We start from the raw sequence: 144179 nt of genomic DNA on the forward strand, positions 1-144179 counted from the left end.
TCCTAAATTCCTAACGTTTACATTTATTTTAGATGTTGACAAATTTCTCTTTCGAGAAATGCTTTCCTTGCTGTTGCCATCTACATTTTACAACTTTCTACTCTCGCCATCGTCTCTTATTTTGCTGTCTCAACAGCCTACTACTTCCAGTGTCCCATTTTCTGCAATAATCCCTTCAGCATCGTCTCATTTACTTCTGCAGCACTCCATTGCAATTGTTGTCTGGATGTCAAAGATAAAACCGTTAGGCAGACGTGGGATATATGAATAGTAGAAAGATCAAGATTAACTCCTGTGGAGAATATTGCTTCTCCCAATTACGTCAGTAGTATGCATTACATGGGTGACATGCTCATGATGTAAAAGGCTGTATTCCGTCTCACTGTCTGATTTAAGGCTACTCTCTTGACAGTAATATGTGTGTGAAATCTTTTGGGACTTAACTGCTAAGGTCATCAGTCCCTAAGCTTACACACTACTGAACCTAAATTATCCTAAGGACAAACACACACGCCCATGTCCGAGGAAGAACTCGAACTCCGCCGGAACCAGCCGCACAGTCCATGACTGCAGCGCCCCAGACCTCTCGGCTAATCCCGCGTGGCGTAATTCATATAAAACACCAATTAGTGCAGGTAAAGTTTTACGCCAGTAACATGTAACATCATTATTTGGCAAAACATTTGCCGATGTACAGGATTTTCGCTGTCACAGTAACTACGAGTATGTAAGCGTGGCAGTGGCAGAAATCCATCATCATTCTCCTATGGTAAGTTGTGGTCTTCTGTGTCTTCGCACTCAGCAATATGTTACATCCCAAACTTTTCCCTTCCGTTATGGTATCTGGAAGTAGTTGTGTTTAGCTGTGACAGAAATGAACTGCTTAGTATCTGTACATAGTGTCAGGCTGTACCATGCCATTCAGACAGGGTGATGATCTTTAACTTAGCAAAAGTTTTTAATCATACTAGTTGTAATTGAGGTATCTTATTGCAGTCAGCTCGATTTTCGGAAAATTCATTTGAAAACTCTGATTGAAGATGGACGGACTCATTATATGTACCTTCATCCTCATGGAGTGCCGCATCTACCAGAATCTGGAAGCGATGGGTTGGCGTATTGTTTTGATGACTTGGGAGTCTCCATAGAATTTGTGCTGCACGTATGATCTTCCAGTAGTTATCTGTATCGTTCAGATGCTCGTTTTCAGTCACTGGCGGATAACCATAACCTATTTTACACATGATTAACGAACGTAAGTAATAGTCATTGTAACGACATCTATTGCATGCTGTTAACATTAAATGGAACAGATAGTGGTACACCATATCTTGCATTAAAGAAGAAAAAAGAGGGAGTCTGCTGATGATGAAGATCGAACTACGCAAATGACGGGGATGAGTAATTACAACGACTTGTATTTCACAAGACTGTGTAGTAGTACAACATAAAACGCTACTTGAGGACAGACGGATGATGATTTAAGGAGATAATACTTTATCAGTTCATATTTAGACAGATGTAGTAGTCATTATCTTCGTTCATATGGGACGAAATTTACTTGAATAAGTCCATTTGTTACGCTTACATTTGTGTTACATGTAATGAGTCAACAACAGAGCAACTGCACGCTCTGTTTCTAATGACTGTGTAGTTTTTGAACCTCCTCCTTGCACCACCAGGATGAACTCACTGACTACGAGATTTCTAGATATGAAAATATCATGTATTCAGAGCATGGGTAACGTCATAACAGCGTATTATATTCGCCGTTATATGTAGGGACAGGAGACTGAAAAGTACTGTATTTAGCAATGACAGTAATACTATTACGTGCTGCTAATGACGTACCATTCTCATGGAGTCGTTTAGATGTCATTTATTTGCTGATTGAAAGAAGATAATTGCAAATTCTCGTTCACTTTCTAATTCAGTGATACTATACTTTGAGGCAGCTACTTAGTGAGGAAACTGATACACGTTTCTGTCACAATATATGCGTCTTTTCCATGTATGTTTAAGAATGACGTAATGATAAATGTCCCTGAGATAGACTAATAGCAGTAAAAAATATCATAACCGCTCTCCCAAGTAAGTGATTAATTCTTAGATTGGTCATTGTCGACGTAGTGTGTGCCTCATTCTTGAGTGAATTTATTTCTTTACGAGAGGCACCTTGTTATCACATTTATTTTGCTGAAACACACAACACTGCAAGCAGAGTGTAAGGAATTGCTTTCAGTATTTTGCCTTAGCAGACAACTACATGTTTAAGAATAAGATCGCAATTGATGCTGTGGGTGAGAAAGAAGGCAGCGGAAATAGCAGACAATGGCATGTCGGCATCATTTAACTGACGTACAGCAATGGATCGTCATTAACGGACTGTCGACATTTTAAACGCCCACTGTGGTTATCACGTGGCTAAATGTTCGTCTTTATGTTGTTCAGGAATTACAGCGTCAACTGCCAACCATAAGTTTGCTACCCAGAAACATACTCAAGAACACACAAGATGTCAAGATGTATGAAGAGCGTTTTTACTTTTTTTAAATGATGCTGCCGCCAATTGACTGTAATAATTTTTATTTTATTATTCTACGATCCAGACTTCAGCCTTATGCCGTTTTCAAGCACAAAGACTTATTTATACGTCAAAAGACATCAAACTGGCACGAGGTACAAATCCTTGTCAAAAAAGTGTATCTTGTCATATAGGCCAGATCTGTCATTAGAAAAAGTGCGAACATCTCTAAAACGCTTAACTATATTACAGACTTTCCCTTCTGGACCCTAAAGCACAACTGTTATATAAAACTGTTAACCAATAAATAGGTATACGCTGAGCTATCGAGACACACTAATGAGAAACAAATGGTAGCAGCATCATTCAAAACATTTACCGTGACTGTGGCTCCAGGCCAAACAAAAACTATCAATATATGATGTGTGCCTATGACCGATAACAGTGTTAATCAAAAATGCACTCTGGAATCCTTGACATCCTAAAAACATCGAAATTACCTTAATTTTGGATAGAGAAAAACGACTGTGACGTAATATTTTCCTTTTTAGCTGCAGTATTTTAGATACACTTATTTCAAGAAGAAATACTAAAAATACATTTAAAAATCATACAATGAAGGCTTTCACGACCGGAAGAATTATCAACAACATTTCAAAATCCTTTCCCTTCTGCAAATAGCTAAACTACCCAAATTCACGTTCGAGAAAATAAATGCGATATTAGATATTTTGTAGTAGGTGTAACTCTGGTCTTACAGCTTCACTATCTTCAAATATAAGGACTCATTTATGTGTACGTCTTCTATTTGCTAATTGTTTCTACTCCTTTTCTGGGTCTTTTCTTGTCAGTGTCCTAGACTGTCCACATTTTCCCCGATACCTACGTTTCATTTGCGAAATGTTCTGATGGAATCGCTCTCTATGTATGTCACTTACAGCACTGCAGATATCGGGGAAGAAGTCCGGATGTAGGAAATGGATTTTAAGTGACAATTTGCAGCCTAATTCATGGTATTTTTCTAGAAGGTAATTCGGAGTCCCAAAGTAGTTTAACTCTTCGATTTCCGAGGAAACCGTTCACTTCTTTAAATGATTCACAATCTGCTTTCTCATGGGCCTGAAGAACATGGTCAAAGTATTTTTCTTTAAGAAGTTGACGATTCTGCAGCTGTTGCGTTTCAAAATTATTGCAGTATAATAACGTGTCTTTTTCGATACAGAAGGCCCTACTTATTGTTCCTTGGTAGTCTCACATACTCTGATCAAACTTATTATATAAGAGATGGATTAAGCAAGGGAAGGAAGGAACTTAACTTTGGTTGATTACTTTTGTCGGTGATGTATGGAAGACACTGTATATCTTCGATACCTTAAACCACCAAGCCCCCCTTCCCCAGGAACCGTGGACCTCGCTGAAGCGGGATGGCTTGAGGGCCTCAACGCTACAGATATCCGTACCGTAGATGCAATTGCAACAGAGGGGTATAGGTGGAGTGACCAGACAAGCATTTGGTTTCTGAAGAGGGCAACAGACTTTCCAGTAGCGCAGGGTCAACAATCTGCATGACTAACTTATCTGGCCTTGTAACTTTAGCCTACGTAGCCTTGTTTTTCTCGTACTGCTAACGGCTTTTATGGGTAACCTACAGCCGTTATTTTTTCCGAAGAAGTGCATCTCTTCTAACTCTTCATTGTGGTTATGTTATGATGGCAACCTCTTGGGTAAAATATTCCTCCACTTGGATCTCTTTGACGGGGCTCCTCAGAAAGCATCGTCATCTCGAGAAAAAACTGGTATTCTATGAGTCGCAGTGTATAATATTAGATCCCTTAATTCGGTAGGTAGGTTAGAGAATTTGAAAACGTAAATGTATAGGTTGAAGTTAAATGTAATGTAATTAGTGAAGTGCAATGACAGGAAGATCTGGACTACTGTCAGGCTGGTACACGTTTATACAGGGTTATTACAAATGATTGAAGCGATTTCACAGCTCTACAATAACTTTATTATTTGAGATATTTTCACTATGCTTTGCACACACATACAGAAACTCAAAAAGTTTTTTTAGGCATTCACAAATGTTCGATATGTGCCCCTTTAGTGATTCGGCAGACATCAAGCCGATAATCAAGTTCCTCCCACACTCGGCGCAGCATGTCCCCATCAATGAGTTCGAAAGCACCGTTGATGCGAGCTCGCAGTTCTGGCACGTTTCTTGGTGGAGGAGGTTTAAACACTGAATCTTTCACATAACCCCACAGAAAGAAATCGCATGGGGTTAAGTCGGGAGAGCGTGGAGGCCATGACATGAATTGCTGATCATGATCTCCACCACGACCGATCCATCGGTTGTCCAATCTCCTGTTTAAGAAATGTCGAACATCATGATGGAAGTGCGATGGAGCACCATCCTGTTGACAGATGAAGTCGGCGCTGTCGGTCTCCAGTTGTGGCACGAGCCAATTTTCCAGCATGTCCAGGTACACGTGTCCTGTAACGTTTTTTTTCGCAGAGGAAAAAGGGACCGTAAACTTTAAACCGTGAGATTGCACAAAACACGTTAACTTTTAGTGAATTGCGAATTTGCTGCACGAATGCGTGAGGATTCTCTACCGCCCAGATTCGCACATTGTGTCTGTTCACTTCACCATTAAGAAAAAATGTTGCTTCATCACTGAAAACAAGTTTCGCACTGAACGCATCCTCTTCCATGAGCAGTTGCAACCGCGCCGAAAATTTAAAGCGTTTGACTTTGTCATCGGGTGTCAGGCCATGTAGCAATTGTAAATGCTAAGGCATCTGCTTTAGCCTTTTCCGTAAGATTTTCCAAACCGTCGGCTGTGGTACGTTTAGCTCCCTGCTTGCTTTATTCGTCGACTTCCGCGGGCTACGCGTGAAACTTGCCCGCACGCGTTCAACCGTTTCTTCGCTCACTGCAGGCCGACGCGTAGATTTCCCCTTACAGAGGCATCCAGAAGCTTTAAACTGCGCATACCATCGCCGAATGGAGTTAGCAGTTGGTGGATCTTTGTTGAACTTCGTCCTGAAGTGTCGTTGCACTGTTATGACTGACTAATGTGAGTGCATTTCAAGCACGACATACGCTTTCTCGGCTCCTGTCGCCATTTTGTCTCACTGCGCTGTCGAGCGCTCTGGCGGCAGAAATCTGAAGTGCAGCTTCAGCCGAACAGAACTTTATGAGTTTTTCTATGTATCTGTAGTGTGTCGTGGCCATATGTCAATGAATGGAGCTACAGTGAATTTATGAAATCGCTTCAATCAGTTGTAATAGCCCTGTAAATACAAAATCAAATGGAGTAATGCAGTGATAGGTCTAATAATGAATAAGAAAATAGGAATATGAGCAAGCTGCTGTGAACAGCATAGTCAATGCACTATCGTAACCAAGACAGACACGAAGCCAACAACCGTCACTGTAGAACCAATTCGTTGGCCAAACATCTGACGAAGAGATGGAAAGAATGTGTGATGAGATAAAAGGAAGCTAAGGGAGAGAGAAATATAATTGGGAAGAGAACCGGAATTCTGTAGCAGGAAATGGAAGAGGAGGATAAACAGTGGGAAAATATGGACTAGAGGAGAGGAAAGAAAGAGGAACCTTCCTGCTAGAATTCTGTACAAAGCATAATTTAGTCGCTACTAAGACTTGGATTACGAATGAGGTAAGAAGTCTGTATACGTGGTGGAGACCTGGAGACACTGGAAGGTTTCAGACTGATTGCATAGTGATAAGGCAGAGATTTCTAAATCAGACTTAAAACTGTGAGACATTTCCAGGGGCTGATGTCATGTCTGACTACAATTTATTCGTTATGAAACTTAAGAAACAGCAGAAAGGTACGAAATTAAGATTATGGGATCTGGATAAATTGAAAGAACCAGACATTATTGGGAGTTTCAGGGAGAACATTACGAAACGTTTGGCTGAAACAGAGGAAGGGAATACGAGGGTTGTCCAGAAAGTAAGTTCCAATCGGTCGCTAAATGGAAACCGCAGTGAAAATCAGAAACATTTTATTTGCAAGAGTTAGCTACACTTTCCAAATACTTCTCTACATAGTCGCCGCTACGACTTAGACATCTGTCGGAGCGTTATACCAAATTTCCAACACCATCGTCAAGAAGGCAGCCGCCTGTGCTTTCCGATAATTCTCTGCGCTGGTCTATAGCGCTTAACCTGCGCCCAAGTGTTGTCTTCGTATCCAGCATTTCATGTGAACAGAGATGATACTCAGGACGAGCCAATTAGGGCTGTGTTGTGGGTGATCGAACACTTCCCATGGAAAAGGCTGCAGGGGCGTCTTCACTGCCCCTGCAGAGTGCTGCTGAGAATTGCCATGAGAAGGAACTGCGTGGCAGATGTGTTAGGTGGGCTGCATTCAGTAAGGCGAAACCTCTCAGTGGGCTCTCCTACTTGATGGGAGACATCGTTGTTCTACGCACCTTTATTCGCTCACAGGGCGCTCACAACTGAAAATAACGTCTTGATGCGATCGACGGTCATACTAGAGACACTACCCAACACATCTGTGCAAAGGTTCATCGGGTTTTCACTGTGGTGTCCATTTCGCGACCCATCGAAACTTACTTTCTGGACAACCCTCATATATCAGAAAACGAATGCGTAGCTTTGAAAGACGAAATAATGAAAACAGCAGATGAGCAAATACGATCAAGTAAGTAAAGATACAAGGCCTAGAACAAATCCTTACATAACGCACGAGATATTTGATTTAATTGATGAAAGCCAAATTTATAGACGATACAACGATTGAAGTAGGCGAAATGGAGCGCAGAAGTCTTGAAAATGAGATTGGTAGATAGCGAAAAATGGCTAAAAATGCACGGCTAGAGGACAAATGTAAGGCTGTCGAAGCATATATAACTACGGGAAAACTAATTAATGCCCATAAGGAGATTAAAGAGACCTTCTGAGGAAAGAGAAGCAACTGCATGAATATTAAGAGCTCAAATGGCAAGCCAGTACTAAGCAAAGAACGAAAAGCTGAAAAGAGGAAGGAATATACAGAGAGGATCTACAACGGAAATTAATTTGAAGACAGTATTATACAAAGGGAAGAAGATGTAGACGAGGATCAGAAGACAGCTATAATACTGCAAGAAGAATCTGATAGGACACTGAGAGACCTAAATAGAAACCAAACCCTGGATTAGACAACAGTCCCTCAGAATTATGTATATCCCTGAGAGAGCCAGCCATGAGAAAACTATTCTACCTGGTGTGCAAGATATATGAGAAAGTCAAAATACACCCACATTTCAGGAAGAATGTAATAATTCCAGTTTCAAAGAAAGCAGGGGATGACACGTATGAAAACTACCGAACAATTATCTTAATAAATCGTGGTTACAAAATACTGACACATGTTCCTTACAGAAGAATGGAAGAACAGGTAGTAGCAGACCTCGGGAAACATCAGATTGGTTTATGGAGAAATACTGGAGCACGTGAGGCAATACTAACGCTACGACTTATCTTAGAAGATCGGTTAAAGAAAGAAAAACGTGCATTTATAGCATTTGTATTCTTAAGCTTTTGACAGTGCTGATGCGCTAACCTCTTTGAAATTATGAACTCAGAAGGTAAGAAATGCAGGTAGCGTAAAGTTATATACAGTTTGTAAACAAACCATACTGCAGTTGTAAGAGTGGAAGGACATGGAAAGAAAACAATAGCTCAGAAGGAAGTAAGACGAGGTTGCAGTGTATCGTGGATATTATTTAATCTGGGTACTGAATAAGCAGTAAAAGAGACCAGTGAGAATTTGGGAAAAGGATTTAAAGTTCAGGGAGAAGAAATAAGGTAACATTGTAATTCTGTCATAGCCAGCAGAGGACCTGTAAGAGCAGCTGAACGGAATCGAAAGGGGTTATAAGATGAACATCAACAAAAGTACAACAATGGTCATGGAACGCTGTCGCATTAAATAAACGATGCTGAAGAGATCAGATTACGAAACGAGACTAAGAGCAGTTGATGTGTTTCGCTGTTTTGGCAGCAAAGTAGCTGATGATGGACGAAGCAGGATTATTCCGTTTCTCGCGAACGGCCGCCTTGAACGCCTTCGCTATCGGACACGAATCTTGACAGACCTAAATTTCGTTCATATCCATATACTACTTACATAGTGCCTCTTCCCATTACTCGCAACGACGCCCAATCATCCTTTCACTGTCGATGCACAACCAATCCCGAATTCCTGCCAATATCAGCGATTGCTGCGACTAGTGAAGTAATGCGTAGCGGCCGTACGTCAGTAGTGTGTGGATAGGTTGGGTATTACGGTCGGTCAGGGACCGTGTCCGGATAGCAAAACGGCACTGGCACGGTAGTTCAGTGTGTTCGGTGCCCTCTGTAACAAAAAAACCTGAGAGAATGGATCAACGATGAACTTGAACAAGCGTCTTGGGACGTCCGCCCGGAACAAATACAACGACTAATAATGAACAAAATGAGATAAAAAAATAGAAAAGACGGTCAAGGCGACCGGTCGTAAGAGACGGTAAAACCTGCTTCGATTCCCGGTTCAGGACAAATTTTCAACTTTTCCCACTGATTTAATTCAGTGCCCAGTAGCAGCTAATGTCGTTATTCCTTTGATTAATTATCATATAAAGGCAGGAGAATCATATGTGGTTTCTGTTGTTTTGGGCATGTCAGAAAAAACGGAAACCATATACAGGGTGAGTCGCGTAAGACGTAACACCCCCATTATTCCGTTGGCGATTGCACGTATCGACAAGCGGTGTTCGGCGAATCATAGCCGACTATGGGGCACATACTTTGGTACATGCACAATAATCACAACGTTTATATTGACCGAGATAATGAGACAAGTACATGTTTTCAAATGGGATGCTATACATTTTTTACCATCATTCGAACGCTCTGGAAAAGACGCGTATAGTGATGTAACGCATGTTGCTATTGATGTGTCGGCAGCTGGGCCAACACCTTGTAGATAGAGGTGGCTTAAAAGGCACGCTAGACTAACGCAGACGGGCGTGAAGTACTGGAACAGGATACGTAATTAATGCTATGAAGAAAAGTACGTAGCTGGTATAATACTTATCTTTAATCAATCATTGTGGTACATCGCACAAAGGAGACTTTAATTACAATCACTGTAAGGCTAATGGCGCCTTGCTAGTTCGTAGCCATTATCTTAGCTGAAGGCTATTCTATCTCTCGGCTAATGAGAGAGAAAGGCTTCGTACGTCTAGTCGCTAGCTCTGTCGTCCGTACAACTGGGCTGAGTTCGAGTCAGTCTCTCGAGACCTGCCTTGTGGTGGCGCTAGGTTTGCGATCACACAGTGGCGACACGCGGGTCCGACATGTACTACAGGACCGCGGCCGATTTAAGCTACCACCTAGCACGTGTGGTGTCTGGCTGTGACACCACATTCCTCCCCCGCAAATCGGCGAACGGTCGTGAGATAAGGCTTCCGCCCGCCGTGGGGAGGACCCCATGTTGACGTATGCGATGAGGTGGGGAGCCTAACAACAGGCGAGGCTGTGCCACCCGCACCCGGCCATTCGGTCCGAGGGGAGCTAGGAAACGCCTGAAAACCTAGTCCAGGGTGCACGTCAACATGCGGTGTATGCGCCCGTAAAGAGACAGGAGGGGCCGAAGGGTCGACCTCCATGTGGTCGGAGAATCCGACGCGCGATGACGACATCTGGTCCGGAGCGGGCAAGAGTTCCATGGCGGAGGACAGCTGGTCACGGGAAGCGATCGGCGGCGCGTGACCCAGGGAGGCGCGTGGCGGCTGCAGCGAAGCGTCCACTGCGGGCGGCGCCGGAGGCGGCTGCGGTGGCTGCGGCGGCTGCGGCGGCTGCGGCGGCGGCGCGACGCCATGAGGCAAAACGGAAGGCAGCGTCGGTAACACCTGGGGATGAGGCGAGCCAGTAGATGGGTCCCCAGGGTGCTGACCTGACGGCTCCGTCGCTGAAAGCAGACGGGGAGCGGCAGAACCCGGGCGACGACAGAGGCGCAGCTGATTGAGATGCCGACGCACCTCACTAGAGGCATCCAAAACCAAATACATCGCGCGGCCGAGGCAGCGAAGAATGCGCCCTGAAAGCCAACGCCGTGAACCGCGATAGGTGCGATAGAAGACTCCGTCGCCAGGAGCAAAAGCAGGAGTCTGCCGCTGCACAGGAACCTGATGCGGCGGATGCCGCAAAGACATCAAGGTACGATGAGAACGACCATGGAGCAACTCAGCCGGCGAGCGACCATCGCGGGGCTGAGAGCGATACGAGGACAAAAAGAGCAATAATGCGTCCTCCCGAGAATGCGACTCTTTCAATTTCAACATCTGTGACTTGAAAGTCCGGACCAATCGTTCCGCGGCACCGTTTGACTGAGGCGAAAACGGCGCGGGCGTCAGATGTTGAATACCATTGGCCTTGCAGAAGGACTGAAATTCTGCGGACATGAATTGTGGGCCATTGTCGGAAACAATAGTCTGCGGAAGACCTTCAATGCAAAAGATAGCAGACAAGGCTTGGATTGTGGCAGAAGACGTCGTGGAAGACATCCGGACAACAAAAGGAAAATTACTGAAAGCATCGACCACAACCAACCAACGAGCATTCCAGAATGGACCAGCAAAATCGATGTGCAAGCGTTGCCAAGGGGAAGTGGCTTTCGGCCATGCAAAGAATTTCCGCGGCGGTGCGGATTGTTGTTCGGCACACGCCACGCAAGAGGAGCACATATTCGTAATCGCAGCATCGATTCCGAACCAAGTACAGTGCTGACGAGTAAGTTGTTTCGTACGCACGATACCCCAATGTCCGTGGTGAAGAAGCCGTAAGACAGAGGACTGTAACGAACGTGGGACCACGACTCGGGACTGATCATTATCAGAACGCAACAACAAAACACCACGTCGGACAAAAAGTCTCTCCTTGTGAGTAAAAAATCGGCGAACCAGCGGATCCTCGATCCGTGACTTGGACAAGGGCCATTGCGTAGCAACAAAACACAAAACGGGAGCAAGGACAGGGTCAGCAGCCGTGGCTGTAGCGACACGACAAAAATCAATCGGAAACGATGCGACCACGTCATCGGTTTCCGCATCAATGAACATGCAAGCAAGTTCGGAAGAATCGAATGCTTTATCCTCAGCAACAGGCAAACGGGACAACGCATCAGCGTTTCCGTGCTTAGCAGTGGACCGATACAAGATATCGTAGCGGTACTGCGAGAGGAAACCAGACCAGCGAATGAATTTCTGCGCCGTACGCGGAGGTACCGGCTTGTTCGGATGAAAAAGCGATGTCAAAGGTTTGTGGTCCGTGATGATGGTAAAGTGACGACCATACAAGAAATCGTGAAACTTAGTAACACCAAACACGAAAGCTAAAGCCTCTTTCTCTATCTGTGAAGAATTTCTTTGCGCAGATGAGAGCAATTTTGACGCAAAGGCAATAGGGCGATCATGCGATCCATCTTTGTGCGCAAGCACAGCACCGATCCCGAAATCTGATGCATCTACCATCAACAAAAGGGGTTTCTGGGGATCGAACGGCGTAAGGCAAGTATGTGAAAGCAACGCCGATTTCAACTGGCGAAAGGCGCGTTCGCAGTCCGTCGTCCAGACGAACGGAACACCTTTACGGCGTAAGCGATGAAGCGGAGCTGAAATGGAAGAGGCATGGGGAACATATTTATGGTAGTAATTAATTTTCCCCAACACACTTTGCAGCTGTTTCAAGTTCTGCGGTGACGGCAAATCCTGTATGGCACGGAGGTGCTCTGGACTCAGATGTATTCCTTGGGCATTGAGGACATGGCCCAGGTAGGGTAAATCCCGAGCAAAAAACACACATTTGTCCTTCCTCAAGCGAAGACCATTTTGTCGCAAGACCTGAAATAATGTTCGGAGATTTTGCAAATGTTCGTCTTCTGTCTTTCCGGAGATCACAATATCGTCCAGATAGTTCGCAGCAGTAGGGACCGACGCACAAATACTTTGTAAATATTGCTGAAACAATGCAGGGGCGGATGCACACCCGATAGGCAGTCTTTTGAAGCGATACAAGCCAAGATGCGTGTTTACCACCAAGACGCGCTGGGATTCTTCGTCCACAGGTATTTGCAAGTACGCATCTGCTAGGTCCAACTTTGAAAAATATTTTCCCGGGCACAGTTTGTCAAAAAGATCTTCCGGGCGGGGCAAAGGAAAAGTAGCAGTTACTAGTTGTGGATTCACAGTTGCTTTGAAGTCCACGCAAAGTCTCAATTTTCCGGAAGGTTTTGGCAAAATTACTAAGGGTGAGGCCCAGAGAGAAGCCTGCACACGTTCAATTACACCCTGAGATTCTAAATCGTTTAATGTTCTTGCGACCTCATCACGCAATGCGTGGGGAACATTGCGCGCTCTGAAAAACTTCGGTTGCGCGTTTGCTTTCAGTTCCAAATGTGCTTCATAGTTCTTAGCGCAACCAAGGCCCGGTGCAAAAATGTCCGCAAAATCTTCACATAGACTAGAAACACTGGCGGAAGGCACAGTCTGAATCACTGAGAGGACCTGATTTACTATAGACAAGTTAAACAACTGAAATAAATCTAAACCAAACAAGTTCACTGCAGTAGAAGAACGAAGAACGTAAAATGACAAGCTTTGTTTGTCCCTTGTATGTTGCAAGAAGGCTGCACTGTCCTAACACTGGTATTTTCTGGCCCGAGTAACTATTGAGCTGAACATTTGCAGCACGCAACGGAGGTTTGCCCAGTTGGTTGTACGTGTCGTGATTGAGCAATGAAACTGCAGCACCGGTATTGAGCTGGAATGGTATCACTTTGCCTGCAAAGTCTAAGTCGACAAAAAGTTTATTGTCCTGCTGACGACAAAAGCGACTGTGTTGTGCAACTGGAACAGACACTGGGACAGAATCACGTGCGACGTGACGGGACTTCCGTCGACGTCAACGCACACTTTTTGTGGAATGAACACTGTCACCGGACGGGGTGGAATGAACTACATGAATATCCATGGGCGAAGGTTCACGAGCCTGAGTTTCCTTGGTTCGATTCCGGCGCGAAGCAAAGGGCCTGGAAGTGGTGTGAGTGTCTGATCTGAGCTTTTTCTGGCAAACACGTTGGACATGTCCTTTCTTATGACAGTAAAAGCAAATAGCTTGGCGTGACGGGCAATTTTCACGCGAATGTCGAGTTGCACACCGCAGGCATGATTTCACTGCATTAGCTTGCTTACGCGGCGCACGTGTTTGCGAGCTAGGCTACCGCTGCACTGACGGGCGCGAGGGCCGCTGAGCGTCCCGTGCAGCGGGCCCGGCGGGCCGGTTAATGTGACACACTGCCGGCGAAGTTTCAAATGAGTCCTGAGCAAAGTCAAGTGTGTCTTGCCTATCCAATATGTCTATCACTTGTTGAAGGGAGGGATTAACTAGTTTCAAAATCTGTTCCCGTATGCGAACATCAGAAACGTTCTGTGCTATTGCATCACGCACCATAGTATCTGAATAAGGAAGTCCACATTCGCATTCAAACGCACACTCCCTAGTAAGTCCTTGCAATGTCGCAACCCACTCCCTATTAGTCTGACCGGCCGTACGTTTTGTACGAAAGAACGTATACCTTTTTGCAACGACATTTACTGTTTCCTTGAAATAGGCATCTAAAGCAGACAAAAGTTCTTCGTAGGACAGAGTTGCTACGTCGCGCCGGGGAAACAACTTCACTATCACACGGTAGGTGGACACACCGACACAAGACAGCAAAAACGGCTGCCGCTCATTACCTTGAATTTTGTAGGCGGCGAGGTGGAAGGCGAATTGGCGGGACCACTCTTGCCAGGACTCGTGGGTTGCATCAAAGGGTCTGAATTGAGGTGCAACAGCATGTTGTGGCTGCGGTAGCGAAGAAGCGGCGGCGGCCGCATCGGTCGCATCGGTGTGCAGCGCACGTTGACCCTGGACGAGCTGTCCAAGAGCATCCAATAACGCCTGCGTCTGCTGATTCTGCAAGCGATAAAATTCGGACAGTACATCTGGAGATTGTGGCGAAGCCATGACACAAAGAAATTAGGGCAAAGTAAAACACAAGATCCTTTGTAGACTCGTCGCCATGTGATGTGTCGGCAGCTGGGCCAACACCTTGTAGATAGAGGTGGCTCAAAAGGCACGCTAGACTAACGCAGACGGGCGTGAAGTACTGGAACAGGATACGTAATTAATGCTATGAAGAAAAGTACGTAGCTGGTATAATACTTATCTTTAATCAATCATTGTGGTACATCGCACAAAGGAGACTTTAATTACAATCACTGTAAGGCTAATGGCGCCTTGCTAGTTCGTAGCCATTAACTTAGCTGAAGGCTATTCTGTCTCTCGGCTAATGAGAGAGAAAGGCTTCGTACGTCTAGTCGCTAGCTCTGTCGTCCGTACAACTGGGCTGAGTTCGAGTCAGTCTCTCGAGACCTGCCTTGTGGTGGCGCTAGGTTTGCGATCACACAGTGGCGACACGCGGGTCCGACATGTACTACAGGACCGCGGCCGATTTAAGCTACCACCTAGCACGTGTGGTGTCTGGCTGTGACACCACAGCTATTGTGATTAAAACTTCGCTTAAAAGACGCTGGGAAATATTGTACGATTGAAGGTCGAGGCGGTCGGAAGCGGCTGCAGACCGTAAACACGCATCGCGCGACCCGCAGGCCGAGTTGCCGTGCTCTATGCAGCATGCACAGCCTACGCTACGTAGGTAAATCCTCATCCGCCCTATTTTAAGCAAAGTTTGAATCACAATAGCAGCATGCGTTATATCACTATGCGCGGCTTTTCCAGAGCGTTCGAATGATGTTAAAAATGTATAGCATCCCATTTAAAAACATGTACTTGTCTCATTATCTCGGTCAATATAAACGTTGTGATTATTGTGCATGTACCAACGTATGTGCCCCATAGTCCGCTATGATTCGCCGAAAACCGCATTCCGATATGTGCAATCGCCCCCGGAATAAATGGGGTGTTACATCTTACGCAACTCACCCTGTATAGACACTGATCACAACACCAAAAAAAATAATTAATGTATAGCAATTAAATTCTATGAATACATTTGCCTAGGTTACGTATGTAAGTGATTAACATTGCAAGATCACTCATTAATGTAAGCCCCAGATTAGCCACTGCATTAATAATCGGTGTAACCGTCAGAATGTTGAATGCAAGCATGCAAACGTGAATGAATAGTGCTCTACAGGTGCCGGATGTCAGTTTGTGGAATGCAGCACCACGCCTTTTGCACTTAGTCGGTTAATACAGGGACGTTTAGTGCTGTTTTTGGATATCGCTGTAGTTGTCGTCCGATGATGTCTCACCTGTGCTCTATATCACACAGATCTGGTGATCGAGCAGGCCAAGGCAACATGTCGACACTCTGTAGAGCATGTTGAATTTCAACAGCGGTACGTGGGTGAGCGTTATCTTGTTGGAAAACACAACCTGGAATGCTGTTCATGAATGACAGCACAACAGCTCGAATCACTAGATAGATGTACGGTTTTGCAGTCAGTGTGCGTGGAATAACCACGAGAGTGCTCCTGCTGTCATACGAAATAGCACCCCAGATCATAACTCCAGTTGCAGGTTTAGTGTGTCTGGCACGCAGAAAAGTTGGTTTCAAGCCTTCAACTGACCTCCTTCTAACCAACACACGGCCGTCACTGGCTCCGAGGCACAACCAGCTTTCAGCAGAGAACACAACAGACCGCCAACCTACCCTCCAATGAGCTCTCGTTTGACACCACTGAAGTCGCATATGATGGTGGTTTGGGGTCAGTGGAATGCACGCTACAGGGCCTCTGGCCAGGAGCTGTCCTTGAAGTAACCGATTTCTAACATTTCATTCTGTCACTGTGATTCCAAATGCTGTTCAAATTGCTGCATCAGGTGCAATATGGTGCGCCAGAGCCATACGCCGAACATGACAGTCTTCCCTCTTGGTAGTGCCACGTGGCCTTCCAGAGCCCAGTCTTCTTGCAATCGTACATTCTACTGACCACCGATGCCAGTAATTGTGTGCAGTGGCTACATTCCTGTCAAGTCTTTCCGGCATGTAGCAGAAAGAACATCCAGCTTCTTGTAGCGCTATTACACGACCTCATTCAATCTCATTCAGGTGTTGATAATGGCATTTTTGTTACCCTGAAGGAAATTATTGACTAACATCAACTCACCACGTCCAGTCTCAAAGGTAACTAACGCTCATGATCGTTACAGCCTGTATATAAAGCTAACCTGATTTGCATCCTCATAGTGGCGCTACTAGCGCCACTCTTATGCGTCTGGGACCGAGCGAGGTGGCGCAGTGGTTACCACACTGGATTCGCATTCGGGAGGACGACGGTTCAATCTCATCGCCCGGCTATCCTGATTTAGGTTTTCTGTGAGTTTCCTAAATCGCTCCAGGCAAATGCTGGTATGGTTCCTTTCGAAGGGCACAGCCGACTTCCTTCCCCGTCCCTCCCTAACCCGGTGAGACCGACGACTTCGCAGTTTGGTCTCCTCCCCCCAAAACAACCCAACTCTTATGCGTCTGGCACGAAATTTGAATAGACTTCATATTTCAAATGTAGAAACACTCTTATCAGCTTTCGTTTATGTCTTACGACTCCTCTTTGGTGCTAAGACTTTTTTCCGTGAGGACAGACGAGCGTTGAGGATTGCATCAAATCAGTGTTCAGACTGAAGAGCACAACAGAATCTTCAAGCAAAAGTAGAAATGGAATCGGTAGTTTTATTAATCCTTGGCTGCTTCGATGTCTCTTTTACATACACGTTGGAGTGTGGTGGTTCTGTTTACAAGAAGGTGAAAAACTTTTTGAAATGGTTTTAGCGCAAACTAAAAATTGTAAATGTAATTTATAAACATGAATAGTACCTCTAATATCAAGAGAGAATATATTGAATTTAAAATGCCAGACATTAAGTGTATTCAAGTTATGAATTACGGTAGAACGTCTTTCATTCGCTGCACCTGAAAAACATACGTCAAGTCACACACAACTTTTTTTTTCTTATCTCAAGCGTTTCTAAATCTGTCAACACCACACAGTCTCTCTTGATATCATGGAACTGGTGCAAGATATCAAAGAGCAGTCTGAAGAAAACGTGTTAAAATTTGAGAGCACTATTTAACCGCACACATTACCTTTCCGATAAAAAGTTTTGTGACGTAGGTCTGAGACTCCAACCTGTATATAAACCACTCATACGGAATTTTGCACCACACTCATGACTTGTACAGATTTTTCTTTATCAAAAATTTGTTTCTCAATAATCTTTTGACCTCAGGAAAGCAATACACGTGGCAACTGTTGTAGTGTTGTTATAAAAAGTCTTGCATTCAAAATACATTTCAGGAGAAATGCTTCCAAAGGTGAACGTGTTTTAGATTTCCAAATAAGCAACATTTATGTATAAGAAACTTATCAACAAATAACGAAACTGTAAGTAAGATCTTCTGTGTCGTAATCCTGTATAAAGCGATTTCTAAAAAAATAATTACTGTTTTCGTCATTTGTGTGTAACTGACAACAGCTTACACTAATGAGAACTAATCGTCTAGCAGAACGTGAATACTTCACATTTTCGGTTAGCGTCAATTATTTTTGAAGTCTGAGTTGTCGAAAGTAACAAAAACGTACATCTATGAAGTTGATCCCTTTTGCTACAATGCACGTGTCGCAATAATTTGCGTTCGCCTCGCCCAAGTGTTTCAGACTAGCTCTTTGGTATGTGTTACGCAGCCCAGTCACATTAATGTGAGCAACGCCTGTGTTGATGTCAACGTGCAGTAACCACACACAGACAGCAACTGGCACCACTAGTAGTAGATGATACAGAAAGCGTGTAAGGGCATGGGGAAAGGGGGGGGGGTGAGGACACAGGCAACATGCAGTCGTTGTCGTATACTTGAAACAGAGAGATTTATCTTACGTCCAAAAGTGCATGATCATCGGCTTATGGGCGAAGGGTGGAAACATTTCCGAAACGGTTAAGTTTGTAAAGTGTTTGCGTGCCTCAGAGGTTAAAGTATGTATACTGTTGTACTACCCAACCGCGCCGGCCGGTGTGGCCGTGCGGTTCTAGGCGCGTCAGTCTGGAACCGCGAGACCGCTACGGTCGCAGGTTCGAATCCTGCCTCGGGCACGGATGTGTGTGATGTTCTTAGGTTAGTTAGGTTTAAGTAGTTCTACGTTCTAGGGGACTGATGACCTCAGCTGTTAGGTCCCATAGTGCTCAGAGCCAGCCATACTACCCAACCGCCTACACCTTTAGTCAATTAACCTGTATCGGTTTGTAGATGCCCAATGAAGACTTTACACAATCATTTTTTATGCTAGGATTTTTATTAACACTTAATTATGGCGCTACAGACTTCAAAAGGGTAGTGGAATAGTGACACTGTGATTTAATTTTGTGAACAGGTAAGACACGTATGTATAGAAATTCAAATTTACCATAAGTTCTAATGTTTATCATAAATCCTCACACAAAATGAGTGCATTAGTTGCACTGAAGTGTAACACAAACATGCTTAATAACATCTTATTCACTGACAAATTATCACAAGAACATGAAACAGTTACAAGTAACTAAGATTGGCGGAGATTCAAGACAAGGAACCGATAGGTAGGTTACTACATTATTAGCACACTGATCTATTTCCGCGATCTGACGACATTGACTGCCAGAATTTGAGTCCGTAAAATTATGCATCCCAGAAGGGCGTCTTCTTCCTACTCATTAACAGTCTACCGTTTACAGAGTACATAGCGACCTATGTACGCTGAAGCTCATTGCACGATCTTACAAGTTTTATTTAACAACATCGTTGTGTTGTCCGTCAGTGCTGCTGTTGGTAGCCACTGTGTTGGACAATGCGTGTGAATCTCGAAAAGCTGCCTAACGCAAACTTTACATCATGCTCCAGTTGGGGCTGCAAAGTGAAATTACTACTTCTCACACCAAATTCTGCATTCAGAGTTCAAAGCGATTCTCTCACTAGCAGCGGACGAAATGTCACCTTATTTCCTCCTGCCTTCCTTCATAAGATTCGTCCCTTCTTCGAGAGCCAATCCTGGTCTCTCACGAGCAGTAATTCAATGACAACTGTTAATTTTCCTGCAGCGTCCTCGTACTTCTCAATAATTTTCCAAAACTGCTACGTCACACCAGGCTGACCAGTGAAATTCCTGCAGTTTCGCGCCCAGAGGCCTGCATCTAAAGAAAGGAATGTGCTTTGGCTCAGTCCTGTCAGTGCCTCAAAGGAGCGTGTTACCATGTTATTTCCTATGACCCTCCTAAGGTTCCTATCTGCTTTACAAACATGACTAGCCAGCTACGGGTATTTACTGTATGAGAAAGTTAGTCTCACACCTTTCCTGACGCCGGCCGGGGTGGCCGAGCGGTTCTAGGCGCTACAGTCTGGTACTGCGCGACCGCTACGGTCGCAGGTTCGAATCCTGACTCGGTCATCGATGTATGTGTGGTGTCCTTAGGTTAGTTAGGTTTAAGTAGTTCTAAGTTCTAGGGGACTGATGACCATATAAGTTAAGTCCCATAGTACTCAGAACCATTTGAACCTTTCCTGCCGTATTCTGCTGAGAGCATAGAGCCATACATACCTGTAGCTTTCACAGAGCCTGCAAAGTGTCCACCAGTACATTGCTCTCCTACCGGCAGACTGGAGCCATCTTCTCTGCATTCTCCACCCAATGTTTATTGTTGCCCTCCTTCCGGGACCTTAACTGTAATTCACAACGCTCTAGGAATGTGGTAGCTGCAGGCAGATGGACGTGGCATTACCTGCTGTCCACATGGTGTCTACTCACAGGGAGCGTCTCTTCCTCCTATCCAATACAAACAACAGTCTTTTAGCGAATGCTGTCCTACCTGGCGTTGCTGTCACCTTTTACAAACTGCGTTAATTCAATGTTGTCCTTTGTCCCGCTTTGATCTGCTGTCTGTCAGTGAAACTGGCAGACCAGCCAAATGTAATTCACAAGAAGAAAAACGCCTACAGGTACTTCATATATTGGCCACCACTAGTGGATAATGTTTAACAAAATATTAAGGAAAACGCTATATATAGATAATATGAGAGTCGACAAAACTGTCAGTTTCGTCGTCTCCACCGTACATGGTAAAATAGCGCTATACAAAAACCGGTGCTGAGGCAACAGTGAGTCAACACAGGCCATAGAACACAGGTGTGAAAAACGGCTAGTATATGTGTATGAAAGAAAGACGTGCGTGCACGTGTTGAGCGATTGACCATCCAGATAAACCAAGGGGCTACCAACAGTGTCTCCTCAATGACCATGCAGCACACGTTGCTGCATATGGGCATCCGCTACAGACTCCCGGTTCATGCACCCATGCTGGCTGCTGCTGATCGGTGACAAAGGCTCGAATTTCCGTCCCAGTACCGCTACTGGACGTCCACTTAGTGGCGACAGGTGGCCTTTTCTGATGAATCACGTTTTATGCTACATCGGACTGAAAGCAAACACCATCAAAAACAACCGTCGTGGAGGTCCAGGCCAGAGGAGGGGGCGATATGGTCTGGGGGAATATTTTGGTAGCATTCCCTGGGTGATCTCATCTTTCTGGAAAGCACAATGGATCAATACAAGTAAATTTATCCATCTATCGCTGGGGAACATGTCCACCCCTATATCCAGTTTATATTTCATCGCCATGACGGCATCTGTCAACAGGAAAAAAGTGACGTGCCACACAGCCAGCAGACTATTGGCATCTTTCAAAAAGCACCAGGATGACTTTACCAACTTCCCCTGTGTAAACACAATCTAGAATCAGTGGGATCACTTCGATCGCGCTATGGATCCTCAACTGAGAAATCTAGTGCAGATGGCCATATCAATGGGGCCCGTATGGCTCCACATCCGTTTCCGTACCATTCAAAACCTCATTGGCTCTCTTCCTGCTCGTCTTGCAGCGATATACGCTGCAAAAGGTGGTTATTCGAGCTTTTTACAGGTGGTCACATTAATGTGACTGGACAGTGAACTATTACACCAGCGTCAATGTGAGCGACTCATCTCGGCCTCGCCTCACACAGTACACTGCGCTACGCCGCAAAAAAGTGTTTCAATACATTAATGAACTTCATTGAACGAAATGTGCATTGCAATACATTTTATACGTCGAACTTAGAATAGTTATTAACCTGACAAATAACAAGTGTGTCGTATCAAACTCATCATCGGGGGCTTTTTACACTGCTGGTTTTCGACACATGTACTGTCGCATACACATTCTTCATTCTCCGACGGATGTGTAACGGTGTTTGTACTTCGATAATCAAGAGAAGAGTAACAAAAAAAATGGTTCAAATGGCTCTGAGCACTATGGGACTTAACGTCTCAGGTCATCAGGCCCTTAAAACTTAGAACTACTTAAACCTAACTAATCTAAGGACATCACACACATCCATGCCCGAGGCAGGATTCGAACCAACATCTTGGACCTATTTGAGTGTATTTGGTTATAATGTCACTACAGTTCACTTTACCGCATTTACCGCACGCACAGCGAAAAGACACGAATGTAATACTAATCCCTTGCCTTCACGTCGGTGCTTACACTGGAGTGACAAAAGTCGTGGGATACCACCCAGTATCATGTCCGAACTCCTCCTTCACGGTGCAGTGAAGTAACTCGAAGTATATGGACTCAACAAGTCGTAGGAAGTGCTCTGCAGAAATATTGAGCCATGCTGCCACTATAGAGGCCCATAATTGCGAAAGTGGTGGCGGTGCCGGAATTTGTGCACGAACTGACCTCTCGATTATATTCCGTAATGTTCAGTGAGATTCATATCATGTGATCTGGGTGAACAAATCATTCGCTCAATTTGTTCAGAATGTTCTTCAAACCATTCACCAACAACTGTGGCCCAATAAAATCTCCATCGTTGTTTCGGAACATGAAGACCATGAAGACTATGAATGGCTACATATTATGGTCTCCATGTAGCCGAACATAACCATCCCCAGTCAATGATCGTTTTAGCTTGACCAGATGACCCCGTCCCACAATGCCTTGTTGACAACGTGGGTTCAAATGGCTCTGAGCACTATGGGACCTAACTGCTGTGGTCATCAGTCCCCTAGAACTTAGAACTACTTAAACCTAACTAACCTAAGGACATCACACACATCCATGCCCGAGGCAGGATTCGAACCTGCGACCGTAGCGGTCGTGCGGTTCCAGACTGCAGCGCCTTTCACCGCTCGGCCACTCCGGCCGGCGACAACTTGGGTCCATGACTTCGTGGGGTCTACGCTACACTCGACCCCTACCATCACCTCTAACCAATTGAAATCAGGAGTCATCTGACAATACCATGGTTTTACAGTCGTCTTCTCCTGCCACAGTCCATTAACGTCAAATTTCGCCGCAAGGCCCTATCGGATACGCTAGTCGTATGTTCCACACTGATTTCTGCGGTTTATTTCACACACGGTTGCTTGTCTGTTAGCACAGACAACTCCACACTAACGCCGCTGCTCTCGGTCGTTGAGTGGAGGCCGTCGCCACTAAGTTTTATGTGGTAAGTGTTAACGCCCGAAATTTGGTGTTCTCGGCAGATTGTTGACACTGTGGATCTCGAAATATTTAATTCCCTTACGATTTTCGAAATGAAATGTCCCATGTGCTTAGCTTTAACTACCATTCGGGATTCAAAGTCTGTTAATTCCCGTCCTGCGGGCATAATCAGTCCGGAAACCTTTTCACCTGAATCACCCGATCACAAATAACAGCTCTGACAACGCACTGCCATTTTATACCTTGTGTACGCGATACTACCTTCATCTGTACATGTTTATATCGCTATTTCATGACTTTGTCACCTCAGTGTATGCACTAATGAGCCAAAACATTATGACCACTTACTTGAAAGCGTGTTACTTCATTTCCGGAACGTAATTCAGCAGTAATCTTGCGTGCCATGAATTCGAAGAGTACTTGATAAGTTTCGAGAGGTTTGTGACACTAGACGCCTACAGACAGGTAATTCACGGGCAGTTTGTTTGTTAATGCGGAGCTGGCGCCCAACAGCGTCCTAGCAGGGTTTCATCGGATTCAGGAAATTCGAATTTGATGGACGGGACATCACCGTGAGTTCACAGTTATGCTCCACAAACCATCGCAGCACGACTCAGGCCTTGTGACACGGATAGTTATCCTGCTGGAAGACGCCACCGTTGTTGAGTAAGACATCAAGCATAAGGGGTTACAAGTGGCTCAAAATGGTTCAAATGGCTCTGAGCACTATGGAACCTAACTTATGAGGTCATCAGTCGCCTAGAACGTAGTACTTAAACCTAACTAACCTAAGGACAGCACACACATTCATGCCAGAGGCAGGATTCAAATCTGCGACCGTAGCGGTCGCGCGGCTCCAGACTGTAGCGCCTAGACCCGCTCGGCCACCCCGGCCGGCTTACAAGTGGTCCCTAATAATGTTCACGTAGGCCACAGCTCTCGTGGTGCCTCCGATTACTACCGCAGGTACTGTGGAAGCTTAGGTGAACGTCCCCCATAACATAATACTGCTCCCACCGGCCCGCATCCGTGGCGCACTGCATGTTTCAAGCAGCCGTTAGCCTTGATGACAGCGCATCTGGACACGACCATCGATCTGTTGAAAAATAAACGGGAGTCACCCGACCAGGCGATACCATTCCATGGATCTGCGGTTCGATATCGATGATTCCGCGCCCACTGTAATCATAATTGAAGATGTCGTTGGGTCAACATGGGAACACGAGGGAGTCCTCTACTGCGGAACACAATGTGCACTGAACGGTGTGCTTCAAAACACTTGTACCTGCGCCAGCACTGTACTCTGTCGTCGGATCTGCCACACATCGCCGCCTGTCCTGCTGTAGATAGCGGGCAAGCCTCCGATCCCTATGTTCTGTGATGAATTATGGACGTCCAACTTCTTGTCACCTATTCGTGGTTTCACGGTTCTTCAACCACTTTCCGTAGATGCTCACGAAAGTAGCACGCGAACAGCCGACAACTTTCGCCGTTTCCGAGATGCTCGCTTCCATTCGTCAAAGTCGCTTAAGTCGGCGAATTTCCGCCTTTCCGCCACTTATCGTCCCTAGAATGATTTCTCATTCGTGTCTGCTCCGCTCATATACTTCTCTTACCGCGTCACGAACTCTCAGCGCCTCCAAGCTGCATACAACCACGCAGTGGGCATTGGTCATAATGGTCATAATATGCTGGTGCCACACTGTTAATTTTTGACACCAGCCTTACCACTATCACAGATTGTAGCGAAAGAGAGTGTTGTCGGCAAAAAACCACTTTGTGTCAAAATGGCTCTGAGCACTATGAGACTCAACATCTGTGGTCATCAGTCCCCTAGAACTTAGAACTACTTAAACATAACTAACCTAAGGACAGCACACACATCCATGCCCGAGGCAGGATTCCAACCTGCGACCGTAGCAGTCGCGCGGTTCCGGACTGACGCGTTTAGAATGCATTGTGGAAAGACATAAGTTGGATACTATACCATGACAATTCTCCGGCGCATCGTGCCTTCTGCATCGTTGAATTTTTGACCAAATTCAAAATTCCTGTGCTTCAACAACCGCCATATTCACCTGATATGGCCCCTGCGGACTTCTACCTGTTTCCTAAACTGAAATTTTCACTGAAAGGGAAGCGATTTGACTCAACTGAAGACATCCAGGCAAATACGGAGAGCGTCCTTAAAACACTCCATGGAAAAATTTCCAGGAATGTTTCCAAAAGTGGAAACACCGTTGGAGTCGGTGTGTTCAGTCAGAAAGGGACTATTTTGAAGGAGATGCATCACAGTAGCATGTAAGTACCACCATTGTACAATTACAATCCCATTCATAAAACTTTTCAATCACATCTCGTACATTATTAACATTCTACATCTTTATTATTCACTTCTACATATTTATTTCTCAGCACAGACACCCTGGTGACAAACACATTTCTCCCAGTGAGAGACCGGTTTGTTGATACCGTCGAGGGAAAATATTTGATTTTGTTGACGGGACCACAGCCTCACCTCTGCTTCGTCGCCTCATCATTATCATAGTGAAGTCCTCGAAAGTGTTCTTTAAGTTCTGGAAACACATAAAAATCGGATGGGGCCAGATCGGGACTGTATGGAGAATGATCGATGACCGTGAAGCCAAGGCGTCAGATTGTTGCAGATTTCTCAGTGCTTGTGCGTGGTCTGGCATTGTCATGCTGAAGGAGAGGGTGCTCCGTGTGTGGCAGAAGTCTTCCAATTCGAAATTGAATTACATCATGCTGTTTTTCAAGCACCGATATAGTTACGTTGCACGCCGCTATGTTACGCGCTAAAATTCGGAGCCCTTTAGTAGCAGAGGGACTGAAATATGTAGACATGGAGAATAAAGATGTAGAATGTTAATATCGCTTGTTTTATTCAAAAAACTTTAAGTGTTTTCACATTAAAAATTCGGAGACATTACGGTTTAGCACGCCCTCGAAACTAAGTAAATATTGAAGAAAAAATATTTGTATCCAAAAGCTTGGAAGAAATGTGACACCCCGCCATACAAAAAATCGGCTGCATTGACAGAACGTCCCAAAACGTTGTAAAGCCAGTATGTTTCCCAAATCCAGAAGTAATACGTTACCCAAGCTTAAAAAAGGAATACAAATAATTCAATTAAAGGAAGCATAACGTATTTTATGAACAAGGACAGAAAGAAACCCAAGCAAATTACGGACGTATCTTACCAAACAACATCATGCAAAGGTACAAAAAAAGTAAACAAAGATTATAGAAATTACAGGCAGGCAAAAAGTTCAATGATTATATGCGAAATTCTGTACTGAGGTGCAGGAGTATGGTCATAAGGATGCAGCTGCTTTTCTAAGTTATTTTAAATATTTTAATCTGCAATATGTTACTTCTTGATCAGTTATATAATTATTAACCTTATCCGTTTTAGAAAACGATATTTTGTCATTATCTCTCTTGTACTCTTTTATTTGCTATAAGTGAAGACCCTCGTTCTTATGGGAAAACGAGATTTTTTATTTATTTTCCACTGAGAAAAATGATTCATTTTATGTTTCCTTTTACGATGAAATTCTCACTCCAAAAAGAAGAAGGATTTTAGTTTTCATATAACACTTTTAAATTCTCCCCTCACCCTCCCCTCCTGAAGAAGTGTTTCACTAATTTACTAATACCGTTAAAGGAAAGAAACAAAAAAGTTGTTCACATTTTTTGTTGATATTGACGAGGTCCAGGTTCGGCTATTGGTGGCCACCTCAATTTTTGTCCGGTTGAAAGGTCTGGAAGGAGGTCCATTCAGCCTTCTGAACCCAACTGAAGCTGCTTGTATTCAAAGGCAACAAAACTGAAGTGTAAGTCGCCTAAGAAGCATTACGTCGAAAGCCTTGCTCCAGGTTAGCTGACACAAGACGTTTATTTATTAGCAGCAAAAGCATTACCAGTTATTTTTCACGTTAAACAGCGAGATGCTTGACGTATTACGGCTTCGAGTCTTATTGTGTCTGAGATTCCAGCCAAGTTCTGTTGGATTTAATTCTAAGTAGTACGGCGGAAGTAGGAAATGAAACACTGGCTTGCAAAGTTTTGTCAGTGGAATAAAGAGGAGACTGTTGGTGCTCCTTGCTTAATGCCAAAAGTAAAGTTTGCTTTGCGTCTACGTACTTTCAAACCAATCTCCATGACGACTCTGCAATTCACACTTAAGTGCTTAGCAGACAGTTCATCGAACCACCTTCAGACTATTCCTCTACCGTTCCACTCCCCAATAGCGCGCGGGGAAAACGAACACTTGAATGTTTCGAGCGAGCTCTGACTTCTCCTGTTTTATTACGATGATAATTTTTCCAAATGTAAGCGGGCATCAAAAAAATGTCGCGTTAGGTGGAAAAAGTTGGTGATTGATATATTGTCAAATGATATCGCCGCAACGAAAAAGACTTTGTTTTAATGATTGCCACCCAAACTTGCGTAGCATATCCGTGACACTGTATCCCCTATTTCGAGACGATACGAAATGAGTTGCCTTTGAATTTTTTCTATGTACTCCGTCAATCCTGTCTGGTAAGGTTCCCATACCACGCGGAAATATTCCAGAAGAGAACGAATGAGCGTGTTATCGATAGATATGTTGCATCTTCTGAGTGTTCTGCATATAAAACGCAGTGTTTGGTTCACCTTTCCCACATTTTCTATGTAATTTTAGTCCGAGGGTATTTAGTTTAATTGACAGACTTTAGATTTGTATCATTTGTCGTGTAACCAAAATTTAACGGTTTCCTTTTAGTACTCACACTTTTCGTTATTTAGAATCAATTGCACCTTTTCAGACCGTTCACATATCTTGTATAAATGATTTTGAAGTGTTTTTCATGTTATGATTACTTTACTAGACGGTAAACGACTGAATCATCTGCAAAAAAATAAAAAAAATGCTTCTTTTTTGAATGGAAACCGCTTTCAGCAACTCCACTTAAGTAGCACTGAAAACATCACTAACATATCCTTTGCTATGGCACAATGAAAATATTGATACCGTCTTGCCGCTGACATAATTAACAACCGAGCAGAATCTCGTTGGATTTTCTGACAGATGTACAGACAGAGGTTCGTTGTGGAAACTATTAAAAGCATCTGGCAATGTGGCCGTGCTAAATCTGAAAATTCTGTAAAGCATCACTAAACTTGGAGATTCTGTGTTCTTTTAAATGTGATATCCATTCTTGTTGTTTCTGCAACGTTGGCCTGACGTGTTTAGTGAACCATTTGGTATGAATTACGTCTCTTGTTAATTTATTTTGCATAAATCTCTCAATTGCCGGCGATACTAATTCTTTACATTTAAGCCATATCAGTTCTCTACTTACGTAGTTAATTTGGTAAGTGTGGAGACTGTCACTTAGGTCTCTTAGGAAGGCATCAAGCGAATATGTATCTGTGTTTCTTTTAAATAGATGTATTGTGCATTTATCTTTGGTGGATTTTAATTTTACGGTATTCAGTCCCAATGCAACGATCTTGTTGCCACTAATGTCCTCTGGTGCTGCTCCAACGAAATTCTGCATGGTAGTCCGAAGTTTCCCTGTTATAATCACAGAGAAGAAGTGATCATGAAATGAAACGGTCTATTCATAAGAATGAAATGTTACCCGAAACAAGTTTTTGACAATAATCTTCGCACACTGTCACTTTGCTACATTTATTCATAGTGTAGTATATCTGAATCAATGGTACATTCATATAAATCACTGGACACATTTTAATTTTGATGCCTTATTTTTTTTCATGGAAAATCTAATGTAGTACATCCTTTTCGCAAGTATGGGCTGTCGTCCGCATGCCATAGATAGAAAGGTTTTTCTTGGAGTGTTTTTTTTTTCTTTTTACCCCCTTACGTACAGTTTTGTTCGACAAAATCTATGAAATTTTTGCAAAAATGGCATTTCCTTGTATTTTTGACGCAGATTTATCTACATCATCGATGAAAAATTTATTGTGTGCATTTTACTTATTCGGCTATGGGGCAGGTATTTGAACCCTGTTCTACTAGGTACCGCGACCCTCTTTCCATAATTCGAGTACGAATGACTTACTGAACTTCTGCTTGCACATCCCGTTGCCCATTCAGTCGGCGCTATCACACCTTTTTCGTTTACATTGTCAGTGAAATTAATGAGGTTAAAAGAAAGCTGTTACGGCTTCCCGTGACGTTTTTATCCACGAATTCTTTTCAAACTAACACTGCGAGGTAACAAAGTACGCTACCTTTAACATGAACGTGACTGTGCCTCGCCACATGAGCAAGCTATTTCCCGCTGTAGCCGGGTAACCAGTTCATCTTGACGAGCAACATATATTTAGCGTTCTACTGACATTTTGTGGCATTATTTCAACCTACTTTCTTTCGGACGTGTATACAGAACAGTTCTTGTTTATTCTGTTTCGTGAAAATTGTTGTACTGACATTTTAGTGATAAATAGGCTGTGCACCTGTTATATAAAGCACTTGTTACTCTGCTACGTTGTACTAGTACTTACATCTGGGCGTTACCAAACTTATAACCTTGTGTCACCGTGCTTTTTGTGTGTATGTGGGTGTAGGAAAGCGAGAAAGGGAGAGATCTGTGTATATTATATGTTACTGTGGCTAGACACATTCTAAATACGCGTGACAGAAAGAGAAAAACGCGTACCAACAGTGGTCATACTCCGTCGAAAAGAGATATCTATGAAACGCGATACAAAAGTTAACCGTTTCCGTAATGAGCAACTGAATTCATCAAACTACGTTGCTAGTCTCTTCTGTAGAACTATATTCGATATAGCTCTGAGATAATTTAGGCAATGAGATTTTCTGCTGACTGAGGATCCGTAATTGCAGAGCTATAGCTTTAGTTGGTTAAATAGGACGAATCTCATAAGATTAGATCGATACTTGTTCCGTTATCATATACGAAACGGAAAAGAAGAATATCCTGTTGAAAAAATGGTAATAGTATGGCACTGCGAACTTCTGCCGATTGTAATGACTAATTATAGGACTCTGTCCCTTATACTTGCACTTCGCTATTGCCAGTGTTTCTATGCTGTACATTTGTACAGGATGGATGAAAGCACTACATGAGACTGTGTACATAACTCTCTCCTCGACGGACATCGGATCGAGTGGTATTTTATTGGGGTAGATATGCAAAGGTGAGGTCTTTAAGGCCGCAAATATTAGCAGCGAGAGATATCATTGATGCCGTCAAACGACATAGATTATTATACTTCAAAGCCAAGCAAACCTAATGACATTCACTGGAAAGCCTGAAAGACTTTTATGGGCGAAAAAAAGTAGAAAAATACTACTTTGAAGAAAATCTAGGAGAAAAAAGTAATATATACGGAGAAAGCCTTTCTGGTTTGGTAGTATGAGGCTCAAGCACAGAAAGAATTGTTTGAAAACGAAAAATTTGTGCCTTTTGCCGTCCTCGTTTGAAAAGCAAAACAAGATATCCGTGTGAAGTTGTGATGTTCCGATTTGTCTGAAATATTCTAGGAAGGTCTGCAGGAAACGCTTACAGCCTGAAAGTGATTCAAATATGATTCACAGCCTCTTGTTGCATAATTACTTTCAACTTCATCTTTTAAAATTAAAATGTGACAAACGTTCTCACTTCGTAGTTTTGTTGAGTGCAATAGCCGCTCTACGCTGAAGCAATGAGTAGTAAATTCAAAGTTAATTTCACATACAATTCCTCATAACTGAAATGTGTTTTTCCATGGAGTTATATTGTGAATCTGTAATATTATCTCTCTGATGATGATCTGTTAATGAGTAGAGAGGTAACTATCTACTGTTTTTTAGTAACACGTGAAATAAGAATATACTCAAACTTTGTTTTCTGTCAGTTGTAAAAGTGTTTTAACTCGTGCAAATTCAGATTCCCATAAGGCCTATATACAAAAAGTGAAATGAACAACAGGAACTAACAAAAAATGTATTTAGCGAAATAGTGGTTTTAATAAATAACAAGGCGGTCTGATGAGATTCTGCATAATAGTTATGTTCCTTTCAGCGTCCAGAGTAATTCACGGTTAAGTAGAGGAGTTGGGAAATAGGATACTACGGGTACTTCGTCCATTTGTGAATTGTATTAGTGTTTTCAGTGTGTTATGAGTTTTAATTCAGGAGGATATTTTCCTAGACACATGAGCTACATCTTTGTGGACTTACTTTTGCTTTTTAGTGTCCTGAAACTACAATTTGTTTGCCCAGTATTGGGCAATGTCCAATGCTTCTTCTTTAGCCAGCCATAGATCGTCGAGGGTGCATCTGTGGGGGCAGGCAGGGCATTGTAGAAGATGTTCCATGTCCTGTCGAGTGCCGCAGTCGCAGTTCTCGTCATTTTCGTCCAACAAACCTCATTTGATCAGATTAGATTTCACAGGAGCCACCCCAGTTCTGATACGGTTAAGCATTCTCCAGGTTTTCCAATCACCAGAAACGCCGCTTGGTGGATCCTCTCTTATTGGATAGTGGATGAGGGGCTCATCTAAGGCGCAACTTAGGAAACGGCGTCTGGATTAGAGTCTGCTGGGGCCACACTCTAGGCCAAATATTGAGTGACGGGCTTCAAAAGTTTGTTTTAGTTTCCCCGTATGTTCATGGGCTTTCCTACGTGAGTCAGGGTTTGTGAAACCTGCGGCCCTGTGAAGATTTTCTATGGGGGTTGGTTTCATGCAGCCTGTCACTATCCTGCATGTTTCATTCAAGCTAATATCTACCTTTTTTGCGTGGGCGGAACAGAACCATACCGGGCAGGCATATTCGGCAGTTGAGAAGCACAAAGCTTGGGCTGAAGTTCTGACCACGGTAGGTTTGGCACCCCATTTCCTATTGGACAGCTTATCTGGTGCCTCCACGTGTGCGTTTTACTTATATGCTACACAGAAGAAAGTAAAATGCCAGCGCTCCCCGGAAACGTTGCCCAATCGGACAACGGCCAAACCTTCCACCACCGGAAACCAATGCAATATTTGTGGAAACAACGATACCTAGTAGAGCGCACAGATTTGATCCTGTTTGGCTCCGGCTCTGCGCCCCTCCAGTTAGCGCACCAGGCTAAGCGACCAGGTTAGGTGTGGATCAATAGGTGTAGGGGCAAAATATAAACCGTGACGTAATAAATACCAAGGCAGTGCAGAAGTACAGTCGACATCAGGGCGTTTTACGTACTAGTTAACGGAGATTTAAACGTAAAACAACAGTAACTGAAGCTTCCTGGCACATCAGACACAGTACCGTGCCTTTCTGCACTCTGCGTCGGAGTAGCAAATTCATTCTGGAAACATTCCTCAGGCTGTGGCTTGCCACTTCCTTCGCGATATCATTTTTATTGTGGTGTTGGCCCTGCAAGGCACTCTAGAGAGCCTGGAAGTAGGAGAGCAGTAATGACAGATCTGACGCTGTGAATCGTGCCTGGATAGCTTGAACAGTAAGTTTTACGTTCCGGGCTCGAGCCTCGAGTTTTAATCTGCTAGGAGGTTTCCTTTTGGGAATAATAAGTGAAATTAAATCATTTAGTTGGCAGTGTATTGGAAATAATTGCTGTTGTCACTGACGCTCGTTGGGTTTCTTGGGGAGTAATTTGTACCGCATCCGCAGCGCGGGCAAGTTCTGAGGGCATTGGTGACCGGTGGCGGTGGCCGCAGCGCAAGTTGCGTCTCGGGCCGCCTCGACAGCTGCGCGCTCCCACGGCGGCGTTGCGGCCTGCGGGGAGCCCCGCACCCAGCCGCCGCCACCAGCCGCTGCTCACTGGTGCAGTGCCCGCACACTAACAGAGACGGCCGCGAGGCTTGCAGAGGCAATACCCGATGGGATGACCTCTGCAGCGAACGCGACAACTTGATTGGTGGTAAAAATCAAGTTCAAGTCAAAAGTTGAAACCTTACGTGCTAAGACAGCTACGTTGTACATATTCTACTGGTACAGGAGCGCCAGACTACAAATTTATAACTTTATTTACGAAGCATTTATTGAACAGGATCAGGACTGTTTCTGCCATTAGGCGAAACTAGCCAGACGCTGAGGGTGGCAAAATTTTAGGATTGGCAAAGAGTGGAAAATTAAAATCAGACAGCGATAAAAGTGAGTAAACGAGGGAAAAAAATTAAATAGAAGAAGAACTAAAACAACGAATTTTTCTCAAAAATGTGCGGAACAGCCACTTAATAAGTCTTTATTTACTTTCACGAAAGTAAACACATTGCCTCTACCTACCTCGAAACTAAAGCAGCCCCTACTGAGCAAAAAACGGAAACATACATGACTCTGGTTCATCTCTGGCGATCACTGAAGCGGGGCTCGTGCACTGGCTTGTCACGACTTGATACCATATCTTCCTCAGTTCCTCTTCTTGTTTTTGTCCCTGCATCTCATATGCGTCATTTGAGCTGAGGACTGTCCCCAGAAAATGAGGACGTCTGGTCACGTTAGTCTAATGGTTAATAGTATAATAGGAGATTTGCCGTTGCATGTTGGTGGTGGTATAGGGGGAGAGTTAATGGGGAGACCATATTTCAGTTCTCACCTAGGGCGACAAAACATATAGCAACGGCCCTGGAAAAGGTTCATGGCTACCTTTCTAAAGGCAAACGTTACAACATAGTCTGTATTAACTGCACTGGAGTGGAGTGCTATGTAAGCATACATCGCGTAATAGCTCCAAGAAAATGAGATTTTTATCATATATGAGGCAATGAAGAAAAACGGCCACACAATCACCAAGATAGAAATGAAGAGTCGTATGGATTTATTTACTGGGAGAACCTGAAGCATAGATTCAGTCACCTAATCGGGAAAGTTTCCTTCCTCCATGCGCAAAACCCCTTACCACGCGGTGTTTGGAAGTTGTGTTTTAGTTAAACTGATGTTTCAGGGTTTAGAATAGAAAAGGCATTCTAGGATAGATACCATATACTATTGATGACACTGATGTATGGAGTTCAAAGACTGTGCCATCTCAAATTGTTTGAATATGCATAGGCGCCGCTTGTTATTCAGAATTGAGTGATGCATGCCTCAACTGATGTTTCTTTATTTTGTAAGTAATTATAGAAACATATTTATGAACTTTTACTGATGCTATTAATTTATACGCTGTAAGTTTACAGAAAATTTGGTTTCTTAACAAGAAAATATGTCTGAAGCACAAAAGTGCCGCTTAGCGGCCTCTTCCACTACATTACTTCCCACTGCTCAAAAGAACTGTTGATCACAATGTTTTGTCAACAAAAAAAAAGAAAAAATACATTTCGTAAAACAATGAAAACTGATTTCCATGAACTGTTCACTGATTAAATAGTTAATAAGATGTCATGAAGGGGAACGACACGTTGTGAACAAACAAATGCAGTATCGTACCTCTTATCAGGCGCCATCTAGCGATTTAGTCCATTTGGTTTCTAATTTTATCCTTGTTGACGAGATAAAATGCATCTATTGAACAGTTTTCTACAGTTTTCGTAACATTTGTAAGCTAAAAAAATATATTCTACTCACTATATTACGAGGACTATTCGCAAAGTAAGCTGCAACATGTCGCGAAATGGAAACAACAGTGAAAATCCGATGAAGCTCCGCACAAATACGTTGGTAGTGTCTCTAGTATGCCTTTCAATCGAATCATGTCGCTCTTTCCAGTTCTGGGCACACAGTGGGCACGTAAAGATGGTATCACAGAGGTACTCCCACCTCGTAGTTGGGCTTCCTGGGTGCAAAGAGTGAAGGGATAATTTGCTCTATTTCCATGTGAGAAGGGTATTGGGTACTAGGTCCTTTGACCCATCTAAGGTGTTGGTCACTTTATTAAATTTCACGGCGGGGTCAGGGATTTTCTCTGCCTCATGATGACTGGGTGTTGTGTGCTGTCCTTAGGTTAGTTAGGTTTAAGTAGTTCTAAGTTCTAGGGGACTGATGACCATAGATGTTAAGTCCCATAGTGCTCAGAGCCATTTGAACCATTTTTTATTAATTCTCACTTAATGTTACATACTGTTCCAGTTGACTTTACATTTCTGTCACACAACGTTACATTATTTTTTCTCCTTTTTCTGTTTATAAACGTGCATTACTTTGTTATGTCCTTGGGGTGTCTCGATGATGGTGCGGGAAACTATGATGCGATGCTACCTCTCAGAGGCGACAGACCCCACATAATCGAGATATCTTGTAGTGGGCATTCGTGATTCAATGGTAGAGGGCTGTTTTTGTGTGGATGTTATGATTACGTCCATGATGGTTTCCATGTGTAGTTCCTGATGGAGGTCCCTGCACATCTTGGTGCTCCAAGGGTTAACCTTAGGCATCGGTTTTGTAGGGTTTGCAGCGGTTTGAGATTGCTGTGAGGGGTTATCCCCCAGGAGGGGTATCCATATAAGATTGACGAAAGGATCGTTGTTCGGTAAAGGTGTCGATTGGTATTCACGTTGAGATATTGAAGCGATAGCAGTGGGTATAATTGGTGAAACAGGCGCATGGAGCAGTTGTGTTTTCCCTCAACATGGTCCTTCAAGATGAGTCTCCTTTCCAATACCACTACCAGGAATTTCACCCAATTTGTCCAAGTGAATGCGATGTTGTGTAATGTAAGACGCTCTGCGAGTTCTGGCTGACGGCGAGTAAACACAATGCCCTGCGTCTTCTATTCATTCAGGGTTATGCTGTTTGCTGCAGTCCATAATTGAGTAACTGTAAGCTGACATACGAGGCCCCCTATCGCTCCTGCTACTGGTAAGGGTCGCTGTATCGTCCGCGATTTGCCCAAGGTCAGATTGTGGAAGTAACGGCAGTTCATGTGGAGTCGGGAACATAACAGAGTCTCGAGGGATGCCCTGCGGCAGCTATTGAACGCTGTACCGCTGACCATCAATTCGGACAAAGCATCGCCTATACTGAAGACAGCTGTCAATTATATTCATGCAGTAGTCCAGGTAGGTGGGAACGACATGCAGTCTGGTGATTAGCTTATTTTCCCATATTCGATCATATGGCTTTTCAGCATCGAGAAAGGCCACCGCTGTGTAGTTCCCTTGGTTCACATTATATGCTGTATACTCCGTAACGCGGAGGAGCTAGAGTTCGACCGACAGGCGTGGCTGGAAGGCGAACTGGTCTGGGTGTACAACATCCCATTCGGTCATTGCTGGGCGATACGATACGGTATTCCGGTGCCTGTGTTATTACGAATTACGATGCGATGTTCCTTGGGACATGCATGCATGTCCGAAGGAACGGGACTGCGGCGACTACAGACGTTATGAAATATATGACATGTATTTGCAGTTATCGAATATCAATAACCACCAGCTGCATAGTGGAATGACGACAGTAAAAATTTGTTTTAGACTGGGACTCGAACCCGGATTTCCCGCTTATCGCGTGCGGTTGCTTTACCATTTTTTGCTTTTGGGTTGGCGAAGGCAGGGTGGTCAGGGGCCGCAACCCGAAGCCTGGCCACAATGTCTCCTCTCTCCCTTTCCTGGGGATGTGGTCCACGGGATGAAATGTTTTCTATTTAGTTTTTAAATTTTTATTTCATTTTTAATTGATTGTTTGGTTATTTTTTTGCTTTGTGTAAGTGCAAAACATAAAATACAGAAACTGAAGGTGTAATTCTACACAGTCAAACGTAACCCGGGTCCCAGCGCCGTTTAGATTTAAAGAATTCACTAACAAAGGAAAAACGGGACCCTGCAAAGACCCAGGTCGGCTTCTCGTTAACTGAAAAACAATATACTGTCCCCTGAGTGCATCAGACATGAACGTAAATTCCTGAGCGTTGAGCTATCGACTCATTTCAGTTCTCACATCCGGACACCAAGAACACCCCAGCTAGCCGGAGAGTCCGTGAATAACGAACCCAAGTAGTTGGAAGAACACGTTCTATATGTCACGTGTCGCCGCAAGGTCTATGACATTCTTGTGATCGGTGCGATACAGATAATACGTCGCCATCCCCTTTATCCAGTTTACAACGTTTGTCCTGGCGGTGGGAGAGTATACTTGGTCTGGGAACAGTAGGTCGTCAGCTTTGATGACCGTGTGCGCCGTACGGAGTAAAAGGGCCAGCATTTTTCTCGTTAGAAGCCAACAGTCGATTACCTTGCCAAAAAACCAAACGATGCTCGTCCGAGTCGACGATCGCGCAACGGAGCAATATCGGCCTGCCGATCAGATGAATAGAGTGTAATCGTTGACGGTTCGGGATTTGCCGTTCACCACTACATACCACAACGCACTTAGCTCGGCCACTGCCACTGCATCGCCGGGTATTTCTGTTCGACCAGATTGCGAGACTGTTGCCGAAGGGAGCTTCGATATACGTCATTTGTTGTGGACAGTCTGGTCCCTGGCAGACTGTCCTGAACGTAACTATAGTCGACGAAGAAGTCCCGAAGGTGTGCGAGTGGTGCCGTGATGTGGCCAACATTGGCTGGTGAACGGAGTCAATGGGGGGCCACTTCGTTGCTCACAGAGCCCATTAAGGTGACGTGCTCGGTTCTCCAATATCGTTGCATCCTACTAAGAAATAACGCTCGCGCCCTGTTACTCACGTCTACGAGTTCGATGCCTCCCCCTCTCGGTGGCTTCGTCAAGGTATCGTAGCGGATTTTAAAGAGGAGGTCAGCACTCACCAAATGACCGAAGGGCGACTACAGTCTTGACTCGACCGTGCTGGTCAACGGCAGTATGTGTGTCGAGTGACTGATTTTTGGCGCCAAATAGTCATTGACATAATGTGTGCGCTGGAATACATCTGTGGCGCACAGTGCGTGTTGTCGTACTAATGCACGAATCTGTCGGTCGCAGTAGTCGTCTATAATTACCAGCTGCTGTACGTCGTATGTTTTCATGGTACACCACACCTAGACACGTGAGAGTGGGGACCTTGGTGCTGGACACTGGTGTCCCTGGTGACAGCCCTCTGCCCACTTCCATACAGCGGGTCTTTCGTAGGTTAATGACACTACCCGCCGACATTCCATACTGCTGAAGCCTTTCCAGCGCCGCCTGGATTTCATCTCCTGACTTGACCAGAAGAACAACGTCTTCTGCGTAAACGCGGCATTGGAAAGATGCGGTCCGTCGTGGGACACCTTCAGGGCGTTGTCGGAGGCCGTGTAGTGCAGTCTGAAGAGCGACTGCAAATAAAATCTCCGAAAGGGGACAATATTTCCGCAATGAGTACTCGATCGTGATAGGTTCTGAGGTGGCTCCGTTCACTAATGCTATGCAATGCGCGCCGTGAATCAACCTAAAGGTCGTGTCCACAAACATAAAGGGGATTCTCACCCCTTGCACGACTGCACCTAGGAACACATGGTCCGCTCGGTCGAAAGCGTGATCGCCACTAGGGGTAATCTACATGCCGACATCAATGCTATGACATCCCTGTAATCCCCTAGAACTGTATGTTTATTGCTCTTCCCATCTCGACACCTTTGATCTAAATGTATTTTGTCCATTATCGCCGCTTGAAGGCGGGCAAGAAGAATACGTACAAAGATTTTATAGTCTACGTTCAGTAATGTCAAAGGCTAGTTGTCTTGTGGTCTACGACCACCACTTGGTTTTGGAACACGTCTCATGATACACTCCGTGAACTCGGCAGAGATCCATCAGGTAGGTGTAGAGAGTTCGTTGTATATTTGTACGCACGACGGCCCCATCAGAGGAGTAAAGGTGCGGTAGAACTAAAGAGGGAGCCCATCCATCCCGAGAGATTTGTTTAACGCACCAGACTTTAGGGCAGCGTCCAGATCATCTATGGCGATTTCAGCCATAAGGCCTTCCACTTCAGTGGGATGCTCGGCCACTGGCATTTCGCGAAGCACGTCAGCGAGTACTGCTCTGTCCAGTTGGTCCTCCACATAGAAACTGCGATCGTGGTGAGCGAGAGCACGTGCAAAATCCTTCTGTAATGTACCCCACGATCCATCGGCGACATCCCGAATGAGTGTACGTAGTCGCTGCCTCGTTTCTCTCATTGTATAGTGTAATGACGGCCCTTCGGTGTGTAATCCATCGATCATCACCGCAGTTACTTTAACTCCTTCCATCTTCACTGCCGTAAGACGCAGCAGTTGAGCTTTGATACGTTGGACAGCCTGCCGACGGTTGGGAGACGGTGATTGCGTCGCCAACTCACGTAGGACTGTGAAATAAAATTCAGAAGTCGCCCGTTGCCAGTGTGACTTATCTTGGCCATATCGTGTGAACGTTCTTTGTAAAGCTTGTTTCACATAGCAGAGCTACCATTTAAGCGTTGAATCGTAACCACATTGGACTCATTGAATTGACACCACGTGTCTTCAACCTCCCTTAAACAGTTCTCATCACTCAGCTGGAAAACGTTGAGCTTCCATGGGCCCCTGCTGCGCCATGTCTTTTGTCGTGGCAGAGCGATGTAAATGTAAGTATGGTGGTCTGTAGAGGCCGTAGGCCACACCTTGGCCACAATAGTCGCTTCGTAGCCCACGTGATACGTACACCTTGTCTATTCGACTGGCTGAGTAGCTTGCAAAGTACATATATGCGCGGCTGTCGCCGTGCGTCATTTGACAGGTGTCATGCGGTGCAAGATCCTGGACCAGATTCTGTAACGCCGGGCAAGGCACGAAGTCTGGGCATTGGTTCACGTTCCTCGGAAGGCAGTTAAAAGCACCGCCGACAATATAATTCTTCTGGCGTCCTCGAAACAGCGGTGACACTTCCTCTGTGTAAAAGGTTGTGGGTTCGTGTCTGCTCGTCGAGCCAGACGTTGCGTAAACATTCACCAATAGGACATCCCCTACAGTGAGGGCAACACTCTGGGTCGATGGTTAGTATTCCACAACTTCCGCCTCTATTCCTTGGCGTATGCATTATTCTATCCTAGAACGATACACGGCCAAACCCAAACTTCCATATGTCGTCAATGATTTGTCCAAAATGCCCAGTGTCAGCAGATAAATACTATATTGCAGTGCCTGTGATATTCCGAATTACGATACTATGTTCCTTCGGATATGCATGTATGATCAAAGGAATAGGCACTGTGGCGACTACAGCCTTTATGAAATGCGTGAAATGTATCCGTAATTGCGAATACGAACAACCATCAGCTGCATAATTGAATGACGACGATGAAAATTTGTGCTGATCCGGGACTCGAACCTGCATTTCCCGATTATCGCTAGTGGTCGCCTTACTATTAGGCTGTCCGAGCACGACTCGCGAGCAAACCTACATTTCCATTTGTCGACAACCATTTGTCTACAACTTGTACTCGTACATCCATTACGTATATTGGCATACAAGTGAGACATTTTACATGAAAGTCGCTTGCCCGGAGTCTGCAGATAAATAATAATAAATGATTGACAATATATGGAAGTTTGGGACTCGACGTGAGTCGTGCTCGGATAGCCTGATGGTAAGGCGAACGTTCGCTGTAATCAAGAAATCCGGGTACGAGTACTTTGGAGAGTGCTGGCAGGAGGCTCGTGGACCGATGGTTTTCAGTTGGAGATGGCCTTCCCTGGCTTTGGTAGTGGTACTACGCGAGCAATCTTACAGTCGAATAGCAAGTATTGTAGTGGGAGGCAACTATTAAAGATGAGGATTATCAATACCAGTAATTTGTGGGGCAGTTATTCAGCTGTTCATTCGTTATATCGTCCAGACCATGGACAGAGTGGTTGCCGAGTCGTCGTATGTCTTCTGCCCGTAGTCATATTGTTATCCTCTCCTCTGCGGCGGCATCTTCATGTGCTAAGATATTTCGAGCCGCATACGTCGTGGCAAAAACTTCAGCCTTGCTCAGTGAATCAAACTGGTCCCAGGAGCGCCAATTTCGGACCTCTAGGCCAGGCTCCAATCATCCCTGGTGTATAAGGTGAGAACAGCCATCTTACTTTCCTAGTTTCCTTGGCAGAATTCAGCGGCTCTGTAATGTAACTCCCGAGAGAGACGTTTAAGCTCTTATCGGTCCTATGGGTTATGGTACCACTACCATCAGTTTCGCACGTTGTTTTTAGGGTTCTTCAAGTCTTGGAGCAGTGGTGAAAACTTTCCACTGTAGAAAGTGCGCCAAACAGTTGTGACTGTAGATTGACGCTAGGCCCTTCGATTCCTTCCGGTCCGTGCAAAGACGGCCTCCTCTATGAGGACTGTTGTCTATACGTCTGTTGTGAGAAGAACATCGTTGCTAAGGAACGTCTAGTACTTGTCCTAGATCGTAGTCTACTATACTGGAGTGTGTAGATGTGCTGGTACCTCTGCGACGATACTGACCAACAGATTGTGGTCGGACGTCAGATCGTTATTGGTTTGGAGGCGCAGATCGAGTCAGATTTTTCACGGTAGCTATGTGCAACACATTGGGTCTGTGGGCCAGATTGTTTGGAACGTGAGTTGGATCGTCCGACCCGTATGTGATGGCTTCCAGTCGTTTCGTCAAGCCATACGGCTGACTCCCTCGTGGAGTGGTACTACGCGAATTCAACGCGAAATGCTTGGCGTTCAGATCCCCACACAGTATAATTCTCTTGGACCGAGCAAATAGTAGCAAAGAGTCAACCTCGACGAAAGGCCTCTGAAGGCTAAGATACGCCGCAACCAATGAAATGACGCAAAAACAGGTGGAGATATTAACTGCTTCCAGAGATGCAAATCTGTGGCAGTGCGAGAGGAATGTGTGTAATCGATCTCTTGCTATATAAGGTCATGCCACCCCCTCGGGTATTGGTCCACCATTTTGCGTGAATTGAAAGGTTAGGTGAGAGGGAGGAGCATTTTCGTCAGGAAGAGAAAGTCGATCTTAAAACGCGCGCAGTTTGTGGCGTCATGCCACGGACTACGCGGCCCCTCCCGCCGGAGGTTCGAGTCCTCCCTCGTGTGTGTGTGTTGTTCTTAGCATAAGTTGGTTTAAGTTAGTTTAATTAGTGTGTAAGTCTAGGGACCGATGACCTAAGCAGTTTGGTCCCTTAGGAATCCACACACACACACAAAATGCGTAAGGAAATCTCCGAGTTCCACCTTTTTGATGCGGGCACCGCTCGCGTTGAATATAAAAAGTGAAAGCTTATCCCGCCTCGTCGGTCAGCGGGCCATTACTTGGAGCGAATATCCTCATGGCTCCATTTGCTAGGGTGACTAGTTTTGGTAGGAAGTCTGGTGCTTCATTACATTTTCGTAAGGTATCTTGAATGACGATAAAAAATGTTCTTCTGGCGAAGAGTCGTTAAAAATTCTGTTGCGTCCGTAACCATCTTCATGGCTTCCGAGAAGTAGAACTGGGAATGTGCGTCCGTTGTAGACGCGCTAGGTTGTTTTCCTCTGTTGCCAATTGAAATGGGCAGGCGGCTGTGGACTTTGTCATTTTCCGAGCAAAAGACAGAGATTAACTTTCGTTGGCAATAGTCAGATGAGTGGGGTAGCAAGCGGTTGTTATCTGGTCTGTGCTGCTTGTCCCTGCGCAGTGTAAATCCGCAGTGCCTCTGCGAACTTTGGGAATCCTTTCCATGTAGCATGGTGTTTGCTTCACAATTTACACATTTTGGGTTTTGGTTTGGAGGTTTTTGGCAAGGCTTGAACGGGTGATGGCTCATCCACGTCACACACTGAGGTAACAGGTGGCAATGACTGGCCGTGTAAGAAACTTTGACATCTTCTGCGTTGTGGAGGTCCTCTTTTAATCGGTATGCTTCAATTACCGCTTTGGTATAGAGAAGATGTTTGACATCATATACTGACTCACTGGTTGGGCCTTCTGGCAGAGTCACACAGTGGACTGACTGTGCTATTGGCTTGCTGGTTTTGTCGTCTCTCGATTTAAACTGATGGATCCTGGCTTGTTGAAAACCAGTGTCGTACAGATATTGTGCTAACTCCTCTTCTGTGATTACGGCGGGAAGATACTTGATAATGACTTTGAGAGACTTGTCGGTTGGCGATTAGTGTGTAAAAAATGGTATTTGAGAAGTGATACTTTATTGTGTCGTCCTTATAAATCACCCTTATGGGTATCTCGACATGTTTCTTCAGTTCATAGTTGAGGAGTAGGTATTGCCCTGAGTATTCCATGGTAATAGATGGTGTCCTCGCTGGGGGCACGGGAGGGTTTTGCGAGGGTGCGGGGTTTGAGTCGTTTCTCTTTCCACCTGTGTTCTTTTCTGTTGACATGTCCATCTGAATGTTGTCAGGCTGTAGCGGTGCGTATTTGTGTGAAGTGGTTCAAATGGCTCTGAGCACTATGGGGCTTAACATCTGTGGTCATCAGTCCGCTAGAACTTAGAACCACTTAAACCTAGCTAACCTAAGGACATCACACACATCCATGTCCGAGGCAGGATTCGAACCTGCGACCGTAGCGGTCACGCGGTTCCAGACTGAAGCGCCTAGAACCGCACGGCCACATTGGCCGGCTGTGTGAAGTGGGCAGAGAGTGCTGTCGTTTATCGATGTCCTCCTCTTCATACAAGTTTTCGCGTTTTCTTCCAGATTGTTGACGCACAATAAATTGTAACTCTTGGTCTTCGTCCTGATTGGGTGGTTGAGAATCGTCGTTTTACGACATGTTGGATGGCTCAGAATATGATGAACCTTGTACCTCAGCGATTCCGCTGCATTAAGTGCGATGTCCTCCCATTTCACAAAGTAAATGGCATCATTTTGTATCTGGCTGGCGAGTCCTATACCACGTTCATCTCAGAGTCTTGTGTCCTGTCCAGTGATACGGAGGTCTGGTGTCGTCGACAGCTACTGAATTGGGAAGGAGTAATGTGTGATTGTCGTCCAACCAAAATGGTTCAAATGGCTCTGAGCACTATGGGACTCAACTGCTGAGGTCATTAGTCCCCTAGAACTTAGAACTAGTTAAACCTAACTAACCTAAGGACATCACAAACATCCATGCCCGAGGCAGGATTCGAACCTGCGACCGTAGCGGTCTTGCGGTTCCAGACTGCAGCGCCTTTAACCGCACGGCCACTTCGGCCGGCTTCGTCCAACCATTCTGCCTGATTCCGCATGCTGGGCTCCCGAGCGCGACCTGCCTGAGAGGGCGAGGCCTGACTTCATAACCTGTTGTTAGTCCGCCGTTGCCTGGGATGTTAATTGGAGCGGCCGATGGTGCCGGCGGCGGACAGTGTGCTCAACTGTGAGCGTGACTCGGTCTGTCCTGCGTGGCATCGCGCAGTCGACTGGAGCAGGTCTCCCTCCGAGTGTGGGTGCCTGCTGAGAGGTTTCGCCCGAATTCAGGAAACCCCACATAATGTACCTATCATGCATTTCCTTCTTCATGACAATTCTTAGACCACACTGCAGGGGCAATGTGTTTGATGATCCACCATACAGCCTGAAATTGTTTCGCCCTGATGTTCGTCTCTGTTCACATGAACCGTTGGATATGAAGACAACATTTTGGCACAGCTAACGAATTGCAGACCGGCACAGAGAAGTGGCAGAAAGCACTGACGGTTGCCTTGTGAGACGCGGGTATTGGAAGTTCGGTACAACGCCACAACAAACGTCTAAGTCGGAGCGGGGACTACATCGAGAATCAGCTGTAAGGTGATGCAAACTGTTGCAAATAAAACAACTATTTATTCACTGTGGTTACCATTTCGCGACCGGTCGGACCTTTCTTTCCGAATAGCCCTTGTATGTCTCCAATCAAGGGTTAAATGTAACATATTTATCATATATTTTGATATTATCATTGTATTGTATTTCATAGTCCCTGAAAATAACGGAATGACGAAACGTATTAGGCAATTTTGGAAATAATAAAAGTGTGGTCAAGACATTTGGAAGTTATTAAGTTTATCTTTTGTGTGTAAGCGACTATTGAGCGGGTACGTGATGTAGTGTGATTTTTACGTTGTATAACGATGAGGGAAGGGAGAGGATGAAATGCGTTAGCGGCACGTGGCCTACTCCTCTCCTGTAGCACCAAGCCGACCACCAGGCTTAACGACCCTAACCGACTGATGGATCACCATCAACAGTCTCACATACCCTCGTTCCATGAGAAAATGTGGAGTTGTTTGGAATTTAACTGACGACATTGGCGCCAAGTCTGGTCATCGGGAGCTTCGCGCCACCAGCTGTTGTCCGTTTACCTGTCAAATGCAGATAGTGAAAACTACTGCCATCACAAGGGTCCGAACTGGCTGTCTCTCAGTCGACAACAACTGGTCACGCAAGCGTCAGCGACCTGAGCTACAGAGTGGGTTAGGGTCTCTGTAACCTTCCTATACACTGAAAGCGCTGTGTGTGGTACCAGGTACTCTGAAGTCAGTGAAACGTCTCCAAAGAGGTAATACTTTTCTGGAAAGCTACACACCTCACGCCATCCTTAGCGGAGAGAAATATTCGGATCTCAAATTAACTTCTAGCTTACCTCAATGGTGTGTTATCGAGCCATACGGGGTTCCCAGTTTCCTCTGACCACCCCAAATTAAGTTTTTTGTCCAGAAGAAAAATAAAAAATCTATAGCCCAAACGCTGTTATCTACCAGAGGGATGTCAACCAAACGTGACTGCCTGACTTATAACTTTGTACATTACGGAGATATGAACAGCAGTAGGTCTTTTTTAAAGGTCACCACGTATTTTTGATTCGATAACCCATATTCTCTCCTCAAGATTTATTCAAAAATGTATAACTGTGTATGATTCATGTAAACATGATGTTATTGAAAACGTAACAGAAAACGTAGTCTGAACCTCCAGTACTACCACACAGTCCAAAAAAATTGTTCAAATGGCTCTGAGCACTATGCGACTTAACGTCTGAGGTCATCAGTCGCCTACAACTTAGAACTAATTAAACCTAACTAATCTAAGGACATCACACACATCCATGCCCGGGGCAGGATTCGAACCTGCGACCGTAGCGATCACTCGGCTCCAGACTGTAGCGCCTAGAGCCACACGGCCACTCCGGCCGGCGCACAGTGCAGATACCCAGGGCAACGTAACTCGTCCACTTGTTGGACTTAACAGTAAACAAACGAAAATACACTGAGCTGACGTAAGTCATGGGATAGCGATATGCACGCATACAGATGGCGATAGTCTTGTACACAAAGTATAAAAGGGCAATGCATTGGCGAAGATATCATTTGTGCTCAGATGATTCATGTGAAAAGGTTTCCGATGTGACTATGGCGGCACGATGGGAATAAGCAGATTTCGAACGCAGCATGGTAGTTGGAGCTAGACGCCTGAGGTATTTCATTTCGGAAATCGTTAGGGAATTTAGTATTCTGAGATTCGCAGTGTCAAGAGTGTGACAAGGATACCGAATTTCAGGCATTACCTCCCGACGGATTATTTTTTCTTCTTTTTGCAACATTTTACGAAACGGGTGGTTTCAGTCCAAGGCATCGCTGATGTAGAGCTCCCTCAGACGAAGCCGCTGAATTTTATGTTCTCGCTTCTGTTACAATGAATCCACATATTAGCACACGAAAGCTTGAACAGGAGATTAGCATTCCTAAAATCGGTGTACATAGCACTCTAACATGTCACCAGTTCCATTTTTAACATGTACATTTAAGCAAAGAATTTCATGGCAATGATTTCTAGGATCGTGTACATTTCTGTTAGTGGGCACGGCATCAAATCCTCACCAATCAGAAGTTTTTCTCTGATGTTCTTTTTACCGATGAATGTTCCTTCTCAAACAAAATACAGGTAAATACAGAGAATATGCATTACTGGTACAGCGGAATCCCACGATGCCTTAGACAGGTGGAACATCAGCGTCAGTTGAGAGTTATTGTCTGGTGTTGGATGATTGGTAATACAATTATTGGCCCTTACTTCATTAATGGTAACCTAAATGGCAGGAAATATGCCAACTACCTCATGAGAACTCTTCGCCGTCTTGTAGATTAAGTGCCGCTATGAACCAAGATGCTTGTGTGGTACCAGTACGATGGATGTTCAGCACGTTATGCCTTGCGTGCACGTCATGTTCTGAATCTGAGATATCCTACCACATGGGCTGGTCGTGGACTAACAGTGCAGCCGGCCGCGGTGGTCTAGCGGTTCTAGGCGCTCAGTCAGGAACCGCGCGACTGCTACGGTCGCAGGTTCGAATCCTGCCTCGGGCATGGATGTGTGTGATGTCCTTAGGTTGGTTAGGTTTAAGTAGTTCTAAGTTCTAGGGGACTTATGACCACAGATGTTGAGTCCCATAGTGCTCAGAGCCATTTGAACCATTTTTGAACTAACAGTGCATCGGCTTCTCGGTCTCCTGACTTAGGTGCTTTTCATTTTTCTCTTTGGGTATGCATAAAAGACGTTATCTTTCTCGATATTCCAACAACCCAAACTACATGCAACAACGTATCGTGCTTGCTTGTAATTCACTTCAAGAGGCAACACTGGGAGCAACGATGAATTCTTTCATCCAACACATGGATGAATATATCACTGTCCATGATCACTTTCAACACCTACGGACGTTCTACGTATTTTTGTGCTCAGAGTGGATTGCAGTACTATAGAAAAGGTCTTGAGGAGAGAAAGTGGATTACCGAATAAAAATTATAAGGTGCTATTTAAACATAGATACTGATGTTCATATCTTCGTAACGAACAAGGATACAAGAAAGATAATCTTGCTTGCCAATGACTGTCTGTAAGCTGAACATTATTTAATCAATACATTTATTTTTATTTTGCTTCTGTATAAGAAGTTATGGTGGGAATCCAAGATAAATAGAATACCCTGGATAAAAATGAGCAAGCAGATAGCGTCGTATGCCCCATGAGACTGTTCGCGGATGATGCTTTTATATATAGCTAAGTAGCAACGCTAGAATACTGTGGAAGAACAGGTGTTGGAAGCCAACCTTCAACATATACGAATATAACGTATAGACTGAAAGAAAGGTTATTGTATCATTACAGGACTGGAAGCAATCACAGTTGTTAAAGAAATGTGAGTATGCGTACAGAGTGATTTAAAGAGGAACGACCACACAAAACCAATCGAAAATAAGGTAGATGCCAGACTGAGATTCGTTTAAAGTATTCTGAGAAAGTTTAGTCCAGCCGCGAAGAAGATAATTTAACAAAAGCCTCGTTCCAATGATGCTAGAATATTGCTCGTCAGTCTGGGGCCAGGAAAACAGAGAATAGACCGGTGCGTCCCGTCACAGGATCGTTTACTAATGGCGAAAGTATCACGGACATACGCATCCAACTCCAGTGGCAAACATTACAAGAGGGACACAGTGGTATCACTGCGAGTTAAGTTTAAATGAAATTAGAAAGATTCGACCTGACACTGAGACTTGGTAACAGTAGTTCGTCCAGCACACTATTCACGACTGGAACAGGAAAGGAAAGAACTTACAGTGGAAAATAAAATAACCTCCTCCACGCACCATAAGGTGTCTTGCGGTGTGTAGCTGTAGGATCTACACTGGTGTATAATTATAAACGGCCCGGTGCGTACCGCAGACTGACGGAGCTCCATAACGCCCTCGTATTTAGCTAGATAATTTTAACTAGGAGACCTGACTTGCGGGAATATAATTTAATGACACCCACATCCACAGATACATCTTTACGCTGTCGACAACCATATGGTGTGCGGTGGATAGCGCCCTGTGTACCCAGAATGATTTCTCCTCGATTATGATGCGTTTGCGGATTTTTCTTCCTGTTGACCTTATCCCGTGTCTACACAGGGTCGCTATGATGTTTTGCGTTTGACGTTGTTTGTGAAAGTGGGTGCCCAAACGCCCATCCTGACAACACCACTTCCCTCCGAAACGGAATTTGATACCCCATCTGTCTGTGTCTGGTTTTACATCATCTGCAAGTGTAAGAACGTTTTCTAAGTGTTTACGAATCGTGTACCTGAGGCGCGATGCGCTTATCACCCCGCTGTTCACCTACCTCGGAAACGGCCTGAAACCCACTTTAAGGGTGCCGGAACATTGGCTCTTGTTGTTTATCCGCCGGACGGATTCGATCCAGGGTCGGCGCGCCTCCCCTTAGCGATCACTTAAACGCGCTTAGCTATCGGGCGGTACTTTGTTTCCAATAGTAAGCAGGGAAAGAGACTGTCGATACCGATACTTACAGGCACCTACTTCTTTAATTTTACGGTCTTGGTAATTACAAGCGATATATTATGGAGAAATTATTATACATAGTAACTCCTTTTGTATTGTAACACTCAACGTGTTAGACAATGTCTCCCTAGTAGTGTCTCTCACTTGCATGCAGACGAAACAAACCTGTGTGTGCAATTTTATACCTCTCTGATGAGCAGTATCTAGATATGCTAACTAAGGATATCTGTCGATGTATCAATTACGCAACGTAATTTTAAACGGAATTTTTAAGGGTGAGTGATAGGGTAAATAATTTTCTACGAAAATTTTTATATTAAACTGATATTATTAATCAAATTGTAACAGCTGATTGATTTATGACCATAACCTATTGTTCTGGTAAGTGACTTTTCATGTAATTCTCCCTATCCAACTCCTCTTAAGCTATTGTTTTGTTAATTGATTTATGACCCCGCGAAACCCCTTTCTCCTTCCCTTCTCTTTCCTCCTCTCCCACCCTACTCTTCCCTCCCCCTCACCGCTACAAGCCCAATTCTGATATCAAAATAATTGGTTAATTATTTAAATCGATCAGTTAATCAACCCCTCCTCTCCTGCTAAATCCCACAGCAATCCCCTCCAATGCCCGATTCCCCCTTGCTTCTCCCTTCTGGAAATTGACGGAAAAAGGACTCAGTCTGTACTGGAGAAGAAGGATATCATGATATGAAATTGAAGTCAGTGTCAATTAAAGAGCAGAGGCTATACTCTCTACTTATAAAATTCAATTTCCAGAGGTTGATTCTCCTTATTTGGTAGAGAAAGCTCACAGCAAGCAACTTCATGTCCTAATTACGTAATTAAACTGCTACAAATTGGAGGTGTTGTCTTGTTGGAAAATTTGTTTATGTGTGCTCACGCTGACATGCAGGGATTGACTGAACTAGTGTACAATGCCGGCACCAGACCATGACCCACCCCCACCCCTCACCCCATCCCTCTCCACCCTTTCCAGAAAAAAATTGGCTGGAAAAAGACTCAGTCTGTGATGGAGAGGGAACATCTCACAACACAAAATTCAACTCAGTATCAATAATATATTTATGTATGTTCTTTATTTAATCAGTTACTGGGAGACAGGGCTCCCCCCTCTTGGGTAGATCTCCCTCCATCCACATTTCCCATTATGTACTCTACTGGCCATTAAAATTGCTACACCACGAAGATGACGTGCTACAGACGCGAAATTTAACCGACAGGATGAAGATGCTGTGATATGCTAACGATTAGCTTCTCAGAGCATTCACATACGTTTGGCGCCGGTGGCGACACCTACAAGGTGCTGACATGAGAAAGGTTTCCAATCGATTTCTAATACACAAACAGCAGCTGACCGGCGTTGCCTGGTGAAACGTTGTTGTGATGCCTCGTGTAAGAAGGAGAAATGCGTACCATCACGTTTCCGACTTTGATAAAGGTCGGATTGTAGCCTATGGCGATTGCGGTTTATCGTATCGCGACATTGCTGCTCGCGTTCGTCGAGATCCAATGACTGTTAGCAGGATATGGAATCTGTGGGTTCAGGAGGGCAATACGGACGCCCTCCTGGATTCCAACGGCCTCGTATCACCAGCAGTCGTTATGGCAGGCATCTTATCCGCATGGCTGTAACGGATCGTGCAGCCACGTTTCGATCCCTGAGTCAACAGATGGGGACGTTTGCAAGACAACAACCATCTGCACGAACAGTTCGACGACGTTTGCAGTAGCATGGACTATCAGCTCGGAGACCATGGCTGCGGTTACCCTTGACGCTCCATCACAGACAGGGGCGCCTGCGATGGTGTACTCAACGACGAACCTGGGTTCAGGAATGGCAAAACGTCATTTTTTCGGATGAACCCAGGTTCTGTTCACAGCATCATGTTGGTCGCATCCGTGTTTGGCGACATCACGGTGAACGCAACATTGGAAGCGTGTATTCGTCATCGCCATACTGGCGTGTCACCCGGCGTGATTGTATGGGGTGCCATTGGTTACACGTCTCGGTTACCTGATGTTCGCATTGACGGCACTTTGAACATTGTACGTTACATTTCAGATGTGTTACGACCCGTGGCTCTACCCTTCATTCGATCCCTGCGAAACCCTACATTTCAGTAGGATAATGCACGACCGCATGTTGCAGGTCCTGTACGGGCCTTTCTGGATACAGAAAATGTTCGACTGCTGCCCTGGCCCGCACATTCTCCTGATCTCTCACCAATTGGAAACGTCTGGTCAATGGTGCCTAGCAACTGGCTCGTCACAATACGCCAGTCACTACTCTTGATGAACTGTGGTATCGTGTTGAAGCTGCATGGGCAGCTGTACCTGTACACGCCATCCAAGCTCTGTCTGACTCAATGCCCAGGCATATCAAGGCCGTTATTACAGCCAGAGGTGGTTGTTCTGGGTACTGATTTCTCATGATCTAGGCACCAAAATTGCGTGAAAATGTGATCAAATGTCAGTTCTAGTATAATGTATTTGTCCATTGAATACCCATTTATCATCTGGATTTCTTCTTGGTGTAACAATTTTAATGGCCAGTGGTGTAATAACTGTAAGCACCGAGGAACTGAATGAAGTGCGGTATAGTATCCTCTGTTTGGGGTCACCCACATGTGAGTCTGTTGTGAGGCGCTGCCACAGAGGTCAAAAGAACCCAATGCCCTAATTACAGATAGTGGTACTAAATACCACCGACCACGGACCGGATGTCGGCCCTCTTTGACCTCACGACCCCGTACAAGGCATCAAGTGGCAGCATTCTGTTGATTGGAAAATTCCAGACTCGCTTCCTGTTGCTGTCTCTCTCAAGCAGCTGCTTCCTGCTTATGTGTATGAACCAACATATGCAAAGAAGCAAGAAGAATACTGTGTTCCCATGGCTAATTCTGGGGACAAAGGGAAAACTGATGCAATTTTGATACCAAAAATAGAGGGAAATATTCCAATTGAACTACCCTATCAGAACAATTGTTTAACAATTTACAGGAGTCAAACAGATCACATAAGAAACCGAAAACCACCTTATGATGATCCTTCTTCCTAATAAAAACATATTTTCAATGTTTCAGTATCACATGCAAACATTATGCAAATCAAGTAATAAAATTTCCACCTCAAATATATCTAATATTTCTGAGGTCTTGTATGCATTGATGTTTCAGAACACAAGCACCCTCCGCCACCGTAGTTTTTCCACTAAACATATTTGGTGAAAAATTCTTCCGATCACACACACTCGTGATTCAGAAGAGCATTCATACCCTTGCTGACTCCTGATAACTGTGGCCGCGCCATCGGCAGAGATTTCGCAATGTCTCATGGGTGGCAGTCAGCAGAGTCCCGCACACCTATCAGCCATGCTGGCAGCTCCACACCCATCCCTTAGCATCCATACGCCAGCCCTACCGAATGCTCTGAGGTCAGAGAGACTGTCACCAAGCGGTAAACTGATCAGTCTACATAGGGGAATAACCGTCCATCACAAACACCCATCATATTGAATGTTCCCACACAACACTCACGTCTGCTTGTGTTGCCACTCACCGGCCATACTAATCTGTTTGCCAGTCAGTCATCTAGTGAATGCCGCCACTGGAACTTGTCCTTGCTGCCGCGTGCAAGAGCCAACAGATTGGCGCACAATTTTTAACTAATCAGTGATTTCCGGTCGACCAAAGCATCTTGGCCACTTCTGTCACCAGATGAGACGCACTATAGGACATGGAGTAGCAGCTTCGATGTATAGTTCTAGTTGCAATTCCACCCCAAAATAGACACTCCCCAGTTTAAAAGATCCACTTTGCGCAATCCGCGACAGGGATGTTGTTGACAATACACGTTGAATTTCTCATGCGACATGTAGTTCTCTCACTTTCATAAAAAATGGTTCAAATGGCTCTGAGCACTATGGGACTCAACTGCTGAGGTCATTAGTCCCCTAGAACTTAGAACTAGTTAAACCTAACTAACCTAAGGACATCACAAACATCCATGCCCGAGGCAGGATTCGAACCTGCGACCGTAGCGGTCTTGAGGTTCCAGACTACAGCGCCTTTAACCGCACGGCCACTTCGGCCGGCGTCACTTTCATCCGAGCTATTTTTGGAGACAGAAGAAATCAGGGCTTACACGCCTTTTCATACTGCTAAAGTCCCGTTACTTGTTATGAAAATCCTGTAACAATATGGCAGAGGCTATATTTCCTCTAGGTATTCACTCATGGGGTTAAAAAGAAAAATGTTCTAATCATCTTGATATCCGGTACGTCTTGCATCACAGGACTAGTGTGTTAAACTTATTTTTCGCTCACGATGAAGTTTTAAGATCTACCTCTGTCACAGGATGCTTCCTCACTTACAAACTCTCTGAAAGTAATCAAATGCTTTGTCACATATGAAATCCCTTAATTAACAGCACAGATAAATTGTAAATTTAGGGTTTCTACTTCATATCACATTAAACATTTGGTAATATGGATCTCTTCCTGTGTAAATTGGAAATTGAAATTTCGTTAAAAGATCTCGCTAAAACGAAAAATCGCCTGATTATCACTCCAGCTCACGACTCATGTCGGTGGTACTCTAACCCTCGCCTCCACCCACCTGACGCCACATCATTGGTATCAAATTGATAGTCTAGTTAATTAATCTGATCATGACAGTCATTTGGCATGGTGAATAATTGTTGTCTGATTACAGTAGCCAGTAGCTCAAATGGAAAAGCCTGGAGGGAAGGAGATGTTCTTATCAAGGAACACTACGGAGAACCGACATTTGAAGTTCACTGCAGAAGGAATCTACCACCGCCAATATAATGACTACGAACGTAAGATACAAGCAATTAGTATCCATAAGGAGTGAGTGGAATAGGAGAGGGAATAACTAGTAGTGGTAAAGGAAACCCTCAGCCACATACCACACAAAGGATTGCGAAGTAAGCATATAGATGTAAATGTAAATTTACGCTGCCTATTAAGATGTTATTCCATCCATTTATAGGCACACAAACATAACAGAAGAAAGTTGTCTCCTATTTATTGATAAAGAAAAAGATGGAACTTCTGCTGGTCATTGTCCCTAAGTAAAAATCCTCGTATTAGATTCCAGTTGGTTCATTGCGATCACTTTGAGATATATATATGTGAGATGTTGTTATATGTGTGTCCACAACACTTAGATAAATCGATAGTGAGCTCACCTCTTACCTCCCCTTTCGTCAGTGTACCGCTTATCTGCCATACTCTCACGAATCTTCCAGTCTTCGATATACAGTATTTGAATCCACACGATTTCCATGGGTAAGTGATGTTGTTGTTGTTGTGGTCTTCAGTCCTGAGACTGGTTTGATGCAGCTCTCCATGCTACTCTATCCTGTGCAAGCTCCTTCATCTCCCAGTATCTACTGCAGCCTACATCCTTTTGAATCTGCTTAGTGTATTCATCTCTTGGTCTCCCTCTACGATTTTTACCCTCCACGCTGCCCTCCAATGCTAAATTTGTGATCCCTTGATGCCTCAAAACATGTCCTACCAACCGATCCCTTCCTCTAGTCAAGTTGTGCCACAAACTTCTCTTCTCCCCAATCCTATTCAATACTTCCTCATTAGTTATGTGATCTACCCATCTAATCTTCAGCATTCTTCTGTAGCACCACATTTCGAAAGCTTCTATTCTCTTCTTGTCCAAACTATTTATCGTCCATGTTTCACTTCCATACATGGCTACACTCCATACAAATACTTTCAGAAATGACTTCCTGACACTTAAATCTATACTCGATGTTAACAAATTTCTCTTCTTCAGAAACGCTTTCCTTGCCATTGCCAGTCTACATTTTATATCCTCTCTACTTCGACCATCATCAGTTATTTTGCTCCCCAAATAGCAAAACTCCTTTACTACTTTAAGTGTCTCATTTCCTAATCTAATTCCCTCAGCATCACCCGACTTCATTAGACTACATTCCATTATCCTTGTTTTGCTTTTGTTGATGTTCATCTTATATCCTCCTTTCAAGACACTGTCCATTCCATTCAACTGCTCTTCCAAGTCCTTTGCTGTCTCTGACAGAATTACAATGTCATCGGCGAACCTCAAAGTTTTTATTTCTTCTCCATGAATTTTAATATCTACTCCGAATTTTTCTTTTGTTTCCTTTATTGCTTGCTCAATATACAGATTGAACAACATCGGGGAGAGGCTACAACCCTGTCTTACTCCCTTCCCAACCATTGCTTCCCTTTCATGCCCCTCGACTCTTATAACTGCCATCTGGTTTCTGTACAAATTGTAAATAGCCTTTCGCTCCCTGTATTTTACCCCTGCCACCTTCAGAATTTGAAAGAGAGTATTCCAGTCAACATTGTCAAAAGCTTTCTCTAAGTCTACAAATGCTGGAAACGTAGGTTTGCCTTTTCTTAATCTTTCTTCTAAGATAAGTCGTAAGGTCAGTATTCCCTCACGTGTTCCAATATTTCTACGGAATCCAAACTGATCTTCCCCGAGGTTGGCTTCTACTAGTTTTTCCATCCGTCTGTAAAGAATTCGTGTTAGTATTTTGCAGCTGTGACTTATTAAATTGATAGTTTGGTAATTTTCACATCTGTCAACACCTGCTTTCTTTGGGATTGGAATTATTATATTCTTCTTGAAGTCAAAGGGTATTTCACCTGTCTCATACATCTTGCTCACCAGATGGTAGAGTTTTGTCAGGACTGGCTCTCCCAAGGCTGTCAGTAGTTCCAATGGAATGTTGCCTACTCCCGGGGCCTTGTTTCGACTCAGGTCTTTCAGTGCTCTGTCAAACTCTTCACGCAGTATCGTATCTCCCATTTCATCTTCATCTACATCCTCTTCCATTTCCATAATATTGTCCTCAAGTACATCGCCCTTGTATAAACCCTCTATATACTCCTTCCACCTTTCTGCCTTCCCTTCTTTGCTTAGAACTGGGTTGCCATCTGTGCTCTTGATATTCATACAAGTGGTTCTCTTCTCTCCAAAGGTCTCTTTAATTTTCCTGTAGGCAGTATCTATCTTACCCCTAGTGAGACAAGCCTCTACATCCTTACATTTGTCCTCTAGCCATCCCTGCTTAGCCATTTTGCACTTCCTGTCGATCTCATTTTTGAGACGTTTGTATTCCTTTTTGCCTGCTTCATTTATTGCATTTTTATATTTTCTCCTTTCATCAATTAAATTCAATATTTCTTCTGTTACCCAAGGATTTCTATTAGCCCTCGTCTTTTTACCTACGTGATCGTCTGCTGCTTTCACTACTTCATCCCTCAGAGCTACCCATTCTTCTTCTACTGCATTTCTTTCGCGCATTCCTGTCAATTGTTCCCTTATGCTCTCCCTGAAATTCTCTACAACCTCTCGTTCTTTCAGTTTATCCAGGTCCCATCTCCTTAAATTCCCACCTTTTTGCAGTTTCTTCAGTTTCAATCTGCAGTTCATAAGCAAGAGATTGTGGTCAGAATCCATATCTGCCCCTGGAAATGTCTTACAATTTAAAACCTGGTTCCTAAATCTCTGTCTTACCATTATATAATCTATCTGATACCTTTTAGTATCTCCAGGATTCTTCCAGGTACACAACCTTCTTTTATGATTCTTGAACCAAGTGTTAGCTATGATTAAGTTATGCTCTGTGCAAAATTCTACAAGGCGGCTTCCTCTTTCATTTCTTCCCCCCAATCCATATTCACCTACTATGTTTCCTTCTCTTCCTTTTCCTACTGACGAATTCCAGTCACCCATGACTATTAAATTTTCGTCTCCCTTCACTACCTGAATAATTTCTTTTACCTCGTCATACATTTCATCAATTTCTTCATCATCTGCAGAGCTAGTTGGCATATAAACTTGTACTACTGTAGTAGGCATGGGCTTTGTGTCTATCTTGACCACAATAATGCGTTCACTATGCTGTTTGTAGTAGCTAACCCGCACTCCTATTTTTTGATTCATTATTAAACCTACTCCGGCATTACCTCATTTGATTTTGTATTTATAACCCTGTAATCATCTGACCAAAAGTCTTGTTCCTCCTGCCACCGAACTTCACTAATTCCCACTATATCTAACTTTAACTTATCCATTTCCCTTTTTAAATTTTCTAACCTACCTGCCCGATTAAGGGATCTGACATTCCACCCTCCGATCCGTAGAACGCCAGTTTTCTTTCTCCTGATAACGACGTCCTCTTGAGTAGTCCCCTCCCGGAGATCCGAATGGGGGACTATTTTACCTCCGGAATATTTTACCCAAGAGGACGCCATCATCATTTAATCATACAGTGAAGCTGCATGTCCTCGGGAAAAATTACGGCTGTAGTTTCCCCTTGCTTTCAGCCGTTCGCAGTACCAGCACAGCAAGGCCGTTTTGGTTAATGTTACAAGGCCAGATCAGTCAATTATCCAGACTGTTGCCCCCGCAACTGCTGAAAAGGCTGCTGCCCCTCTTCAGGAACCACATGTTTGTCTGGCCTCTCAACAGATACCCCTCCGTTGTGGTTGCACCTACGGTACGGCCATCTGTATCGCTGAGGCACGCAAGCCTCCCCACCAACGGCAAGGTCCATGGTTCACGGGGGGGGGGGGGGGGGAGGGAGGTAAGTGATGTCCGCAGCTAAATCCCAGACCCCTGCTAATTCTCTCGAAATCCAATCACATTGTGACAGCACATTTCCATTAGTTAAAAGGCTATCTAGTCCTCTACCCATCACTGAGTATACAGCGAGCCAGCACAAAGAGAAAAATGGCACCCTAACGTATATGGGGAAATTCACAACAATACAGATCATACACGAACTGACCAGAGAAAATCAGAAGCATAATGCCTACAATTCATAGATATCGAATGGGATTCTATAAACATCACCCTGTACATGTTCTGATCTCCTTTGTTGTACTCCTATGATTGCTACGTTAGAAATACGACAGTGTAATGGCATCAGGAAATTCGTTGACAGCAATCTCTCTCTCTCTCTCTCTCTCTCTCTCTCTCTCTCTGTCTCTATCTCTCTCTCTCTTTTCCTCTCTCTCTCCTGCTCATTATTTTTATAACATCCAACGGAGATAAACTATCAACTATAAAAACTTCCCTAATGTCACCCAGTAGAGAAGTCGATGATATATTAACACATCTCTCTCTTCCGATATATCAGAAACAAGCACCATCTGTATGTTGACGTCAAGCATATCAAATATAAATTTATTGGTCCATTGTAGCATGTGGCCAATGCCCGAAGTCGCTTGCACAGACTTGCGTAAAGCTCTGTCGGCCGTATTCCACAGACCATCAGTCACAAGAGAGGGTTCCTATGTCATTATTTCCTACACAGTTTGATACAATGTTTTAATTCTGTAAAACATCCAAGCAGTGTGTGATTCCAGCTTTGCACAAAGCCATACTTTTGTATTTCCACCATGACTTTGAGGTCTGCTTCAAGCGCTACACCTGCATTAACACATTTCAAGCCATCGGCTCTCACAGAAAGCTGGATATCACATGGTGTAAGTTAAGCTGTTCCAACAACATAGGCGGTGTTTCTTATCGACAAATATTTGTTCCATTTTTGGAGAGACCAAAAGCATTGATTCCTCATACTGGTGTGCCGGCCGCGGTGGTCTCGCGGTTCTAGGCGCTCAGACCGGAATCGCGCGACTGCTACGGTCGCAGGTTCGAATCCTGCCTCGGGCATGGATGTGTGTGATGCCCTTAGGTTAGTTAGGTTTAAGTAGTTCTAAGTTCTAGGGGACTGATGACCACAGATGTTAAGTCCCATAGTGCTCAGAGCCAACCTCATACTGGTGGGGCCTGTCGCACCAAGGTATAAGATTGCTTTTTCGGGGTCCTAGTTGGTAGTCATCCTGACCACCAAATCTTTGGACACCACCATTCATTTTTATGGCTTACAGGGCACTTGATATGTCGGAAGACAGAGACGTGTTAATACCTTATCGAGTTCTCTACTGGGTGATGTTAGTGAAGCTTTATAGTTCATAGTTTTACTCCATTGGATGTTGTAAAAATAACGAGCAGAGTGAGGGAGAAAGGGAGGGGGGATAGTGGGAGAAAGAGAGAGAGAGAGAGAGAGAGAGATACTGCGCTGTCAACGAAGTCTCTGACACCATTCCATTGTTGTATTTCCAATGTAGTAATCATAGGAATATGATAAACGAGATCAGGACATTCACAAGGTGATATTCATAAACCGCCATTTGATATCTATGAATTGTAGGTGTTTTGCTTCTGAATTTCTTTATGCAGTCCGTGTGTACTCAGCGTGGTTGTGGATTTCCTCCTGTACGTTAATGTGCTATTTTCCTTGGTGTGATAGCTCTCTGTCCAGTCAGTGACAGGTGGAGGACTAGACAGATTATTAGCTAACGGAAATGTAACAGTGCTCTCAGAATGTGATGGGATCTCAAGAGGGTTGGTAGGGGTCTGAGACTTGGCGGGGCACATCTCTTATTCATTTAAATTATGTGGATTCAAATGCTGTGTATCGAAGACTGGAAGATTCGTGAGATACATTAGATAATGATACACTGACGAAAGGGGAGGTTTGAGGTGAGCTCTGTCTCGGTTCTTCTACGTGTTGTGGGCACCTGCATAACAAACGCTCAGATATGTCTGAAGAAGTGACCATAGTGAGAAAACTGGGAGCTAATAAGAAGATTTTTACTGAAAGACAATCAGCAGCATGTAATACCGAATACATAGATAAAATACTTTCTGCACCATCCAGAAATTTTCGGCGTTGAATATCCATTGAAAACTTTTACTGTTCTTCTAATTCTGAATCTGTATGCCTTCTTACTATATTTAATGGGTAATGGGTGTAGTAGTGTATGTATTTCTGAATGTATATAACGGATTGAAATTATATCGTAAATTACGTTAATTTCTGGGTAATAGCCAAGGGAACTTTATTTTTACTGTATCGATAGCAACGACGAAGTGGCAGTAGCTGTGCATTGTTCATCTTTGTGTATGGAGTGTTTTTGTCACACTATGAGCACAGAGGAACCAGAGCAGCTTGAGTCATGAAAGATTGAGGAAGTGGTTGTTGGGAGCTACTACAGATGCGGTGTTCAGCTATGATTGCAGCAGTGTAGGCGCACCTAATTCATTACCAGCGAGTATTGAGAGCATGGTAGGAGTGGACAGGCAGAGGAAGTTTCAGTTCTAACTGTTGCCTCTCCCATAATTATCCATGACTCTGAAGGCAATTCGGGTTCTTAACCAGCAGCTGGAGCAACAACAGCAGCAGCTCAGCATTGTCATTTGCCACATTATTCATCATCCTAACTGCTACAGCGTCATAAGATTGTTAAGTGAGAAAATGTAACTAACGTTGTGGATGCATTATGCTGTCGCATTTCTTTCACAAAGTATGACTAACTTGAATAATAACCTACAATAGTTAAAACTTGTAGGACACCTGTGTTGTCACTGTCCTCAGACAGCATTACCAAGCAGGGTCTTTTCCTTTCCATGCAATCACGGACTATTGTAAGAATATGAAAATTGATTCACTGTTTACTACCAGTGTTGTTTGTTTGTTAATGACCAGTTTCAGTCTAAATTTTGTACACCAGTAACTGTTCATTCTTCTCTTACATAACAGAGGCTTAACTATTTTGCAGTATTTGGTATTAACTTCATTCGCTTAAAGTAACATAAAAATTCATTGCCCAAACTAATAACATAAGTACAGCACACATTAAGAGTGCACAGTTTCATTTATTCTGTACGTAGCTTAACGAGTGACTTCTGCTGGCTTGGTATGCATTTTACAGTTGTTATATTAAAAATAATCAGTTGGCCATTTGCTTAAAGTAAATTCAATTCAGTTTGTCAATAGTCAAAAGTAAATTGTTTGCCTTTCTTCTAAATTCTGTATTAAGTTACGCTGAGGTTACTGGAAGTCATTTTTTATGTAACAAAATTTGAGTTGTTGCCAGTCATTTATTTAACCAATAACTTCATTTAACTTTACTTTCAAAACTTAGTATTTCAGAATAAGTAACTGAAAACTCGGTGATTTCTCACTCATTTATTTTCTCATAAACTGTTGCGTTGTGGAAAAGTGTGACAAACTTCTATTGCCATGCCACTGATTATTTCCTCAAATTTCTTTGCCATTACGTTTCGTAAGATTCTGGAGATTCATTGCCCTAGTGGGCTGGCGACCGTTTAATTATCCTCTTTTTAGCTAATCAGTATTTTTTGTTTCACCCGTATTTTTTATAGTAAATATTACATGGTACACTTTTCCCCCTGTGAGGTTCATGAGCGATTGCACTATATTCCACCCATTTCAAAATTATCGTCAGTATTTAGATTAGGTTTACAATAGATTCTTCCTTCAGAAGGGTCTGTTGTACATTTGTCCTACTACCTGCCGTTATTTGTTTCGATAACAAAAGCCTTATTCACTGTAAAGTTTCATTAGGCATATGTGATCACGGTCAGTTATATTACAATCCAGTAGGCCGATTAGGATGAAGGGAGTTACATACAGAGGCTCCATCGTTTGTTTTTTCGACTAATAGGAGGCAACATTATTCTGTGAGGTTTATGGGCCTACAGCTGGATGGAATGTTATCTTAATATGTAGAGTAAATTTACATTTACATCTATACGCTTACTTCGCAAGTCATCATACGGTGTGTGGCGGAGGGTACCCTGTACCACTACTAGTCATTCCTACTCCTCTCGTAGATAGAGCGAGTGCACAGACTAAATATATGCCTCTTTATGAGCCCTAATTTCTCTGTATTACCGAATTTACAATGTGGTACATAGTATAACCGTGATTTTTACAATTTTCTACCCTGTTACCTTGTGAGACTTCTTATGTGACAAAGCATTTGATCATATTAAAAGAGTTCGAAAGTGAAGGAACATCCTGTGACAGAGGTAAATCTCAGCTCTCCGTCATGAGTCAAAAATGAGATTAATATTCCAGTTCTGTGATGCAGGACATAACATATAATAAGCTTATTCGAATAGTGTTTTTTTTTTTTTTTACCTTGTGAGAGAATACTTAGTGGAAATATAGCCTAAGGAAATGCATGTAAGCCCTGATGATTACTTCTGCCTTCGAAAATAACTTGTATAAAAGAGAGGAATCTATATTTCACGTGAAAAATTCAAGGTTTATGGTCAACGACATCCCTGTCTCGGATTGAGTAAGGTGGCTTTTTAAAACTGGGGAGAGTCTGCGTTGGGTGGAACTGCAATAAGGGGTGTACATCCAAGCTGCTGCTGCTTGTCTCACAGTGCAACGTTGCCGGCGGCAACAATGTGGACAGGGCTTCGGTCGACCTGACGTCACAAATTAGTTCCAAAGAATGCGCCGATATATCGACTCTTGCCCGTGGCAGTGGGGACAAGTCCTGGCGGCAGCGTTCTCTGGATGACTGACTAGCAAAGTGTGTAGCATGCTGGATGAGAGGCGACAGAAGCGGACGTGTGTTGCATGAGAAGGTTCACTATTACGGGTGTTTGAGCTGGACGATAATTCCCTCCATGCAGATTGATTGGTGACAGTCCCTCCGACCTCTGAGTGTTCAGCAGGGTCAGTGAATTGACGCCAGGAGATATCCCTGCAACTGTCGGCGTGGCCAATGCATGTGTGGGTCTTTCCTGAGCAGCTTCGGTGAGAATATGCAATGTCCCTGCCAGCTGCTCGGCCATTGCTCTTAGCAGTCGGCAGACAGCACACTCTTTGCGATCGCTAATGTGTGTGAACGGTAGGATGTTTTCGCCAGATATGTGTAGTAGCAATGTTGTGGTGAAGCAGGATGCTTGTGTCCTAAACTGTTGGTGCATACAGGACCTCACATATATTTAGCGCTCAGATCCATTTGTGGCGGAAATTAAATTAGTTGATCTTCATAATGTTTGTGTGTGATACTCAAACGTTAAGAACTTTTTTGTTATAAATAAGGGTCATCGTAACATGGTAGTGAGTATTTTATGCGATCTTTTTGGCTCCTGTCAATTATTATACAATTACTTGGGTAGGTTAGTGCAAATGGAATATTTCCCTCTGTTTTTGATATCAGATGGCATCAGGTCTCCCTTTGTCCCCAGGATTAGCCAGTAGGGACACGGTAGCCACGAACAGACCAGACCTCATCAACGTTGTCAGTGTTGAGACAGGGATTAGTGATCATGATGTTGTCATTACGACTATGGTTACGAAAGTTAAAAAGTCGGTCAAGAAGGCTAGGAGAGTATTCTTACTAGAAAGAGCAGATAAGCAGTTGTTAGCATCCCACTTAGTAAATGAATCGACTTCATTTGCTTCCGGTACGATGGACGTGGAAGAATTATGGGCAAATTTTAAACACATTGTACATCACGCACTGGACAAGTATGTGCCGAAAAAGTGGGTTACGGACGGAAAAGACCCACCGTGGTTCAACAGCGCAATTCGGAGAATGCTCAGGAAGCAAAGGCAGTTGCACTCGCGGTACAAGAAAGATCGGGAGAATGAGGACAGGCAAAAGTTAGTAGAGATTCGTGCTGCTGTGAAAAGAGCGATGTGCGAAGCATTCAACCACTACCACCGTCATACCTTAGCAAAAGGTTTTGCTGAAAACACAAGGAAATTCTGGTCTTACGTAAAATCGGTAAGTGGGTCGAAGGCTTCCATCCAATCACTCACTGATCAGTCTGGCCTGGTAACGGAAGACAGCAAAACGAAAGCTGAAATTTTAAATTTAGCATTTGAGAAATCTTTCACGCAGGAGGATCGTACAAACATACCGCTGTTTGAGTCTCGTACAGATTCCCGTATGGAGGACATAGTGATAGACATCCCTGCGGTTGTGAAGCAGCTGAATGGGTTGAAAATAAATATATCACCAGGTCCTGATGGGATTCCAATTCGGTTTTAGAGAGAGTACTCTACTGCGTTGGCTCCTTACTTAGCTTCCATTTATCGCGAATCTCTTGCCAAACGTAAAGTCCCGAAAGACTGGAAAAAAGCGCAGGTGACGCCTGTATATAAGAAGGGTAGAAGAACGGATCCTCAAAATTACAGACCAATATCCTTAACATCGGTTTGTTGCAGGATTCTCGAATATATTCTCTGTTCAAATATAATGAATTTCCTTGAGACAGAGAAGTTGTTGTCCTTGCATCAGCAGGGCTTTAGAAAGCATCGCTCCTGCGAAAGGCAACTCTCCCTTTTTTCACATGATATCTTGCGAACCATGGATGAAGGGTATCAGACGGATGCCATATTCCTTGGCTTCCGGAAAGCGTTTGACTCGGTGCCCCACTGCAGGCTCCTAACTAAGGTACGAGCATATGGGATTGGTTCCCAAGTATGTGAGTGGCTCGAAGACTTCTTAAGTAATAGAACCCAGTACGTTGTCCTCGATGGTGAGTGTTCATCGGAGGTGAGGGTATCATCTGGAGTGCCCCAGGGAAGTGTGGTAGGTCCGCTGTTGTTCTCTATCTACATAAATGATATTTTGGATAGGGTGGATAGCAATGTGCGGCTGTTTGCTGATGATGCTGTGGTGTACGGGAAGGTGTCGTCGTTGAGTGACTGTAGGAGGATACAAGATAACTTGGACAGGATTAGTGATTGGTGTAAAGAATGGCAGCTAACTCTAAATAAAGATAAATGTAAATTGATGCAGATGAATAGGAAAAAGAATCATGTAATGTTTGAATACTCCATTAGTAGTGTACCGCTTGACACAGTCACGTCGATTAAATATTTGTGCGTAACATTGCAGAGCGATATGAAGTGGGACAAGCATGTAATGGCAGTTGTGGGGAAGGCGGATAGTCGTCTTCGGTTCATTGGTAGAATTTTCGGAAGATGTGGTTCATCTGTAAAGAAGACCGCTTATAAAACACTAATACGATCTATTCTTGAGTACTGCTCGAGCGTTTGGGATCCCTATCAGGTCGGATTGAGGGAGGACATAGAAACAATTCAGAGGCGGGCTGCTAGATTTGTTACTGGTAGGTTTGATAATCACGCGAGTGTTACGGAAACGCTTCAGGAACTCGGGTGGGAGTCTGTAGAGGAAAGGAGGCGTTCTTTTCGTGAATCGCTACTGAGGAAATTTAGAGAACCATCATTTGAGGCTAACTGCAGTACAATTGTTCTGCCGCCAATTTACATTTCGCGGAAAGACCACAAAGATAAGATAAGAGAGGTTAGGGCTCGTACAGAGGCATATAGGCAGTCATTTTTCCCTCGTTGTGTTTGGGAGTGGAACAGGGAGAGAAGGTACTAGTTGTGGTACGAGTTACCCTCCGCCACGCACCGTATGGTGGATTGCGGAGTATGTATGTAGATGTAGATGTTGATGTATTCTGAGGAGAGATGAAAACCTCCGTCTGTGTATTTGGAGACGTTGGTTCACACATACAAACAGGGAGTAGTCACTTGAGAGAGACACCAACAGGAAGCGAGTTTGGAATTTCCCAATCATCAGAATGCCGCGACTTTAAGATTGTTTTGGGGTCACAAGATCAAAGGAGGCCAACATTCGGTCTATGGTTGGTGGTATTTAGTATTGTGATCTGTAATTAGGACAATGGGTAACCCCTGTGATGACGAACAGACGACAGATACATGCACAGGGGGAACTCAAACAGCGGCGACTATACTGTACTTCATTCCATTCCTCGATGCTTACAGTTATTACATCATAAGAAGTGGGGGTAGGTGTTGGCGACATGAGCTCTATCCATGTTGGGGAGCCCTCTCTTACGCAAACTGCTTAAATAAAAAATCTGCATCAATATATTATGGACATTGATTTGCGTTTTGTGTTGTGAGATACTTCCTCTCCAGCACAGACTCAGTCTTTTTCATTATCAGTTTTTCCCTGGAAGAGGTGGAGAGGGAGGGTGTAAGGGTTGGGGATGGGACGTCCTCTGGTGGTGCCATTGTGAACTAGCTCAGTTGACATCTGCATGTCAACGTGGTAACACACACAAAAATTTTCCAACAAGACAACACCTCGAATCTCTAGCAGCGAATTACATAATTAGGACATGTAGTTGCTAGATGTGATCTTACCCCACCAAATAAAGAGATTCAGCCAATGGAAATAGAATTTTATAAATAAACTGTGTATCCTTTGCTATGTAATTGACAATGACTTCAAATTTGTACCTTGAGATCCTTCCTCTCTATCACAGAATGAGTACTTTTGCCACCAATTTACAGATGGGGAGGGGAGGGTGGCTGAAGGATTGGAGGGGATGGATGAGGGATTTCCCTGAGGGTGAATGGTTACTGAATTGATCGATTTAATTAATTAGTCAATTAATTTGACATTAAAAGTGTGCATCTGTTGGAAAGAGGTATGGGAAAGGGGCTAAATATTTCCTAGCGGCGAGGGGATAAGGAGGAGGGGGAGGGGAAGAGGTGGGGGGTTTCTCAAAAGGACGGATAATCCCCAGGGGGTCATAAATCAATTAACACGACAATAGGTTAAGGGGAGGGGAAGGGGGAGTTTTACATGAAAATCCACTCAGCAGAACAATAGTTTAAGGTCATAAATCAATCAGCTGTAACAATCTAATTAATTTGCATATCAATTTGATATCAAAAGTGGTGTAGAACATAGTTTAGCCAACTACTAGGGTGACCCTGTCACCCATAACTACTCTCTGGAGGAGATGTTTAGAGCAGAGGTGGCTAAGATTTTGGCTCCTGGGCCCTGCCACTGCCAGAGTGCCAAAGCGCTCAACCTGGCTGGCGCATTTTCCCCACCGCCACGCCACGCTGTCTGATTATGAGGGTTGGGAAGAGGGGGAAACAGTGCCACATTAAAATGGCAGTGCAGTCGCACTGCGGAATGCATGGTTTTATATTTCACATTTTGCATCAACATATAGGGTGCGGCACTTAAATCTGAAAAAATGAAACTTTTCTTGAAAGCAAATTTATTGAAACAAAATCCAAATCAAAATGAAAATCTTCTTACATATTAGTAGTGGTATCTTTCAAGAGTAATATTATTCGATGTAACCCCTTCTGCCATACCGCCTCCAATCTTGTCCTGAATCGATCGCACGAACTCATAAAAACAGCGCTGTCCATATTCGCGTTTGCTGCATCGGTAGCGGTAAGTAGAGATGCAATATTACGGTGCCTCGTCTAATTGGTAACTCTTCCGACTACGCTCCAAACATAGAAAATGGATCTGAGCACTATGGGACTTAACTTCTGAGGTCATCAGTCCTCTAGAACTTAGAACTACTTAAACCTAACCAACCTAAGGACATCACACACATCCATGTCCGAGGCAGGATTCGAACCTGCGACCATAGCGGTCGCGCGGTTCCTGATTGTCGCGCCTAGAACCTCCAAACATAGAGTCGAGGGTGTTCAGATCCGGGCTATTCGTAGGTCAGAACTCCTTTGACCAGAATATGTCAACGTTAGCTGAGAGCCAGTTTTGGACTAAACGGCTCATATGAGGTTCTCCTCTGCCACCCGACGCACTGTTCGCTCGCTGACATTCAATACTGACGCCAATTTCCTCAGCTGTTGCCCCGAGTCCTCTGAGATCAGCGCCTGATGACTACAGCAGTTCGTGACACGCGTTTCCTCGAATGAGATTTCCTTTCCCACACTTCTCCGAAGCATTACACTTGACCGCTATATCATAAACAGTTGATCTCATGTACCCGAAGAATCGAACTATTTCAGTGCGCGAACGCCAAGAGTGAATGTTTTCGATAATCGCAGCTCTTCTGTTGTACTCCGCACTTGTCCTTAACATCTCGGCCATTCTGAGGTTTTGGCTGATTACTATATGCCTATGGCTTTCAAGAACGCCCATCGCGACCTCTGGTGGAACAACGATATGGCGGGAAATTCAAATTGAGCTTTGTCCGGATTTAAGCATTGCACCCTGCAGACCACAAACAAAAAACGCTTTTGGAATTATTTCATTACCTTTGGTGCGCTAAAAACGAGTATAATTTTTATCTGGTACGAACTGTCAGCAAATGGACAGACGCAGACCATTTCATAGTTTCGTCTCACGTTACCACGTAAGCGTGACTAACTCGGTTTCACACTTAAAAAAAGGTCTTTCACACAAACATGTAGATCGAAATATTGTATAACTTTTTCAACCTCATTATAGAGATTTTGGAACGCTGCCTGAGGAAAGAATTGTAGACGGCGTGGACAGTTTTAACGTAAAAAAGTTTGTCGTTAAAACTGGTATTACCTTGCGGATCAATCAGTTACATCTGCACATGCACAGGGGTGCTTTCAACTGAAACGGCAAACGGTGCAGGCAGTGTGCAGTCAAGTCCACTTAAATGCAAATTCTGCACTCCAATCTGGATTTTCTAGTTTTCGTTCTTGTACTTCTTTTTCCTTCGTAAATTCAACAACAGCGAGTTTTAAATCGAAAAATCGTTCCAGGCATAATTTCTGACTTAACCAATGTACTTTGCAGTATATATGAATATATATACTCATCGGTCAGTTCCATTGGAAACGGTTGCAACTGAGAATGATACAATGCGTCTGACTTCAGAAATTTTAGTGTTCCTACCACTAAATACTTCAGGTGTGCTAGGTCTGCAAAATTAACACAGTGTGCTTGTTGATATATAGAACAATGAATCCCGTCTGCCGATCGTTGTAATCTTTTGCTCTTTCATTATCAGCTAAATATTTAAATTCTTTCTGCATGGTATTGTAATTTCGTTTCATAGCAGATAAGCAGTACTGAGAATTGTCATTCCTCTCTTGTGTCATTTCCATTCGTTTTAAAGGATTGCGACGACAGATCTGTAGGACTGCCTCTTTTTGTGTGCTGGCGGAGTACAGTGACAACTCTTGAGGTATCTTGCACTGCGAACAAGGCTGCAGCTCCGCAATGTTTTCAGTGCACTGAAACCTAAACCTTAAGACAACTGTCCACAAACAGCTAAGTCCAAACTCTGTCTAAGTCTCTCCACTTTTTCTGCAAACAGCCACTGAACCTGCGAACGTCGTTCATATCACGAACAAATAGCGAAGGGTAAACGGCGCTGACAGCACGATTCTGCTGAACTCAGAGAGTTGTGCCATCTGAAATATGCCGCACCGTAATACTACATGAAATGTCGCGCTGTACGGCGTACTTCCGAGAAGCATCGAGCAAAGCCGAGTGAATGGCCGTGCCTTGACCCGTCCGTGGCACGCACACATGGCATGTGTGAAGCTTGGCACGCCGTGGTCGGCCCTGGTTTAGTGCATATATAAAACATTAATTGTTCCACAATATGAGTACCTTGCAAAACGAAATTATTTGTGAATTGTCCCAATTAATGTGAGGATAATCAAATGCCAAATGCTCAGTTTCAGGCCCTACTGATACAAATCAACTACTTCCTCTGAACGTTATTTAGTAAGCACAATAACAGTACATCAAATGATGAATGGTAAACTATGCTTCTACTGAATGAACAAATTCTACTCTTGACTATACAATTTATTTGAAAATAAACCCGTTCAGTCAACATGAACAATAAACAAGTTACAAAATATCCGTCGAACACACAAAAACAGTAAGTGACTGCAATAAATTGATAGTGGATCTCTGCTGCCTAATTCTGCTCAGTTGTGAATAATGCGATTTGAGACACTCTCCATGGAATGACTGAACTCGCTTCTGTATTAATCTAATCAGTTGACTTGAAAACTTAGTGAAAAAACTTTTGCAGTTGATCCCAGCAATTTACACTGTCTTCCCTGAATGCCGGAGTGGGTTCCTATTTCACTATCTGAAACAGAACACAGTGACAACTCTTGGGGTATCGTGCACTGTGAGACAAGGCTGCAGCCCCGCAATGTTTTCAGTGCACTGAAACCTAAACCGTCAGACAGCAGACCACTGTCCACAAACCGCTAAGTCAAAATTCTGTCTTAATCTCTTCACTGTCAACAACAAACGTAAGACGGGAACTCCCAGCCGAAGGCGGAATCCAGGAACCTCTCATACACAAGTGTATAGCCAAAAAAGGGCTACGCAGATAACTGTATGGTAAACGCTGGAAGAGAAAACAGAAATCCTCTTTAGCCCTGGAATAGGGGGGAGGAGGAGGCTCTAACAGAAGTGTTCACATGTTCAAATGTGTGTGAATTCCTAAGGGACCAATCTGCTAAGGTCAGCGGTCCCTATACTCTTACACACTACTTAAACTAACCTATGCTAAGAACAACACACACACACCCACGACCGAGAAAAGACTCGAACCTCCTGCGGAAGGGGCTGCGCAATCCGTAACATGGGGCCTCAAATCGCGCGGCCACTCCGCGCTGCTAACAGAAGTCCTCCCAGTTTGGAGGCTCAGACTGTAACTGCTGGCTTTCCAGCTCATCAGTCTGGAATCGCGAGACCGCTACGGTCGCAGGTTCGAATCCTGCATAGGGCATGGATGTGTTTGATGTCCTTAGGTTAGATAGGTTTAAGTAGTCTTAAGTTCTAGGGGACTGATGACCTCAGCTGTTGTCCCATAGTGCTCAGAGCCATTTGAACCATCTTCCAGCTCACCTCTCGTTATCTCGTTATCTCTTCATACTCTTAGTACCCCCTGTTCGTACTTCCACTCTTCTCACTCTAAAAGGCTCCAGCCGACGACTTACTCAAGTTTTATTTCTCCAGTTGAACCTTCTGTAACGAATTCCTTCTCCCATCTAGTCATACAAATACAGTAATCGAAGACGTCCGCGATAAAACCGTGGAAACAGGCTGGCGGACGTGCCAGCGTGCTAACGGTTGGTAACCCCGTAGTGCTGCCCGACACATTCCGGGCTGCTTCTGCATTGTTCAAAAGGTTTGTGTCCAAACATGTCGGCGTCAATCGACCACTGGCAGTCATTGAGTGGATCCGGCCTTCGGATTTCGTTGTGGTCGTATCCTCGCGAAAGTTTGCGGCTTCGGTGGCACCCGGGACTGCTGCTAGTCCCTAGAGATCTCTTGGAGTTGCGTTCCCCCGCGGAAATGGCTTTTGAGCGCCTGTCGCCATCCGACTCCCGGTTGTGCCTCCTGTTGCCCCAACGCTTCGCCGCACAGCGATCGTGAAACCAGTTTCTCTTCTCTCCACTGAGTTTTACACAGCCACGCTACATTAAATCCGACCACCCAACATACAAATGAAATTCAGTTATTAGTAACAAGGTGTACTTTACTATGTCAATGATAGTCTATTTTCATAATAAAACGGCACCATGCCTATCAAATGACATCAAAACACACTCTAAGTACCTGTCACAGTGTGGGTCGAAAGCACTGTAAGTTGCCAAATCTTGTCACCTTGCATGAATACGATTAATCCAAGTTGATGAGCGTTACAGACGGTCAGAAAATACTAAGAACATGCCCGACGAAGGTGCTGTATATGGATTCCTTCACACCACCGTTATACATACACAGGATTATTCTAATACATCTAAAAGAGCACTGGTTTTCCTCACGACAAGGTTTATGCGGTCGTTTCATCTTAAATGCACCCGATAGCTGAGTGGCGCCGGCACGGTAACTCAGCGTGTTCGGTCAGAGGGTTAGCTGCCCTCTGTAATAAAAAAACTGTGTTAATGGAACAACGACGAACTGAAATGGTTGTCTTGCGACGTCCGCCCCGAGCAGATACAACGAACGAAAACGAACAAAATGAGATTAAAAAAAGATAAAAGTGGTCAGCGTGACAGAATATCAATCCAAAGGGCCCGGGTTCGATTCCCGGCTGGGTCGGAGATTTTCTCTGCTCAGGGACTGGGTGTTGTGCTGTCCTAATCATCATCATTTCATCCTCATTGACGCACAAGTCACCGAAGTAAGCTGGCACGGTAGCTCAGCGTGTTCGGTCAGAGAGCCCGTTGGCCTCTGTAATAAAAAAACTGAGTGGAAGGATCAACAAACGAACTTGTACGGATGTCATTATGACGTCCGCAACGACGAAACACAACGATCAACAACGAACAAAATGAAAAAAAAAGTGGCGTCAAATCGAAAGACTTGCACCAGGCGAACGGTCTACCCGATGGGAGGCCCTCGTCACACGACATTATTATCTTAAATCCAGAAGTATGCATCTAGACATTGACTGTTGCGACAGGTTACTTTAACTGCAAAAATCCAAATCTGATTAAAGTATATTTTGATATACAACAGAATCAGCGAATACCAAAGCTCTCCTGAGGGGAAATGTGATAGAATCTTTATTTCCTGTGTAACTGCATAAATAAGTCTGTATTTACGTATGTTGACAGTCAGATGCTAGTTTTTGCACTACACGCCTGTTATCAACAAGTCTCTCTGCAGTTCTTAACAGTTGAGGAGCGTTTTTTCAAAAGCCGATAAATGCTCAGTTTTTCAAAATTCATATTTTTGTAGTTACAAATCAAGCTTGTAGCCATGCGAGATCTATTGAAACGGTCTGGTCAAAATCTAATACCTGCTGTTGTTATAGAGTGTTGAAAACTACGACTCTGGAAAAACTCTACATTGGCTCGCAGCTAGTAAAAGCAAAAGTAGATAAATGCTGTGTGTGCTTTGCTTCTGAAAACCGAAGGAAGAATAACAATGTAGGACGCCATCCTCAATGATAATTTGAGAGAGTCTCAAAAAAAAAAAAAAAGCATAAACAGTGGGCAAGCACGTGCACCAGAACCAACAATAGATTTACACAACAACGTTAAGTCCCATCAGCCAGCTTTGTCAGAGAGAGGTTTGCAGTAAAAGAGTAGGCTGTTAACTATAAAATTGAGGTTAATTGCATGTAACTGAGTGCTCAGGTGGTAGGAAGTACAGGTCGAGACTGAAAGCGGTCAAGAAGAAGAAGAAAACGCCAGCTATTGCCTGTCCACATGAGATATCTGACATACAAGCTAACTGAAAGGCCTTAAGAAGAGAAGAATATAGAGCAGCTGATCTCACTTACGATAATATCACAACTTTTCGTTGTGATGTGAACAGTTTTAGCAAAACAGTCCAGGATGAATTATTACTAAAATACATGTTAATCACACCACCAAACTGCAAGACATCAAGAAAGAAGCAAAAAGGAAGAATTTTGTTTCGATGAAGTACGATATAAGGAAAGAAAATGGCCAGAGAGTAGTACCAGTGTGTACCGCAACATTTCGAGCAACATCAGGGATGTCTTAAAACAGACTCTCAGATTTGGCCAACAAAGTTCATTTAGTAGAGAAGTTACTGACTGAAAGCTAAGGGGGAGACTACACCAATAACAAAGTTAAGAAAATTACAGCAGCTATAAAAGATTATATAGAAACATATAGGTAAAGAAAAAGTTGAAATGAGGGTATTTACCATCTGAGCTGAATACAATCAAAACGTGGAAACATTTCTGAAAAAAGGGGGACTCGCCACGCCTTCCCACTTGCTCTTTTTTGATATACAAACATATTTTATGTCACTGCCTTAATTTGCGATTTAAAACTCCCCATACAGATACATGCTCAACAAGTTAGATTGGTCTACCGACATAAAAAAAGGAACTTAATCTGGGGGGAAAGAAACAATTAATAACACACCACTGGTTGCAAAACTTCATGTAAAAAAGTTCTACGCAAAAATCCAAATCTGATTAAAGTATATTTTGATATACAACAGAATCAGCCAATACCAAAGCTCTCCTGAGGTGAAATATTGTATTCGAGACAGATATGGCTATACTATTTGTGCATTACGATTCATTCCTGAGCATAGACAAAGGAATTCAGAATGAAAATAGAGTAATGATGTGCCCATTAATGGCCTTAGAAGAAAGCTGGAAATTTAATAAGCTGGGGTATTATTTCCCTATTCATGGTCGCAGCTGTAGGCCTCCTACCAACGTGTTTGGTAGAGTCGGAAAAGACTACCAATGAATGGAATATATTCTTTCACCGACTGAATACTATAAAGTGTTGGAACAACATGGCATGCTAATAAAAATAGGGAAGTGCAGTGCACTAAAGTCATTAATAGATTTCTAGTTTAGTATTCTTGTAACCAGTATTCTGTGTTGTATTTCAACAACGTTTATTGTTGTTTTGCAGTTCTGCTTATTAAAAATTTACGGAAAAATATGATATCCATGTATTATTGTATGTCTATGCTAATTTAACAGTAACGTAGCCTTCTCTCTGAATAATGTTAAAAATAAAAATGATAAAGGAAAAACCTTGAATGTGTATATTAACAAAATCTGTAACTTCCATCTTTGAATTTATTGACTTTTAAAAAAATCTGAATCTTTGTTCTTTATTCTGATATGAAAAATGAAACTTTCAGAATAATCAGACGCACAATCAGACTTGTGCCTACGAATGCGTTGTAAATGTTTAATTGTCTCGTATATATAAATAGTATTTGCGTATGATATTTAAAAATGCGTTTCCTCAAAAATTTACTTTTTTACATTTATCGAAGTTTGAAAAAATGATTCTCAGTTTGACACAAATTTAAGACTAATTTGAGGTATGCAGGACGCTGTTTACGCCAGTGAGGATGTCTCCCTATAACGATAAATAAGTCTAGTGGTGCTCGCCACGATGCCCTCAACCCAATCGCACAAGTAATCGAATATCCTGTACACACGTATTTTGTTTAGTGTTTGACGGTCAGGCACTACTTGTGTTTCGATTGTTTTCTGGATTCAAGTATCACCTTATGAATCCGCGCTTTGTTATCCACTGCTATATGAAGAACGTGAAGGAAATGTATGAGCTTTCGGAAATGAAGTGCATTATTATAGTAAATCTACTGTATATGTGCACAGAATGTTTCCATAAGTCTTTGGTATATTGACGTCAGTATGATAGCTTTACAGTTTTTCACATCTTCCATACAGAATTTAACGAGCACTGTGTCAAACTGAGTTGCCTTTCCTGTATTGAGTGAGTCTTTCTGATTTCCTGGTATGCACGTACAGACTTGTATATGAGTCATTTTTAGACCAGTGCGGCTGCTGAAGGTCGACGCTGCTTTGTGATCTTTGTCTGTGAAGCAGTTTCGTCAACCACAGCTATTATTTTGGCCTCAATGTCAATGTCTTCGTTTTGGTGTCTCCATGATCGACGAGTTTCTAAAAAAAAGTAATTGGTCCATTTACTGACTTTACGCATGACTAAAACGTTTTAAGTTTTTGACATCTTGACAGGTAAGATTCTATTCAAGGCGCCATGAAGACGAAGGGTAGCCACACCCATTATAAATGTCCACTAATCGGTTTACCGAAATTTTCTCCGTGGCATACAGTTTCTAACTGCGAATCCGGTATACGCATACGTTTCTCTAACCTAAAAAACCTTCACGTGCCCATCAGTCGTCCTCTGACGAATTACATAGAGAGCGAAAGGATTACTGACTAAACCGAGCGAGGTGGCGCAGTGGTTAGACACTGGACTCGCATTCGGGAGGACGACGGTTCAATCCTGCGTCCGGCCATCCTGATTTAGGTTTTCCGTGATTTCCCTAAATCGCTCCAGGCAAATGCCGGGATGGTTCTTTTCAAAGGGCACGGCCGACTTCCTTCCCCGTCCTCCCCTAATCCGATGAGACCGATGACCTCGCTGCCTGGTCTCCTTCCCCAAACAATCAACCAACCAACCAACCAACCATTACTGACTAACGAAGTATTACAAAAAAGTCAACTGAGAACTGTAGAAGCAAGATTATAGCAACTTTCAAGATCTGCTATATGTGTCAAGAGAGCAGACATAATCAGCTCAAAAAACCAGCCGTACACACTAAATACTTCATGATATTTTAGGAACCAGTGTTTTCCTACACGCTGTGCTAGCAGTTAACGGCCAAGAAAATTGTGGAACAGTGGCAAAGCCGCCCATAAAACTTGCATCGCACGCAAATCCCTAGCATAAAGTGTCAATCTGTGGCGGAAACCATGTCATCAGCAGCCGAGACTGTATAGGTTAAGTATTGGATATTCTTCTTCTACGGGCAAAGTGGAGTAGCGTGTACCACATAACAAAGAGAAAAGTGAGAAGTAGCCACAGTAATTTCTACCAGTGTCTGTGGTGTCACCGCCAGACACCACAGTTGCTAGGTGGTAGCCTTTAAATCGGCCGCGGTCCGTTAGGCTAGGCGCAAATTGAGAAGCGTATAGCACGTGTGACGTGACACGAGACTACAGCGCGACACGCACGTGCCACACGGGTCGCGCGGGTCCAGCGCATATTGCGACGCGTACACCATACTTCGCACGCGCCGATTGGCGACGCTCTGCGCTGACAGAACCGAAGCGCGCGAAACCTGTTATCTTTCTCAAACGATTTTACAGAAACTATTCACTGAAAATATATGGTTTTCGCCTTACTTGTAGCGTTATATGTGAGCTTCGTGACGAAGGGCCCATCAACTCGCTAATGACCATTCTTATTGTGATGTACACATTTTATAGTAAGACACTACCACAAACCCAAAAAGTTTGCAACGAAAATTAGGGGTCGCCATGATTTGGCGTTTGGTGCGTATTACACCATATGTTGCTGCCTACGAAATTTAGCTAACACGCTGAAATTTTGTTTAGATTTGGAAGGAGGTCTCTATCTGCCTCCGATCTCGAGAAAATGGATCCCATGTAGCGCGCTCACTTCCGATCTCACGCCCGCGAGAATGAAATAGTCCCAACATCTCATATCTCCTAAACCGCTCGAGACATCCAAACGAAAGTTTGGCGAATGATAGCACACAAGGAGGAGAGTGTCTTGTATATTATTAAACACACGGAACTTTCTTATCTATGGCGATATAAGAGTTATCGACAGCTAGCTAAACAAGAGCTTCCTAGTCTGAAAATAAACATGAAATTTCTTCTTTTATGTTACTGCAAACCGACACTATGAGGTTTTTCGTAAGCTATTGAGTTCTGTGATTGCCAATTACTTGTTTAATGAGGCACTCCGTTTCGGTATTCTGCCTCAATAGCTGCTGTGAGATGAGTTTGGCAAATTAAAGTGTGACAAAGGAAGTACAATTAAACCATTCACCAAGAGAAATGTGGCCGTTACTCACAAACGGTGATGCTTCTTCGAATGAGAAAAGATTAACAACTCACACAAAAATAGATTGCCAATTCCGTTGGAATTTTGGTGGAACCCACGTAACCCATCGTATTTTTAACATTGGGAGACAGGAATGGAAACTTACCAAAGGATTTTATTCCTTCTCTTGATCTGAGAAGTATTAAAATAACGACGAGCGTTCCTTCAGGTGGAATGACAGGCACATGCCAGATACTGGTTACTCACCTATGGTTTGCCAAACTGACAATGTGTGATCGCGAATAAAATAGTTGTTATTGAGAAAAATAAGCAACTGATCTGTCGCAGAACACAATGGTCAGTGTATTGTCAACAGCGGAGGATAATGCGCGCGACAGGAATGAACAAGCTAGCCATGTGTGCCTTGTGAGTTGGAGTTCGAAAAACATTGTCATGAAAGTAGATCTGCCTTTGTCAGCAGTACATTTCAACAAATTAAATGTATCTAATCATAACATTCATTTAGGATATTCCTACTTACGTAATAATACCGACCATTTTCTTCATTTGTGTAGCCTGTTGTATAATTAGTTTATTAATGCTGATAATGTGCATGTAACAATTGAAATGCTTTTTCTGATCACGGCGAACCAATTAAAACATTGTTATTTGTGACTGCTTTTCGACTGTTTCTAGCCTGCAGTGGAAATGTGATGTTCACATGCATGTAGTACAGTGTGTCGTATTACATTATTACATACATATCAGAGTAATCACAGTGAAACTTCTATACTCCAGATATAGGACGCTTTTTACCACTAGCACAAAGGGATCACACCTGTGGAGATTATCCCTTTCTAAATTTTTGTAACAGATCGTACAGATACGCTAGCGTACTAGGCAGTGAGAATATAACCTTGCTTTACTTTCCTGCCTTGATTCTTAATCACATGATTTTATAATATTCCTTGCTTCCTTATTCACTACCCTCTGTCCCTTCTTGCGATCTGAAAACCTCGCCGAGGCATATGGTGTAATTCCAACGGCCAATGGCTCACCAGTTACTGAAGTGAACATTTTTCTCGACAGAAGAAAACCAAAACAAAACTATGCAGATATAAATAACAGAAAAGTATAACGTGCTAACGAAAAAAAATGGTTCAAATGGCTCTGAGCGCTATGGGACTTAACTTCTAAGGTCATCAGTCCCCTAGAACTTAGAACTACTTAAACCTAACTAACCTAAGGACAACACACACATCCATGCCCGAGGCAGGATTCGAACCTGCGACCGTAGCGGTCACGCGGTTCCAGACTGTAGCGCCTTTAACCGCTTGGCCACAGCGGCCGGCAACGAAGAAAGCTGGAGCGTTTAAATGGCGAAAAACGAAACAGTACCCAAAGGCAATAAAATTCAGTACACAGTGAGGCAAAATTTATCGTATTGGCAATACTACCACTGCTGATATGCGCCTTTCCGATGTGAACATATGGCCGGGCTACTTTTCGACTGCCCGCCTCAAATTTCCCACGGTGCTAGCGAGGCAAGCGCGACGCGCGGCGCGAGAAACTGTGCCTCAACCACAAGGCTAGGCGCAAATTGAGACGCGTATAGCGCGTGTGACGCGACGCAGCGCAGCGCGCGTTTTTGTAACATCACAGGTTCAAATGGGACCGCGCAAATTGCGACGCGACGCGACTGGGACGCGACACGCGCCTGCGCCAGCTCGCGCGGCGTTGTGGTTGAGGCACAGTTTCTCGCGCCGCGCGCCGCGCGTCGCGCTTGTCTCGCTAGCTAGCACCGTGGAAAATTTGAGGCGAGGAGCGCAAAAGTAGCCCGGCCATATGCTCACATCGGAACGGGGCATATCAGCATTGGTAGTATTGCCATTACGATAAATTTTTCCTTACTGTGTACTGAATTTTATTGCCTTTGGGTAGTGTTTCGTTTTTCGCCATTTAAACGCTACAGCTTTCTTCGTTAGCACGAAATACTTTTCTGTTATTTATATCTGCATAGTCTTGTTTTGTTTTTCTTCTGTCAAGAAAAATGTATACTTCAGTAACTGATAAGCCATTGGTCGCTGGAATTGCGTCATATGTCTCCGTGATGTTTTCAGATCGCAAGAAGGGACAGAGGGTAGTGAATAAGGAAGCAAGGAATATTATATTCTCGCTGCCTAGTAAGCTAGCATATCTGTACGATCTGTTACAAAAATTTAGAAAGGGATAATCGGCCGGTCGGAGTGGCCATGCGGTTCTAGGCGCTACAGTCTGGAGCCACGAGACCGCTACGGTCGCAGATTCGAATCCTGCCTGGGGCATGGATGTGTGTGATGTCCTTAGGTTAGTTAGGTTTAACTAGTTCTAAGTTCTAGGGGAATGATGACCACAACAGTTAAGTCCCATAGTGCTCAGAGCCATTTGAACCATTTTTTTGAAAGAGATAATCTCTACAGGTGTGATCCCTTTGTGCTTGTGGTAAAAAGCGTCCAAGAACTGACATATAGAAGTTTCACTGTGATTAATCTTATATGGATGTAATAATGTAATACAACACACTGTACTACATGTATGTGAACAACATATTTCCACTGCAAGCTAGAAACAGTCGAAAAGCAGTCACAAATAACAATGTTTTAATTGGTTTGCCGTGATGAGAAAAAGCATTTCAATTGTTGCATGGACATTATCAGCATTAATAAACTAATTATACAACAACAGGCTACACAAATGAAGAAAATAGTCGGTGTTATTACGAAAGTAGTAATGTCCTGAAAGAGTGTTATGATTAGATATATTTAATTTTTTGAAATTTGCTGCTGACAAAGGCATATCTACTTTCATGACAATGTTTTCCGAACTCCATCTCACAAGGCACACATGGCTAGCTTGTGCATTCCTGTCGCGCGCATTATCCTTCGCTGCTGACGATACACTGACCATTTTGCTGTGCGACAGATCAATTGTTAATTTTTAGCAATAACAACTATTTTATTCGCGATCGCGCATTGTCAGTTTGGCTAGCCCTAGGTGAGTAAACAGTATTTGGCATGTGCCTATCATTCCGCCTGAAGGAACGCTCGTCATTATTTTAACACTGCTCAGATCAAGAGAAGGAATAAAATCCTTTCGTAAGTTTCCATTCCAGTCGCTCTGTGTTAAAAATACGATGGGTTACGGGGATTCCACCAAAATTCGAACAGAATTGCCAATCTGTTTTTGTGTGAGTTGTTAACCTTTTCTCATTCGAAGAAGCATCACCATTTATGAGTAAAGGCCACATTTCTCTTGGTGACTGGTTTAATTGTACTTCCTTTGTCACAATGTAATTTGCCAAACTCATCTCACAGCAGCTATTGAGACAGAATTCCGAAACAGAGGGCCTCATTAAACAAGTAATTGGCAATCACAGAGCTCAATAGCTTACGAAAAACCTCATAGTATCGGTTTGCAGTAATATAAAAGAAGAAATTTCAAGTTAATTTTCATACTTGCAAGCTCTTGTTTCGCTAGCTGTCGATAACTCTTAAAAAAATTACAGTCACTAGAGTGAAATAAATAAAAAAAGAAGTATAAGTAGTGATATATCGCCGTAGATAAAGTTCCGTGTGTTTAATAATTGGAAAAACACTCTCCTCCTTGTGTGCTATCATTCGCCAAACTTTCGTTTCGATGTCTCGAGCGGTTTAGGAGATACGAGAGATGTTGCGAGTATTTCATTCTCGGGGGCGTGAGATCGGAAGTGAGCGCGCTACATGGGGTCCATTTTCTCGAGATCGGAGGCAGATAGAGATCTCCTCCCAAGTCTAAACAAAAATTCAGCAAGTTAGCTAAATTTCATACGCAGCAACATACGGTGTAATACGCACCAAACACAAAATCATAGCGACCCCTAATTTTCGTTGCAAACTTTTTGAGTTTTGCGTAGTGTCTTACTAAACTGTGTACACCACAATAAGAATGGTCATTAGCGAGTTGATGGGCACTTCGTCACGAAGCTGACATATAACGCTACAAGTAAGGCAAAAATCATATATTTTCAGAGAATAGTTTCTGTAAAATCGTTTGAGAAAGATAAGAGGCTGCGCGCGCTTCGGTTCAGTCAGCGCAGAGCTTCGCCAGTCGGCGTTTGCGAAGTTGGTGTACGCGTCGCAATATACGCTGGACCCGCGCGACCAGTGCGGCACGTGCGTGTCGCGCTGTAGTGTCGTGTCACGTCACAAGTGCTATACGCTTCTCAATTTGCGCCTAGCCCAACGCCGCGCGACCTGGCGCAGGCGCGTGTCGCGTCCCAGTCGCGTCGAATCGCTATTTGCGCGGTCCCATTTGAACCTGTGATGTTACAAAAACGCGCGCTGCGCTGCGTCGCGCCACACGCGCTATTCGCGCCACAATTTGCGCCTAGCCTTAGTATACGTCGGACCCGCGTGTCGCCACTATCAGTGATTGCAGACCGAGTGCCGCCACACGGCAGGTCTAGTCTAGAGAGACTCCTTAGCACTCGCCCCAGTTGTACAGCCGACTTTGCTGGCGGTGGTTCACTGTCTACATACGTTCTCATTTGCAGAGACGCCAGTTTAGCATAGCCTTCAGCTACGTCATTTGCTTCGACCTAGCAAGGCGCCATATTCAGTAATTAGAATGAATTCTGAACAGACAATAATGTGAATCATGTACCGTCAAGAGCGACGTTCATCATTAATGGATTAAAGTTAAGTATCAAACTAATTACGTCCGCTTTCTGAATTCTAATTCCTTGTCATGTTCCAGACCTCACGTCAGTATAGTTCTTCCCGCCTCACGGCTGCCTGCGTGAGCTAAAAACGCGTGCATTTCGGCCTCCTCTAGTAACACGGTGTTGGCTCTTCTGCCAACACAACAGTATCACTTGCTGTTACGATGAGAGGTCTAGCGCAAAACGATATATGTTGACAAAGGTGAGTCTTAACACCCGTCAAATGGTTCTGAGCACTATGGGACTTCACTTCTGAGGTCATCAGTCCCCTATAAGTTAGAACTACTTAAACTTAATTAACCTAAGGACATCACACACATCCATGCCTGAGGCAGGATTCGAAACTGCGGCCGTAGCGGTCGCCCGGTTCCACACTGAAGCACCTAGAACCGCTCGGCTACACTGTCCGGCTAACACCCGTCCCTTCAGATGTACTTTTACAAACACCCAGTAGCGGGGTTTCCTGAGAAACGTTATCATTGTCCGTGGCTTCCGTGTTTTAGAAAAGCTCTTGAGAGTATAAAAGCTTTAGCAACGATCAGGAAGCAGAACACCTCCGAGGAATCGAATTCCCGATCAGGGCCCACGGGGAAGACTAAAAGAGCACCTGGGTTCACATATTAGTAGTCGGCTTAAAACATAGAACGGGTTGCCTAATCTGTCTTTCAGTAACTGAACATCCCCTTCGAATCCTGACATCCAAATCGAATGTGCTTCTTTTTCGCAGTGCTTTGATATACGTAAAATTTCCGTTAAGTGGGAAATAGAAAGTGCACGCTGATTTATATGTGAATGTTGATTTCGACACAAGATAATGAAAGCGACCCTCAAACACAGGTCGCGGAATTTAAAAGTAGCCGCCCACATATTACTTTATTATCGGCGGAAGATTCAGTAATCATTTCCGGCGATACGATTTTGGTAGAAAGTCTGTTGGTACAAGATGTAGTTGATTGGCTTTATACCCTACTTTCTACATCTACATATACAAACATACACCGCAAGCCACAGTCAGGTGTGTAGCGGAGGGTATCTTATACGACTACTAGTCATTTCTATTAATGTTCCACTCGCAAGTAGAGCGAGAGAAAAACTATTATCTATATCCCTCCGTGAGGGCCCTAATTTCTCATATCTTATCTTCGTTATCTTAACAAAAAGTCTACGTCTGTGGCAGTAGAATCCTTCTGCAGTCAGCCTCAGACGCCGGTCCTCTACATTTCCTCAAAAGTGCCCCGTGGGAAGAACTTCGCATTGACTTGGAGAAGAATTACTGTAATAATGGCGTGTTGTTCAAGCATACCGGTAACAAGTATAGCAGCCGACCTCTGAATTGCTGCGATGTCTTCGTTTAATGCGAACTGGAACGGATCCCAATCACTCAAGTAGTATTCAAGAATGGCTTTTACTAGTGTCCAATATGCGGTCCCCTTTATCGATGAACCACACTTTTCTAAATTTCTCCCAATAAACCGAAGTCGATCATTCGCCATCCCTACTACGATTCTTACATGCTCGTTCCATTACATATCGCTTTGGAACGCTACGCCTAAATATTTAATCGACGTGACTGTGTCAAGCAGCACAGTAATAATGTTGTATTCTAACATTATGTGTTTGTTTTTCCTACTCATCCGCATAACATTTGGAGCTATCTGTCATTCATCACACCGCCTAGAATTTTTTTCTAAGTCATCTTGTATCCTCTACAGTCGCTGGAAGAAACCAAGCCATTCAACATTATGCTGAAAAAAGTTGCATTTTGTTAATATTACATCACCCTGGCTACTTGCAGTTGTGAAAAACAGTGTATCCAAATTTTGTGTGAGTTATTGCTTTGGAATGCTCTTAATTACTACACTCCTGGAAATTGAAATAAGAACACCGTGAATTCATTGTCCCAGGAAGGGGAAACTTTATTGACACATTCCTGGGGTCAGATACATCACATGATCACACTGACAGAACCACAGGCACATAGACACAGGCAACAGAGCATGCTCAATGTCGGCACTAGTACAGTGTATATCCACCTTTCGCAGCAATGCAGGCTGCTATTCTCCCATGGAGACGATCGTAGAGATGCTGGATGTAGTCCTGTGGAACGGCTTGCCATGCCATTTCCACCTTTCGCCTCAGTTGGACCAGCGTTCGTGCTGGACGTGCAGACCGCGTGAGACGACGCTTCATCCAGTCCCAAACATGCTCAATGGGGGACAGATCCGGAGATCTTGCTGGCCAGGGTAGTTGACTTACACCTTCTAGAGCACGTTGGGTGGCACGGGATACATGCGGACGTGCATTGTCCTGTTGGAACAGCAAGTTCCCCTGCCGGTCTAGGAATGGTAGAACGATGGGTTCGATGACGGTTTGGATGTACCGTGCACTATTCAGTGTCCCCTCGACGATCACCAGTGGTGTACGGCCAGTGTAGGAGATCGCTCCCCACACCATGATGCCGGGTGTTGGCCCTGTGTGCCTCGGTCGTATGCAGTCCCGATTGTGGCGCTCACCTGCACGGCGCCAAACACTCATACGACCATCATTGGCACCAAGGCAGAAGCGACTCTCATCGCTGAAGACGACACGTCTCCATTCGTCCCTCCATTCACGCCTGTCGCGACACCACTGGAGGCGGGCTGCACGATGTTGGGGCGTGAGCGGAAGACGGCCTAACGGTGTGCGGGACCGTAGCCCAGCTTCATGGAGACGGTTGCGAATGGTCCTCGCCGATACCCCAGGAGCAACAGTGTCCCTAATTTGCTGGGAAGTGGCGGTGCGGTCCCCTACGGCACTGCGTAGGATCCTACGGTCTTGGCGTGCATCCGTGCGTCGCTGTGGTCCGGTCCCAGGTCGACGGGCATGTGCACCTTCCGCCGATCACTGGCGACAACATCGATGTACTGTGGAGACCTCACGCCCCACGTGTTGAGCAATTCGGCGGTACGTCCACCCGGCCTCCCGCATGCCCACTATACGCCCTCGCTCAAAGTCCGTCAACTGCACATACGGTTCACGTCCACGCTGTCGCGGCATGCTACCAGTGTTAAAGACTGCGATGGAGCTCCGTATGCCACGGCAAACTGGCTGACACTGACGGCGGCGGTGCACAAATGCTGCGCAGCTAGCGCCATTCGACGGCCAACACCGCGGTTCCTGGTGTGTCCGCTGTGCCGTGCGTGTGATCATTGCTTGTACAGCCCTCTCGCAGTGTCCGGAGCAAGTATGGTGGGTCTGACACACCGGTGTCAATGTGTTCTTTTTTCCATTTCCAGGAGTGTATATCTTCCTGCTTCTCATCGTTCACTCAGGCCAGTTTGTGCCCTACAGTTGTTCAAACAATCTTTAGAGTATGAGGGGTATGATGGTCATCCAGAGTGGCGAACGCCGATAGCGACAGTGGCGTGGCATGTTAACCCTCATAACGTTTATCAGATCCTTCACGTTGGGTGCATCCGATAATTCCACTTCTGCTCAACTATGCTTCCGTTAACGTGACAAACAGCTCATAAGGCCTCGAAATGGGATAAGAGCCGATTACTGCAAGCGTCTTAATGGTAGGTTTCACGTCTACACGCTTGCAAGTTCGCACTGCATTTCTTATAAAGTTGAAGAGGAGCAATCAGCGTGACAGAGAATATGAACTCCTGTATGCCAAGCTAGAGCAATTGTCAAATTTCTACTTCATGTCTTTTTTAATGGTACATGGGATGGATAGAGTGCAGATAAAAGGAAATATTGCCACCTGTGACTGTAGCTTGATATGAGCTACAAATGTTGCTGCCCGAACTCATTCGTGCAGAAGAATCTCTCCAAGTTTGTGACACAGATCACCCGAGGGCCGAAATGATATTCAGGTATTTTCTGACACTCGTTGTGTGAGTAACAAGTTTGATAGTGCACCAGTAGTTCTTTTAAATGAGACCTATGAATAAAATAGCAAGCTTCTAGGAATCTGCTAGTCACTGTCTTTTAACAATTGAGAGTGCAACTTTAAAGCGACGCATATGTGTCCACCTGAAGGTGGATATAAAATGTTTACTCTGAAATTTAATCAGAAGTTTCTTCTACTTGCCCATCGTCGAATTCCTTACATCCATTAAATTACTTAACATCAATGTATCTCCTACTGCAGGTGTACTCATTAACGACATGTGTAAGGTGAATTTAGACAGTATACAGTCTTTCGTTATGAACGAAGACGTCAAAAACACAAAGTACGGACGTTTCTACTTACAGAATTGCCACATAGAACTTCCGTGTATGTCATGTGTAAGAGAGAAAACTACGAGTACGTGCTGGAAAGAAATGTCTCCGGATTCTTTATATGAAAACTATTACGGCATTTGAAATAAAACAAACGTTATTGCACAAACAGCGCACGTTTCTACTTACGTTATTGCCTCGAAGAACTTCCCTGTTGTCATATGTGACAGAGGAAACTACGAGGAAGTGCTGAAAAGAGATGTCTTCGGATATTTTACGTGAAAGCTCTTAAACCATTTGAAATACAACAAATGTTATAAGCATTTCACATCTTTATTGTTCATGTCTACATATTTACTTCTTAATAAAGTCTCCCTGGTGACAAACACATTTCTCCCCCGTTGATACCATCACTGTAGAATGTTTGCCTTTGTTCTCGGAGCCAGAACCTCACCTCTTCTTGAACCACTTCATCACTATCAAAGAGAGGTCCTCGAAGGTGTTATTTACGTTTTGGAAATACTTGGAAGTCTGGTGGGCCAATTCGGAACGGTATGAATTATGATCGACAGGGAACACAAGACGTCGGGTTGTTGCAGATGTTGCAGCTCTCGTGTGTGGTCTGGTGTTTTCACGCTGCATTTCACGCACCGATGAAATTACATTACACGCCGCCATGTTACATCCTACATTTCGGAGTGACAGAGTGTTGCAAATAAATAGACATGAGGAATAAAGTTGTGCGATGTTAATAACACTTGCTTTATTTAAAACGCTTTAAGAGTTCTCACAAATTCGGAGACATTACTTTTCAGCAGTACTCGCATTATTGCCAAAGCCTTTTCTACGGGAATCTTGACTAACGTTTTTGATTGTCTGAAATCCTGCGATTTATTCATTGTCGTTTATATGGTCTTCTTTCGTCCAAAATCAGCAACCTGTGTTTACGAAACTGCACTTTCAAAATAGAAACTAAGTCTTTCAGTTGCAATCTTTGGATACGGTACCGTCACCATCCTCCCCATGTGCGTCTTTTAAGGGGTACATACGACCATGAATTTTTTTTTGTATGGACGACAATACATGACCACATCGAACAGCGGAACTAGAGGAGTTTTTGGAACGACAGCTCACTCGGCGAATGGAATGGACTAGTCGTTCCGCCGATTAAATCCCACTTTATTTCAGCTCCATCTGTATTATACTGCAGCAGTTCATTCTACGTATGGTCCAAGTTTCATTGACATATGTTACTTGGTATGACACATCTTGGAAAAGTTTCTTTTGTCCTTAAATTTTGTACACCGGTGTATTATATTAAAAACGGTTATTATGTCGTGATCATGTGCAGAATCGCGAGCGTCAAATGTTACCGATCCATCTTCCAAATGGTGAAGGGGCTGTTGTAGGTCTCAGAATTATTAGATTTCGTGACCAACCGCCATCACACAGAAGACACAGTTGGCAGATCCACATCGACGATGGAAGTGAAATGCTCTCCTGGTCTCTGATACCTACATGTTTTGTTTCGAAACCCTCCTTCCTCATTTCAGCTTCTCTTGACAGTCTGTGTTTCCTGAGGACCTCCCATACTTTTACTGATGTAGAGAAACTGCTAATTTTGTCCAGGAACATCTGCGTCGACCCGTTTCTGCTGTCTTTATTCTTCATCGGCTGTTGCCGTCGCAACTCGATACGCAACGAGATCTCTGAAGTTGGTCGTCAATAGTACCTTTGCAGAGTTGGACGCCGGTCCCTGTTAGCAATTCGACGCTGGTCGTTCCTTCAGAAACAGTCTGCCTCTGTAGTTGGCCTGAAGACTATAGAATGAATGCCTCAGAGGCGAAATGGGTCACTTTCCTAATGTGATTTCCCCATTCCTGGACGCTGTTGCCATGTTTAAATATAGCCAGCTGGCAGTACTGCGTGTAAGTAGCCATTGTGAGCTTGCAATTTAATGTTTTTCTTTGTGTCGCTATTCTACCTGCCACGTGAACCTCGATTGGGAAGTGTTCCTTGAAGCGTAAATCGTTAATTATATCCTGCTAAGAAGTGTCCGCATGGCGTTTAAGAACATAGTGAGAGATCTTGACAGCAACCAACCCAGTCATGTACAACTACTGTTCCCTTCGCACCTACTGGCAATGGATCCTGTTTCTGAGGGCAGTACATGAAAACACTGACTAGTCATCCTTCCGACTTTGTGTACATGTAATGGTTGTCTGTAGCAACTAGAGGATGATCAGGGAAAAACTTAATGCGTGTGCACTGAAACCGAAATTATCGTTAAGGCTTGCATGTAGTGCGCAACATGGCTAGCAACAGCTTCGCAGTCTTGCTCACTGTAGCCTAACTTCGTTGAAACATTACAGTATGCCCATTATGACCACGTGTGGCCACTCCTCAACGCTATGTACTTTGCTTACTGAAGAGCCCTTCTGACACTTGGGTGGCTTCCACCACGTTACAGGGAACAATAATGACGTTGATCTACATCTATCTACATCTACATCCATACTCCGCAAGCCACCTGACGGTGTGTGGCGGAGGGTACCTTGAGTACCTCTATCGATTCTCCCTTCTATTCCAGTCTCGGATTATCGGTATGCCTCTGTGTGGGCTCTAATCTCTCTGATTTTATCCTCATGGTCTCTTCGCGAGATATACGTAGGAGGGAGCAATATACTGCTTGACTCCTCGGTGAAGGTATGTTCTCGAAACTTCAACAAAAGCCCGTACCGAGCTACTGAGCGTCTCTCCTGCAGAGTCTTCCACTGGAGTTTATCTATCATGCTTCACAACTGAATACTTCCCTCTGATTGGCATGATCCACAAAGGCCATCAGTTTGCATCACAAAATTACTCATTACACTCGCAATGTTACAGCTCATGTAACAGCATATAGTGTAACCATTTTACGCACACATGTTCAAGGTAGTATAACGTTTCACATGAAAGAGTGCTCTTATATTTCTCTTACACACCTTTACACTGGCAAAGAAACACAACTGGAACTGTCCACTCTTGGCCACATTACTCCTTCTTCTGTCTACTGCATCCGACGCCGCTGGAACCTGTCCAGCATTACAAAGTACAACATTCTTCCCTCCAGTCTGAGCTCACACATTTGGGCGCAGATGTGTTTGGACGCCCGCCACCGTTACTCAGCCCCGCGGACGCCACATGTTGGTGGTCTCCACTGAGGGCAGCCAACTCTGCCACCATCTCCAATCAGCCGCGCGGTCTGGGGCGTCATATCACGGCCCGCGCGGCTCCCCGCGTCGGAGGTTCGAGTCCTCCCTTGGGCATGGGTGTGTGTGAGTCGTCCTTAGCGTAAGTTAGTTTCAATTAGATTAAATAGTGTGTAAGCTTAGTGGCCGATGACCTCAGCAATTTTGACCCATAAGACCTTACCACAAATTTCCAAATTTCCGCCTCAATCAGCGGAGCGGTAGACGCTGTAGCCACTCCAGCGACAACTGCAGTCTTAGTCGCCAGCAGTTATTACCCGGCGGGCACCGTAGCCTTGAACAAACCACCACAACGCAACCCACTAGAGCCGCGCGGGATTAGCCGAGCGGTCTAGGGGGCTGTAGTCATGGACTGTGCGGAAGATCCCGGTGGAGCTTCGAGTCCTCCCTCGGGCATGGGTGTGTGTGTGTTTGTCCTTAGCATAATTTAGGTTAAGTAGTGTGTAAGCTTAGGGACTGATGACCTTAGCAGTTAAGTCACATAAGATTTCACACACATTTGAACATTTTGCAACCCACTATACAACACCACCGCCAACTCCCTACACCTTCTAGCTTCAACCAGTGCATACCGCAACTAGACCATAGCCAGAACAGAGGCAGCTTCAGCTCTTCCACTTCCTACTTTGGGAACATTACTGGGCCTTAAACTGCCCGGGGTCTTCATAGAAGACACTACCAAAACCACCAGTTTAAGCTCCTCCTTGTCGACAACGCCGACCCTGACAGATTTCGACACAGACTGACATCCAGATCTCCCCACCAGTTTGTACGGGGGACGTTTCGTAAATAATTCACTGGCTGGTATTACTTTGGATTGTCTGATGCAACAACAATGAAAATTATGTCAGATGTAGTTGGGAGCTTCAGGAAGTAGCACCTGTTTTTGTTTTTACTCTATGTACTCTAATATAAAATTGGCGAGAAGAACTGGACCCTACAAGGGTCTAGGGTATTGTGACTGCTGAAGAAAAGAGGTCGTATATCAAGATCGAAATCTTCGCGGCAAGAACCCGACAGAAATCCAGCATGTTAAGTGAAGCTTGTGGTGAGTTTACAGAGGGCCGTAGTACAGTGTCACGTTGGGTTAATCGTTTTCGTGCTGATCGTATGAGCACAGGCAATAATCCGAGACAGCGAAGGCCAAGAACGTCAACAATGAACGATGTGTGAAACTTGTGGCAGATGCTCTTGAAGAAGAACGCAGTACCACTTGTGAGGAACTGTCTGAAGCCACGGGAATCCTGCCAATATCATTATTCCTTATTCTGAAAATAGATCTGAAGAAAGGAAAAAATTTTGCGAGGTGGGGCCCACACTGTTTGACAGCTGAAGAGAAGTAGAAACGCCTGGATATTGCAGCTTTGCTCAAAAAACGATTCGACCGTATAGATCAAGCATTCTAGTGTCGAACTGTCGCTATTCATGAAATGTGGAGTAGAGAGATTGAATCGGAGTGGAAATCCACAGTCTAATGAGTGGAGAGCTGCAGGTCCTCGAAGTCAAAAAATAAATAAATAAAATAAAATAAAATCTAGCTTCCCAATCAAAGCTCAAGCAAATGATGATTTTTGATTATGATTACCAAGGAATCATCATGACAGATAGAGCCCTAGGTGGAACAAGTGTCACAGCAGTGTATTATCATAACTTCATGCAAAGCCTGCGCAGAAAAATGCACAACACCCGATCTCAATTACTCGAAGCTGGGTCACTCATTCTCCACGACAATGCTCTCCCGCAATGTTCTGGCCCAAAAACTGCGCAAATACTTAGTGTTAAGTGTTGCCGCATTCTCTGCACAGCCCGGAAATGAGTCCACCAGACTTCGTCTTGCTCCCAAAGTTGAAAAAAACCTATGCGTGGGCGTCATTATGTTTCTCCAGAAGAGCTTTCTATTACCGTTACCCGAGCCATTCAACAAATGAACAGAAGTGATGTCCTGGATGGAATAACAGAGCTTTCGAGACGTTACGATTCGGTCATAGAGAAGTTAGTAGACTATACTGAAGCAATGTAAACAGATACTCAAAAAAATTTGTGTGCATTATTTATGAAATATCCCTTGTAGGAAGATGGTACCTCTTTTCAAATGATTCAGATGGCTCTGAGCACTATGGGACTTAACATCTGAGGTCATTAGCCCCCTATACCTTAGAAATACTTAAACCTAACTAACCTAAGGACATCACACACATCCATGCCCGAGGCAGGATTCGAACCTGCGACCGTAGCGGTCACGCGGTTCCAGACTGAAGCGCTTAAAACCGCTCGGCCACAGCGACTGGCGTACCTCTTTTCCTACCTCCTAACCCACGCCATAAGAGCTAATACAGATTCAGGTGTTTCCAGCCGTAAGTGCCTCATTTGGAGGAAGTAGGAAAGAAATCGCATCTCAGATCGATTCTTAAGATAAAAACTCAGGTCCAACAGAGATAGGTGCACAAACCACAGTCAGCGCTGATAGCGGCAATACAGCTGTGTCATCGTAGATGGTCACACACAGGGGAAATTCGTGACAAGTAACTTCATGTAAACATTGGCAGTCGCCAACGGTCTCGCCGCCGTGGTAACACCGTTTCCCGTCAGGTCACCGCAGATAAGCACTTGGCTAGGCGACCGTCCGGTATACCGAGCGCTGTTGGCAAGTGCGGTGTACTCAGCCCTTGTGAGGAAAATTTGGGAGCTACGTGACTGGGTAGTAGTGGCTGCGGTCACGAAAGCTGACAACGACTGGGAGAGCGGTGTGGTGACCACATGCTCCTCTATATCCGCATCCAATGACGCCTGTAGACTGTGAGGATGGCGCGGCAGTCGGTCGGTACCATTGTGCCTTCAATACCTATCCGGGTGGACTTATTTTAAATACCGAACGTCAACCTCACCGGATTTTTCGCTAGATTCTTACATCATTTTTCAATTATGTTGAGCATATAATATAGCAAATGGCTTCTTGTTTTTTTCTGGATATCCATTTCCTTATAGCATTTGAATCATCGTTTCTGTGGTGGTTGACAATATATGGACTTCGACACAACTTGCTTCCCCATGAAATATATGATGTAGCTCATGTGAACTGAAATTTGTGGGTATTCGCTGTGGCCGATCGGTTCTAGGCGCTTCAGTCCGGAACTGCGCTGCTGCTGCGGTCGCAGGTTCGAATCCTGCCTCGGGCATGGATGTGTGTGATGTTAGGTTTAAGTAGTTCTAAGTCTAGGGGACTAATGACCTCAGATGTTAAGTCCCATAGTGCTTAGAGTCATTTTAACCATTTGTGGGTATTTCTGCTTTGTGCGATCATTGAGGATATAATTGGTCTGTGTGCAGTAAGTGGCACCGCGGCTCTATCTCAACTACAGTGACTTTGTCGTTGTAAATATAGGCTCTTTTTGAATGCAATTCAGTTGCCTTTCGCCGACCGAAGTGGCCGAGCGGTTCGAGGCGCTTCAGTCTTGAACCGCGTGACCGCTACTGTCGCAGGTTCGAATCCTGCCTCGGGCATGGATGTGTGTGACGTCCTTAGGTTGGTTAGGTTTAAGTAGTTCTAAGTTCTAGGGGACTGATGACCTCAGATGTTAAGTCCCGTAGTGCTCAGAGCCATTTTTTTGAACGAAAGCGTCCCAGATATGTTCCATTGAGTTCAGATTAGGTGAATGTGATGGCCAAAACATAAACATGAGTTCGCTATTAAGCTCCCCAAACCACTTTAGTACGATTCTGGCTTTGTAGAACGGACTGTTAACCTCTCGGTAGATGCCATCGCCATTGGAGAAGACATAAAGCATGAAGAGATACAGGTGCTTCTCATTAACGTTTGCATGGTCCGCAATTGTCACGGTGCAGTCAATTACTACCAAAGGTCCCATGATAGCCCAAGCTAATGTCTCCCATAGGAGAATACAGCTGCCACCTGCCTACATGCGTGGCGCAGTGAATGTTTCGATAGGCGTTCGCCTGGATGTCGTCGCATCCGGACACGACCATCGATGTGGTGTAACGACAAACGTAATTCATAGAAACCTGCGGCACATTTCCAATGATCCAGGGCCCATTATCGATGATCGGTGCGCTTTTCAGTCGTAATTGACGATGCCATTAGGTCAGCATGGGAACACATGGGGATTGTCTGTTGTGGAGCTCTATGTTCAACAACTTGTGCATAACGGTGATCCGCAACTCTTGTCCCCACATTCTAGTCTGCTATCGCGTCTGCCGCAGATCGCCGTCTATCCTAATTTACAGAGCGGGCAAGCCTCCAGCCTCCACGTTTTGTGATGAGGTGTTGGCATCCAACACCTTGTCGCCTGCTTGTGGTGTCATCGTCCTTCAATCACATTTCATAAATGCTTGCATTGTACGCATTGTAGAAGTTATCACTTCTGCAGATTTCCGTCGTTCCTTACTTGCTTCAAAATTGATGGAGGAATGTTCCGTCTCTGCAGTTAAATGAAAGGCATTTTGTTTTTTACAAAACGCGTTTCCCTTATTTTACTTATAAAGCATCTTCAGTGGCCTGTTTTAATATGTTTAGTATATGCATTATGTGGTAGGATTGTTTTGCAGGTTAGAAGAAACTTTTGCAGGACAAGTTTCTTGAGGTTAAATAACCGTTTGGTGTTATATACGATTTCCAATGTTGCTGGTCCATGTGTGTGGTCTTGGAGATATGTTTTCTCAGTCCCTATACTTCAGATGGCCGATTTCCGGCGTTTTTTCACCCGCATTTATTACATCTCACTTGCACTTTACACTGTGTGCTGACCGTGTGTGTGTCTGCAGTATGTAGTGTTGGCAACGGTCACTGTGCGATTATCTATCGTCTTTTCTTTGTTGTGTGTGGTTTGATATTTATTGATTTGCTGTGTGTGTGTGTGTGTGTGTGTTTGTGTTTGTGTGTGAGTGTGAGGGAGCAAGGGAGAGAGGGAGGAAGATAGAGGCAGGGGGCAGAGAGAGAGAGAGAGAGAGAGAGAGAGAGAGAGAGAGAGGGAGGGAGAGAGAGCAATTGTTTACCCTGTTTGTGTTTCAAATTTCTGTTTGTTACTGTTTTAGTAGCTAACATGATTATAAGCTGTCAAAGCGACGCGATAAATCACTATTACCCTTGTGAGTCAAAATTCAATCTTTCTACCATTTTGTAACGGAAAAACAAATATTATTAAAATGTCACAAGTCACATTAAATATTCCTAATCGCTTTATTTAGTCTTTTGTGCTTTCAGATGAACGAGCTTAATCGCGTTCGCCCCAACACTGTGCCATCATACTTATGATTCCCTTGTTGGCGCAAACCGCATCGCTGAGCGGTCATTTGTTGCAAAGACGATAATGTACGAAGTGATTCATATCTCTTTAATGTATTAATTGTCTATCTAAAATAAACTGCAAAATTGTGGTCCAAATACGACATAATAGTAGAGTACTGAGAGGGTCTCTCATGTAATTTGGAGTATGTTTGAAGATTAATTTACTTACTATTTATAAATGAAAATTGGCGCTTATGCATGAGGATAATCACCTTTAGCTTTCAAAACATCTGCCAATCAGAGTACAAGCCGTTTCTGTTGGTGCTATTTCTCACGAGTTTTGCGTAGTGTTACGAACATCAGTCATGATTTCCTCATCTGACTATCTGATGCAATTCGTTTACCATTATGGCCTCACTGAGCTCAGGCGTAATCTGTAGGAATAAAGTAATGGCTCCAACAGGCGAAAATGCTGCGCTTTGTTTAATTATACGCACCGAAGTTTTGTGAAAACACAGTAGAAGTGTTACTGATCTATAAGACGTGGCTTATATGAGCGGTTTGTCGCTCTTGTACCAGGTGTTTATAATTGAAGTGCAGCTACTCACAGAGGTCCGGTGTGGGCTGTAATTATCGTATGGCAACGGAACTTGGTGGACGATCTAATGCGTTTATGTGGAACCAATTGTCAATGGAAAAATATTAGTTCCAAGTTTGACCACCAGGTGCAAATCTGGTGGCAAGAAAGATGTATAGATACGTTTCCAGATGTAATGGATTAGCACTGGGGCGTGGGCAGAAAAAGTCACACAAGTGATGAAGGCATAATGCTATTTGTTATTAATCGCAACTTACACAATTTGTTTGATGTGAGCACCGGCGACGTCGATGATATGCTGCATCGGTAAAACGACGTGATCAACAGCCTCTCGCAGTAGCTACCGTAGAATCTGAGCAACGTGTTCCTATATACTCGTCTTCAGATCAGGTAGAGACCGATCGCGTTCCTGGTAAACACATTCGTTTGGTTACCCCCCAGAGCCAAAAGTCACATGGATTCAGATCAGGTAATCCTGCAGGCCATACTACTGGATAACTTCTGGAGATAAAAAGTTCATGGAAGGTTACATTATGCAGATCTTTCACTGGTCGAGTGACATGAGGTGTTGCCCCATCTTGCATGAAAACAATGGTTTCCACACAGCTGCGATCTTCCATAGCGGGGGTCATATGCTGTACAAGGAAGAGCGGACCGAGAATAGAGGTGCTTGTGAAACCACACCACACAGTCACATAAGGCGAGTGCTATGACTCTGTGTGAACAACACACAGTTTAACAATGCCTCAAATTTGGCAGTTCTGTGTATTCATTGTACTGTGTAGTGTAAAATATGCCTCGTCACTCCATGGAATATTTCCCGATCACACGTAATCAGTTTCGACCCGTACCAGAGATCGTACCAGAGATCGTAACATTTCATTTACCGCACCGTGTGGATGTTTCACGATACCATTGTAAAATAGACCGTAAACATGAGATATACAGTTCCCGCGACACTGCACGACTACTCGCACTACTTGGAGCACGTGCTGTATAGTCAGTTACAGTAACAGCAAGCTCGTCAATACCTTTAACCGGAATAGGACGCCTTTCTCTTCCAGGTACCACACCAAGCCTACCAGTGTTTTTGAATTTCATTATCATCTTCTTTAGACCATTTAATGACATCAGGCATCTCCTCGGATCTTTCAGTGGGCGATACAGTCTCACTGTAGCACTGAATTGCTGCCGTACACATAAAACAGTTTCACTAACAGCGCACGGTCTCTCTTCTCGATGTCCATAGTGTTCACTCTCTTAATGGCTTGTCAAAATGGCAGCGGGGATTTCATACCGTCATGCAAACAGGTACAGCGCCAGCTATACACTTGGTGCCCACAATTGAAACTAATTTCTTTTCCAGCGTAAATCGGTTCAGCATTATTCCATTAATGTACCTACCAAGTTTACTTGCCACACGATAATTACAGCCCAAAATGGACTTGCAAACGTAGCTGCACTTCTGTTATATCCACCCAGTACAACGCGTCCTATCTTTGGCTCAGTGATATCAGTAAAACTGGACCATACTGCATGAAATATTTTAAGTAACAGTTGTTTTGCGCTCTTACGTTTTCTCGGGGTATTTCTAACTTGAAGATTTCTCAGGTGTTTGCCAGGATCACGTCGTAAGATATCAATATTTCGGCAAACAGCTTCGTTGACATCTTTTATGTGAGGACAAGGCCTGAAGGCAGCAACAAGCCTGACTGCCAGAGTATCGTGAAAGAAGAAATGAAGGTTAGAGTTTATTGTTCCATTGACAACGAGATCTTTGGATGCGGGTCACAAGTTCGGCCATGCCCTTTCAAAGGAACCATCCCGGCACTTGGCTAAGGCGATATACTGAAATCACGGCAAATCTAAATCTGAATGGCCGCATTGGGATTTGAACCACTGTTCCCTCGATGGCGAGCCCCACTTTGCTTGATGAAGACGTGATCCAGGCGGACACACAAGAATTCTACAAACAGTTTTTTTTATCATCCGCGAGCAGCGTAATAACGTTGTACTACAGTTTGCGATATGGCGCGCTATTTTTAAATCAAGCCAATGTTGTTTGGTATCATCTTCTAAGAACTGGTCGTTTAAAAAACAATGTTAATCATCGTCCTGTCAGGAGCCTTCCAAGCTCTGCCATCGTAAAAGTGCAGTTATAAGGCGCGACGATTGCATCAAGATTGTATCAGACCTACTGTGCATTCGTCAGATACGATTTAGACACTGAAGTATCGTCGATAGATTATGAAAAAGTGTTTTTAAGCTGTTTAACATGTTCATTCGTTTCAGTAAAAGGTTCACAGCTGGTTATGTGCAGTTAAACTGATGATGTGGTGTACCCTGTATGTCTTTAACTCTAAAATAGCAGTGTCAGTGTTCATCACACCAAACTGGTGAACGTGTACTATTCGAACGGAACATGGTACAGATGGGGATCTCTTTAACAGCTGAATTTTTCATCATCTATTGTTCACTGGTATAATATTCGGCAGGGTTAACCAGGTTCTGAGTAGTTATCCCAATCTTCAGGCAGTCATTTTCTTTTGAAAATAGGAGTGTGCTTTTTACTGGCATGTGTGCTACTTTTTATTGTTATCCAAGTGCAACGAGACAAGTGGTTCCAGCAATAAGTACTGTTCTGTGGCACATGCAATGTTAAGCGAAAAAAAGTAAATACCCATTGCACTCGGATGTTGTCATGGCCTGATAATCCAGTAGTAGATGCATCGTCCGAGGTTCTTAGTTGGTCCTCTTCTTAATAGATTTCTATCGCTCATCGAAACTGTTTACATTTAAAATCGTAACAGAAGCATGTAATTTGATAATAAAATTTAGGTCAGTTGTTGTTCAAGTCGAAAAACGTGACACATTGTTTTAGGAGTCATTATAAAACCGTAAGTCCTAACATAATTTGAGAAAACTACATAAATGATACAAAAATCAAAGAATTTAGAAGTTTGCCTAAAGCACGCACGAACTCTAATTGAAACGATCATCAGCTATAACGAAAAAGTACTACAATTGAGAATGGCTTACATTGCTCTCAACCCATTGACATTTGGCAAGTTATGAAAGCAAACACACTTCTCAGTCAGATGAGCCATCAAATTGAAATACCACACAATGTTTACATTTTACACCAATCGCCCAAGCACTAGTCGTGTCCTGTTTGGCTGAAAGCCCGCCGCGTTAATGGCGGACGCAAAGCCACATGAAGATTAAAATTCAGAAATGTTATGCGACATGAACCACAAATTTATAGTTACTACTGACATTGACGACTCAAATAATAACTTTTCATCCACAAAAATATTGTTGTTGTTGTGGTCTTCAGTCCTGAGACTGGTTTGATGTGCCTCTCCATGCTACTCTATCCTGTGCAAGCTTCTTCATCTCCCAGTACCTACTGCAACCTACATCCTTCTGAATCTGGTGATCCCTTGATGCCTCAGAACATGTCCTACCAACCGATCCCTTCTTCTAGTCAAGTTGTGCCACAAATTTCTCTTCTCCCCAATTCCATTCAATACCTCCTCATTAGTTGTGTGATCTACCCATCTAATCTTCAGCAGTCTTCTGTAGCACCATATTTCGGAAGCTTCTATTCTCTTCTTGTTCAAACTATTTAACGTCTCTGTTTCACTTCCATACATGGCTACACTCCATACAATTACTTTCAGAAACGACTTCCTGACACTTAAATCTCTACACGATGCTAAGAAATTTCTCTTCTTCAGAAACGCTTTCTATGTCATTGCCAGTCTACATTTTATGTCCTCTCTACTTCGACCATCAGCAGTTATTTTGCTCCCCAAACAGCAAAACTCCTTTACTACTTTAAGTGTCTCATTTCCTAATCTAATTCCCTCAGCATCACCCGACCTAATCTGACTACATTCCATTATCCTCCTTTTGCTTTTGTTGATATTCATCTTATATCCTCCTTTCAAGACACTGTCCATTCCGTTCAGCTGCTCTTGCAAGTCCTTCGCTGTGTCTGACATAATTACAATGTCATCGGCGAACCTCAAAGTTTTTATTTCTTCTTCAAAATGGTTCAAATGGCTCTGAGCACTATGGGACTCAACTGCTGAGGTCATTAGTCCCCTAGAACTTAGAACTAGTTAAAGCTAACTAACCTTAAGGACATCACACACATCCATGCCCGAGGCAGGATTCGAACCTGCGACCGTAGCGGTCTCGCGGCTCCAGACTGCAGCGCCAGAACCGCGCGGCCACTTCGGCCGGCTTCTTCTTCATGCATTTTAATTCCTACTCCGAATTTTTCTTTTGTTCCCCTTAATGCTTGCTCAATATACAGAATGAATGACATCGGGGATAGGGTACAATCCTGTCTTACACCCTTCCCAACCACTGCTTTCCTTTCATGCCCCTCGACTCTTATAACTGCCATCTGGTTTCTGTACAAATTGTAAATAGCCTTTCGTTCCCTGTATTTTACCCCTGCCACCTTCGGAATTTGAAAGAGAGTATTCCAGTCAATATTGTCAAAAGCTTTCTCTAAGTCTACAAATGCTAGAAACGTAGGTTTGCCTTTCCTTAATCTATTTTCTAAGAGAAGTCGTAGGGTCAGTATTGCCTCACGTGTTCCATAATATCTGCGAAATCCAAACTGATCTTCCCCGAGGTCGGTTTCTACCAGTTTTTCCATTCGTCTGTAAAGAATTCGCGTTAGTATTTTGCAGCTGTGACTTATTAAATTGATAGTTCGGTAATTTTCACATCTGTCAACACCTGCTGTCTTTGGGATTGGAGTTATTTTATACTTCTTGAAGTCTGAAGGTATTTCGCCTGTCTCATACACCTTGCTCACCAGATGGTAGAGTTTTGTCAGGACTGGCTCTCCCAAGGCTGTCAGTAGTTCTAATGGATTGTTGTCTACTCCCGGTGCCTTGTTTCGACTTAGGTCCTTCAGTGCTCTATCAAACTCTTCACGCAGTATCATATCCCCAATTTCATCTTCATCTACATCCTCTTCCATTTCCATAATATTGTCCTCAAGTATATCGCCCTTGTATAGACCCTCTATATACTCCTTCCACCTTTCTGGTTTCCTTTTTTGCTTAGAACTGGGTTTCCATCTGAGTTCTTAATATTTAGACAAGTGGTTCTCTTTTTCCCAAAGGTTTCTTTAATTTTTTCTGTAAGCAGTATCTATCATACCCCTAGTGATATATGCCTCTACACCCTTTTATTTTTCCTCTAGCCATCCCTGCTTAGCCATTTTGCACTTCCTGTCGATCTCATTTTTGAGACGTTTGTATTCCTTTTTGTTTGCTTCATTTACTGCATTTTTATATTTTCTTCTTTCATCAATTAAATTCAGTATTTCTTCAGTTGCCCAAGGATTTCTACTAGCCCTCGTCTTTTTACCTACTTGATACCCTGCTGCCTTAACTATTTCATCTCTCAAAGCTACCCATTCTTCATCTACTGTATTTTCTTCCCCCATTCTTGTCAATCGCTCCCTAATTCTCTGCCTGAAACTCTCCACAACCTCTGGTTCTTTCCGTTTATCTAGGTCCCATCTCCTTAAATTCCCACCATTTTGAAGTTTCTTCAGTTTTAATCTATAGTTCATAACCAATAGATTGTTGTCAGAGTCCACATCTGCCCCTGGAAATGTCTTACAATTTAAAACCTGGTTCCTAAATCTCTGCCGGCCGGAGTGGCCGAGCGGTTCTAGGCGCTACAGTCTGAAACGCGATTCCGCTACGGTCGCAGGTTCGAATCCTGCCTCGGGCATGGATGTGTGTGATGTCCTTAGGTTACTTAGGTTTAAGTAGTTCTAAGTTCTAGGGGACTGTTGACCTCAGAAGTTAAGTCCCATAGTGCTCACAGCCATTTGAACCATTAAGAATATGGGCGTACGACAGCCACATACCATAGACGAGCACGAGAGAGACTCTGCAAATCTCATTGTGATTTGCACCGTTTACAGAGAGAATGCTTAAGAGTCTTTTTTTTTTTTTTTGGGAAGACGGTAAAGGAGTCAAATACCCCTATACACTACAGACGTGGATTTTTCCATAATTTAGAGAGCACGCCGAAATTTTCATTTTCAAGAGGACTGAGCACTACTACGCTGGCATCTGTATGTAAGTGCATTTCGTAACACTCAGCTGGCACAACAACGGGTTCTCCGTAAGAGGCGTACAGATCTAGCAATACCGCACTAACCTTCGATGTCACCTAATCGCTGAGTATATGTTTTTTGGGTTTGTGAAAGTCATCAACTGTGTCACGTGCCACATAGCAAGAGCGGGACGAGTTCAACTATCGACTGGATCTTTGTCGTGCGTCCGGTGGAGAGCTCGTTGAAAACTTGTGAAATGTACATGAAAACTTTGATCATAAAAATAATTGTGCAAGTACATCAAGGTTATACACCGATGCGTAGAAAAGATATGTCCTTGTAAAGTCTTAATTTACAATTAACTCCAAGTTTTTATCTTCATTCGGGTCGAAGATATAGTTTTGTGAAGTCGTATGAATTGTTTTGGAAATACCACGCACTACAGTACTTTAGTTAGCACTATGCTATTTGGATCACCTGGAAGAAAAGTAAACACCGCACTAGTTCTCTATATGTAAATATTACGTGGAACACAAAGGCTAACACATCCGAACGGTAGCGAAACTAATAGAAGCTGTTCCACGTCATATTAACTGCGTAAGCATTTGATTACCGTATTCATTTTCTCTCTCTCTCTCTCTCTCTCTCTCTCTCTTTCTCTTTCTCTTTCTTACTTTCTGTCTATACAGTAAACACGATAAGAAGCAGCAATGTGATCAAGCGCCACATTGGTAGGATTACAAATACAGACACAACTCAAACGCAACATATTTATATTTTTGTGTTGATTTTGCCCACTAGCCCCGTCAGCCATTAACGCATTCAGAGAGTTAATTTTTAAAATTTCTTCTCTACTTGATGACATAAAAATTTTCAAAACCACAGACGCATCTAAATTTTTAAATATATCTATATTCATTAAATTGTATTGTATAAGAAAATTTACCTTTTTTCTAGTATGTTTCTAATTATCTTCCACCTTTCTCAAGCATTCTGCCACTGGTAATTTCTTCCCCAAAAGCCTGCCGAAGGAGACCTAATGCAACACTTCCATGGTCATGTTGCGGCGGCGCGGCGCGGTGCGGTGCTGCTGCGAATAAAGTTCCACCCACCTACCTTCTCACACGGACGCCTCCATGAAGATACTAAAATGCAATTCTCGGCGGGAAAAAACTATAGAAAAAACACCTGTACATCTCGTAACTACAAGTCGCACTAAACAGAATTTTGCGGTGGAAGGTTATTAATAGTTCAAAATGGCTCTGAGCACTATGGGACTTAACATCTGAGGTCACCAGTCCCTTATACTTAGAACTATTTAAACCTCACTAACCTAAGGCCATCACACACATCCATTCCAGAGGCGGAATTCGAACCTTCGACCGTAACAGCAGCGCGGTTGCGGACTGAAACGCCTAGAACCGCTCGGCCACGGCGGCCGGCCTAATAACAGTTAAATGAAAGTTTTTACGTGCGTAAAATTTCACTCTGTTATGGTACGCTTGCATACACCAGTTACTACCAAGCCTTACTCTAAGCCGTACGATGTCTGAAAAGTCCACACGGACGCATCATTCATAACCGTAGCCAGCTTACGGTAAATTATTAATTATCCTCCACCGAATGTTTTCAAATTCTTTCTTTTAGAGTAGCTCGCTCAAATGTTGCTATAAGCGCATTCGCGAGTAAGCAAAACACGCCATGCGGAATTTAGTTGTTTAAAATGTCACACAAAGTTCTGAATTTCACACTACGCATTAAATCGATCTCTCTTCCACACTTTATGGAACTTCTCAAACATTCTGGTACCAAAATGTCACAACATTAATAGTTTTCGTCGGAGTACCTATCAGTAGGTCTGATCACTGTGAGATCCAAGCCCCAACTCTACTCATCTCTCTAAACAAAAGAAGCTTCTAGCTCCTAAGTACGCGCGAATATGCTAATTTCTGATTGGAAGAGAAACATCACAGCCGATCGGAATGTAGCATCAAACCCGCTCAGTAGCGCGCGTATATAGAGAACCATTCAAAATTTGTCACTGAATCAGAACAGTAATTAACGTAAATGAATTTCGAAAACCAACAAATATAAAATTAACTCCCTCTTGATAAAACTACTTTACCAAAATCATAATCTCATTTCTCCAGTACCATAAACTGAAGAAATAGTTTATAACGAATTCCCCGATACGAATGACTAACACACACGTCATTCTCGAACGTTCCTCACCAGACCAGTTACTTCAATGTATCTGATATAAAAACTTTACATAAAGGATTATTTCACATTCACACATTCATTTAACTCATAACTAAACACGATGATAATAGTAACTAATAAACATTTAGATAATTAAACAAACAGAACTGCAAATAAAAATGACAGTGTTTAGAATGCAGCTCAGTGTCCGTCAGCTAGTGACCCCTACCAGATCGCATAGAAACTACATACACTTGGGCACCAGACACCACCTGTCCCGCACGTGACTCATCCTGCACGTCTGTTCCCCCTGTTGGGATCTCAATAGGCAAGATGAAAGGCGCTACACCTCAAAATTAGGTATACACTGGACAGAGAGCTACGGCGACCTCTCTTTTTACGTTTCAACATTCTATTGTAAGCATTTAACGCACTTTTTTGTTTCCTATGTAATAGTAATAAAAGCAGAGCATCCACGTAAATCCTTAATTTTGAAGATCCGGATAGCCAGCGAGATGCGCTGCCATCTCCCTGACTGCGACTCGACGTGTCCAGCCATCGCGCCACCTCGCATGGCGCTAAAGGCGAAGAACATAACGTTATCTGAGCACAGGCTCTTGACATTCCATCCACATTGTATTCTTTCTTGTTTTTCTGATGCGTATCCGTTATTTAATGTGTACAACCACATTATTCGCATTATATCGATGTACGCTGTCGGAAACAATCGCAAAACCAACAAACAAGTAATTCAGAGTAATGATATATCAGGAATACATTTGTGCAGGTGACATATTTAAGTGATTAACGTTGTAAGAACTCAAGTTAATGTAAGTACGAGATAAGCGATTAAAAATGTGGAATGCTGGTAGGTTAATAACCGGTGTAACTGTCAAAATGTTGAATGCAACCACTGTGTCGTACAAATGGTTCAAATGGCTCTGAGCACTATGGGACTTAACATCTAAGGTCATCAGTCCCCTAGAACTTAGAAATACTTAAGCCTCACTAACCTAAGGACATCACACACGTCCATTCCCGAGGCAGGATGCGAATCTGCGACCGTAGCGGTCGCGCGGTGTGTCGTACAGATGCTGGATGTCAGTTTGAGAGACGGAGTTCCATGTTGGTTGCGCTTAGTCGATCAGTACAGGGACGATTAACGTTGGTAGTGGATGACGCTGGAGTTTTCTTCCAGTGTCGTCCGGTAGGTGCTCGATTGCAGACAGATCTGGTGATCGAGCAGGCCAAGGCAACATGACGACACACTGTACTGCATGATGGGTTGGTTACAACAGCGCTATGTTGGCGAGCATTATCCTGTTGGAAAACACCCCCTGGAATACTCTTCATGGCCTACCCTTGTGGCCGAGTGGTTCTAGGCGCTTCAGTCCGGAATCGCGCTGCTGCTACGGCCGCACGTTCGAATCCTACCTCGGGCATGGATGTCTGTGATGTCCTTAGGTTAGTTAGGTTCATGTAGTTTTAAGTCTAGAGGACTGATGATCTCAGATGTTAAGTCCTAGAGTGCTTAGAGCCATTTGAACCATTTTTTGAATACTGTTCATGGATGGCAGCAAAACAGGTAGAATCACTGACTGACGTACAAATTTGCAATGAGGATGCGTGGGACAACATCGAGAGTGCTCCTGCTGTTGTACGAAATCGCACACCAGATCATAAGCCCAGGTGTAGGTGGAGTGTGTCTAGGCTGCAGACAGGTTGGTTGCAGGTGCTGACGTAGCCTCCCTCTAACCATCACACGGCCATCAGTGGCAATGAGGCACAACCATCTTTTGTCGGGAAACACGACAGACCTCCGGCCGGCTGGAGGGCCGTGCAGTTCTAGGCGCTAGAGTCTGGAGCCGAGCGATCGCTACGGACGCAGGTTCGAATCCTGCCTCGGGCATGGATGTGTGTGATGTCCTTAGGTTAGTTAGATTTAATTAGTTCTAAGTTCTAGGGGACTGATGACCTCAGAAGTTAAGTCGCATAGTGCTCAGAGCCATTTGAGCCACGACAGACCTCCAACCCACCCTCGAATGAGCTCTCGCTTCACACCACTCAAATCGCTGACCGTGGTGGTTTGAGATTTGTATAGTGCACGCTACATGGAGTCTGGCTTGGAGCTGTCCTTGAAGCAAGCTATTTGTAACAGTTTACTGTGTCACTGTGGTGCCAGATGCTTGCTGCTGTACACGCAGTACTATGTTCCACATCCATACACAGAACACGATGGTCTTCCCTCCCGGTATCGCCACTTGGCCCTCCGGGGCCCGGTCTTCTTGCTACCCTGTCTTCCCGTGACCATCGGTGCCAGCAGTCACGTAAATTGGCTGCATTCCTGCCAAATATTTCTGCAGTATCGCGAAAGGAATATCCAGCTTCTCGTAGTCCTATTACAAGAATTCGTTCAAACTCAGTGAACTGTTGATAATGGCCTTGTCGTCTTAAAGACATTCTTCACTAACATCAACACACTACGTCCAATCTCAAAGGAAACTAAAGCTCACGACCATTACAGCGCGTATTTAAGGCCAGCCTGATTTGGATCCTCATAGTAGCGCCACTAGCGCCACTCTTGTCCAACTGGTGACAAATTCCAATAGACGTCATCTTCTGGATGTAGAAACACGCCTACCGACCATAGTTTAAGTCGTACAACGCCTTCTTGGTGTGGAGATTTATTTATTTATTTATTTACTTACTTATTTTTTTTCTTTTTTCTTTTTTTTTCGTCAGTGTGTTTGGGAGTGCAGATAGTTTTCGGCTATTCACATTCTTGATTATTATTTCACATTCTGTGACCACGGTATATTCTTACGGTCCCAATTCTTAGGTCTTTTGTTTTTCCACCTATGCCCTACTGTAGTAGGTAATGCTTTGAATTTCTCATGGAATAGCCTAAATAATTGGTTTTTGTCGTTTCTGGTATAACAATTCCAGATTTTTGTGCAATTTTAGCAAAACGTCTGAGTGGAATTTTGAGCAATCTACGATTGATCCTCATCTAAATAGCTACTAACTTTTCATGGTGGAAACCTTTACTGCCCAGTACAACGTAACTGTAGCCGGCCGCTGGTGACCGAGCGGTTCTAGGCGCTTCAGTCTGGAACCGCGCGACCGCTACGGTCGCAGGTTCGAATCCTGCCTCGGGCATGGATGTGTGTGATGTCCTTAGGTTAGTTAGGTTTAAGTAGTTCTAAGTTCTAGGAGACTGATGACCTCAGATGTTGAGTCCCATAGTGCTCAGAGCCATTTGAACCATTTTGAACGTAACTGTTCTAACCGAAAACAAAACTTTACATACCGATACCTCAGAGTTAGTGTGATGTTTAATCTTTAATTTCATATAACAGACTTACTTACTTACTTCTGTGTATTTTTACAGAAACAAAGGTAATTGGGATAACAAACTGAAAAAAATCATGATTGTATTATAACTCTGTATCCAAACAGAGACTTTGCGTTTCTTACGCCGAAATACTCAGAAAACATCCATCATTGACGTTACAAATTTTGTCGGAGGAGTTTGGATTTTCCCTGTGTGTGCCATCTTCGTCTTATCTTATTGTGCAGTTTGATATCGTCATGTGAAGCCTGGGACGTCTTGAAATGTTGCTGACAGTAATAGTTCCTAATTCTAACTTATATAGACGGCTCCAGGTATTAACACTGTTCCTTTCTTTAAAAAAGTTGCACTCATTTGCTCTTCTTGTCATAGTGACCTGATTGGTAACTAAGGGCATTATACTCATGCATTATTAAAAGGAATGAAAACATTAAATTTAAGTTCTGTTTGCTTATCTACGGTTACATTTGTATTAAGGTGTACGTTGTTTCGAAAGCATTAAAACCCATTTTTCCCACAGAACTGTTATTAACATTTACTCTACGTGTTCTTCAATCAGACATGTCATCGATGTGTGATACAACGTGAGGTGCCACAGAAACGTTTCTATTACATTATTGTAGGGAAAGTTGATCTACCTGTTCCTGGATCCCATAATTTCTTTCTTGATTCACCATACGGTTTTTACACACCAGCCAGTAATGACATACTAATATAGGTTTCTGATGCAGTTTAATCTAGTTCTTCCCAGCTATTACCATAAAGGTTTTAACCGTCAATACTCCACCACAGTACTCTGAATATTATCATTAACAAGAGCTTCAAAAGAGGATTTTAATATCACTTATTCAGGATACAGCACATCTTGTAGGCCCAGGAATCAGTTTTATACTGTTTCCACTAGATGCTAACCCAGTTAGTGAAAAAGGTTCTAAGTTCCACATGGCATTTTCGTCTATGGACTGAACCACTTGCACTACTAGCGCGTTGCCATACGATGTATAAATGTCTGAAGTGTCTTCTGAGCCAGATATAAAATGGATACTGTCTTCAGTGGTGTGATTTTCTTCTTCAGAAATATTCTCTTCACTATCAGATGCATTTACTAATGCTTCTAACTGCTCGTCATAAAGAAATCATTCGTTATGATAGCCACACTGAAATTACTACGTCAAATACGTGAACTGCGCAGCACCAAATATTTAACGATCATTACTGTTAGAGATAATGCTTTGATAATATGGACGTAATCTTGGATCTGAACTGTTGTCATCTCACACATTTCAACAATAAGCAAGAAAAGTCTTGCATTGTTATAAAAAATCGTTATGAACATATTTCAGACACGTACAAATAAAATTTTATTGCTGGTATTTACATATGATGTGAATTATTAAACATCCGGGTCATATAGACCCAAGGCACACAAGTCTAACAAATTAACTTGTAACAAAGGGGAGAAAACCTATTTTTTCATTGGAACCTTAAGCTACATGGAATGCATAGGGAAACAATGTCATTAAGTTTCGAGCACGTATAAAAACCTTATGTAAGGAGAAATTTTTTCTGGATCATATTGACCCAAAGATAACAACAGACTTAATAACTACGTGAATGTACAATAACAGGAAGTAGTGTCGGAAAGCAGAACTGAAATGGCTTACAAGCATACAGTTAGGAAAGATAGGGAAGCGTTTGCGGTATCTTGGTTTCTATATTTTGTACAGAGTGGGTTTTCAATGTATAACCTCATATCATCCTGAAACTTGACCCGCAACAAATAATCTTCAGCAAATTGGGACCACAAGGTCGTTGTAGCGAGAATGCATACCGTAACATTCAAAAAATAAACAGCAGATAAAATTCGCTTGGCTCTTTCTTAAGAGACCGTCTCCACTCTTTCAAAACTATGTAATCGGTACACCATAGTTGCTCAAATTCAAAGAAATAATATCGAAGGCAATTGAGGGATTTTTACCACACAAATTAATGACAAATCGTACAGATCCTTTACCGTACACAAAACAGATCAAAACATTGTAACAAAAGCAACGAGAAAAGCATGTCAATTTTAAAGGAATGATGGTTCCCCATTTCGAGCGATGTTTTACAGAAGCTCGAAACTTAACACAGAAATCATCATTTTCATATTTTCCAAAAATTAGTTCTTTCTCGAAATCTGACAGAAAATCCAGAGAGATTCTATTCGTATGTACGAGGGTTGCCCAGAAAGTAATGCGTCGCATTTTTTTCATCAACAATTCTTTATTGAATACAATGAGAATTTCATACACGAATGAACGGTGTTTTATCTGCTCACCCTATTTTGCCACGTAACCTCCTTCCCTTTCTATGGCCTTCCTCCAGCGTGTATGCCCTGCTAGTACCAAGTCTTGTCCTGGTGGCGAAGCCAGTGCTACACTGCGTGAATCACTTCCTTTGCTGATTGACAGATGCAGCGCCAACTGCCGAGTCGTAATGCTTCTGTCCTCGCGAATGACATCAGCCCGCTGCAACATGTCAGGTGTGACAGCCGTGGATGGTCTCCCCAACCGCTGCAAATCGTGGAACTCCGCCGAACCGCTTTCTGATGACCTTACTTTCCGTGCCCATTGACTAACTGTATATCTGTCGACAGCAGATGTTCCATAGACTTTGCACAACCGTTTGTGCATGTTCCCCACAGTTTCTTTCTCTGCAGCGATAAATTCAATGAGGCACGTTGCTTGTAACGTACGTCACGTGCATACACGATTTTGTAACCGTCCTGCAGCTACGCCATCTGTAAGAAGTGACGAAAACTTGGTACGCTCACTCCGAAGAGTTCAAATAATACATACGTAACGTTTCACATTCATAGCATTGTTTTCGATTGAGAAAAAGAATACTTTCTGGTCAACCCTCGTTAAAGACACCAGCGGAAAGACACAATCAAAAAACACTTTAACTGTATGATAGCAATGGGTAATATTACTGATGACAGTGCCACTAAAGTGGAGTTATTACACACGATTTTCCGAAATTCCTTCACCTCCAGTCCCTTCCCTTCCCAGCCATCCTTCGGCGCTCCCCCCACCTCATCCCCTTTTCTCTCCTCTCCTCCTCGCCTCCTTCTCTTCCTTCCCTCCCTTCCCCTTCCCCCTTCTTCCCATTTCCCTTGTCCCCCCATACCATGCAGATCCTACCAGGTTTTTATTCAGTATCAGTATGCTACGTTAGTGTTGTGTTTCGGTGCCATTTCACAGTGTCATCTATTGATGTGGGTTTTAATTGTGTTCTCGACATGTTTATTGTCCATGACAGTTCCTTGCTACGCCGGACGTCATGCTGCTGGTTTACTCGTTCTACGGACTTTTATGCTCCCGCCGTACTTTTCCTGGTGCCTTTTAATGTAGTGTGTGGTTTTTTTGTGTAACATACTTTTTTAGATTTTTATCTCCGATTTACAGTCACCGCTTTGTTTGTCTTATTTGTTTCTGTTCTGCCTTTTTTGTTTCTATATTCCGCCATGTTAGCTCCTTTATATTGTTTTCAAATGTCTTTCTGTCTATTTATGTCTCTTGATTGAAGAGCAGCGCTTACGCTGCTGCCAGCCCGCCCCTGATGGGCAATGAAAATGACAATAAAGAAAAAAAAAATCCTTCACCAAAGAAGACTAAGTAAATGTTTCAGAAGGCTAATCGAAAACAACTGTTGACATGAGTAACCCAGAAGTACTCGTAGATATCTCCTCTGTATCGAAGCAGCTTATATCATTCAATAGAGGGAATACTTCTGGTCCAGATTGTATGCCAGTTAGATTACTTTCAGAGTATACTGATACAGTAGTATACAGCCGCTTGCTTAACGAAAAACCCGTACCAAAAGACTGGAAAGTAGCACATGTCACATCGTCACTCAAGGAACGAAATAGGAGGTATCCACTGAATTAAACATCCATATCACTGAAGTCAATTTCCAGCAGGATTTTGGAACAAATAGTGTGTTAGAACATTGCGGATGACCTCGAAGAAAACGATCTGTTGACACACAGCACAGATTCAGAGAATATCATTTTTGTGAAACACAACTAGCTCCTAATTCACACAGAATAATCGGTATATATTATAAAAGTAAGTGTACAATGTGCGTGCCGCTAAAACTCAGAAACGAGTCCTGGCACCATCAAGGGAGTTACATGGTGTGGTAGCCCCATTCATGAAGAAGGTTCTAGTTTGTACTGAAGGGCGTGGTTTTGAAGATACAAGGGCTAGGAAGTTTCGCCTTATAGAAATTTCTAGAACATTCCAGAACATTCGAGACTATTCGAGAGTATTCCACAATATTCCAGAATGTTCCGGAACGGTCCACAACGATCCGGCATGCTTTGGAATGTTCGTGAATCATCTGGAACTTTCTGGAAGATTCCAGAATATTCGAGAACATCCAGAAACATCCCAGATCACTGTGGAACATTTCATAATGCTCTCCAATATTGTGGAGTGTTTTGGAACACTGTGGACCATTCGAAGCATTTTTGGTATGTTCTGGAATTCGCTACTGTCGGGGCTACCCAACGGTAGGGGTATATAAAGCAAGAAAGACCCGTCGTGGTTTCGAATGTCAGTTCCTTATCATTGGCGAAGCGAGGAACCGAAAAAGTAGTTCTGTGAGTAAATAAAAACAAACAGTGAAGTGCGAGTAGTGAAAGTGCTACAGTGACTGAATGTAAATCGAAAATACGGAGAGAAAAGTGTGTAAAGTGTACTTAACATTATTTGTTAACAAAAAGTTGATTTGATATATATTTTATAAAATGCCCAAACGTACAAGATCAGGATATCTTACAAGTTCTCTCGCAAAACGGCGAAAACAAAAAGAACAACTGAAAAACGAAAGAGACGAAGAGCGCGAAGAACGTTTAAATTTCCAGCGAACGAGAATGAGCACGGTGAGAAGCAGAGAAACCGAAGAACAACGAAATAAACGAATTGGAGAATCAAGAACTGGACACAATTTTATAATAAAAGAGTAACAACTCAAGCCAGCCATGAAAATATCACCCTACGAGAAACGCGGACGAGGACAAGCAAGAAGTGCAACCTAACAAATAAAGCATTCCACTACGAGTCAACCAAAGAATATAAAAAACACAAAAACTTCGTAATCAGAATAATGAATAACATCTGACAATCTTGTAACGCGAAAAAATTCAGTGGAAAAATATCAGGTTTCTGTTGCATGAATGGAAAAATTCGGTTACCATCACAGGAAGCATCTCCGCAGGAATTTTTACATTTCACGACCGGTAAAACTCCAGAATCGAAACACTTTCTTCAGAATATGAAAGCATACAACGCCTGCTTCCAAATGGCTTCTTTCGGTGTCACCTCTATCGACGATAACAGAGATGAAATCAATTATGTTTTTCCCATCCAAGAACACATCTATCATAACATGGGATCATTTCTACCATTACCCAACGAAGGGCATAAGTTTCTGCAAGTATATTTCATCGGAAATGAAGAAACAGAAATTGATCAACGGTGCACAAATATCAGTTAATTGAGACGAGAAGTAGTCCAAGAGGTACAGAGGATCTTACACACGTTCACATATTCGAAACAGCACTAAACCGAATGATGTCTGATGACTATAAATTTATAATTCGAAACGACAAAATACCACCCGGAGAACCGAACGTCGATTTAATACACCTCAGATAGACGAAGTCGCCATAATAATTGTGGACAATGAAAACACAAGCCGTGACGTAGTTGTACAATGAAGAAGAGGAGGACCACAACGCACTGCAGAGACACACCGTTCATACGATGCCCTCGAATATCCATTAATAATTCTGCACGGATAGGACGGATGCAATTTTAATGTGAAACAAATCCAACCAGAAACTGGCGTAGAAACAAACAAAAAGTAATTCCAGGAACTTCTACGCTTACCACTTAATGATCAGACACAGTGAAACATACAACCCCATTCTCAACAGTCACTGCTTATTCCAATTCCTGGTAGATATATATGCAAAAGTAGAAGCAAAACGGATGCCTTACATGAGATTGAATCTGAAGAAATTACGCACAGAAGAACACATCCACCTTCTACATGCAATCACAAATTCGGAAACATTGACGACATTGGAAAAATGGTAATCATACCTTCATCATACATAGGAAGTCTGAGACACATGCACGAATACACCCAAGATGCCATGAGCTACATAAGCAAATATGGACGACCTGACCTCTTCATAACATTCTCATGCAACTCATCGTTGTCAGAAATCAAAGAACATCTAAGATGCGGGCAAGCCCCCATGCATCGACACGACATAATAGGTCGAATTTTCCGACAGAAACAAATGAGATTTATTGAATTCATCGCAAAATACCACATCTTTGGAGCCGTTAGATGCTGGATGTACACATTCGAATGCCAAAAACGAGGACTGTCTCATTCACACGATCTCACATGGCTACGCGACAGAATTCATCCCACGGATATCGACAAAATCATCCAAGATGAATTTCCCAGTCCACAAGAAGATTTGGAACTGTACGACATAGTAGTGGAAAACATGGTTCACGGCCCATGCGGGCCATTAAATCCCAATTCGCCATGTATGAGTGATGGAAGATGTACAAAAAAATACCCAAAACCATACTTGGACGAAACACAAACCGCAGTTTATGGCTATCGCAAGTACTGAAGGCGATCATCCAAAAACGGTGGCTTCACAGAAAAAAATTGAATACGAGGCAGCGAAGAACTGGGAATAAATAATCAGTGGGTAGTACCATATATCACACTATTTTCCAAACTGTTCCAAACACAAATAAACGTAGAATACTGCAATTCACTGAAATCTATCAAATATTACTACAAGTATGTGTACAAAGGCACTGACAGGACAGTATTTCGAACAGCCAAAAACAGCAAACAACGAAACAGAAACGACGAGCTCCTCATGTACCAAATGGAGAGACACATCAACACTACCAAGGCAGCGTGACAGATTTTCGGTTTTCCCACATAAGAATGCGAACCAACTGTACAACATCTTGCAGTACTTTTGGAGAATGGACAGACAGTTTACTTCACAAAAGACACCGTCAGGAAAATTGCAACCGAACCACCTCAGAACATAACATTAGCAGCTTTTTAGCAAGTGTGCCAAGTACATCCATTCGCTAAAACATTGCTATATGGCGATGTCCCTGTCTACTATACGTGGAACACAACAAGAAAAATCTTCCAACGACGAAAACAAGGAATTCCAGTGGAGGATCATCCAGGAATCATGAAAACTGACGAACTGGACCGAGTATACACCGTACTTCCGAAAAACGCTGAATGTTTCTATCTCCAGATGTTGCTACACGAAATACAGGGACCAACAGGTTTTACAGGTCTCAAGACTGTTGAAGATTACCCATACCAGACGTACAGAGAAGGATACCAACGCTTAGGACTGCAGGAAAACGAAAATCACTACCAAATAACACTAAAAGAAGCCCCACTCACAGCCTTAGCTGAAGAAATGAGAGACTTAAACGCCATAATTCTAACTACATGTAACCAGTCGAATCCTAAACAGCTATGGGATTCCTTAAAAGAGAGTACGAGTGATGATATACTGTACCATATCCGACAAGCTCATCTTGAACTGACCATCCAATTCAACTACGACACTTCAATGAAACACTCATCCGCTTAGAAGATAAATGTTTAGCAATAAACAACCAGACCCTGGTACAACTTGGGATGCAAGGACCGCGAAAATATGCTATCAGTGTGCTAAACTTAGAAATTACAAATTAAATAAGCTGCAACATTAACGAACTACACTGGTGTCCAAAATTAAAGCAACAGACAGACATTTTGCAATGTTTCGTTTATTTTGCCAAAAAACGGTATACACAGTTGACGGTGAGGTACAAACAATGTGAAGAATACAGAACGAAAACAACTGCAACATATAAAATGGTAGACAAAAATGTTTTTAATTTTTTCCAACTTAATGGAATTGCCCACACATTCCGACAACTGATTAACGTGCTCCGTATGGAATGTGACCGCCTGTGGCAGCAATACAGGCCTGACGGCGACTGGGCATGCTGTGAACGATGTCATCAGTCTCATGTTGAGGCAATAACACCTATTCGTCCTGCAGATCTCCTCGCAAGTCTTGGAGAGTGGCTAGTGGATGCTAACGTGATGCAATGCGTCTTCCTAGTGAACACAGATATGTTGTATGGGGTTCAAATAGGGAGAGCAAGCAGGCCTCGCCACCCGCACAATACCTTCCGTTTGCAAGAAAACATCAACCAGCCTTGCTCTATGAGGGAGACCATTATCGTCCATCAATACGCTATCTGGGCTGACAGCACCTCGCAACACTCCCACATGAGGTCCCAAGATTTCGTCACGATACCGGACAGCAGTTAAACCATGCTGATTCACCTGTACAATTTCATAAAGAGGTGTTCGAGTGCTCACAATAATTGCTGCCCATACCGTTAGGGATCCTCCTCGATATCAGTCTCTTTCCACAATGTCTAGGTCGCGAAATCGTGTTCCACGTTCCCTCCAGATGCTAATCCGTGGAGAATCACTCTCCCAATCAAATCGGGACTCATCTATGAAAAAACACTTCGTCCACTGTTCTACCGTCCAGGTGGCATGTTAACTCCACTTTAGACCTTCCCTTCTGTGAAGACGCGTTAGAGGAACACATACATCAGGTCTTCGACAGTAAAGGCCACTCTGCTGAAGCCCTCTGTACACAATTTGCCTCGATACAACATTGCGGTCTCAGGCGTCTTGTCACGGTCCGCACGGCTCCTCCCTCGGGCATGGGTGTGTGTGTTGTCCATAGCGTAGGTTAGTTAAAGTTAGAGTAAGTAGTGTGTAAGCTTATGGACCTATGACCTAAGCAGTTTGGTCCAATAAGGTCTTACGACAAATTTACAATTTTTACCTCGATACAACATGTCCGGTGGATGCTGCCAGGTCAGATGCCAGTTGCCATACAGTACTAAGGTGGTACCGTTGTGCCCTTACAGCCAAATAACGGTCCTCTCTTTCTGATGTCACACGTGGTTGGCCCTCCTCTGGTCTTCGGGATTCACCTTCGGTTTCCATAAACTGTCTCCACATTCGAGAAACAACAGAATGATTCACATGAAGCCATCGGGCCATATACGTTTGCGACTGTTCTTTCATTCTTCTTATGGCCCACCACATCTGAGAGTCTGGTAGGCGTTTCCTCTGTGCCATACTGCACAGTACGTGATTGTGTACACAACGATTGAGGATGTAGGATTACTCAGTAAACACTACCCCCTTTGATACGTGACCTGACGGCATCTTCCGTGCAGAACACAATCGTACGGACATCTGTTGACAGTTTGTGTGAATATGTCGTGAATCAGGCACAGGACGGGGAAACAGTGGTTTGTTGCTTTAATTTTGCTCACCAGTGTACTTCAGTACGTTACTCACAACAAACATCTCCTCAATGACAATCAAACGTAATTTACAACGTTATCACGGACCGGATCGATAGCAACACGGGCAGGAGTGTGTACCTGGACACACTAGTTGAAGCGGGAAAACGTTTCTAACAAATCTGTTGCTGGCGGAAATAAGAAGTCGCACTTGCACTGGCATCATCCGACATCGCAGCCACACTTATGGAAGCAGGACAAACTGCCCATTCCGCCCTACAACTACCGTTGAATATAGCCGAAGAACAATTCCCCGTATGTAAAATCTCAAGAGCATCTGGACCGGATGACCCTTTAAAGCAAGTTAAGATTATCTCCTCAGACGAATGCACAGAGGCACATAAAAAAGTCACTCGAATCCATGGACAGAACATTATAATACATGTGAGGAAACTCGGAAATGAACGGAGGAGCTCTACTCGTACTCTCAGATTTTCGACAAACACTTCCAGTTCACGGAGTCAACACCAGCAGACGAGATCAATGCATGCTTAAAAAAATCGCATCTCTGGCCACAAACACAAATTCTGCGACTAACAAAAAGTATGAGAGTTGAACTATAGAAAGACTAAAAAGAGCACATTTGACTCAACAACTTTTCCGCATAGGCGAAGGCACATGTCCTACTGACAGACGACCGGCCTCATTAAACTGAACAGTGATTTCTGCAACATAGCCACTACTGAAAAACAGCTCACCGACCAAATTTATGCAAACACTGTTCACAACTATGCCAAAGTGGACCGGCTACGTGAAAGGGCAATTTTGGCAACTAAACATAATACCGTCCACGATATCAACTTTAATAGTCAAAAGAAAATTCCCGGTGAAGAGAGAATATACAGATCGATCGACACGATGTAACTGTAGACCAAAATTTCTAAACTCTTTGCAGGTTCCAGGAATCCCATTACACTGTCTTCGGCTTAAAATTAGATCTCCGATCATACTACTTAGAAATCTCATCTCACCAAAACTATGTAATGGAACAAGGATGATCGTCAACAGCTGTCTAATAACATCTGTAAAGTACAAATAGCACACACTGTTTGTTCCTAGAGTACCACCGATCTATACTGAACTGCCATTCTAATTTAAGACTGCAATTTACAATCAAATTAGCTTACAGTTTTACAATTATCAAAATGCAAGGACTACCTTTAAAATATTGCGGCATCAGCCTCAAAGACTCCTGCTTCTCTCGCGGTTACCTATATGTAGCTTCCTCTCCAGTAGGAAATTCGAATTATTTGTTCATATTTACACACATCACCTCGGTTCCGAGAGTTCCAGAACCTGTACAGAAAATTGCAATAGAGATCAACATAAACATCATTTCACTCCTTTTATTGCTCATGAAAACCACACATTCCATGTTGTACCATCATACAGAGAGACCTTCAGAGGTGGTGGTCCAGATTGCTGTACACACCGGTACCTCTAATATCCAGTAGCACGTCCTCTTCCATTGATGCATGATTGTATTCGTCGTGGAATACTATCCACAAGTTCATCAAGGCATTGTTGGTCCAGATTATCGCACTCCTCAACGGCGATTCGGCCTAGATCCCTCAGAGTGTTGGTGCGTCACGTCGTCCATAAGCAGCCGTTTTCACTCTATCCCAGGCATGTTCGATAAGGTTCATGTCTGGAGAACATGCTGGTTACTCTAGTAGAGCGATGTCGTTATCCTGAAGGAAGTCATTCACACGTTGTGCACGATGGGGGCGCGAATTGTTGTCCATGAAGACGAATGCCTCGCCAATATGCTGCCGATATGGTTGTACTATCCTTTCCTGAGCGGTCCATTCGGCATGTTGTTGGGCCCATCTGTACCACGCTGCATGGTGTTGTTATTGCAAAGATGGACCTCACCACGGTCGTCGGGATTGAAGTTGCGCATCATGCAGCCTATTGCGCAAAGTTTGAGTCGTAACACGACGTCCCGTGGCTGCACGGAAAGCGTTATTCAACATGGTGGCGTTGCTGTCATGATTCCTCCGAGCCATAATCCGTAGGTAGCGGTCATACACTGTAGTTGTAGTTCTTGGGTGGCCAGAGCAAGTCATGTCATCGTCAGTTTCGGTCTCTCTGTATCTCCTCCATGTCCGAACAACATCGCTTTGGTTCACTCCGAGACGCCTGGATACTTCCCTTGTTGAGGGCCCATCCTGGCACAAAGTAACAATGCGGACGCGATCGAACAGCGGTATTGACCTTCTAGGCATGCTTGAACTACAGACAACACGAGCCGTGTACCTCCTTCTGGTGGAATGACTGGAACTGATCGCCTGTCGAACGCCCTAAGTCTAATGGGCGCTGCTCATAAATGGTTGTTTACCTCTTTGGGCGGGTTTAATGACACCTCTGAACAGTCAAAGGGGACTGTGTCTGTGATACAATACCCACACCCAACGTCTATCTTCAGGAGTTCAGGGAACCGGGGTGATGCAAAACTTTTTTTAATGTGTGTATCTCGTATAACAAAATGAAGAATGTTGTTTAGAAACAAGTATTGTAAGTAGTTTTATCTCTTATCCTTTAAAGTTCATCCTTTTACTCCAACTACCACAGAATCTCATATCAGCTTCCTGAGCGAAGTCGACCCCCCAGCTAATTAGTGATAACTCAAATTGATTCAATATCTGTAGAATTTCAGAATGCTTTTGACACCGTTCCTCACAAACGACTACTAATCGAAATGAGTGACTGTGGAATACCGTCTGATTTGTGTGACTCGATTCGTGATTTCCAATCAGAAAGGTCACAATTCATAGAAACTAATGAAAAGACATCTAATAAGACAGAAGTGATACGTGGCGTTCCCCAGGGAAGTGTTATAGGCCCTTTGTTGCTCCTAATCTATATAAACGACATAGCAGATAAATTGAGGAAATCTCTTAGGCTGCCTGCAGGTAATGCTGTCATTTACCGTCTCGTAGAGTCTCCAGAACGTCAAAACAAACTGCTAAACGATTTAGACAAGAGGACTGAGTGGTGCGAAAAGTGACAATTTATTCTAAACAATGAAAAGTGAGATGTCATCCTCGTGAGTACTAGCAGAACTCCGTTAAATTTAGGTTACACGGTAGATCACACAAACCTTATGTTTGTAAGTTTGATAGGGTCCTATAGTTCCATTTCATTATCATTTTATTTGAGTTCCAGTGCACTTTACATCTTACAGAACAATTGGCGTGTTTTCGTTGCTAAACTTCGTACCAGAGAATATTGAGCCATGACTCAATCTATCCGTAGCCTATTTCTTTCTACGATTTGCAAGCGTCATATGGCTGTTATGTTGGTTCTTTTCAGACTTGCAAATTCTTCTATAACGCCTCTATAAGTCTTCCATGTTTTTATATGTAACCTAGCTGATGACTATGATTCCATAAAATGTTTATCCCTTGTTCTCCTACTCCAAAACTCTCTGGCATGCGTGAGTGAATGGATGTGGGTGTGTTTCATTTTGCTGTAGGGTGGTTTAGTCTGCTGCTGGGAATTAGCGGTGGTCTTACAGAATGGCCAACCCTTGTAGTTTTCAGGTAGGCAAAGAGGTTTGTTCCCCTTGTGTGAACGTTACCAGTGTTAGGTTGGTGGCGGAAGCCTCACCTCTGGGTTTCGTCACCACGGGGTTGCGTGGGAGAAACTTTAGTGTGAGATGGGCAGTCTGCTTCTAGCTCTCCAAGGGTCTGCAGCCGAGGTCTCTTAGAAGAAGCGAAAGCTGATTTAACCGCGTGGCGCGTTGTCTCATAGCGAGAAGGAAGCTTTTAGTTTTGGCCTCGTGTTTTGTCTTAAAGATTGTTTTACTAGGTTTCAGCAAGGAATGCAAGGCTTCTGCAGACTTTCAGTTTGATTCCGAATGCAGACTTTGGTCTGTAAGAAGAACGTAGTACAAAGGTGTTGCATATTTTGAAGCGATTTCACGTAGGAAGTGCGCCCTCTGCTCAGTGTAAATGTTTGTGTGCCTCCAACTGCGTGTGGATGCATTCTAATATTTTCCGAATCTTGATGATTTTTGCCTCTTTGTGAATTTTCTCTGTTTCATTACTATATGTCTGTTGGAAGCCCTCGACGTGGGTTGATATTAGTTTGCTGGCCCTCTGCCATTACCCTTTGTCTATTCAAAGGTGTCCTCTGTAAAATGTTAATTGTTCACAACTGCGTGGTTTAATATTGCTAAAATTTGGCCACGGTACGTAGAAATTGTGTCTCCGCGAACCACGTGGCCACACAAGTTAACTGTGAGCCTAACTTTCCAGTGGCCCCCTGCCTCTGTCCTAGAGTTTATTTATTTATCTGATTTTGGAATATTAAATATATCCTGTCCGTATCATTCAATTGTATTTGTGGTTTGTGATTTCATGTTAAGCGCGTAAGCGTGTATATGTGGTCCTCGTTAAGGCTGTTTCTCCAAACCGAGGTTCAACTTTAAATGCATCCGTGATATTCATATTTACTCTTTTATTTAATCATCTCTCAACACAGCGGAACAAACCTCGTAGGTTCGTTGCATGTTGGTGTTGGGGCCGTCCTTTGACTGAATGTGGGGCTAAATGCGAGGATTAAACCTTTCCCGTTCCCCTCTAATTACGACCAAGATTCTAAATTAAGAGATTCTCTTGTGAATTGTATAGCGTTTCACAAACAATCTTACGTAGTTACCAGGCAACAGCAGCTATATAGATGTCTTATACCATTGTCTTAAGAAATAAATAATTTTGTTTCAAGTCTTATCCAGTGTGCCAATGTTACGCCTCCTTTACCTACGCCATTCACCTTATAGTTTCCTTGTTAGCCCATACATAGCGTTTCCAATCGCACAGGTCCAATAATTAGTGTTCCTATTTATTTAAAAGAAATTCTTTAGAATAGGTCTTGTTATCAGGAATGTTGCTGCAAGCTGCTCTTTTTCACAGCGTTCACGCACTTTTTACTTTAATATTTGACGCATGTGAAAAATCCCTGGATCATATTAATAATGCGTCACATTTTTATGACATTACAACGAATGTTCTTTTATGAGTGTTTTTCTAATGACTAAATTAATTATTTTTCCAACTCAATCGAACCTCTTGTTTATCGTGTGGCTAGCTTTTGTGGCGACCCAATCTTTTACTTTGATTTTAATGTCAGCTAGCGTTTCCAATTGCGTGTGGCTTTCATAGCCATCAGGATATGGCTCAGAGCTCCACTCACCTCATAAACACCACTTAAGCGCACGTCACTTACAAGTTCAACTAAATACTTAGGATTTACAGTGGTGAACAACCTAAAGTGGAGCGATCGCATAGATAACGTTCTGGGGAGGGCGAACCAAAGACTGCGTTTCGTTATCAGAACACTGCGAAGATGCAGTGGGTCTGCTGAAGAGACTGTCGAAAGTGTTCAAAAAAGGGTAGATCGTTTTCTATTATCTTGAAATACGGAGGAGAGCATCACGGACGTCAAAAGAGAGGTTGGGTGGCAATAATAACATTGGCGTGAGCAAAGTCATAGGATGGCGACATGCACATATACAGCTGACGGTATCATCGTGTACACAAGATATAAAAGAGCAGTGCATTGGCAGAGCTTCTCTCCGGTGATACACGTGAAAAGGTTTCCGACGTGATTATGGCCGTAAGACGGAAATTAAAGGAGTCTGAACATGGAATTGTAGTTGCAGCTAGACACATGGGACATTCCATTTCCGAAATATGTAGAGTATCCAATATTCGAAGATCCACAGTGCCGAGAGTGTTCCGACAAAACCAAATTTCAGGCATTACCTCTCACTGCGGACAACATCTACATCTACATCTACATCCATACTCCGCAAGCCACCTGACGGTGTGTGGCGGAGGGTATCTTGAGTACCTCTATCGGTTCTCCCTTCTATTCCAGTCTCGTATTGTTCGTGGAAAGAAGGATTGTCGGTATACTTCTGTGTGGGCTCTAATCTCTCTGATTTTATCCTCATGGTCTCTTCGCGAGATATACGTAGGAGGGAGCAATATACTGCTTGACTCTTCGGTGAAGGTATGTTCTCGAAACTTTAACAAAAGCCCGTACCGAGCTACTGAGCGCCTCTCCTGCAGAGTCTTCCATTGGAGTTTATCTATCATCTCCGTAACGCTTTCGCGATTACTAAATGATCGTGTAAGGAAGCGCGACGCTCTCCGTTGGATCTTCTCTATCTCTTCTATCAACCCTATCTGGTACGGATCCCACACTGCTGAGCAGTATTCAAGCAGTGGGCGAACAAGCGTACTGTAACCTACTTCCTTTGTTTTCGGATTGCATTTACTTAGGATTCTTCCAATGAATCTCAGTCTGGCGTCTGCTTTACCAACGATCAACTTTATACACTCCTGGAAATTGAAATAAGAACACCGTGAATTCATTGTCCCAGGAAGGGGAAACTTTATTGACACATTCCTGGGGTCAGATACATCACATGATCACACTGACAGAACCACAGGCACATAGACACAGGCAACAGAGCATGCACAATGTCGGCTCTAGTACAGTGTATATCCACCTTTCGCAGCAATGCAGGCTGCTATTCTCCCATGGAGACGATCGTAGAGATGCTGGATGTAGTCCTGTGGAACGGCTTGCCATGCCATTTCCACCTGGCGCCTCAGTTGGACCAGCGTTCGTGCTGGACGTGCAGACCGCGTGAGACGACGCTTCATCCAGTCCCAAACATGCTCAATGGGGGACAGATCCGGAGATCTTGCTGGCCAGGGTAGTTGACTTACACCTTCTAGAGCACGTTGGGTGGCACGGGATACATGCGGACGTGCATTGTCCTGTTGGAACAGCAACTTCCCTTGCCGGTCTAGGAATGGTAGAACGATGGGTTCGATGACGGTTTGGATGTACCGTGCACTATTCAGTGTCCCCTCGACGATCACCAGTGGTGTACGGCCAGTGTAGGAGATCGCTCCCCACACCATGAGGCCGGGTGTTGGCCCTGTGTGCCTCGGTCGTATGCAGTCCTGATTGTGGCGCTCACCTGCACGGCGCCAAACACGCATACGACCATCATTGGCACCAAGGCAGAAGCGACTCTCATCGCTGAAGACGACACGTCTCCATTCGTCCCTCCATTCACGCCTGTCGCGACACCACTGGAGGCGGGCTGCACGATGTTGGGGCGTGAGCGGAAGACGGCCTAACGGTGTGCGGGACCGTAGCCCAGCTTCATGGAGACGGTTGCGAATGGTCCTCGCCGATACCCCAGGAGCAACAGTGTCCCTAATTTGCTGGGAAGTGGCGGTGCGGTCCCCTACGGCACTGCGTAGGATCCTACGGTCTTGGCGTGCATCCGTGCGTCGCTGCGGTCCGGTCCCAGGTCGACGGGCACGTGCACCTTCCGCCGACCACTGGCGACAACATCGATGTACTGTGGAGACCTCACGCCCCACGTGTTGAGCAATTCGGCGGTACGTCGACCCGGCCTCCCGCATGCCCACTATACGCCCTCGCTCAAAGTCCGTCAACTGCACATACGGTTCACGTCCACGCTGTCGCGGCATGGTACCAGTGTTAAAGACTGCGATGGAGCTCCGTATGCCACGGCAAACTGGCTGACACTGACGGCGGCGGTGCACAAATGCTGCGCAGCTAGCGCCATTCGACGGCCAACACCGCGGTTCCTGGTGTGTCCGCTGTGCCGTGCGTGTGATCATTGCTTGTACAGCCCTCTCGCAGTGTCCGGAGCAAGTATGGTGGGTCTGACACACCGGTGTCAATGTGTTCTTTTTTCCATTTCCAGGAGTGTATGATCATTCCATTTTAAATCACTCCTAATGTGTACTCCCAGATAATTTATGGAATTAACTGCTTCCAGTTGCTGACCTGCTATTTTGTAGCTAAATGATAAGGGATCTATCTTTCTATGTATTCGCAGCACATTACACTTGTCTACATTGAGATTCAATTGCCATTCCCTGCACCATGCGTCAATTCACTGCAGATCCTCCTGCATTTCAATACAATTTTCCATTGTTACAACCTCGCGATACACCACAGCATCATCTGCAAAAAGCCTCAGTGAACTTCCGATATCATCCACAAGGTCATTTATGTATATTGTGAATAGCAACGGTCCTATGACACTCCCCTGCGGCACACCTAAAATCACTCTTACTTCGGAAGACTTCTCTCCATTGAGAGTGACATGCTGCGTTCTGTTATCTAGGAACTCTTCAATCCAATCACACAATTGGTCTGATAGTCCATATGCTCTTACTTTGTTCATTAAACGACTGTGGGGAACTGTATCGAACGCCTTGCGGAAGTCAAGAAACACGGCATCTACCTGTGAACCCATGTCTATGGCCCTCTGAGTCTCGTGGACGAATAGCGTGAGCTGGGTTTCACACGACCGTCTTTTTCGAAACCCATGCTGATTCCTACAGAGTAGATTTCTAGTCTCCAGAAAAGTCATTATACTCGAACATAATACGTGTTCCAAAATTCTACAACTGATCGACGTTAGAGATATAGGTCTATAATTCTGCACATCTGTTCGACGTCCCTTCTTGAAAACAGGGATGACCTGTGCCCTTTTCTAATCCTTTGAAACGCTACGCTCTTCTAGAGACCTACGGTACATCGCTACAAGAAGGGGGGCAAGTTCCTTCGCGTACTCTGTAAAATCGAACTGGTATCCCATCAGGTTTAGCGGCCTTTCCTCTTTTGAGCGATTTTAATTGTTTCTGTATCCCTCTGTCGTCTATTTCGATACCTACCATTTTGTCATCTGCGCGACAATCTAGAGAAGGAACTACAGTGCAGTCTTCCTCTGTGAAACAGCTTTGTAAAAAGACATTTAGTATTTCGGCCTTTAGTCTGTCATCCTCTGTTTCAGTACCATTTGGTCACAGAGTGTCTGGACATTTTGTTTTGATACCCCTACCGCTTTGACATAAGACCAGAATTTCTTAGGATTTTCTGCCAAGTCAGTACATAGAATTTTACTTTCGAATTCATTGAACGCCTCTCGCATAGCCCTCCTCACACTACATTTCGCTTCGCGTAATTTTTGTTTGTCTGCAAGGCTTTGGCTATTTTTATGTTTCCTGTGAAGTTCCCTTTGCTTCCGTAGCAGTTTTCCAACTCGGTTGTTGTACCACGGTGGCTCTTTTCCATCTCTTACGATCTTGCTTAGCACATACTCATCTAACGCATATTGTACGATGGTTTTGAACTTTGTCCACTGATCCTCAACACTATGTGTACGTGAGGCAAAACTTTTGTGTTGAGCCGTCAGGTACTCTGTAATCTGTTTTTTGTCACTTTTGCTAAACAGAAAAATCTTCCTACCTTTTTTAATATTTCTATTTACGGCTGAAATCATCGATGCAGTAACCGCTTTATGATCGCTGATTCCCTGTTCTGCGTTAACTGTTACAAATAGTTCGGGTCTGTTTATCACCAGGAGGTCTAATATGTTATCACCACGAGTCGGTTCTCTGTTTAACTGTTCAAGATAGTTTTCAGATAAAGCACTTAAAAACATTTCACTGGATTCTTTGTCCCTGCCACCCGTTATGAACGTTTGAGTCTCCCAGTCTATATCCGGCAAATTAAAATCTCCACCCAGAACTATAACATGGTGGGGAAATCTTCTCGAAATATTTTCCAAATTATCCTTCAGGTGCTCAGCAACAACAGTTGCTGAGCCAGGGGGCCTAATAACGCAGTGGCGGCTGACCTTCACTTAACAGCAGAGAGCAGCGACGTTTGTTTAGAGTTGTTAGTGCTATCAGACAAGCAACACTGCTTGAAATAACCGCAGAAATCAATGCGGGGCGTACGACAAACGTATCCGTTAAGACAGTGAGGCGAATTTTGGCTTTAATGGGCTATGGCAGCAGACGATCGACGCGAGTGCCTTTGCTAAAAGCATCGCCTGCAGCGCCTTTCGTTGGCTGGTGGCCATATCTGTTAGACCCTAGACGACTGGTAAACCGTTTTCTGGTCAGATGAGTCCCAACTTCAGTTGGTAAGAGCTGATGTTAGGGTTAGAGTGTGACCAGACCCCATGGATCCATGCACCTACGATGTCAATAAGGGACTGTGCAGGCTGTTGATGGCTCCATAATGGTGTGGACTGTGTTTACGTGAAATGAAGTGGATCCTCTGGTGAAATTGAACAAGTCATTTGCTGAAAACGGTTATGTTCGGTTCCTTGGAGACTTTTTGCAGCCATTCATGGACTTTACATTGCCCAACAACGATGGAATTATTATGGATGACAATGCGTTATGTGACTGGACACCAGTTGTTCTCGATTGGTTTGAAGAAATTCTAGACAGCTCGAGCGAATGATTTGACCACCCATATCGCCTGACACGAATCCCATCGAACATTTATGGAACATAATCGAGAGGGCAGTTCGTGCGCAACGTTCTGCACCATCATAATGTCCGCAATTAGGGTCGGCTACAGAGGTGACATGGCTCAGTATTTCTGCAAGGACTTCCAACGACTAATTGAGTCCACGACACGTCGAATTGCTGCACTACGCCGGGCGGAAAGAGATCGGACACGATATTAGTAGGTATTCCATGGTTTTTTGTCAACTCTGTGTAAAACGAAGGCGCTTTTCGTTCCAGTGAGATCTTTGGACGAAATTTTAATGACCAGAATTGTCCTCCGAAAGTTTAAATACGTTGATGACGCCAAACTACATAGGGTGAAATGATTATCGTAATGAAATAAGAGAAACCAGTGCCCTCCCGGAAACATTGAATTGTTGTTTTTTATCCCGAAATGTTCGAGAACGGAAGGGCAGAAAAATTGTGTGAAGATGTTTCCATGAACCCTCTGCGAGGCACTTAAGTGTAAATTGCAGAGTAGTGATGTAGACGTAGATATAGATAGTTCTAGGGCTGTAGGAACAAGATAACCTTGTGTAGCATTTACCTCTTTAACTTTGACAGTAGTGAAGCATCTGTAACAGCGTTGGCTGCGTCAACAAACAAGTTGTTACGCAGTTGTTTCCTTATCCACACACTTCTTAATGAATTATTTTAGCACACAATGGCTGACGCAGTGAATGAGACAGCTGTCGCATTGGAGAGGTGCCGAGGCGGTCGTCTCTGTGTGCAGTGTTACCGTAAGGCGGAACGCGCGCTGCTCCTCGCCCCGGAGCCGCACATACCTGCAGAGGGCTTTGTCTGCGCAGGAAATGAGGACGGCGATGCTGGTGTGGGCGGCGTGGCTGGGTGCGGCGGCGGTGGGGGCGGAGGAGGCGTGCGGCGGCCTCTTCAACAGCTCCGCGCGCGGGGTCATCCACACGCCCAACTTCCCGCGCCCCTTCCCCGTGCCGATTCGCTGCCGCTGGATCATCCTCACAAACTCGCCTTCGCCCAGCATAGTCGTATATCTCACTCAGGTAATAAACAATGCGTTTATAGTGTTATACAAAGAGCACTCCGACCACAGACGCTTTGATGAATGGTATAACTGTCAATTAATGCGAACTTGTCGTTAAAATTGCTCTGGACGTACATTTTGTTTCTTAATAGATGTTTATTACTTTAACGAGCAGTGATGTAAACTATAGACTTGTTTGGCTTTCGTATATCCAAACAGGAAGCTGACTTTTTTTTCTTTAAAGTGAGTGATTCGTTCGCGAATACTAAAGACACTGCGCTCTTAACGTTATTTTGTGCTAAAAACAGCTTGAACTGTATGAACGGTGGCGACATGTGTTCTTCTAGATGATAAGGATCGAAATGGCCAGCTTATGTGCGTTCAGGGTAATGTTTCGAAGCCATGAAATACTTTAGTAATAGATATTCGCATCTAAATCGTACTAGGTTCATAAGGATATGACGTCGTAAGAAATTGTGGTTCACTTCAAGAGGCAAGGATTTGTACAATAAAGAGCATAGGTTTGGCTGAAAAGCAGTTACCTCGCCGTCTCTACGGTGATGAATTGTCTCTCAGAGATTTTATCCTGTTTCTCCATATGAAATCGTTCCTTTGTTAACCGTTCTTCGAAGGCAGTAGCCATGACCATGTGATTATCGTTACACGTGGAAACTTTTTACTGCGGTACTACTAAAAACTTTTCACATGTCTTGATTGTCTGAAGAATGGAGGCAGTAATGTAGAATAGTAGTATAAAGTAATTAGTTTCATTAAAATAATCTCTATTACCTTTCGTAATTGAGGCTATGTCTCTGGGTCTGTGATCTCAATGGTTATAATAAATCAACAAACAGCATCTGGATCACAATTTCTTTTATTAACAACTACCAATTTTGATATCCATTGCACATTATCTTCAGATCTGGCACCGCAAGGTGCAGTTTGTCAACGCTAATATGAATAACATTCATCCTACTGTTGACAAAGCGCACCTTTGAGCCCTCAAATCTGATGTACAGTGCAGCTCAAAACCGGTGTCGTTAATAAAAGAAATCGTGATCCAGGAGGTATTTGATCATTTACTTTTATCTTCTTTGAAATCGTATCGGTGAAGATTAATCTCGAACAGAGACCTCATTAAATTGACTGGACAGATGGAGCGTTTTTCAGACATAAAACGTTGTCAGTCTCTCGTTCTATCTTTTCGATTGCCCGCATCTCGTGGTCGTGCAGTAGCGTTCTCGCTTCCCACGCCCGGGTTCCCGGGTTCGATTCCCGGCGGGGTCAGGGATTTTCTCTGCCTCGTGATGGCTGGGTGTTGTGTGCTGTCCTTAGGTTAGTTAGGTTTAAGTAGTTCTAAGTTCTAGGGGACTTATGACCACAGCAGTTGAGTCCCATAGTGCTCAGAGCCATTTGAACCACTATTTCGATTGCTAGCAGTTACGCCAGAAACTTGGTCTCAAAACATAGTGGATATTTCCCTCTGCCAGAGACTGTATGCATCCAATGAAAAGCTTACGGGTCTTATTATCTGGCGTCCACCATCTTCCAGGTAAATCATACTCCAATTAAAGCACTTCATTCACCATTTTCATATCCTCCGTAAAGTAAAAGTTTATCAGATCTTTCTTTCGCTCATAATTTGATTATTTCAAGTCGATCCTTTGGGAATACGACTCATTTTCCTGCTGTTCGTGATAAAAATAATGCTATGTACAGTTACTTGAATCACGGAAAGTGAGGAACTATTCTCGCTGTCACGACTTCAGTGTACAAAAATCTAGTAAATGTGCATTTCACCTCATGCGATCGTACAACGAACAAAATAGTGCGTTGTTCTCACTATTTTCTTTGAATTATAAAAATGGGTGTAGTCCAAAACGAGCTCTGAGTGACTTCAGCGAAGCTGTGTAATTGACTGTGGTCACCAATGGTTGTCAAACAGATTTATTGAATTGAATAAACCCAAAGAAGACTAGGAATAATCCTCGCCGGTTCCGTAACACTTCCTTGAAGCTTCATATGACCCTTCCTATCGTTCTCAGGGAATTGCCTCTCTTGGCTGAGTTAGGGATCTGGCGCACAGCTCCCCCACCCACTGCACCTGTGTTTGGGCCTAAATCCAAGTTGTCTGCTATGAAAATCTACCACAGTATTTTCCTCACTTGACGCATGTCTTATTCCTTGGAAGTGTTACGCCTCATGACCAAAGGGTAGAATGTGCAATTCAGAACTGTTATTGGGTCCGTCACTAAAATAGATCTCGTACTCTGGTCAACACTGCTCAATGGGAAACGGTAAATGTTGTCTACTCCAGTGGTAGTTTCTGCGTCTATATGCATATGGTATACAAGCAGTGTCAGGAAATAAGGCACCAAATTGGATGCTCAGTAAGAGTCACTGGATACTGCACAGCCCAATGGCTATTTGAGCACAGTACGGTGGTGACTTATTAAGCCATTGGTGTATCAGTCCCAAAGTCTTCTGGTTGCTTATGGACACCTCCCGTTCTCTTGTGCAATGAGAAGTGCTGCACTGTAATCAAGTTATAGCAAGTGATTCTCTGCGGGTTCAGTTGCCGACCAACTGCAAAGATCCCCGAAATATTTCGAACGTCAAGGGCCAAATTCTACCTTATTTTTCAAGCACTCAGGAAATCAAGAAGGGGAAGTAGCAAGAATTCCCGAACTCTTTAAATCTTTTCCCAAAACTCGGCTCTATTATGGAAACCCATAATTAGGATATCCGGAAAACCCTGTGAGACATGTACAACAGCTGTAATGGATGAGCTATGTCGTCAGACAACACCCAGTCACATCGCCCAGACAATGCGCAGCATTTCATTAAGAAAGTAGTTACTGCCATTCTGGGTCCAACATCCTGGCAGTATCAAGTGATGGTAGAAGTAGGTCAGGAGGATCTCAAGTCAAGTATAACTGAGTCACGCAATTGCCGGTTACTAATATGGGACCTGGAATTGACAATGAGCCTCGTCAGAAAATGCCTAGTCATAACCAAATCAAGTACAGCAAATTGTGGTACCTTGGAGAGATATCAAAGCAATTGCTTCTAGAAAAATTTGTAGTAAGATATGACAGAGTATGTAGCTGCCCAATTAGTAAAGGGTGAACTTGTGATACCTCAGTGTCATACAGAAGATACTGACAACGTCTGCAAGCTAAAGCGACCTAGGATTGATGCCTGTTTCACAGGGAGGCGCAGGAAGCGCAGCATTACCTACGTTCTTTGCTGGAGACAAGGATATAAAGTCGGCTTCACGGCGCACTAAAGCTCTGAATGAAGCTTATAAGCTGCAGTCATGGACTGTGCGGCTAGTCCCGGCGGAGGTTCGAGTCCTCCCTCGGGCATGAGTGTGTGTGTTTGTCCTTAGGATAATTAGGTTAAGTAGTGTGTAAGCTTAGGGACTGATGACCTTAGCAGTTAAGTCCCATAAGATTTCACACACATTTGAACATTTAATTTTGAAGCTTATAATTACGCGTCATATTAGACCTGTTACATCGTCTCGGATATTTTATTTGTTTTTCTTGTTGTTTGCTATTGGAATTTTGTGTCTGGTATACGACAACTACGACTTCTACTACTGGTTCTCCATATGCTGCTCTGATCCAAGCCTGAACAGTGAGCCAGCTAAGCGGGTCTTTACGTTCGCAGTGTTCGCAGCTCCGCTGCTGACGCCTGTGAATCTGACAGTTTACGTGTGCGTTTGCGCTCAACTGCGGTGCAAAATTGTGGAAAAGGACCTAACCCAAACTGTAATAGATACAAATAAATGTTGGATGAAAGATGTGTGAACGTATGGAAGCAGCAGGTAACCCAGGAAATCTATCTCAGTCTTTTCCTTCTCTACTGCAATATTAGTAACATTTCGGATTCTGAATATCAAACTTCCTTGTTATTGTCTTAAGCAGTTATACCATACAATCTTCCGTTCGAAGAATTGTGTGATTTGCTGAGAGAACATTTCACTCAACAAACTCTCACTGTGACTACAAGGTTCAAATTTAAACCATGTGCAAGTAAGAATGGCCAGTCTTGCGCAGCGTCGGCCACAGATTTGCAAGGTCTCTGACAGGTCAGTATATTTTTTGTGCAAATGTTGCAACGCTTTATTTATCAAGCCACTAATTAGAGACGTACTCGTCAGACTGGCTCCGGAGAAAGAGTTTAGGGTTGACACTAGGTTCCTCTGACCCACAATTAGCGAGATTCTTAAGCTGGCCTAGGTATTTGAAATAGCTTCCTCGACGCAGCAGGCGTTCAATGATGAATTATGAGTAACATAAATTGTAGTAAATCAGCTTTGAGTCATCACTGCTTGCCAGTACAGCAACAACGGGAAACAATAGATTTTACAAAGTGTCCACACATTCGACTGCGAGAAACTTTTAGGTCTTCCTTGGCAAAACAGCATGACGTTACTAGGTTGGAGGCTACAATATACAACTACAGAATGGATTGTGTATTCGACCCTGTGCAAAAGTGTTTACGTGTATTAGACACCAATTAACAGTATTTACAATGTGCTCCACTTTACTCTGTGCCACTTGCTTAATTGTGGCGTCATTTAACCTGTAACGTACAGAATAACTGTTGTGTTGTGTTTAATAACGTTCTACAGTTTGTGTACTGGGGTAATAAGAACACCCGAAAATTCACAGGTGTACAAGTAAGTCTTCCAGATACTCCAGACAGAGAAAAGCTTGTCAGCTATGTTCTGTCTGCATACAAAATGGTTCAAATGGCTCTGAGCACTATGCGACTTAACTTCTGAGGTCATCAGTCGCCTAGAACTTAGAACTAATTAAACCTAACTAACCTAAGGACATCACAAACATCCATGCCCGAGGCAGGATTCGAACCTGCGACCGTAGCGGTCTTGCGGTTCCAGACTGCAGCGCCTTTAACCGCACGGCCACTTCGGCCGGCTGACTGCATACAGTTTTAATTATCTACCTATAAACTACGTGGAAATTCTTAACTCTGACTCGAATAAAGACGATATCAGTATTATACAGAAGTGTTATGTTAAAGCAGGAGTAACTTATTTTTTTCAGTCCAGAAGACTGTTCTCCACAGTACGGCCAATGTAGGTTTTGTAGAATTGGGGTTGTCTGAGATGAACAACGTCATTCCACAAGTCCTAAGAAAAAAGAGGACATGTATCACACAGACTTAAACCATTTCCCATTAAAGAGATTACACCTTTAACTACAGTTAATGTGCTACGTGCACGGAAAAGAAAACACGAAATAGAAGAGTTCGGAGTAAAGAAAAAGGTTGAGAATACTGAGAAGACAACTGTTATAAAGAAAGAATTGAAGCTGCAAATGGAAAAAGGAGAGGCTATTGCGGATGTGCAGGCCAGGTTTACGTATGGCTTTAAACACAGTGTATGCAGAAATCTAGCTACGACTGGAGAAAACAAGATAACAGCGTTCACTGTAAAGAGCAGTGGTGAGTGTCCATATGTTAGAGTACTGGCCAAAAACCACGGACTGGAGCATATTTACTATGTTCAAGGACACAGGAAAAATATCTGTATTAATCTCCATTCCTCCTTGGAGCTGCTAAAAATGTTGGATACATTACATATAAATGTGATGAGTTCAATGTCATACACATAGCTACAGAGCAACCATTTGCAGAGCTTAAAACGAACGAAATAACTACCTTTAATGGCAATTCGTTTGAAAAAGTTGGAAACTTACAGTTCTATCCCGAAATTATGCAAGAATGTGCTGCAGAAGAACTTTCAGCTTACACACAGGAGGATGTGGAGTGTTATAACAATAGTATCATGGACAAAATAAGAGGGAAAATTAAAGTCCCCGGATGCTCTAGTCTAGAAGAACTGCCGTACGGAAAAGAACTAATTAATAAAGCCATAAAAGAGATAATTTACAGGAAAAAAGTTAGATATGTACTGGAGTTCGAAAACATACCGTCCTGTATTTGCCAAATTAGTGGCTCGAGAAAGAAATAGATGATTCCGATGTGAAATTAACTGATAATTTAAACATGAAATTAAACATTATTAAAACTACACCTAACAAATCTAAGGAAAGAGTTGTTATCTGTATGTAAATGTAAATTCAAAAATTAATAAAGATTTGGTATTAGAGTATTTGGTTGTCTTATTCGCTAATCTACCAAAAATCTTCTGACAGTTCCTATATACAATGATCCATGGGCATGTATTTCGGTTGTGGAAAGTGGGTAGTTGGATGGCCTAGAAAAGTAGTTTAAACTAGGTAGTTGGAAGTGTAGTGACCCCCTTTTTGGACCTATATGATATATTTTTTGTTCAAGTGTTCAAAGACAAGTTGAAGCAAAGCATCCATCTCTGGCGTGATGCTGTCCCTCATCTGACATTGTGGCATTAGGGCAGCTCCAGACCAGTAGCTCTAGAACCCCGAGGATTCCAACCACACTGTGCACACATCTCGCTTCTACGCATCAGCCGTACATAGCAGGTAAACACGTGGGCGCGGCCGACGTGTCTCTCATGTCAGACGGAATGACCCGTTAGGATCGCTAGGAAGATTGCAGCCTGTGTTATTGTGGGATTCATTGCAACATATTTCTACAGAGGGAGACGTGGCTGTTATTTATATAGAAATGCGACATCAGTATAACACTCGAAGAATTGAAACTGTATAGCTGAAAATAGACGCGACTTTCATCTGCTGGTGGCAGACGGCAGCGGCCTGAGAGTGGTGGCTCGTGGCCCGGCGTCCGTCTCTCTGGTGATGGCCTGCATCCGAGTGGCCCTGAAAAGCGCATGTGTGAAGTCGGGGGCGTCAATGTTGGGTGGCGGGATGTTTTTTTTAGCGATCTTTTATTTAAACTATATTCAATCGATTTCCCCAACCAATAGGATGTTGGGAATTACAAAAAGTACTCCACAGATGTGAAGGACATAGATTTAATTAATTCGCATAAATTTTTTATGTGTGGTGTTAGTGGTACAATAGTTGAGGGGTGGGGTGGGAGGGTGGGTGACAAGAAGCAGAAGAGCAGGCTAAGTGCACAACAATAGATTACTTTGTATAATTAATTTGCAAAAGTTTTTTTGTAAAACACAGTACAATAATTTCAGGGGATGGGGGTGAGTGACAAAGAAGAGTGTGCCAGAAATGGCGTTCTAAAGCGTGTGAAATTCGAGGAGTGTACTAGTAAATGGTTGGATTACATAACTAATTACTTAATTTGGTATCAAAGGCGGTTAAAAAGTTTAAGGGGATGGGGCTGACGTTGAAATCCACTTAACAGAACAATAGGTAAAGTGCCTACAAAGAGCCAAGCATTTGGTTAAAACACCCAGAGTACAGTGCCAAACATTAGGTTATGCAACATGTTTTCCCCATATAATTACTTCTTACAAGACCTAAATCATTCCAAACAGCAGTGAATGATGAGCAAGATAAATCTAACTCCCGCAAACTAAATTTTTTATAAGTAAACAATATACCCTTGAATTTCCTGTTATGAGATCCGTCCTCTCCACCACAGAGCCACCAAATTCCATTTATTCCATACACTCCTTTGAAACCCATAAATTGTTTAATTAAACAATATTCCACACGTTGTCTAAATTGTTTAAACAATATTCCATACACTGTGATCGCGGGCGGTTAGCCGAGCGGTATAAGGCGCTGCAGTAATTCGCATAAATTTTTTATGTCTGTGTGGTGTTAGTGGTGGGGGTGGGGTGGGAAGGTGGGTGACAAGAAGCAGAAGAGCAGGCTAAGTGCAGAACAATAGATTACTTTGTATAATTAATGCTCCTTCCTTGGAGCATATGCTAAATCGTTGCCAGGTTTTGATACTAATGACCACACACTCCTTAGTTCCTATGACTGGGGACTCAGGATGTCTCCCTGCATTAACCATGCCCTGATTCTGTTGGAGATTACTGCGACAAATGTTGTTCTGGAAGATATCACTTAATATTTTTGCACGCAGGAAAGGCGTACGAAATCACAATATTCTTCATCAATGTGACATATGGTTTTTTTCTGTCCAAACTTTTCGTTTACATCGAGTTGTTGAAATAATGACTTACGAGTTTCAGCAGACATCTCGAAGTACATTAGACGTAGGTCCCGGAGAGCACCCAAGATGCGTCTGCTTCAGTTTTATAATGCTTTCATAAGGTACTAGCTAGATTATGGTTTATGTATCAGCGACACCTACGTATCACAAGAATATTGATCGCCGTCCATCATACATGAATTACGCTGGCCTACAGGACTAGCCAGATATGTTTTCTGACTTGTGAGACTGCGGGGCCGTCACTTTCCGTCTGGCGTCAGCTGGTACTGATGCCTCAGTTATATTGGTTTTGGCTCTTCCAGAAAAAGTATCACACTAAATCTCTGCTCATCTATTATCAAAGTAATTTTCTACAGAGGAAACTGCAAGTGATGAGGGTATTTGAGATCAATGCTAGGCACCCAGTAGTGGCATTTGCTTTAGGACAAATACCAACCAAAATCTATGGTTGGAAAAACCTGGTAGTCTGGCTGCCCAGGTATTTTTTTTTAACTGCTGTGTTGCAATAAAGATTGCATTTCTGCATATGTTTTTTGTAATGAGTAATTACTATAGCTTTTATTTTTTATGTAAATTAAGATCTTAACAGCATGTTTTGCATATTTTTCCAGTCTGCTATTGGGTTTGACTGCGTAGGTTAATGTGAGGGAAAAATGGGAAAGGGTAATTTCGGTAAGATAGCTTGTGCTTTGTATACTTATAGTTTCACAGGTTTTTATTCCATTCGTCTCAGACTATTTTAGTAAGATCACCAGTAACCTCGCTATTGAACGCTGTAAATCCACAATCACAATGTGGACTCGTAAGTGAAGGCAATTACTGATCATAATAACCTTGTTTTGAGACTGGCTTTCACATTGACGAAGGTCAACGCAGGGCTGCTCTACAAGTTTGGTCAATAAACACGAACAAATGCTGTCCCTTAAGATTTCCGTATCTAGTAATTGTGCTTATAAATCATCTGATCAAAAGTATCCGGATACCTATTAGTGTCCACTCTTCGTCTCTACGACGGCATTAACTCTGCTAGAGGCACTTTTGAGTTGGGTCTCTGAATGTTTTTGGAGGAATGGCTGCCATTTCTTCCTCAAGACCGAAACCAGAGAAGGTAGTGATATTGGACGTTAGAGTCCGGAGCGAAGTCAACGTTTCAACTCATCTCAAAGATGTTCCATCAGGTACAGGTCAGGACTCTGTGCAGGCAGCTATATTCAAGAATGTTATTGTCCAGAAACCACAGGGTGCTGATACAGTCATCGTCTCCGAAATGATTCTCTATCGTGCGTAGTACCAAATGGTGTAAAATGTGTTCAAGTCCTTCGGCATTTAATAATTTTTAAGCACAGCCAGGAATCCAAATACAAACCACGAAAACCACCGTAACACCCCCTCCTCCGTATTTCACTGCTGGCAAGAAACATGATGGCAGATAACATACTCGAGGCATTCGCTAACACTAAACCCTTGCACAGGGCATAGCGTGATTCATCCCTCCAAATCACTCGTTCCCAGTCACCCACTGTCCAATGGCGAAGCCTTCCATATCACCCCATGCGTCGCCTAGCATTGTCTACATAACTGGGTATCTTACAAGTAGCTTCTCGACCAATGCACCCCTATAGTCATTATACAAGTTGGACTGCTAGTAGCACTCTGGAACTCAGAGTTATTCCTTCAGTTTATTTCATGCGATTTTGTACAACCGCCCTCCACAGTGCTCTATGGTCCCTTTCCGTCAACACATGAGGTCTGCCTGGCCTTGGTTTAACTATTCCTTAACCTTTTCTGTCCACAATCACATCATCAACACTCGACTTGTGCAATTTTGGAAGGGATGAAATGTCCCTGATGGATCTGTTACTCAGGTGACATTCAATTATTAGTCCACGTTCGAAGTCAAAATGGTTCAAATGGCTCTGAGCACTATGGGACTCAACTGCTGAGGTCATTAGTCCCCTAGAACTTAGAACTAGTTAAACCTAACTAACCTAAGGACATCACAAACATCCATGCCCGAGGCAGGATTCGAACCTGCGACCGTAGCGGTCTGGCGGTTCCAGACTGCAGCGCCTTTAACCGCACGGCCACTTCGGCCGGCCGTTCGAAGTCACCAAGCTCTCTTGATCGACCCATTTTGCTGTCACTGCATTTCTGACAATAACACAGTAGTCCCCGCCTCCTTTTAGACGGGCGGTTCCGCCTCTCGTGACGTCTAGTTGTCGATTCCGCATTACATAGGGGTGTCCAGATACATCTGATCAGGTAAAGTGTTCTCCAGTTTACAAACGACTGTGTCAGTTAAAAGATCGCAGTGTGCAGTCACACGACCATTACTTGCCTCCAAAGCAAAAACTGTATTACAAGAAGTAATATCACAGACGTGATGTTTCTGGTACTGCTGAAGAAAGAAAAATGTCGAAAATGGCTTATAAAGAGACTATGTGAACACTGGAAGCGGCTTCGAGCTAAGGAAACGACGATTCATCAATCCAAATGGCACAAATGCATCATTCTAGGCATCCACCTACATTTCAGGTCCTCCACCTTCACGCCATTGTAATTTTCCCTCTCAAGTAACGGTTAGTGATGCACAAGAGTGGAATCTAAGTTCATTGTAATGTATCGAGAGCATCTGATGAAGTCAGGAATGTTGTCTCTCTACGTCATTTGTCTGCATAACGTTGAACTGTATGATAAGATCCATTAGCGGTTCTTGTCTCACGATAATGCTACTTACTTCATGAAGATAGAAACTGTCATTTTATTTATAAAGTTCTGAAGATGAAAATACGTTTAACCCTTTATTCTGCGCTTTCTGTAAATTATCGTTAATAATTATTTTCATGTTCTAACAATACCACCATTTGCATAGTAGGTTAGAAATCAAATTAATAATGTTGCTCACGCAGCATGTGTTCGCTTTATCGGGCAACAACAAAGTTATTGACTGTGGACGGTATCGTCAGAATCGAAATAATGAAGTCACTGTAAAAAAAGTCATTAATTTTGGCACTTATCTTGAATGGATGCCCACGTCGATTTCGTTATGGCTCATCTCGTTGATTCTAGGGTGATTCCACTTTGACTGCTGTATTTTAGCAATATTTGAAGACCTAACCAATGCGTTTTTCAGGAAATTCATAATGATCAAACAATCCCAGATAAGAACAATGGTACAGTAGAAATAAATTTTGACTTGGTGTTCACGATCCACATTTTTATTAAACTTCTTGTGAATAAATGGAAATGTCGTGTGGCTAGGGCCTCCCGTCGGGTAGACCGTTCGCCTGGTGCAGGTCTTTCGATTTGACGCCACTTCGGCGACCTGCGCGTCGATGGGGATGAAATGATGATGATTAGGACAACACAACACCCAGTCCCTGAGCGGAGAAAATTTCCGACCCAGCCGGGAATCGAACCCGGGCCCTTAATATTAACAGTCTGTCACGCTGACCACTGAGCTACCGGGGCGGACTTCTTGTGAATGCACATATACTTCTTCTTAATTGTCACATCGGCAAGAAAACAGTTTTGTGTCAATCTTCATATATTTAATTTCCACTTTAACCAAACACAAGACTTGAGTGTTCTTTTACAAAGTGAAATAAAAACTTAACTTCTGCAAAGTGAAACAAAAACTGATCTGTGCGCATTCGCGCCAAAACGGTTACAATTAAGTCAAAGATTATGACAGTCTCACAGAAATGAATACACACAAGAACCATATCACTGTAATATATCGATACATCGGAGTACCTATACATTAATAAAACTAAATGTGAATATTGTCACAAAAATATGTCTGTTACTTCGCAGAAATGTAGTACGATATTACTGGTATCGAGAACTGCGGTTGGAGTGCCGTAATGGTCATGTAAATACAGAACCATTACAATGTGCAAGATTGCCAAGGAATATAGGAAAAATTATCGACAATATTTCACTTTTTAAAAATAATTTTGCGTATCTGCAAAACTACGTGTAGGTGGTCACATTTAGCAGTTGGAATAAGAAAAACAATCGTCAATGTGAAATTTTGACCCACAACAGAGAAAAAACAGGTAAAATTATGCTTTGCAGATGTGCAAAGTAGCGCATTAAAGGGTTAAGTTCAGTCTAGTTACACATCTGAAACAAAATCGCCGAAGATGGTTATTAGTACTATTGAATTGTTGACAGAGACTGCCTTTACCAGGTGTACGTGACGTCGGGGCTGAGTGTGACGGAATACAGCTACTACGAGAGCGAGTCGTACAACTACGGCCGCAAAGTGGTCCACCGCGTCACCGACCAAAACGTGACGGAGACTAAGTGGCTGTGGTCCGGCTACCCCGCGCTCATCATCGACTTCCAGCTGGACGCACTCGAAGGGCACCATCTGCGCGTGCTCGACACGCTGCTCGACGTCTACGGCTTCAACATTACGTTCGAGGTCGGAGCGCCCGTCCACGCGCACACCTGCAACGCGCTCGAGTGCTCCTTCAACGGTGACTGCGTCGCAGCAGCAGACTTCTCGTAAGTTGATGTCACACTATCGATTTATTTCTTTGTATTAAATACTGTGAGACGCAATTGAACTCTTCATATTCATCCCTCAATGCGATTCATTTTTCCCATCGATGTACGACTTGACGAAAACTTTGGTTGTATGGGGTAATTAAAACGTTTCCGTTCCAAGGCCGCACTAAAGCCGTCGGCACACGGACCGTGCTGTCGAACGTGAACGTTGAGCGTGTCAAGTTCAACGTGCTGCTGAACGCTCAGGAACGATGTGACTTGTGCATACGGTACGTGGTTCAAATGGTGCAAATGGCTCTGAGCACTATGCGACTTAACTTCTGAGGGCATCAGTCGCCTAGAACTTAGAACTAATTAAACCTAACTAACCTAAGGACATCACACACATCCATGCCCGAGGCAGGATTCGAACCTGCGAGCGTAGCGGTCGCTCGGCTCCAGACTGAAGCGCCTAGAACCGCACGGCCACTACGGCCGGCATACGGTACGTGGGCCCGAACGTGGTATACGCGATCGCAACGCACTCCAGCGGCAATTGAGGGATGTTTCTAGCTCGTAAATCACACTGTTTACTCAAGGGGCGAGCGTAAAATTCCCACGTTAGCTCTGTTAAAATGCACATTTCCTCCATCGTCCACTCAAAGGAAAGTACCATGTCCAATTAATAAGGACACAGCCCTATAAAAGTTCCATTACAAACAGTGCGGTACAAATTTGGAATACTTCTCCGCATAAGGTAAACATTATTTCATCGTTCCCACATTTTAGTAAAACCCCAAGGTCAGCCTTACTTGATTACTGTTCCCGCCCAGTAGCAGGATCTTTGGAACATGCTAATTACGAAGCGTAAAAGAAAAAGGAGCAAAATATCTTTTTACAAATAGCGCGAGCTGTCCTGTAAATTAAGCCAATCGAACAAAGTCACCCCTCAAAAAGAGGTGAACTAATATTTACGTAACATCAAATATTATAGAATATACTTATATTAAACTAATAATAAAGTATCAGAACCTAATAAAAACGCCAAAAAAATTGGCAATGTCAAGACGCGAACCACCGCCCCAACAAACATTTTACTGTGTGACAGTAACTCTGCTTACTACGCTTTTTTTTAATCTCATTTTGTACGTTTTGCTTCGTTGTATCTGGTCTGGGCGGACGTCGAAAGACGCCCGTTTCAGTTCGTTGTTGATTTATTAACTCAATTTTTTTATTACAGAGAGCAGCTACCCCTCTGACCGAACACGCTTTCTTTTTTTTTTAATTTCGTTTTGTTCGTTTTCGTTCGTTGAATCTGCTCGGGGCGGACGTCGTAAGACACCCGTTTAAGTTCGTTGTTGATCGATTAGCTCAATATTTTTTAATTATAAATGGCTGCTAACCCTCTGACCGAACACGCTGAGCTACCGTGCCGGCTGTGCTAAACTAACATCAAACCCTGAGGAGCTAATTATATTATGTTACCCTTGCTGGAAACCTTAATCGTAGATATGTTACTAATTGCAATTTAATTATGACAAATTGTACCAACAACAATGCGTTTTTGGTGGCTCTTCAGTGTGTGGCTGCCTTCAAATAGCCTACTCTCATAATACGCAAGTTACAATAATTCTTTTGCCACGAATATGATGTTTATCATTATTTTATTGGAATGAATCACACTGTTAACAACGGATTTTCCAGTGCTTCTCAATTTGCTGGTGCTCAGAAACGACATATATACATATAGGCTTGAAATGAATGTCAATATGGCGCCTCACAACTCTGTACTGAAGGGAGATGGCGAGCGTGTGACGTAGGTGGCGTTGTTCCACCTCATTGGTCAACGCTCAGACGCACGCTCAGAATATCTGACATGCCAGATATTCATTCCTCTGCACGTTCGGAAAGACTCCCGAACGTGCTCTTCCACGCTCTGACGTCAGAAACTCGGCACGCTCAACGCTCAACGTTCGGATGCACGGTCCGTGTGCCGACGGCTTAACCCCTTGCCTGCACGTCGGTGCTTATATGAGAGATATTCTGAAAGTAAGGTCCGATAGGTCGCGAAATGGAAACGACAGCGAAAATACGATGAAGCTTTGCACAGATTTGTTGGACAGCGTCTCTAGTATGCTTGTCGACCGCGTCACGTCGCTCTTCCAGATCTGTAACAGTTGTGTTACTAAATGTGACACTTCTGTCACTAAATGTGACTGGGTTTTCTCTTTTGATGCAAGTCAATTGTCAGGATGATCATTCTAAAGCATTCTGTCAGGGTGAAAATATTAAATAAATTAACTTTTGTCTCTTAACAACATGTGGGCAGGATGGGTTCTTCCTTGGCTCGGGTATGAGGTCGAATGAAACATTATTTTTACATAAGATAACTTTTATTGAAGATTTGTACAACTGTATCTTACGGAATGTTCTGGTTCGGAGAGCGGCAGCTGTGTCGTTTGTGAAGTCTTCTGCTACGGCAGTGGCGGCGGCGGCGGCGGCGTCGTCTGATTGCGCGTAGCGGTGTGTATCTCGTGTCGCCGTCTCGCCCAGTTGACTGGAGACGCGCAGCGCGAGGTGGCCCGTTTAATTATTGCGAGCGAAATCGTGCATCGGATGATACCTTGGGTGTCGCGTCTCAGTGTTTCTCTTCTCTAAGTGGCGGCGTGTGTTGTGCGTCGGCCAGCGGAGCGGCGCGGCGGGGGAAGGCCAGTGTGGCGGACTCGAACCACGGACTCCCGCTTGCCAGTCTTCGGCTGTCAGGTCTTCATCCCAGCTCACAGGTGACTGCTGAGGTGAGGCCGTCTCCTTCCCGTCCTCACGAGTCACCCGGGTACGTAAAAATCAGACTTCAAATACCTTTTAACTTCTGTCTTCTGGCGCCGCGGCTGCTGCTTGCTATTATATTACAGCGGCGGGCTTGGTTCGTCTGTGCATGATGCAGACTCTTCTTGCGTGACGGTCTTCAGCACCGAAACTGACTGAAAACTACTGCTACTCTTCTTTTCTTCCTTCTTCGTCTCTCGTCTCGTCTCCGTCCCCGTCTCCGTCTTCGTCTCCGTCTCCGTCTTCGTCTCCCTCTTCATCTGTCTGGCCCACTGCGTCTCGCGTATTTATTCACTTCAGTTTACTGGAGGTGAACGACTTCACGGTCATTGCCTCTTCTGTCACGTTGAGAAGCTCCTCGAAGAATCTTCTTAACGTCGGTCATTGGCTCTTGGAATGTAGGCGAGGGCTTTTGATCCCATGTGACGACTGAGAAACACGTGAGCCGGGTATTGCCTCTTCTGTCACTTTGAATAGCTTCTCCTGACGGCTGAATCGACAGCGCCCGCTTATGTGGAACTTGCTGACTTCACGGTCATTGTCTCTTCTGTTCTGCTGTTCGGCCCGCTGTTTGCGAGTATGTAACTCTCTAAACTAAACCAAGTTATTCATTTATATTCCAATTTCTAGTTCACTTTGATTTCACTAATTTATTTACTTAAGTACCACTCAACAGATCTGAGCACACAGTGAGCACGTAAAGATGCCTCAAACAATAGTGTCACCCGCCAAGTATGGGTGCCTGCTGGTAGGATTCGCCTGATTTCATGCAACCCCACATGATGTACCTGTTATGCATTGCGTTGTCATGACAGTTCTCGGCCGCACGCTGG

This window comes from Schistocerca nitens, chromosome 3 (assembly GCF_023898315.1).
Source record: "Schistocerca nitens isolate TAMUIC-IGC-003100 chromosome 3, iqSchNite1.1, whole genome shotgun sequence".
NCBI lineage: Eukaryota > Metazoa > Arthropoda > Insecta > Orthoptera > Acrididae > Schistocerca > Schistocerca nitens.